Source organism: Struthio camelus, chromosome 13, assembly GCF_040807025.1.
Source record: "Struthio camelus isolate bStrCam1 chromosome 13, bStrCam1.hap1, whole genome shotgun sequence".
In the NCBI taxonomy this organism is placed as follows: Eukaryota; Metazoa; Chordata; class Aves; order Struthioniformes; family Struthionidae; genus Struthio; species Struthio camelus.
In genome coordinates this window covers 3,758,034-3,879,929 of record NC_090954.1, presented here as the reverse complement: position 1 = coordinate 3,879,929, position 121,896 = coordinate 3,758,034, and the positions used below count along the sequence as shown (strand labels likewise).

General features: G+C 48.3%; 2 protein-coding genes across 6 annotated transcripts; one reads left to right on the top strand and one right to left on the bottom strand.

Annotated features, from left to right (window-relative positions):
- The first annotated feature begins 4,069 nt into the window (after positions 1-4,069).
- On the top strand, positions 4,070-14,241 carry SKP1 (S-phase kinase associated protein 1). 2 transcript variants are annotated; one of them, XM_068959774.1, is made up of 7 exons: positions 4,070-4,333; positions 4,981-5,037; positions 7,033-7,129; positions 9,771-9,844; positions 11,035-11,178; positions 11,867-12,007; positions 12,887-14,241. In XM_068959774.1, the coding sequence occupies exons 3-7, from the start codon at positions 7,033-7,035 to the stop codon at positions 12,920-12,922; spliced, it is 492 nt and encodes a 163-aa protein (XP_068815875.1). In that variant the 5' UTR covers positions 4,070-4,333; positions 4,981-5,037; the 3' UTR covers positions 12,923-14,241. The 2 variants fall into 2 exon arrangements, with proteins under 2 accessions (XP_068815875.1, XP_068815876.1); XM_068959775.1 differs by lacking the exon at positions 4,981-5,037 and having other exon boundaries at positions 4,168-4,333.
- A 5,113-nt stretch (positions 14,242-19,354) lies between these two features.
- On the bottom strand, positions 19,355-90,167 carry TCF7 (transcription factor 7). 4 transcript variants are annotated; one of them, XM_068959773.1, is made up of 11 exons: positions 89,542-89,949; positions 89,332-89,398; positions 89,028-89,134; positions 42,250-42,382; positions 38,921-39,011; positions 35,511-35,597; positions 33,395-33,505; positions 33,060-33,222; positions 32,249-32,356; positions 27,562-27,610; positions 19,355-19,912 (listed from the first exon to the last, which is right to left on the bottom strand). In XM_068959773.1, exons 1-11 carry the CDS (start codon positions 89,722-89,724, stop codon positions 19,833-19,835), a joined length of 1,179 nt encoding a protein of 392 aa, XP_068815874.1. In that variant the 5' UTR covers positions 89,725-89,949; the 3' UTR covers positions 19,355-19,832. The 4 variants fall into 4 exon arrangements, with proteins under 4 accessions (XP_068815874.1, XP_068815872.1, XP_068815873.1 ...); XM_068959770.1 differs by having other exon boundaries at positions 19,802-19,935; positions 89,542-89,856; XM_068959771.1 differs by lacking the exon at positions 35,511-35,597 and having other exon boundaries at positions 89,542-90,167.
- Between the last annotated feature and the right edge of the window lie 31,729 nt (positions 90,168-121,896).

The window sequence follows — 121,896 nt, the reverse complement described above, 5'->3', positions numbered from 1 at the left end:
AAGCACTACATTCTTAAGATGCTACTGTCGTACAGTTTTTGATGAAGTGGAGATACTTCAGGAGTGTTCTAGAGTGGTAGTGGGGGCAAGAATTGTTTCCTTGTTTGGCTGCTTGTTGCAAGGTTGCTTTGAACAGTGGCATGTGTCTTTGAGCCCCAGCGCTATCTTTCTACCATATTATCTCAGACGAATAATTGTGATGTTTTCTGTTTTTACAGTGAACTAGTCCTAATTTTCCTTGCCTTATTGATATGCCTGCTCGCTTTCAAAAACATTCTTCAAAAGGAGTGTTTTTGCTGCAAGTCTCATCTCCCCTGTGTGCAGATGAGGTTCTTGTTTAGCTCCAACCTTCTCCCTTGTTTTCTAGCACCTAGCTCTCTATGCCAGAACTGTGCTCTCTGGACCCTTGAGTTCAGTCTTTGCAGGGCTGCCTTATCCTCAGGATTTCCTAACTGAGGTCCATGAAATTTTCAAGCTTGTTACCGATGGAACAAAATACAGAAGTCTTTCAAGCCTGATTCTCAGGCTTTGCCAATCCTGTGGCACACTTCTAATATTAAAAATACTCTGTCTTTTTACAGTGTGTGATCTCCATAGATTGTGAATCGCCAGCAACAAAAATCAGCTTCTCTGCCTGCAGAAATGGAGACCGTGAGGCACTTGGGCTGGGGGAACAGTCTCTTTTACCTAAGAGGCAAGAGAAATAGCCGGGAATAGAATCCAAGTTCTGGGAGTAAATCCAGTGCTCTGTCCTGGAGGCTGCACTCGGGTCTCTAATGCCATGTTTTTGCCAGTGTGTTGGTGAAAATTCCCTTCCCCCTACAGTTGTGCAGCTATTCAGCTAGCTTCTGCCTGCAGCCCAGTGATGCTGCAAGTATGTAGGTCAGAGCTCTTCTGGATCTGATAAGCGTTAAATCAAGCTTACACTGATCTTGGTTGCTGCAGTCTTTTCAGGTATTTGCATTAGGGTTAAGCTCCCCCCACCCCCCTTCCTCCTCTGGATTCTCTGTGGTAAAAGGCCCTTACTTTTAATTTATCTGTGGCTGATACGGAGTAAGATTATCTATATGGCTCCGAATGGCAAATCTTCGGTTCAGGATTATTTGCACTGGAAAGATTACCTATGTGTGTAACAATTGAAATTGGTACACCCATCTTCTGAAAAATCTCCTTCTTTGCCTTGCAGGTTTAGTGAAGGATGGGTCTTTTTGTGTTACTAATATTGACTTACTCATAGGACTTTGGCTATCAACTCTGCAGCAGCTTCTGTTTCAGGGCAAAGATAATGAGCATCTAGACTAGCTTGGGAGGTTCATTATGAGATATGTAGGGCACAGTGGGGAGGTAGCTGTCAGTGTGATCATAATATATCTATGACAATCTTATGCCAGTTGCAGGGGGTGTGGTGTTTTTGTTGTAACTTTCCCATACTTCTAATTCAACAGCTAAATTCAAAGTCCACTGTGGACTGAATTTTCTCTGTTACATCTTTAGAACAGGTGGATCAAATATAAAGCATGTCATCACCAGTATCACTCTAAATTTATAACTCATTCGCAGATCATAAGTAAGCATGGAATTTAGCTTTCTGCCTGCTCCGAGACTTATTTAGATTCCTCTTCTGTAGAGAGCAACCCCCATTCCCCTCTACGGAATCTGATTCCCAGTCTGAGAGTGAGCTCATAGTTACTGATCACAAGCCAAATTGGAAACCTTGATCTTTGGCAGCAGCAGGAAAAGGGATTTAGGATTATTGCTTTTGCAGATATGTTGCCCGCAGACCACCTTCTGTCATCTGATCCTCTTAGCCAAGCTGTTTTAATGTAAATAAAAAAGAACAAGCAAGGGGGAAATAAAGGCAGTGTTATTTTTAATGCAGTGAATGTAGTTTTCAGGGTTGGTGTACAAGATGGAGTGACTGAGGAGGAAAGAGGAAAATATGGTATAATCAAAAGGTCACAGATCGGAGGCTTCCTTTTTTTAGATAATTAGGTCCTAGTGAATGGTTAACAGATTGTCTAGTTACCAACACCAGGATCTTGAGGAGCCTCTGTTAGTATCAAAAGTCTCCTATATATAAGCATCACCTGATACTTTCAGATGCTCAGCCAGCTGGTAGGAAGTACACTTCAGAGAAGCATAGCATAATTTAGGTCAGAAGAGACCACTGGAGGTCCTCTGGACCAGGCTCCTGCTCAAAGCAGGGTTAACTCTGAATTTAGATCCATCTTGAGAGTTAGATCAGGTTGCTCAGTCATCTTCAAGTGCTCCACAACTAATGAGCTGCTCGGCATCCTGAAGCCTGTCATACAAGATTCTCAAAATAAGCAGTCTTCTCTCTATAAAATTCCAAGGAACTATTAAAAACCTATTTGAATGATATGACACAATGTAGAATTGTCCTCTGAGCCCTAAGAGGTTTTTTTTGGTTGAGAATCCATAATCCTGAGTCTCCCACCTCTCTGGAGAGGCAAGCCCTAACCAGCAGGCTCCGAGGAACACTATCGAGGCTCTCTGTGTAAAGTGAACCTGCTCCTGGTTTTGGATTAAATACTTCTAATAGTTGCATTCTCACTGGTTCTGTCACTCCGGTGAAAGTAGAAGACTAAAGGTTAAGTCCGGTTAAGTCCCTTGTTAATTTATACAAAGCTGCACATCTCAAAGAAAGGAAAGAAGACTGAGTATCTTAGGGGCTGGGCTGCTACCCTGGGCTGTGGATTCAAGTCTGCAAGCAAGCTCTCGAACTGAGCGTTTCTAAATTCCCAGGAAATTCTTTAGTTTATTAGGTTAGAAGGTATTTTCTGGTGAGTAGTACTGTTTTTTGTTTAATAAAGTGTGGCACGTAACCTGGGCCCCTGAGAAAAGGGCAAGCTGTGACTTACGGTGTGTTTGTGCTCGGCAGTGCAACGCAGTGCTGGTGCTACCACTTTGCTTACAGGTAGACTGGAGATGTATATGCTGCAGTGCTGTGAAAGCATACTCATGTTCTAAAAACATCAACAAAGATTTGGAATAAAGCACAGGGTTGCACAGTCAGACCCTGTTTGTGACAATCTCGACCACTTAAAAGCCACTCCGGGGTGGCACAAATACGGTCTGTGGCAGTGCGATGCTGCACCCAGGCTAACCACTCCAGGTACCTTGGAGGGGGTACCTCTGTCTGCTGTCCCTGCTGAGGGAAAAACTTCAGCCTGCTCTTTTCCTCAAAACCTAATACCTGTCACTCTGGCACGTATTCCTCCCTCGCCCTTTTAGAAAATCTTACCTGTGTCGGGGTACACAGCTGAGGTTTGCTGTTGCGCTAACAGAGCACCGCTTTTGCTGTATTTACATAGGCCTGAGCCCTCGTCTCTGCACACCGGCTCCTTGCTCAGCTTCGGTTTCTGCAGGTCCTTCACTGGGCTCCGTGGTTTTCGGTGCAATTTTCAGCTCAAAGCGCCTCGCGCCGCTTCCCTGAGCGGCCACTGAAGATCGCATGTCATGGCTTTTGCAGGGGAAACGCGAAGACGATTAACAGAGAGCTAACCACACGTAATTCTTGACTTCAAGCCACCCTTGCTGTGGTATTTGCGCTGTGTTTGTCAACTTTCTCGTTAGGAAACTCCAGTGGCACGAAAATACCCAAAGATTTGGGGGGGGGGGGGGAGGGAAGGGTTGGGACGACTCTGAGCTGCTCCTTTTAAGCACAAGCAACGCACAGGGCGCCGCGGAGGTGCGCGGCCGCCGCGCCTGCCCCCCGCGGCCCGTTTGGAGCCGCCGCTCGCCGTGAAGCGACGCGAGCGCTCCGGGCACGGCGCGGAGCCGAGGCCGCTTGGCGCACGGAGCCCGGCCTGCTCCCCGCACCTCCCGGTGCCCCTCTGCCCCGGGGCCGGGCCGGGGCGCGGCGGCGCCTCAGGGACGCGGGGGCGGCCCCGCCGGGGGGGAGGGGCGCTGCGGCCGTTGGGCCCGCGCGAGGCCCCCGCGGCCTATTGTGAGGCTCCTGGCGCGGCCGCCCGCCTGCCTGAAAGACCCGCCGGCCCGCGCCCTCTCCTCCTCGCTTCCTTTCCGCTCCGGTTGGGCCCTCCCCACTCCCGAAGGAAGCGGCGCGGGCCCGCTTCTGTTTGCAGCCCCTCTTTGCGCGGTGCGGGAGCAAAAGCGGGGAGGTTTTGTTCAGGCGGCCGGTGCGGGCAGCCCGGCGGTTGCGAGGCAGCGGGAGGCGGGTCCTTCGCCCCCTCCCTCCCGCACCCCTCCCCCGCCGCCACATAAAAGCGCCGCCGCAGTCGGGTCGGGAGCGCCGCCGCCGCCGCCAGGTCTCGCTCAGCGCGGAGCCGGACGCCGCCACCGCCGCCTCACGGTGAGGCCTGCGGGCGCGGGGAGGGGCTCTGCCCGCTGATGGGAGCCGCCTGGGCCCGGCCCGGTGCGGGCCGCCCGGTGGAGAGCGGCCGCGGTGCTCCCAGGGGCCGCTGAGGGCCTGGGCGGCGGCGGCGGCGGCGTGAGCTTTCCCCCCCTCCCCCCGGCCCGGGGCTGCGGGGCCCTCAGGGAAGCGCGGGGGAGCGGCGCCGCCGGGCCTTGCCCCTCCCCGGCCGCGCAGGTGCCCCTGTTCTCCTCCTCCCCCCCCCCCCACACACCTGGGGCTCCTCGGGCGGCCCCGAGCCCCCCTTCGTGGCGCGCGGAGGTGTCTCTGGCGCAGCTGAAACGCGAGCCGAGGGTCTCGGACGTGGCTTTAGGAAATAGCCGCGGCGTTTCACCTAGCGGCACGGAGGGGTTGGGGGGGACCGGGCACGCATCCTGAACAGCTTCGCGAGGCGTGCAGTTGCCCAGTCGCGCTGTTGTAGAGGGCTGGGCTCTGCGTTTCGGGCTTATGCCTGCCGGTTGCCGCTGTAATTGGGGTTTGTCTCTTGACCGGCTCCCGGCGTGTTTTGATGCTGTCAGATACAGCTTTTGGGACTGGTCTGCTTAGTCACCCTATTGTGTTGTTATCTGTGGCCTATCTGTTTCCAGAGTTGTATTGCAGTTCGTTAAAAAGGACTATTTTCTTCCAGTAGACTCTGCTCTGTGGTAAGAAATAATAAAATTTAGATAAAGGCCTTACCTGTTACGGGTTAAAAAAGCAGTAGGCTAGCTTCATTCTACCTGATTCAGGTCCCTAACGAGAGTCTTAATGCGAATATTCTCATGGGGGTGAAATTTCCTGAGATAGCATCACTCTCTTACTGGCTCAGTTGTGCAGCATTATGTAATCCTAGATACCACGAGCCTAAGAAAGCTCGTATATCAAACTAGATTTGTTCTTGAGTGCTCTTAGCCTGTCGCTGCAAGAACAGATGTTAAATCTGAAATGTGCAGTTGTATGTCTTTTTCAGAGCATCCTTCAAGCCAGAAACTCACGACCATGTTTTAATCCTAATTTTATATGTGTGTATATTATATACATAAATATATATGTGTATATATAAAAGGAACAGCCATGACTGTGTCCCTCCAAAACACACATCATCTTAATTAGAAGTAGCACTGTCATATAAGGTTACATTACTGTATAAACATTAACTAGCTAGTGGCTCTGCCAAATGGAAATTAAAGCAGTGAGGACTTCAAGCTGGTGTGAGCTGCTTAATAACGTATGTTGGCTGGCCTCCATTGGCCTTGGTTTGTTGCAGTACTGCCCAGCTCAGCAGTACTGAGGAGCTACAGAAGGCCCTTAAAAAGGGATAACATGAGTTAGCTGAAAGTAGTGCGGCTTCCTTCGGTTTCAGTAGTTCAGGTTACCACTTTAAGGAGCTAGCATGTGTAGATGTTCAGCCGGGCAGAGGGAGAATGTGTGAAAATGATAATTCTTTGTCCCTAGAATTTTTCTTTAAAAATTAGTTGCAGGCTGCACCTATAAATGTATGCTTTAGAGGTGGTTTTTTTTTTAAAGCAAATAGCTTGTGAGAAAACTAAATCATTGTAATGGTCTGCTGCTAAGAAGTGTTTTGAATGGTAAAGGAATGCATTATAACACTCATCCCAGTAGCCTGTCAAGATCTGATTTATAAAACTTTTTGCAACCAGGCAGTTGTGTTTATCTGGGTCCTTCATGTCAGTTGATTGAAGTGCAGTGATCCCCAATTAGACTTCTATGTGTAGCTTCAGGCAGAAGTTGTAACCTAGTAACTATTGTATCAAGTCCCTTAGTTCTGTTTTTGAGTTGTTGAGTATCTGGAAAGATGCATTTTAGGAAAACTTGACTATTGGTTTATTGATGGCATAATCTTTAAAGTCTGCTGCTGTTTGTATAGTAGTTTGTATCACTGTTTGTTCCAAAAAACTTTGTTAAAATACTTACTCGTCTTAATAGTTCTTAATGCTAACAAGGTGCTGATGCAACTTCCTACTTTGAAAGAGTAGTGTAAGGTGCTGAAAGCCTTCCTTATGGTGGTATATTGTGTGTATGTTTGCTTTGTTTTTAATCTCCTCAGAAAGCCAAGCTTTTTTCTGAGGGAGAATTGTTCAATCCTGAGTAACTGGTCAGTTGACCCCGCTTTGAGCGGAGGTGTGGGGAGTCTAGCCCATCTCCAGAGGTTCTTTCCAACATTGAGTATTCTGTGACTTAGTTCCAAGAGCTAGAAATTGAAAACTGCTTTTGGATCTGACTTCAGTTAGTTATGATGAGTACCAATTGTTTGGATGTGAAAACAAGTGGTGTTTTGGAAGTGTTTGTGCCACGTTAATTCAAGAGAAAGATAGCTCTAGTGTTGGACCGCAAAAGTATAAGCGTTATTGATGCTAATCCATTTTATGGCTCTCTCGTGCTTTTAAATTTGAGAGAGGCTTGTTTGAATTAATGTTAGACTTCTTTCTATTAATTTCTTAAACATCAGGTTTAGTGAATTTAGCCCTGTTGATCCAAACAGTGAATAGTCTGAGCATGCGTGAGTGACAGTGGACTGCTTGCTGTAAGTAAGAAGCAGTATAAATATTAAAGGTAACTTACAGCTTTAAGGCAGCTAATCTTTGCATGGTAATGTGTCTGCAGAATATTGTGTGAAAATAACTGTCCTTCTCTTGTAGATGCCTTCAATTAAACTGCAGAGTTCAGATGGAGAAATTTTTGAAGTTGATGTTGAAATTGCAAAACAGTCTGTAACTATAAAGACTATGCTGGAAGGTAAGAGTGTGAAGCCATGAGGATCACTAGCTCACGTTGAGGTAGCAGTGTATTTGGGAGGCCCCTCAGGCCAAAGGAGACAAAGTAGTATTGTGCTGAATTGGATTCTGAGGCTTATGAAATGCTTACTATCTCATGTCAAAACAGCTGGGACAATTGATGTTGTAGCTTAAACTGTGTTTTGAGTGAATATGTTATCTCGTGGAAAGCTTAAAGTTCATTTGCCTTGATGAGTGCAATTATAGGGTGGTTAGCAGTGGGGATTTATGTTTTACTTTGCCTACAGCCTGCTTCAGTTTTTGTGAAAGTTAAGCAAACGGAGCATGTGGTATATGTTAACACTTGTTTAAAATTACAAACCCATTTTATTGTTGAAGTATCATTTTTCAAAATGGAATGGGAGGGGTTATAAACTAACGCAATAAATAAAGAACTAAAGTGAAACCGGTATTGAGAACTTACAGGAGCAGTCAAATTATCTGGGGTAAATACTTAGTGCTGATCCCTCACTGACATAAATTTGAGACAAAAGAACTTGTGGGGGAGGGGAAATCAGCCAGATGGCTGGGATGCAGAATAAACTGTGTCTAATCTGTCTAGTGCAAATCCTCATTGTTTACTGTTTTTTCAGTTTTTGTGTGTGTTCGTGCATTAATTTACACACACAAAAAAAATCTTCCTGTGGATGTATGTGAGTGTAAATCTTTTTGAGGCTGGTTGGGAGACCTGATGCATTAGAATGATAATAAAAGTAAGGTTAAAGTACTCCATCCATCTGATATTTTCTTTCTGTACCAGCACTTAAGACCTTGATTAATAGGATGCTATTGAACATAAGCAGTAGAATATAGGTAACATGAACAGGAAGCATAGCAATCAGTGGGAATACAGTACAGGGTATAGCTCCTTTTAGTTTTCTCTTGGAGATGATGTGGCACTGGCAGTGTTTGTGGCACAGAGCTGTCCATGAAAGGGAGGTTGCACATGGTAAAATGTTGTAAGCTAGGCACCAAAAGAGCAGTGTGACCTGTGTCTCAACTGTCCTTTCCCTGATCTGAGAAAGAACCAATGTACTAGTGCAGATCATATGTACTTTGTGGTACAGCTGGTTATGCATCATCTGTTAACAAATAAACAATATTTTTTTATGTTAGATGCAATAGCCGAAAGGGGCAGAGTTGAAAGGTGGGTTTATGTCAAGCATTATGACATCACCAATAAAGTATCCATTTTCTGATAAAAGATGAAATTGCTCTTTTGGAGGGAGTGGGGAATTGTCAAGCATATAGTTGACTAAACTTGAGGCGTTGCTTGAATTATTTCCCCACGCCAACAGTTGTGGACAGACCACGGGGTATCTTCTTACACTGGTATCAGCCACTTCACTCAAAGTATGCATTTGAGGTTTCCAGTAATCGGTGATGTATGCAGTACCCTTTAATGTCAGTATTTTAGTCTCTGAGTCTTTGAAATTAGTTATTCCAAGCAAAAAGTAATGCTAATTAATATTGCCCTAGTGATAATATAGTGTACTTCTGTATTTAGGCAGGTCAATGCCCTTTTAATTGTTAGGCACAAATGTGATTGGTCATGATCATGTGACAGTTATTCTTAAGAATTAAGTTCCCTGGTGATGTAAGACTGGCTCATCTATGCACATAATGAGTGAAGATCTGTTGTGTAGTTGCTCAATTTCATAACTGATACAGGATGCTAATCCTGGACAGTTAGGATGCTATCCAATGACTAACGTTTCTGTTTTAAAAAAAAAAAAAGATTAATTTCTACTCAAAAATAGCTAATGTGCTATTTATTTTTTGTTTTGAATCTAAATCTTAGTTTTTAAATTTGTTTTTCTCTGTTCAAATTTTGACTTGGACTTCTCAATCGTGTCAAGTGGGCAAACTGACAAAGCTTATCCAATTGTCTTGAGCATACTGACAGGCTTTTAAAGCAGATGTTATCAGAACTGTGCTTTCTAAGTGCTTTTTTCATTGAAGGATTTGTTTTGCTGCCTTAGCATGCAAACTTATGTGCCTGGTAAGACTCAATACAGGTGCTTTAGAGGCCAGATAATTGGCATCTTTATGGCTGCAGTACTTGCTGCTTCTGTAGAGGACAAAACATTATACTTACCACAGTGGCTCCAAGTTCTTATTTAATAAATTGAATGAGAGCTCTCAACTGGAACACTTGGTTTTAACTTGTGGCTTGAAATCCTGAAAGTAGTAAAAATATGTGAATACTTGCCTTCTATTTTTTCAACATATTCCATTCCCACAACACAAAACTAGTAAGTTCTACTTTAACAAGTAACTGACTGTTTAACAGATTGTTGGTACTCAAAGTATCAACATTTTATTTAATGTTGCTGTTAAAAACAGCATTTTATTTAATCGGGTAGCTTTATTAGCTACTTAGTCTAAACTTGGCTGCATTACACATACTAGGCTACAGCATGACACTACACTCATGTAGGCTTTCTTAAGGATTTTGACCTCACCAGTTAGAGATCCTTTGCTACTAATCCATTCAGTCGCAATATAGTCGCTCGCTGTAGTGAAGCATTAGTGAAGCAGCCCAGCTTGGAGAACGTAAATGGCCTAGCCTGTCAGTTGCTTAGTCGTCTTCCTGTTTTCAGATTTGGGAATGGATGATGAAGGCGATGATGACCCGGTCCCTCTTCCAAATGTTAATGCCGCTATTTTAAAAAAGGTAAGATGCTGAAAGTGGTAGCTTTGGCAGTAATGAAATGTGGAATTAATGTTAAAGTTAGATATTATGCACTATTGTATTGAAAAGTGTTTTTCCTGTGTTGGCTACAAGCTCAACCAGTTTGAGGTGCACAGGCATCTAGAGTATCTGAGAATCAAAGCAAAGCTGGCTGATTATGGCAGAAGACCTTTGGGGTGGCCTTCCGGAGCAGCAGCTGGAGGCCAGGCAGGCTTTCTAATGTATTGAAGTGGTACTGGACATTTCTATTAAGGCGTAGGAGTATTTCTTGGTATTAAAGCACTGATTTTGATTAAGAGGCAGGCAGTGGTGAAAGTCACTGACATGAAGTATACTGTGCAGGTGCCATGCCTGTGCTGCAGTTATAGTGCTTGAGAGATGGCATGTGCTTGGTTGCTAAATTAATAATAGACCATGATTGTTGCTTGGTCAAATGAGAAAAGCAAAACAAGTATATTGCTCTTCTGAGATGCTTGTTGCTCTATAGTAGAAAGCTTTGAGCCAAGGTAAATGCTGAAGTGGATGGCGGTAAGTACAGGGCTAGGAATTCTTTCTTAGTAAAGATGCACATAACTCAACTTCTGAAGTCATGGCTTGAGTTGGCAGAATGGAACAGGATTTTACTTGGAGCTAATCCCTTCTCCTTGTAATTATCAGGAGGGATGAGGCAGTGTAAAAATAAATAATTTAAGTAACTTGGAAACAGACAGAATTTTGTCAGGTGACCTTTGTGCTGGGGTGAACATGTCCCGTTATTGACTAGTACCACTCTATCCTCTTCCCATATGTAGTGTTCTGCTTAACGAGAATTACTTGTTTCTTGTTCTGCAAACAGTTTAAACCCTTCAAAATAAGGTTTAGGCTTTGCTTGTACAGTCCTATGTTTGCTAGCGCAGGACCTTTAACACCTGCAGCTACCTTTAAGGTCCTAAGTATTTAATTAAATAGCTGCTGTCTCAAATGAGATTCTTCAAGGCTGTTGCGCCCCAGTGTTGGGGCTTGACTCAGTCCTAAGACCAAAAATATATAGACAATGGAGCATGCTAGTACATCACTTCTGTAATATTAATCTAGAGAAAAAGGTGCTGTTCTAAAACTGCAGTTATGTTTGGGTGCTAATGGTAGAATCTCTTGGATGAAACCTTAATGTTAAATATCAAAATCACAATTAGGTGATTCAGTGGTGCACCCATCACAAAGATGATCCGCCTCCTCCTGAGGATGATGAGAACAAAGAAAAAAGAACAGATGACATCCCAGTATGGGATCAAGAATTTCTGAAAGTAGACCAAGGAACGCTTTTTGAACTTATCCTGGTAAGTGTGTTCAAGAAGCATGAAGACTATATCTGCCCTCTACTTCTGCACTGTAGGGGTTAATGCCCTTTTATTCTATTTTTTTTTTAACAGTTTCTTCTTTAGAGGATGTAGGGGGGCAAGTAATTTTGACAACTTCTGTTTGACAGGTCAGAGTGAAATTGTTGAAGGTGTTGAAGCCTATTGACGTAATGCTCAGCGTTAAGTCAACGCTTGCTAACCTACCAGTTCTCATACTTTTCTGAACCTGGGACCCTACAGCTGTTGTCTTTTCTTCCTCTCCTCCTCTTGTGCTCAGCTAAGACTTGAGAGCTACTTCTTTTACTGAGTCCTTTAATGGAGATCTGAATATAAATTTAAAAACCTAGCTTTGATTTTAAAACGTGTGCCTTCTGTAGTACTGTGACCCCATGTTACTTAACTAATTAGCAGCACTTGAGATCTCAGCTGTTTGCAGGATTCTGAAAGCCCTTTCTGAAAGGGGGTCTTTCATGATACAAATAACTCTCATTTCTGTCTGGCAAGAAGCTCTAGGTACATTTATTTCAAAGTTCTAGTAAGAAGTTTATCGAAGTGGAGATAGTCTGTTCAGTTTGCAGCATTCTGCAGTTTCAGTGTAAGCATAACTTCTGGTAACATATGCAACACTGATATGATGGCTTTACATTTGGAAACTCCTTTTTAACAGGCTGCGAATTACTTGGACATCAAAGGTTTGCTTGATGTGACATGCAAGACAGTTGCAAACATGATCAAGGGGAAGACTCCAGAAGAAATTCGCAAGACATTCAATATTAAGAATGACTTCACTGAAGAAGAAGAAGCACAGGTACTTGATCGTATGTTTTAATTAAAATTTAGCTGGTTTGCCTAGTGAAGATATACTTCCAGCCTTCAGTAGTGAAACATGTATCATGCTTTCCGTATAGAACAAGGGTCTTAATTTTCATGCTGAATTAATGTGTGGTGCTTCACAATAACTTAATGTGTGATGCAACCAATGTGCTAATAATAATATAAGTAGACTAATGTTTTAACTCTTGTAACTCAATTCTTACTAGTGGAAGATCTTTGTGTCGACTGTTCTTGCAGCCCATTGCCTGAGGAAAGTCAAAACAGGCATACTGATTTCTTAGCTCAGGTGTGTGCCTTACAAGAAGGAATGTAGGATTGTTCATGGCAGCCTTAGGCTGCTGTTTTTGGAGCCCTAGTAACAATGCTAAGGATACTCTTGCATGTGGCTACAAAGATGAGGTGCTCAGATTCTCTTTTTTTAAGTCACGAACTGATCGATCCCAGAACATGAACAACAAAACAAATTCGAAACGATGAAGCTGGGAAAGGTCAGAACAAGATGCCTCCTTTGAAAAGGCAGTGGATTGCGTGCTTTAGTTTGTCTCATTGAAATGTCATGAAATGAACAATTTCATTTTTAAGCTGGTCAATTTGCTTTACTCAGGGTAACAATTAAGTTGTAATCAAATCTAGCCATGAGACACAGATTTTTTGATTGATAAACAGGTCAGTTTGGAAGTCTGCTTTGATGGCTGGTTTTTAATTATAAACCCTGAATGAAAAATAGAACCTGCTTCTAAGTTAGTGCCTTCTTGCAATAAGTAATCCCGAATGCTTATGGGAATTTACAGCTAACTTTTTTTTTTTGAAGTTTACTGCAGCTTATTAACAGTTGAAATGTAATACATTTCAGGTACGTAAAGAGAACCAGTGGTGTGAAGAGAAGTGAAGTATTGTGCCTGACACTCGAACACTGTAAGGATTGTTCCAAATACTAGTTGCACTGCTCTGTTCATAATTGTTAATATTAGACAAATGCAGCAGCAAATGAAGTTGTGTTAGCAGGATCTTGTTCCCTTTGCATGTGTAGTGTTTTTCTGAGTACAAATTTAAATCCTCTGAGTTTTTACTAGTGTAATTGGATGTCTTTTTACTTTACTCTGCAATGAATAAAACTGAATTAAGTGTGGATTCTGTATGGAAAGTAGCACTTAAGGTTGTCATTTTCATTACACTTTTTAACTGTTCAAGTCTAGTTACAATGTTAAGCATTGAGACCCTACCATTGTAAATAGAACCACCTGCAATTTTTTTCCTCAAACAGAACAAAACATTTTTATTCACAGGGTATTGATGGTTTAAAAGATAAAAAAGGCAAAGCAAAACTAGAAAGTGTCTCGGGGAACTAGTCAAAATAGAAAAATTGCTGACTTTCTTCCAAAAACATTATGTAAGAAAAATAGTATTACTTAAAGCTATATAACTCTCAAGATAGTTCTTATTCTGCCTTTACAAAAAAAAAAAAAAAAGAGGGGGGCAGGGAGGGGGGGAAGAAGTCTTTGACCACTTTCTTGTCCTAGTAGTCTTGCCTGATAGACTAGCAAAAAATAGGATCTAGAACTGAGCAAGCTCCTGACAGTTCAATTGGAATACTTCAACCATGTCTTGAAGACCTGCCTCTAGCTTGTAGCTGATGAAAAGTGCATTGCTTTATGTGCAGGACAGGCTTGTTCTTTACAATCTGTAATGTTAATAGTGGAATCCAGGCTTGACCAAAAATATGACTGACATTACCAAAGTTAATATTATTGACCTGTGCATGCCATTAGTGGCTGTTTTTAGGCAATTTTAAACAAACCTTGTGATGTAGCTCTTTAAAACATGGTTTCATGTGTTCACAGGAAATGATTTGCCTCTGTATGTGATACTTTAGCTTGTAGAGACTTAATTATTGCATACAAAGCTAATGCAGTATCAAGCTTGACTTCTTTGGACAAAGCCACTTGCAACTAGTTAAATAGTAACTGGTTTTCTGATTATTTTATTTCTTTTTTTGGTTTTTGTTTTTGGTTTTGGTTTTTTTTTTACAGTTCCCTTATAGGGAGTAGGGGGTGGTTGTGTGGTAGATCTCTTGAGGTGTGCTCTTAGCTTGTATTGCATTCCGTTCTCTGTATAAACCTTAGAGTAGAATGAACCTTAATAAACATACTTATCTCACTTTAAATATCAGTGTTTCACTTTGGAATTAATAAAGGGTTTTTAAACTTTTGTTTGCAAATGGTTCTAGTTATTTGAAACTAGTCAGCCTTACTGTCATTTGTTACTGATTGTACATATAATAGGACTGAGGCAGCAGTTAAAAGTCTTTACATCCATCCATTTTATTTCAATTATTAAATAACTGTCACGCAAGCCACTGCTTGGCCACAGTGGGCAACTTCTCCAACTAAGTCTGCAGCTAAGTAACAAGCGATCCAGATGGACGTATCTTTTTGCTGGCTTTCCAGCTTTTAGGCAATTGGCTTGTTTTGATTGTAGCCATTAGTGAAAGCATTCATAACTCTTCTAAAGCAGCACTCAGCCATGCGTTGGATGCAGCTGCCTGTCATACCTGCTTATTCATGAGGCTGCTGGGCTTGCGTTTGTGCTGCTGATGGTATTGTCGATGGACCTAAAGTACTCCAGTGTTACAGATGTGGATATATGATGAAGTCTCTTATGTGAAAAATACTACAACTCACTTTAGAAATACCACTAGAGAAAAACTTTTGACTGCTCTCTTTCTGTAGTTATATGGGTTGTAGTTAATATTCAACGTACCCTGAATTCTTTCTTGTGGGTAGGTGAGAAATGCGTTCATCCATCTGCATGTAAAGTTAATGTTAGAAAGAGCACAGCATATCCTAAAAACACAGAAGAATATGTTGTAATTGTGCTCAATGATAGAAGCCTGCGTATAATTCCTTTGTGCTAATCATTGAATGAGTATCTCTGTTTCTGTTAGCATCTGCTGCCTCACATAAGTGCTATGCTGTAGGAGGACAAAGACACATGTGAATGCTTCTCTCATTACCTTGCTTCTAATTTGCTTGCTGTATGCAAATCAAACACATGTATGGCTTTGCAACTCTTAAGACTTGTTGATTATTAGAACAGCTCGACTAAAAAATGGCTGGTTGTAATAGCCCGCCTTAATGGCGGAGCTGGTGGTTCTGCTTAAGTGCCAGAATCATGCCAACTGCCTGATGATGTTAGTACTTCAAGCTAAACTGATGTTAACTGTGGTAGTATAGCATAGTTTTATGGAAAAGAAATGGCTGCTCTTTGCGCTTAGTAAACCAAAGAAAGGATTTGAACGGTCAAAGGATTACGTAGCTGTGACAAATTTTAATATTCTTAAGTTGTCCTGGTAATTATGACTGCATGCAACATATTTTCTCTAATCAAAATTCCCCAGCAGACTGTCTGAGACAGTACCAGATTCAGATCCTGTAGCTGCATGAAATGTATGTGGGTTTGAAAAGAAGAAGAAAAATCTTCTATCTCTGAAGATCCTGGATAAGCTGGGCCTTCAATTAGTTCCTCCATTCTAGCAGTATTGGTGCTAGGCTGTAGGAGAACAAACCCCTTCACAAAGGTGCAATGGGGATAGCTTGGAGGTACAGTGCAGCGGCTGCATGTGTTATCCTCCTCTTCTAGCTAAACTTGGTAGTGGTTTGCTTCTGCAGTAGATGCTAGCTGTGTACTTGGAAATTCCTGAAGAGGGCTTCCGTGTTGTTAAGTTTTATGTTGCTGTTTAACTTGTGTGGTGCTGCCTTAACTTTTTTCAACCCATGGCATGATTAAGGATAGCTCTTCTTGGCAAAACAGATTAAATTGGGGGATGGAGGGGCAGGCTGTCAGGAGTGGTGACTGTACATGGAAGTGATTTTCCTTAGTCTTGGTTTACTCTTTCAGTCTTGCCTATTGGAGGCTATATGCAATTATTCTAAAAATTATTTATACATATAAAACTGAAAAAAATGCAGGAATCTTCTGCAATTCTATGAAATAATTATTTGACAGTATTATAGGATTATAACTTCCAGTGGTCTATTTTTAATAGCCAGTCTGGCAATTACTTTATTTATAAAGCTATAAACATATTTTGAATATAAAAGCCAAAAAATACAAACTCAATGAAGTAAAAAAATTACAACAAATGATGGATAGTCACTGGACAAATGAAAGTACAGCTGCAAAACATTTATCCCTGCTACATACATACAGTGGCTTTACTTGGTTTAATGAAGTGGTATTTCCATGACTTCTACATTCAAACTGGTTTCAGGAATTCAAATGTGTAACTCTAAAGAGTTGAAAATGCTGTAAAAGAACTAAAAAAAAAAAAAAATCTCGTTGCAATAAAAACTTAAGGGCAGAGTTTTCCTTCTATTTAAAAAAAAAAAGTATTAACACAAAACAGTAACACTTCATATAGCATTTCTAAAGACACTTTTTGGTATTAATAAGAGTAACTTTCTCTGTTTTGGCATTGGTTATTAACCAAAGGCATGTAACAAAGTTGGTCTTGCTCATTATCTTGTCTTGGAAATGGGTCTTTCTTGCATGTTTTGGAGGAAAAAAAAGATTAAATTTTCTTAGCATGTCCAGTTTATACTGGTGAATCTATAATATGCCAGGTGGGCTTCTGAGTTTATACTGCGGTAGCTGAAAGCACAGGATGAAATCTGGCTATAAACCTGTACGTATAAAGCAGAGCGTAAGGTCAGAACAGTGCCATGTCAGTATGAGCCCCATTTCGGAGCAGCATCCGTCAGCGGATGGGTGCAGCTGCCCCAACTCTGTGGAAGTGCAAAGGCACAAAGAAAGGCTCCTGGAGATTGGGGGGGAAGTAGATTTTTACCAGTGAAGTCTTGCAACAATTGGATGGACTAAAGATGATGTGAGAAGGCTGTAATACAGATGGGCCTTTTCCAGGTCCGCGTGCCCTGAGCCGCGGCAGGCCTCCTGAACGCTGCGGAGGGGCTGGGAAGAGCCTTGAAATAACTGGATGAATGACAGCTGTTTCATTATGCTAGTACTACTTGGTCCTTGGTCAAGGTGCGCAGTTTATACGGTGCAGGACTTTCCCCCAAACTACCTGTCATGTTATTTAGACGCATCTGCTTTGTCTTTTATACCCACCTTTGCTTTGCTGCTAAGTTGTACTTGTTTCATGCAACCACAAATTACCATGAAGGTATTAAGTTATTCCAGTTTTAAACAGAGTTTTTGAGTTATGCTAGACCACGAATGGACACTGCTGCTTTGTAATCTGTGGTTTTTACAGTAGTTGACCTTACATAGCACCTTACCTCAGAGGGTCTCAAAGAAAAAATTATGAGCTGAGACTTTTTTTTTTAAAGCAAAGTGTTTTTTGGTTTTTTTTTTTGATCAAGTCATAGAAAGAGCCTGTCAGATCTGGGAAGTCTGTATTCCTCTGATCAGCACTAGACGATGCTGTTGTCTAAACTTGCTAAAATACTTAAATACTAGTGGACTGCATAGTGATCTAGTGCTACATAATTAACCCTCTGAGTGCAATAAGTGTATGACTTGAAGTGTACAGTTAGCAGTTTGTTCAGATAATGCTACTGCTCTAAGGGTTAAATTGACTCTTTCGGATTTGTGCACGTAGCTTTCATTCAGTGCTTCTGAAGTTACGCTTACACAGGAGAGGAATAAAGCGATAGGTTTAGATCTTCTAAGCTAAAACTAGAATTAAATCTATGCTACTGTAAGCAAAAGTACCTAAATAAAGGGAGTAAACCCAAAGCTACTCTACAAACTAATCAGGGTTTGTCTTTTTTAAAAAAAAAAAAATCATTCTTTGATGCATAAACTTGTTTAAAAATTTGTGTTTAGCCCAATGTAAAAAATTAGGGTTTGTGTTTTTGCGTTAGGAAAAAAATATAAAAATATTTTGTACACTATAAAGGTCATCTTAAATTTCTTGCAGTTCTACAATAATATTACTACATTATTCGTATTCAGTACTCTAAATCCTATTCTGTAAAGTAGAAAAAAATAGACCCCCATTGGCTTCTGGGTGTTATTTTTCTGTTGGGCAGTCTAGAATGTGTTTTTTTTAAGCAGGAGAAAATATGCAGAGGACTAGAGTGTGACCTCCGTGACAAGGGGGTACATCTGGAACAAATCCAATACTTTTAGATTAATTTAGGTTTTACATCGGTTTATGGAGATCAGAATCTGTCCACAGTGTTTTTTGTTTATCAAGCTCAAAATATAAATAAAATACCAGAAATTGGTAAATGTTTTCAAGCTGGAGAGAATATGTGAACATTTGGCCTCAAAACAGGGTGGAGGGAGGCTCTTTCAGAAAAAGCTAAATTTCTTTCTTTTTTTTTTTTTTTTAAACTACACACCAAATGATCAAAGCTGTTTTAATCGTGCTCAGGAGAAGTACAGATTGATGCTTGAAGTGAAGAGCAGGGTAGTGTGCTGTTCTGCTTCCAAACTACCCCTAAGGAAGGGGAGAACTGAGAATCATGGTAAACCTCGTACTGCAGTCTGTCCTCCACCCCAGCTCTGCGAAGTACAAATGCTTTTTGAGATGGAGCATGGTAGCCTGTCTCGAGTAAACCGGTCAGGCGTCACGCAGGTCCGTGCACGCTTGCCCTGAGCGCTCCTCGGGCGTGCTGCTGCATACGTGGTTGCAGAGAGTTAGGTTGAGGCCTCAGTAGCAAATGGATTTTTTTGAGTCTTTGCAGAGGCTGTTTTAGAAGAATTCTGGCTATCCAGATCTGCAGTGGAGAATCCCTAACCGCAGGGGGAGCCCTGCACCTGGCTGATGCAGTGAGCGAGGAAGAGTTAGACCTGCAAGCGGCTGGTCCAAGCTGCTTCTGCTGCCTGCTTAGTGCTCTCAGTTTTCCTCTGCCGTGCTGTACGCTAAAGGAGTTTGGTATGTCTGCACAGAGACCTGTTACCTGTAAACAATATGTTCCTGTTCTCAAACAGGAAATTTAAAAAATTCACCTCATTTGTTTTAAGTATTTTGTCTTTCTGTCATCCAGTCAGATCAGAAATCCAGCATTGCTACATTTAGTTTTCTGGCATAAGGGCTTAAAAAAAAAAAAAAAACCTCCTATTCCAGCTTTGCCGGCTTCATGGTATAACAGCTACAAGAGATCTGTGACCGACTACAATTTAAAGCAGCTCAAATGCACGAAATGGAAGCCAAGGGCTAGATTTATAGCACCTACCATCTACTGCAGCAAGCTGGGGACTGTCTTTGCTTTCGGCCATGTCTGTAGGTGATGCAGCAAAAAACAAAACAAAACCAAACCAACCAACCAACCAAACAAAAAAGCAGCACAGGGCAGGGACAAAAGGCTTGTTTACTCATCAGCGCTTTCAGTTTTGGCAAGTACTTATTTTTACTTTTTTTTAAATCAGCTTTCTCTCTTTAACCCTCCCCCCGCCCCCAAACCAAACAAATTTCCCAGCATCCTTAAATCATGATGTTGCCTAACTTTGCAAATGCCGGTTTTACAGTGAAGCGGGTGACGTGGAAGGGGCCTCTGGTCCGTTCTGGTGGGAAAGCCGAGTGCCCAGTGGCTCAGCCAGCGCGGGGGGAGAGCGGGGCTACGTCCCCGCTGAGGCCGTGGCCGACGCGCGGGCCGGAGAAGAGCACCTAGTGGTCAGTCTGGAGGAGCAGGTAGCGGTTTTGATGTGAACAGAGCCGGGGAGAGGGTCGGTTTGTTCTCGGTGCGCGGGATCGGCGGGGGTGGCAAGCTTGTCGGAAGGAAAAGCGGAGGATCGGCATTGGAGTGCATCCAGGGGAGAGGGAGGGGAGTCTATAGCACTTCCATCGGAAGAAACTGGGCTGGCACAGCGTCCTTCTCCTTGTAAGTACCGAATGCACTTCTTTTTCCTCCTAAGAACAGTGAAGAGAGTTATCTGTAAACAAAGGGTGAATTTACAGTCATATATAAAACACAAGACATTACAATATTCAGCGCGAACATGGGGCGCGCAGCAGAAAGCCGTGCTCAGGGCGCAGCATTGAAACCACCCCTATTTACTGCAACCCCCAGCCGCTCCTGTCCTTCTCCCTGGCCCGTGACTCGGTTGTGCTCTCTGCTCCCTGCTCACCTTTACTGGCCTCGTCAGCCCGGAGGCTCCCGCCGGCCTGGGAAAACGGGCCGTGGCGCTGCCCCGCGCTGCCCCGCGGCACTGCAGCCATGCGTGGGGCTGGTTGGACATCACCAAGCGCGAACCTCGAGAGGATTAGCCGGCCCTGCTAAACCGCCGGGGCCGGCGCTCTAACCGGCCTCGAAGTAGCCTGTCTTTGGCTTAGTTTATTTTACCTGAATGATTTAATGCAAATTAACTAACACAGTGATCGAGAGAATTCAGATTAATTTTCCTGTGAGCCTGTGCCCAGAGGAGCCAGAATTATTCACAGTTCGAGAAAGTACCCAAACGTCAATACAGAGCCTTGGAGGCGAGGGCCAAGTGTTAAAGCCACTGATCTGCAACCTCCTCCACTGTGTCACTCTGCAGAAGGAGCAAAATGCTGCTTACTCCACAGAAGGGGCTTCGCCCACCTACGATCTAGGTGCTGTGTTTCGGATGCGGAAGGAGCGGCTGCGCTGACAGCTGGCATGAACGCGGGCTGGCGCCACGGGGCTCCGTGGACTGGTGGCACCAGCTTCCCCGGGGCCTTTCCCACCCTGCGGCTCCTCCAGCGCGGACCCGGGTTGTTGCTGCGGCTGGCACTGCCTGGGGCCCTGCTGGTGGGGCACGCTTCCGAAACCGGGGGCACAAATATTTGGCCTTGCAGTACCCTTACTAGGATACTGCGCCACTTCTTTCTCGCAGAAAGTGGCCCTTCCCATGCCCCACGCCGCCCCTGCTGCTTGCGATCGATGCACTGGTTTGGCTGCTGAAAGAGCACACTGTTACGTGAGTTGAATTCAAATGAAAAGGCCTTGAACCACAAAATACGGAAAAGGTCATTTCTCACTGCCCCAGCGCTAACGCCACCCATCCAAGCGTCTCCGCTTCTGGGGTGCTGAATGGGGCAAAGGGGCTCTTGCAGAGGTGCTTCAAGACCATAAAACGTGGCCCCTCTGATGCATGAGCACACGTGTGCCTGCCGCATGGCCAAAACGAGCCCCTGCACGTGGTCAGGTATGTGGGTGCCCGTCCTGGTACGGAACTAGGTGCGACTAACCCATCCAGGCCCGTGGCCCACCACACATGTGCGCGTGCGGTGCACAGCGCAGAGCTGCACCAGGGATGTGATCTCTGTCAGACACGGGTGTTCCCCTACAGCCCCTCTCGGGGAAAAGGTCTCACGTGCTGCCTTGCCAGGACGTCTCCTGTGCCCTCTGAGGAACGCCTAGGGAAGAGGCTGCAGGATGCAGTACACTGGTCAAACACTTCTCGCTAGTTCATTTTTGGCTTGCCTTCTACAATAAAGCGAGGCAACCCACACTCTCAAGGCAAGAATATCTTTTGTGCGCGGGCCACTTCGTACCGCTTTCCTAGACTTGTGCAGACTATCCCTGCTCGCTTTTTCTGCAGCAAAAGCTTTTGGTCTCAGCTTAGACAACATCTCTGAGTCTCAAAATACTCTACGTTCATTCCTGCAGGACCTCTAATCACAGTTCAGTGACACAGTTGATTTGAAAGCGCTCAACTGCTGTGGGTTGAGCAGGAGCAGAGATTCCTTTTCAGGGAAAGGGAAGAGCACGGCATGGGACTTGCTGGAAGAAGGTATGGTCTGAGTCTGTGAGATCCCTTTTTTTGGATGTTAGCCTAGTGGTGAGCCTGAGAAGCTCTATGTGGCTTGTGGATTCTTTATAACTCATTGGTGTTTGGAGGATAGATCACCTTTTAAACTGCTCCTCTGTTGACTAAGCTAAGAAAAAAAGATGATCACGACAGTACTACTACTCCTGCTTCAGCTCACAGCTTTTCTGGGCAAGAAGAGATTGCTGTGAATTTTCTCTTCTTTCCAAGCCCTTTTTCTTAGGAAAGAACTCTTTCTACAAGTGCAAAATGCAATGTAGACAGGTAGTAGAAAGAACAAGAAGCATCTGAATGAACCTGTAACCAGATCTGTGCTTCAAAAGCCTCACTTCCATACTTTCTTTAAATGGAGCATGACAAATAAGAGCTTGGGGGTGGGGGGGGGGTTTAGTCACAGTAAAGACTGCATAGACAAGGTATCCCCATGATGCTGACTATGCTCCACCATCTCCGCTTTTCTAATAAGAAGTCCCAGGGACTGGGCACGTCTCAAAGTCACCAGCGCCCCTGGAGCAGATGCAGCGGCTGCTTCCTTACGCAGTTCACTGCTCGCTTCACTGAAGAAGCACACTCGCATTCCCCATTTTTTCATACAGCATGTTCTCGGTGCTTCAAAAAAATATAAGTCCTACATCAACCTCTCGATAACTGGATTTGGGAATGATTTCACCACATCCCTTGACAAATCCGCTATTCAGGATCCTTGAAAGCAGGACTATTTAGCCTACGTTTACCTGAGTTCCAGGTGTTATCTTATACATTGAGCTTACTTTTACTCTTCCTGGGTATTTACAGTTAGTATCTTGTATGTGGTCTTAACGTCTTCCGTATTGAGTATTCTGGCCTTCCTTCTCGTCATATGACAGATTTTTTTACGTCACCCGCTTTGAATCTTCTACAGCATCTCACTGTAGATTTAAGCAATAGAGATCTCCAGGTATCACCTTAATAACCCTGAGGGAAACAATTCCTCTGCTGGAGGTGTCACGGATGACTTTACAGCCATCCAGCTAAAACAGCCAGAAAGACCACCTTCCTACCGGTCAGCTGCCTGCCTCAGCTGTCTCACGGGAGGAAAACAGATCAAACGGAGAGCTTGCTAATGCAGGCACCTACCTTTCTTTGATCTTACCAATAAAAAATCAGACCGTGTTAGAATATGCATTAACTAGTCCGGTATTAAATACGACTTTGCACTGGATGTGAACAAGAGATGCGGTATTACTAGCGTCAGCGTCGTAGTCAGCCAGGGCGACCCAATTAACGTGATATGAAACAAGAGCCCTGCTAAACTGCATATTTAATACTGAGGTTATTTTACACTGGCTGTAATCTTACAGCGTGGACAAACCCTGGGAGAAGTTGTATTTTCCACAGGCATTTCAGAAGTAGCTGCGGGAAGAAGCGGTTCAATGACCTATGTATAAGATGATACACATGCATCCATCAATTCGCTGATCTGATTTGATTTAAAAACACAGACAAAAAGCAGATCTGATGTTACAGATTACTGACTAAATGAACCCTCTAATGGCCTACAGTTAACATGTCTATTGTTCAGCTAAAAGGATAGATAGATAACTCTATATGCCTGTCCCTTCTGGACCTACAGCAACCCGGGCCAGTTTGCCCTGGGGAGGGAAAGGAAGGTGAAACCTCGAAAGCAGGAACATGCTGTTTCAACCAGCTAAACGTCTCCTGGTGCGGAAGGGAAAGTCTCTGGTGGAAGTTTCTCTTAGCAGGTGTCATGACCAGAACACACATGGCAGAAGCCCTTGAGTTGGCAGTAGTACCTTAGTACTGGGAATTGCGAAGAGCTGTTACTAAACGGTATTTGAAAGGCAAAGGTTAAGAGAATTGAGAAAGCATGCTGAGGTGTAAGAGCAGTTCAGCAGCTTGTGTTAACTGGGAAGCAACGCAAATGTTAGCACGGGGTGCATTAAGTAAGGGTGAAGCGGTTAAGAGCTGCCCGAAGACCTGCAGTCGTGCTCTGCGCTACTGTACGGAGGCGTCAGCTCAGCGTTGGTCTTCGTGTCCCGGATGGCATTGCTGCTATGAATGACAGAGGTCACAAAAACCTCTCTGGACGTTTAAGGGAAAGTAGTAATGAGGCATTAAGGGAGTTCTGTCCAGTTTCCTAAGCAGGAAAAAATGGTTCTTGAGTGACATCCATTGTACAAAATGCAAGCATGGGCTGCTTCTAAGCTACAATTACGTAGTAAAAAATGCCCAGAGAGAAAGATAAAGCGCTTGCTGTTTTGCAGCACCCAGAAGTACATGAAGAGAAGACAAGAACTTTGTTCGACCTCCTTGTTCCTGCCCTGTGACACTAAGCTCATGGCTAGGGCAGCGACAAAGCTCCTTTAGGATATAATCAGTTAAAAAAATAGGTTTGCGGAGGGTAGCTCGGACAGTCTGCATCAGCCCCAAGTGATTTGCACACCGCCTGGATATCACTTGGGCTGCCGCTAAGCTCAGTGACCAAGCAGCGTCAGGACTCTGCGTGGCTACGTTTCTGGGATTCAGAGAGACTAACTTTAGCCAGCTTTAGCTGCGATAAGCACACTATGCAATACTTTCCCCTTTTATGTAAGGCCAGCAACTTTCGGATTTTGCTAGACAGACTCTAACATGTTGGCATAAAAATGTGCGAATGCGTGCGCTGTGCTACGGGCCGTAAACCTCTGCTGGGGCTGCAGCCTCCCCTTGCTTGGGTGGCTAGGTCCAGCGGCGGGCCACGAGCTTTCTCCACCTAGAGCCATCTGAAGATGCTCTGAACCAGGTCATATTTATTTGGTTCAGGCATTAAGATTTACTATTGCCTCCATGAGTTCACTCCTTAGAAGCTCGAGGCGCAGAGTGCTCACACAGTGTCTCGTTGCTTGAGGTTATCCCACCCTAAAATGGGCGCAGTAAAAGCTCAGGGCCGCTTGCTGAGCCAACGAGCGGTGGATCTCAAAATACATGGTTAGTCCCAGGTATAAATAAGAAAAAGAAACACATGAACTACTCACTACCGGCCCTAGAATGGTATTTTTGTGATAGGGAATTGTTAAAAGGGGAATAAAGATCCCACATCAGGACGCTTCTTGAAAACAGGGGAGGGATGAGAAATGACTCAACACCAAAAAAGAGAAACTTGTAACACCAGGGAAGTAGGTAACCCAACGAACACGTAAAAAACATGACATGATGTTGCCTGCCAGGGTAACAAACACAGGGTGCAGTTTGGACCTAGCAACTCGGCCCACGAATGCCGCTTCCGCTCCCTTGCCATATAAACTGCGCGACTGAGAAACAGCAGCCGGAGGTGAGGAAGCCCCGGGAAAACCCCAAACCCGGTTTGCCAGGAGCAGCCCTGAACGGTGCCGCCAGCTTGTCCGAGTGTTAGGAGCACAGACCGCTGGAGAAACATGCACAAAGACGAAACCGCACCCACGGGAGCAACCCCAGCCGGCGCCGAGGAGCAGAGGGGAGAGTTTCTGATACACACCTGCACGGGCCGCACCAGTCCGTTTGTTGGTTGAGGCCAAAGCGAGCTCTGCATTTCTTAGGAGAGGCAGGATCTGAACACAGAAGCATGCGTGGCGGAGAATGGGCAAGGCAGAGGCACAAAAGAGGAGGAGCAGCAGGAGGAAGAAAAGATGCAACGTCATTTTAGCCACTTAGCACATAACTAACATGCTACAATCCAGTTTCGCTGCAACACAACTATGCCGGCGCCACCTGTCCTGTAAAAAAGTGATCGTTAGGCAAATATCAGAGATCACATCTAGCAGGCTGGAGAAGAAGGAGGTTTGGGAAACGGCCTCCAGCCCGAAAACTTGGCAGATTTTGTTCTCGCTCCCTTGTGTTTCCCTAGCTCAGCCACTTCCCTTCCCAAACCCGCAGGCAGGCACGATTCAACCCCGGCGCGGGCAACGATCAGGAAAGTCGCCGCTCTTTGCGGCACATCAAACTCCTTCTTTTGGAAAAGCTGCCAAATCAAGCAGCCACCGACCACCTCCTGTGCGTGAATCCTGCTCCTGCCTCTCCAGCCAGGGCTAAACAGCCTGCCAGAGCGCTCAGGCTTCACGTTGAAAAGAAGAAGAGGAAATATTGCAGAAGCAGGTTGAAAGCAGAGTTAGCACCAAGGAGATCTCAGCCTGGGCAATTCTACGCTGCCTCCCCAAATTCCCCTTCCAGCTCTAATGCAAAAGCTATTCTCCGCGGCCTTTCCTAAAATGTTGCAGTGTTGCTGCATAAAGATGGGACTGATTAGGCCCTGTTTTCTGTTAGGTACATGCTGGGTTTTTCTCCCCCTGTAGTGCTGTAAATGGGATTCAAATAGTGTATTTCTGTGCTAGCTTCAGACCTCCTCCTTCAGATACCACCAGTATTTCCCGTTGTACCATTAGCAATCGTTTTCCAGTCCAGAATGGGTGAGATTATTGTTTTTATCCTACACATACAACATATATAAATATAAGCCCAAAAGCTTATGTTTCTCTTATCAGTCTAGGCATTGAATGAGAACAGCAGTGTTAACTCAACTGAAGATATTACTGGAACACATTTGCAGAGTTGCACGGACAACTCAATGCAAAGCGGTCCTCTGGAAATGATTAATTAAATTATTGACATAATCTGAACTTTATGAATTAATGCAGGTTGCAGGATTCTGGTTGTATGGAAATGTAATCCCCAGCTATAAAGTTATTCGAGCCAGAGCTGGATTCCCATGTAACAACCAACAGGTGAACTGTCCAGACGCCGCCAGCCGTGCATCACTGGCTTCCCAGGAGGGCTCCAGTGCGGAAAGGTCTTTGCACCCCTGCCTAGCGTAGCAGTCTCAAAGGCTACGAAATCAGAGGTCTAACCTGGCATCCTCCACAGGGACTGTTCTTGGAGGTAGATGGCCAATAGCCTATCGTCTGGCTAACTTAATTTCATCAAAAAGTAACAAGCAGTAATTTACCAGCAGGCTGAAGAGGGGGAAAAGCTCTTTGAAGGCCGGTAAGCCCAAGACACTCACAGGCCGGGCACGCTGGAAGGAGCAGGCGAGGTACCGCCAGGCGTGCGCGCTGCCAGGCGCGACTCGCTCGGTGCCCTGCCACGAGTGTCCCCTGCAACGGAGGCTATTTATTCCCGGTATGGCAGAAATGCTTCAAAACTCAGCGTGGGAATAGCCTGGGATGATGCATGGGGAAATGGGTGTGTGAACATCTGAAATCTGCCAAAAGGTTTCTAATAAAGAGAATTTTGCAGAGTGAAGAAACCTGTCGTGCCGCTGCATGGTCTTCTAGTATGACTTGACTTGAACTCAAGGTTACTTTGAGAAGAAAAATGATTTTTTGGGCAGTCCCATATCTAATCTTCATGTCTTTCACTGTGTTTAGTCCCCCACACAATATTGAGGCATTTGAAAGGAGTTTTCTTCAACTAACTGTGTCTATAGGGCTGACGGGGGCATTTACCCTGAATGTTTTGAATGGATTAACTTTAGTGATAGCTTATATGAAATTACACACTTGCCAAAACCGAATCTTTTCAGTTTTCATGAACTACCCATGTTCTAATTCAAACATGTGCTTACGAGGATATCACAGAAATGTTCATTTACCGTGCCTTAGAAAAAAATATGTATTTCTGTAGTTAAGATCAGGAGAATAAAATAAAACATGGTAAAACATGACAGCTGCTTTTCCCTTGGATAATCCACTCTGAGCAAAAACCAAGCGACAACTACGGAGGAACACGCACTCGACTTAGTACCAAAGCATTTACCTGAATTGGAATCTTGCTGCTTTTCCCGTGTTCGTCTTTTCTTTTTCCCCTAGGATACGAAAGGAAAAGACCATCATCAGTTTGTGCTCCCAGAAGAGCAAGGATGCTCCTTGAGGCAATCGCCACGAGGACCCCGGAGCCAAGGTCCAGGGCTCCTGGACCCCGGCTGCCCAGTTTTATTGATGCAGACATCCCCTTTTCCCCTGAAACAACCCAGTTCAACACCTTTTGAAAAGAAATGTGGTAGGGACTCTCAAAGCACTTACCAAAATCAAGTGTTTGTGCAAATGATTACGGGTGTCATTTAAACTGCACAGATTTATTCTGGGCATGTATGGCAAAAATAACCCCTGATTTCCAGCATCCCGGAGCCCCAAAACACAGGTGTTTTGACTAATCCCCAGCATGCCAAAGCCACTAGGCATACGAGCTGCACATGAGCTGCAAGAAAAGCTCGGAGACCAGGGAGGCCACGTCTCCGCTATCGATGGCACTTCTCCCTAACGTGCTGCTCCCCGATGAGTTTGGGCAAGGTCAGACAGTGTTAGGTGACTCCGCGGTCGCAGCTACAGCTGAGCCCTGATCTACCCTGCAGTCTGCAAGAGGAGCAGTGCAAGAGCTTGCAGAGCTTGCAAGAGAAAATTTCTGTGAACCCAATGCAATAAAAAAAAAGGGTCGCCTTTGCAGGGAGCTATTTTGAAAGATACTCCAGCTCTGTTACTGAATTCAAAGGAGCACCGGAGTCAATCACACTGAGGTCTCACCTGCGCTGCGTGGCAGGAGGCTGAGCTAAGGATATTTAGGCAGAAACGGGCCCCGACGCGCCGCAGAGCTGCAGCAGCCCTGAGTGCATTGGCTGGTTCCCCTGGGGCTGCGGTGCCCGGGGAGCACGTTACAGCATAAACACTGCAACTCAGCTCTTTAGAAGTACACCTAGGAGGTGTGCGGCGTTGTCAGCTCGTGATTTTTACTGAAATTCTAGACATGCGAGTTTTTCCTCCTGACGCTCATGCTATAGTGTGAGAAACATGACTTTCGTTTTAAAAACACTGCAGGTTTCCGTTAACTTCCAGGATTGCAACAGAAACCTTCAGCTTCTGTGTCCTCCGAGGCAGAAGCGAATACCAGGACGCGCCGGTGTAACGCTTTCTCTGAAGTCACCTCGTACTGGGACCTGACTACTAGGACTTGCCCATGCCAGCGTGCTAGAGTTTTCAGGCAAAAATAAAACAAAACTATAAACACTGGCCTACCCTGCTGGGAATCTGAATCATTTTTGCTCTTGTTTAATAGAATTAAACAAGATTTACCATGCGCAACTGAGGCAATATGAGCGTACTACTCTCACACCTGTCATTTTTTCAACACATCTGATCCTCCCAGCATATCGTTGTTCTGCCTCACAGGTCTCCATGCAGCTAAAAAAGCACTTGGCAGTTTTAGCCCCTTCCGCCTTCCCTGTTTCCAGTGCCTCCTTCGCAGGGACTCCAGCGCTTTATAACCGAACAGAAAGCGCTGCGTGACTTGTTCGCGGGAAGAGTGGTCCTGATTTCAATGGGAAAGAAAGCTTTCAGAAATCCCCAGACACCTTTTTTGTGATACCCATCTCTGCACTTCAGTCCTTTCGCAGTTCGGCACCCACCTATCGGTCTTCTGTTTTCTTCGCTCGTTAACAGGAAAACACAATGTTATCCCCCAGTGGCCTCTCTGACCCAGAATACATAATAATGCTCTTTATATCCTAGTGACTTTATTAATGAGGGCACAGGCGCGCTGGAGCAAATCTGGCCTGCATGAAAAACGCAGCTGCCAGTGCTGGCTTTGACCCGTGACTTTTTATATGACTTCTTGTGGTTTGAGTGAAGGTGGAAAGCTCCTAACTGTGGTAAGCTTTTCTGCAGTGTGGGAGCAACTGTATTTCCTGTCTGACATCCGAGTCACGTGCCGCCGAGGTGACCTACATTCCTCCGCCCCGCGTGAGTCAAAGCTCCAGGGACAGAAGAGCATTTCTTGCAGGGACCGCGAGACCGGCCGCAGCTGCTGCCCAGCGCGGGCGAGCTGACGCGCGGCGGGCGTTGAGCGTTTGTAGAGCCTGGGTGGCCCCTCGCTGCTGCAGTCCTCGGAGAGGAAGCTCTTCTGGAGGGAAGAAAGCGGCTGTTTCAGAGGAGGGACGATTCAGTGGGACGTGGCCGAGCTCCACGTCAAACAGCACAGCCCTCAAGTTGCTGGGCAGACATCTAAAGACTTACATGCGCTTTACTTCAGGTCTCTAATGGGCTGGTGAGGCAGAGCCCTTTATATGCAAGAGCAAAACGGTCTGGAAAGCCACTAGAAAAGCCTCTTCCTCTGTCCCATGCTTCTGTGGCACTGCTGCACCCATTCACAGAATCACAGAATCACAGAATGGTTGAGGTTGGAAGGGACCTCTGGAGATCATCTAGTCCAACCTCCCTGCTCAAGCAGGGTCACCTAGAGCATATTTCCCAGGATCACATCCAGACGGGTTTTGAATATCTCCAGGGAAGGAGACTCCACTACCTCTCTGGGCAAACTTGCTGCCTCTTATATGATTAACATAGCTAAGAGGAAATGAATTTTTTTTTTAATAGCAAGTTTTAAATGTCCCATTGACGAGCCCGGAGGCTTCCCAGTTGCCGGGCCTACCGGCACGAGCAGGCAAGTGCTGCGAAGCTTGAGCTTGCGCCTGAGCTGCTGCAGCAGGAACCACGATCCCCTCCGACGACAGGCACCGCGTCTCCCTCTTTCCAAAAAAGGTGGCAATAGTACTAGAGACCTAGATTCCTGTCTGCTTTAACAATGTTTTCTGGGATCTGATTAACAATCTCTTCTTTGTATCACTGCATTTTCAATTCTTCCCTCGCAGCAAACACTCAGCTGACAACTCCACGGGGTGAGACTGGAGCTCAGCACTGGTCCTACCCCACCACTCCTGCTGAAACTCAATTCAGAGCTGTTCACTTCTGAAAATCCCAATTTAGGCAGAGAGTCAAAGTGGCTGTCTAGAAAAAACTCAGGATGAGTTACTCTGCTCATGACCAGGGACTCGGATTGGAAGTGACTGCTAAGGCCAGCGCATCTCCTTTCAGGGAAAACTGGAAAAGACCAACACTGTCGCTTGAGCTCTTTGCCTTGGAGGTACTCAGTGAAAGCTCTTCTGGCTACGGGCATTCACAGTCCCAATACCCAGCAGGTTTTAGGGCCGTCTTCATTAGCTAAATTTTATTGCTGAGAACCACTGCTATTTGATGAGCTGCTCAGTGCTCTATTCAGCAGCCATTGCCTGATTTTGGGGTGGGTTTTTTTTTTTTTTTTTGGATCTGGAAAGGGCATTTTTTCCCCTGTCGGCCACCTTGGTTGGAGAAGCCACTCACCAAAGAACTGGGTTTAGCTCGCGAGCCCCCAGCGCACACACCGCTGTCGTCTGCCTTTGCTCAGACTGCATTTGAATATTTTGAAGGTAGCCTGCCCAGACTGTTTAGGATGCTCTCCGAACCGAAGTACCAGCCGGACGACAGAGCGGGTGACTGCCGTACTGTGGGCGCAGCAGACATCCCCTCTGAGCGGCCGGGGCGCTGGGCACGTGGGGACTGCTGCTGCTGATGCAACCCCACCACGAGGTCTGAAGCTAAACTCCACAGCCTGCAACGTGCCGGCTAGGATGCAATTCATGCTAAGCAGCTTTCCTTTTCCTATTTTGACTTTTTAAAATTACTTTCCACTGCTCTGGATGCTTCCCTAGGGCACAAACAGCAAATGAACCATACTGGAGAACAAGCTTAACTAGCAAGGAGAGCTTCCTGGCCATGCAAGGCATCCCAAGGCTGGTGCCTGGCAAAGCGGTGAGATTCCCCGCAGAAAGGCCACAAAGCTCACTAAGATTTGGCAACTTTGCCCTGCTGCTGAGCACCTGGGAGCGTGGCTCCCGCAGACGCACCTGAGCGAGGGTGAAACCCGCAGAGCCGACACTGCAGCGCAGGATTCAGCAAATCCCCCCCCCGAAACCGGAGGGCGTGCTGGGGCTTTGCACCGCACTGCCATGAGTGTGGAGCCAGCGGTGCCAAGCCAGTTAACTGAAAGCTCATGAACGAGGCACTAGCACAAACCAAAGAGTTCAGTAAACTGCAACGGCCTTTTTAAGACTCTCCTGCCTTCTCCCCCGAATGCCAGCTTCTCCCCGTGTTTCTTTTCTGAACCGCTACCCGATACTCTGCCTCCACGGGTTGCCCTGAGCAGGCAGAGTCTCAGGACTGCTGCCCGAGAGTCTCCAAGGAGAGTGTTTCTGTGCAATTGTATTTCCAAAGGTCATTCGCTTCACTTAAAAGTTCATCTTGATTTCTACCTGTGTTTACTTGGACAGTAAGTAAACAAACTGGGTATATAATTTGTAGCAGTTAGGAAAGTATAATACTCGTGCTGCAGGTACGCCCTGATTAACAGCCAAGGGGATATTCAAAATATTGCTGAAATATGCATTTCTGCACATACAAGTGCACAAATATCCCGTGTGCACTACTGATGTAGAGCATTAGAAAGAGCGTGGAGAGGCACCCGCAGAAGTTACAGTGCCAGGAAAAGACAGTAAATTTGGTAGACGACAGTTTTCAGATTCACTGGATCACTCCTAAAGGTGCTCGGGGTGGGGAGGGGGGTCGTGTTAGCCACTCACATAGTTATCCCTGGCGGACCAGCCTGGGTAGAGCTGCATGTGGAGTTGCCGCTCCTTCCGCGCCAGCTCGTAGTACTTGGCCTGCTCCTCCCGCGACAGCGCGTGCCACTGCAACGAGAAGCGCGGTGGTGAGACGGGTGAGACTGGCTCTGCTCAGGCCCAGGCAGGCCCTTCTCCCCCCAGCAGGCGCTATTGCACCGTGATGCCCCGGCTGTGGCCGGGAAACGTCTGACTTTGCAGGGTGAAGCCAGAGCGCTCAGCTGCACGGGCTGCTGCTGCTCTTCGGTAGGTGCTTAAGAAAAGCAGCGGTAGGTGGCAGCAGGTGAAGCAACACCGTCTGGTGGCTCTTGCTGGGGACAGATGTCCTCTCTTCCCAGCCCTCGGGTCTCATGCTGACCAAGGAGGGATGGAGGACATAAACATGGGACCAAGGTGGCAGCACATTCACTGCTCTTACAACCATGATCTCTGTCAGAGCGGTTTTCCATCACTAATAGCAGAAACCCTTCCATTGCCTTGCCCGCACATCTGGAGGGATATCTCTAAACACACCCAAGTGATGCTGTAAAAATCAGCGCTGCCCAAACACTGCTCAAACCACACATCAGGGACTGACCAGCCGTGGGCTTGGCTGGTCCTCAGCCACCCCAGCAGCCTGCAGCAACGCATGGGGCAGGGACAGGCTCTTTTCAGACCACTGATTGCTCAGGGCCTTCCAGAGAAGAGGCTTGCTGGAAGCTCCTCTGGGCTGTGGAGGGGAAGGTGGCTCTGCCTGGAGATGATGGCCCGGAGCCCTGCCTCCCGCTCTCACCCTCCTTCCCAAGATCTGGTTGATGGCCGCACTCTCCTTCAGGGTGCATTCAGCGATGACTTTCGCCCGCATCTCTTTCATATACAACATGAAAGCGTTCAGGGGCTTCTTGATAGTGGGCTTCTTGGCTTCCTTCTCTCTCTTTGGTTCAGGCTGAGGTTTCCTTGGCAGAAACGAAACAGAAGCAGTTAGCGACGGAGACGCCCCACTACCGGCTGCCTGACAGCGCGGGGCGGCCGCGGGAAACGCTCGGTGGGTGCTAAACCCCCTCGATGGCAAACGGCAACGGGGCTAATTCAGGCGCACGCGGGAGCGAGCCGTGACTTCCGACTTACATGTTGCGGTCGTAGTGCTCCATCTCTTGCTTGCCGGAGTGGGGCACGATGGCCGGGTGCGGGATGCCAGTGGTGTGCATGCCGGAGCCCAGCATCAGCGGGTGGGTGAACCTGCAAGAGAGCGTGGGTGAGCGCTGCCGCTCCCGCGCCGTGGCCCGCCGCAGAGGACTTTGGCCGGAGCGATGGCCCCGGTCGCTCTTCCCGCTGCCGGCCGCCTGGCGGGCCGAGACGGCTCTTCTCTCGCTAGATGGCACTCTGGTTTTTGAAGTCGCAGAAGCAGACGGTAAGCGGGAGGACACGGAAAGCACAACGCCGGGTGCTGCACGGCGCGGGCGAGCGAAGCAGCTGCAGCGGCTGCAGCGCGCGCGGCACATCTGGCACATCTGGCAAGCCCAAGGCGCGGACCGAGGGCAGCCAGGCTCGGGCCCTTCCTTTCCTGACACTGTGTTCGGCTCCGTCCCTCGGTGCCGTTTCACCGAGCAGTCCTCTGTCGCATCGACAGCGGCCGCACGGGTACCGCCAGCCAGACTGAACCCGCGGCAGGTTGGGAAAGGCGTCCGCCTTGCCCGACGTGGCTATACAAACCCATCTGCAACGCCAGCCAGCCTTGCAGACATCGAGGGCTCTTCTAAAAAGCATTTGCAGATACTCAGATCTCTGTTGCTGCAGTATCTTATTAGAAAGAAACAACAAACTCAAGCCAATGTTTGGATGTGAGAGATTAGGACCACCCCACCCCTTTCTTTTAACAGGAAGAGCCTAAGTCTGAACAGGAACCGAACTGCAACTCGAAGAGGTGCACCTCGCCTAAGCAGAGCTACCCGCCAGCACAGCAGTGAGCTCACGAGAGGTCTCACCAGCTCTCGAGCTTCCTTAGCTCTCCGCAGAGCGTTCGGGGTAAAGCCAGAGGCGTTGGCTTTGCCAGGCTCGCCGCTTTCTGACTGCAGCTGGAGGTGGCAGCATTGCCCACGGGAGATGAGCTGCTCGTTAGATACGCTGGCACCAAAAGAAAAGCTGTTTAATCTAATCCACCAGCACAGTCTGCAGGCTGATCCTTATCGGCCCAGGTGTACTTGCTCGTCTGCAGCAGCCCTGCGCGATCGGCCCCCGTCCCCGCTGCGAGCGGGCGCTCCCGGCCGGGCCGCGGGAACAACCGTCAGCTCCTTCCTATCCCCCGCCTTCGAGGCCGGGACAGGGGAGGCCTCGGTCGGAGAGCGAGGTGGGTACTTTTCCCTCGCAAGGACAAAGTGCGGTGGGAAGCCTTCCCCAGGGGGCCGTCGGTGCTACCTCCCCGCGCCAGGACAAGGCGAAGCGGAAGCGAAAGCCGGCGGCGCGGATGCACGTTGCTGGCACGGGACGCGGCGGCGGCGCTGGCCGGGCTCCGCCGAGGAAGGGCTTTGCTCTGCTCGGGAGCCCGCCTGGAGGCACCGAGCTACGCGACTGCCAGCCGCGCGGGCCGCGTTTCCCTCCTGGGGAAATCACTGTATGTTTCTGGAGGGCAAAACTGGGCAGTCGTAAACCTGCCGAGCTAGGGAGAAGAGAGCATTAGCGGTACGACGGTCCAAGCCCGTGCTACGGAGTTCAACCCCCTCGATGCTTAATGTCATTTAAGGTGTGTCCTGCCGTGGGGGGCCGGGTCCTCGCCGGTGCAAGGCAGCACGGCTCCGGGCCGGAGGGGAACGGAGGTTACCTCTGCCGTCCCCAGGACAGCCCGTACCCGCCTTGCTTCGAAGACTGCGGCCAAGGAAAAGACATCAGTCTCCGCGCAGCCCGGCTCTGCTGGTGGCAGGGACACAACCAAGGCTACGGGGTTAGGGCCAAGCAGGGGTGACCCGTCTGAGCAACGGATTTCGGCCCGTTTCGGCAGGGTTTTCTAGCTTGGCTTTTCCTTCTGCTGGCAAGCCCCCTTCCCCATCCCCTCCACCGCCCCGGCTCTCTGTGCATCCTGCCGGGAAGCTGGGCGCTCCCGCCGTTCCCCGGAGCCCGGGCACGGCCCCAAGGGGACGGTGCGCGGGCCGTGCCCGGGCGTCCGCGGCCGGCTGCGAGCGCCTCGGGCGCGCGCGGCAAGCGGCGAGGCCGGCAGAGCGGCCGCCCTGCCGGCGCGGTTCATACTCACCTGGAGAAAGAGGCCCCAGCGGAAAGCGCTGACGAATACGGCTGTCTAAATCCACATGACGGGAGCGGATAGACAGACTGGCTCTGCCTGGGATCGGGGAAGAAAGAGGCTATAAAGTATCTCCAGCTGCGTGCCGTTTCCTAAAGACACCCTCGGCTCTCCGGGCTGGGTGGCAACGCGGGTAGCGAAGGCGTCGGGGGGGGGTGGGGGCGCCAAAAAAAATAAAACAAACCCGAAATCTCACCCAAAAAAAAAAAAATCTCCAAAAAACCCCCCCCTGCAAACAGCCCCAAAGGCCGGCGCAGACCCCCTCGGCGCGGCGCCGGCAGGGCGCCAGCCCCCGCTCCGCGCCCCGAGCCGGGCCACGCCGCGGTCTCGCCGCCGCAGGCCGGCGGCTTGGGCGCCTCCGCCGGCCCAGGAGCAACCTCAACAGGGCGCCCGCCGCTTGTCAACAGCCCCAAACGCTTGCTCCTACCTCTCTCGTTTCGTGCCGGCGCCCGGCGGGGGGGAGTTTCGCCCGCGAGGCCTGAAACCGGCAGCTACTTCCGAGGCAGCAGCATCGACGCGACGCGAGTCCCTCACTGCTCTGGCGAAGGGAAACCACCGCTCCCTGTCCCCACCACCACCGCCCCCACCACCACCACCACGTTTTCGCCCGGAGACAGCTCCAAAACACCTCGATCTCTCACACAAAGCTGCCAGCAGATGCTCCCGGCCTAAAACGGAGCAGGGGCAAAGCCGGAGCCCGGTGGAGGCGAGGGGCCGCGGCTCGGCCCCGCGCCACGACGGCCGCGGCAAGCAACAGCAGCTCGGTATCGTCCACCGCGGCCCCCCCATCCAGCCGCCCCGTGGGCGCCGCTCCGCCTCGGCTGCGACGAGGCCGGGGCGCTCCGTCAGGCGGCGAGGCCGGGGCGCCAGGCCTGGCGCGGCCCCTCAGGAGACGGCGCCCATAAACAACGCCGACGAACAAGCCAAGCGCCCGGCAGCCCGACCGCGAGAGCTCAAGGAGCCTTCGAAGCCTCGCACGCCTGCCCCAGGGCTGCCAAAACACCCGGCGTCAAAGCCAGAAGCGACATCCCTCGCTCCAGCCGCCCGGACGTTAGACTACAAAAGGCCGGCGGGGCGCTCACCGGCTTTACCCCGAGCGATTCTGACGCGCAAACTAATCCTGTTGCCGAATCCGTCCCTGATTGCTGGGGGCGTGCAAGCGGAGCGCGCGTCGCCCCGGGATGGGGAGGAAGGAAAAAAGATTAAAAAAAGGGAAGCGAAGGCCGCGGAGGGGCCGCGGAGGCACGCGGCGAGCGCGCTACAGGAGCGGAAACGCAAATCGGCGCCCGGGGCTTTTCTTTTTTTCTTTTTTTTTTTTTGGCAAAAACGGTCCAGCGGCCTCGCTCGCTCCTTCGGGAGGCCTGTTTGTCCCACGAGGGAGGCCAAGCCCGAAACGTAAGCGGGGCCTGAAGGCACCTCTGTGCGGGAGAGGCCCCCTGAAAGCGAGCGCTGGACTGGCTCTGGGCGCTCTGGAAGCCGTTTTGGGGCTCTTTCTGTAAACTTCGGGCAGCAAAAGCGCTCAGAAAGGCCCCGCTACAAGCGCACGCCGCCGGAGGAGTCTGCTCTCTGATCCGTCAGGCCGGTTTCCCATTCGTTGCTTTACCATATCTACCCCATTAGTCACTACTGGACGCGTCTGACTGGCTCGGTTGAGGATGCCAAGCCCGGCCAGACGCTGCAGCGGCTCTCAGCAGCGCGCACCTCCTCCACGACCAGCACGCAAACGAAAACGATGTGAAAAACAGCTTTCCCCCCCCCCCCCGCCCGCCGCGTATCCGAGGCTGTCTTTACCAGCTTCCCATCCCGGAGAGCGGCCCTTGCATATCGCAAGCTGGCTCCTTTCTCACCCCCAACAACTTCTTTCATGTTACAGCCTAGTCACTCCAGTACTTGTTTTTCCTGAGGATGAATCACATCGTATGAGGAGTTAAATCATCGCCCAAGAGGAGCAGATTTAGCCCAGAAAGCAACACGCACTCTCTTTGAAGCCCAGCTCTGTATCAAAGGCCTCAGCCTCTGTTTCGCTGTGGTTCAATATCTGGAACACAATATTCATAAACAAAAAAAAGGCTAACTTTTTACTCGGTGTTTTAATATGTTTCGCTTCGCCCATTTTGCGATACAGCCTGGTACCTGCGTGTCTCTGCCGGGGCTTGCCAGGGTTTTCTCAGCGGGGTCCAGGCAGGGCATTGCTCTCCGCTGCCCACCCGTGATTTCCTCCTCAGCTTTAGGCTCGCCCCGGCCTCCGGGTCCCTGACACAGACTCCTAACCCTCCTCCTACAACCATAAACCTCTCTTCACGCCTCCACCGTGTCTTTGCATTACCAAAAGGAATTAAAAGCTAAACTAAAGGAGCCACGATGGGAATACAGCACCTCCCGCCTTGCCAGATCTGCTCCCTCCGTGCGCTCAAGAGCATCTGCCGAGTGACAAAACCAGTGACGATCAGCACGGAGTCAATATATTGGTGCTTTTTAACTCTGTCCCTGGGGCAGGTTTCCCCAAGGGCACCGGTTTGCAGGGTGCATCTCCAGGTCTGCCCATGCGGGGGGCTTGCGGGGAGCATCCGGCGTTGGGGGACGAGGAGCCCCTCATCCCGCTCCTTCCCGGCAGGAGCTGGCACCGTGCGCCCAGGCGAGGAGGTGAGAGCCGGAGGAAGGCGGCTCCCTCCTCCTCCTCCTCCTCCTCTTCCTCCTCCCCACCGCGCACAGCCAGAGAGGCCGGCATCCTCCTGCTCCAAGAGCCTTGTGGGTTTTCGCCGGGGCAGTTGCTGCCATGGCGTATTTCTTCCCTGCATGTTAGAAAAGGGCAGCGGGGTCCGGTGGCTGGTGCATGCAGCCGAATGATGTTAAGTCGGTGGCATGCTCAGGAGAAACACTGTTTGTGCTGAAAACCTGAGCAAGGGGGAAAAACACCTCCTATGTGAGAGGAGAGGCTTTTGCTCTGATCAGAGGAGGTGGGCAGAGCAGCTCTCCCTGCGTTTTCTAACCCGTATACGGGATTAGACGTAAGGTAGGAGGTGTTTGGAACCAGACAAGAAGCTGGTTGCAACCTCAGCTCCGAGGATGCCTCAGCCGGGACAAGGCCACTAGAGCTGCTTCCCATTTATACAACAAGGTTAATAACACCTCTCCATCACACAGACTGCGAGAGGAATTAGGCCAGGAGAGGTCGGGGGGAAGCAGCGGCAGGATTACAGCGAACCACTGCATGCAGTTTGTTAAATAACCCGTTCCGGTGCAGAAAGCCAGAGCGAGTCCCGACCAGGGACGAGAGCCTGGCGAGGCCGGAGGAGCGGAGTCGGAGACGCGCCGCGTCGGCTCGCTGGGCCCGGCTGCAAGGCGGAGGGGCCCACACTCACCATCCCATCGAAGGAGTGATCTGTCCGACTCCGCCAGGAGGGAGAGGGTAGAAACCAGGGATGTCGGATGTCTGGGAAGGACGGTGCACTCCTAGGAAAAGGGAGAGGGAAATGCATTGGACCAAGCATCAGCACTCCCCGCTCTGACAGCGCTGGAGGTTTCTAACCACGGTAGCTGTTGCCACCTACGGATTTAAGTGCAGGCTTGTGGCTGGCAAGGAATATACACAACATTTCTTGCTATTAAACATCCTGCAAATGGCAGAACATTATAATTACTCTTTCTATTGCTTTGTTTTTCTCTCCTCCCTTCCACGCGCTGGCCACATGCTGGTGCAGGTACACCACCGCCGGTCTTGGCCGTGCATGCCACCGCCGGTCCCGGCGGTCCCCCGCTGCGACTCCCCGAGTGCCCAGCGGGAACGCCCCAGCAGGAGCACTACTTCCGCCTGGATTTTAGAGGATCGGAGTCTCTGTTAAAAATAGTCCTTTCCTGTTACTCTGCGGGAGCCAAGGAACTGCAAACCTGGGTATTGTGCCAGGTGGGAATTCACCTTTTGCAAGGGGAATCCCTGCGGGATCTTCAAAGCCTCTGGCACGAGAGGCATGGCCAAAGGAGAGAGAAGACAGCCAGAACATCTATCGTTTTATAGCAGCTCTACCTGGACTTGAAAATATGCTACGTGCCCTCCACATGGAAAGAAAGGGCCTGAGAAATGTCACGCGGTGCCAAGACATGTGAAATGGGATCCAGAGATCCCTTACGCTCAAATTTGTCTAGGCGCCCGACGACAGCGGGATTATAACCACGTCCCAGGATATGTGTTAGCCATTTGAGCTGGCTGAACTCTGCAAAACACTGTTTTCACAAACACTTTAATTTTTTACAATTCACCCTGGTGGCTCTCTGGCCCTGTCTCTGAGGCTAGCTCAAAGGATGTTCCCTTCAGATATCTGAGGGGTAGGATGGATGAATTTTGCAGACTTTTCACTGAGAATGAATTTTGATTCTGGATATGCAATAGTCATGCTGATGACTGGACCTCAGGATCACAGATCATCCAGAGGAGAAACAGATACACGCTGCACGATCTCTGCATCCAGCTAAAAGCGTGAACCTCCAACATAAGCCACTTGCTATCAACCACCTGCAAACGAGCCTCACACAAAGAATTGTGCAGGAATTGGTGCCTGTCCCGGACAATAAAGACATTTACTAAATTTGTGATTAATTGCAAGCAGTTTCCAAACTCAGGAAAAGTCTAGATTATTCACCCAGATGCGTTAATGATAAATTATTACTTAGGAACGACACCAATGGGCTCCCAGCACCTTATTAGAAGATAACGGAAAGAAATACATAACTGAATGGAAAGGAATACATAACTGCGTGTGACGGTTTGCCTGGAGCTGTGCTGATGTGGACACAGCACTTCGGTCTAGACGACATAGGTGTCAGCTCAAGGTCAAGCTAAACCCAGCATCTGCATTATCCAGCTACCAGGATTTCCTGAGATTTAGACCTCCAATAATAAAAGATGTGTAAGTCAGAGCACATGTTATTCTCAGTGGGCCAGAGGTTAAGCACTAGCCCTTGACTCAAAAGTGGCTGGTGGTGTTTCCTCATCTGTGCGACCCTGGGCTGCTCTCCCTCAGCTCTCCACCTGTGAAATACTTTAAAGGGATGCTGTGAGGATGAGTATGATGATGACTTTCAAGTGCGTAGCCTGTATGATAATAGGAGATATTTCTGTGACAGAGATCCACATCCAGAATGAAGGGAGAAGGAAGCCCCCGCCTTCGACTGTGAGCACACGGATGAGGGACGCAAAGGTGACCTCACCGCGGAGGCAGGTCCCAGCTGAGGATGCTGATCTGAACCTCTCTGCAAAGGGTCTGCGGGATCTCTGGTGCCTCCGACATGCATGAACATGGGTACTGCGGGGGAAACAGGAGTCCAGGAGGACACCAAAGATGCAGGCTGGTGCATCGCTGAGATGGCTCACGGATGGCTCCGCAAGCCGTTCCCAAAGGTGGGCAAGGTGCGTGGTATTGCGTTCCCTCAAGATCCAAGGGAGAAGCACAGAAGTGTGCACGCTTCCTTGCGAGATCTGGAAACCTGCCACTACTTGAGCCTTTAATTTGTTAACACTTCACATTTTCCTACTAAGTTTATTACATTCTGGTGGCTGACAAGCAATTCGCTGGCTGGAAGAAAATCAGGATGTGCCTGCATATCTATTACTCCGGACATAAATCCTTCCCCTCAGCGTCAACGACGAGCCCCAAACGTGGCCTCCAGAGCTCAAACCAAAGAGAGTTCAGCACTACTTTCAGAGGATCTGTGATGCCCCAGTGGTTTTAGAAATGCACTTAACTTGGCAAAGTTGACATCTGCTGGACAGTTTGGATAAGTGAGCAACTATGGAGATCTTGGATGAAGGACTTGCCCAAATTGCAACAGTCTGTTTTTGTGCCTTGGATTTTGCACTGATTTCTATGCTCAGATGAACCCTGAATCCCTTCTGCAATGTAGTTTGACACAGAACTCTGAATTTGCTCACTTTCACATGAAATCAAGACTAGGTTTGTGCAAAAGTTTGGGTGGTCTGAACAGCTTTTTTACGATTCTGTTGCACTAGCTACAAGTTTGAGAAAAGTTTGATTTTACAATCATCTTGCCTCTAAACCCCTCCAAAATGATGCTCTGTGGTGACTTCTTGCATACGCACCTATATTTTACAGCTCCAGCTTTAACCTCTCTATACTGTACTTTCCTCTGTAGCCTCCTGAGTTAACTGATGTGCACTGGCCTAACACAGGAACCCAGAGTGTGACAACCGCATATCGTGTGGCCACGGACTGACACACAGATATAAAAATCCAGTTAGCTATCAGATACCGATCCTATTTAGTCAAAATATTTCCTGTTTCAAACATTTATTTTCTCAAAATGACAGCCTGACAAGAGTTTGGGTATGAGTCAAAGGAAAGATTACTTTCCATTTTCTGGTTGACTCTTTTGCATCATCTCTCAGGCTCCGGTCTGATCTCAAGCTGCAGAGACAGCTTGCACAGACAGCTAAGCACATTTGATCAGCAGGGTTGACGCTTTTGATATCAAACTCCTATTGGCCGAGATTATAAAGGACCGCCGAGAAGCTAAACCCCAAATAAACTCCTGTCACTAAGCAATGCCCCAATTCCTCATGGTACTCAACTTTTCCCACCGATCTGAGACCAGTATGGTGGCAACCCCGACTTCCCCGGGCTCTGGTGCTAGCCCCCTCCCGCCCGCGGGCCGAGCCGGTCGCCGGCAGCGCCGTTACCTTGCTTCTGGTTGATGTCGGCAGGCAAGTGGGGCGAGTGGGAGCCGTGGCTGAAGTGGTCGTTGCTGTAGGGGATGAGCGGGGTGAGCGGGTGGACTCCGTGCGACGGCTGCACCACGGGAACCTTGTTGGACTGCAAGACACAAGCGGGGAGGGAGGAGAGGGCTCAGGCACGGTGCCCTGTCTTTGCAAGCGAGGCTGGGAACGAGCGCAAGTCCCCGGCGCCTCTCAAGGACAAGGCAAAAAATGCCCTCGCCTAAATAAACACCACAGCATCCTGCAAGAAGAATGCAAAATCCAGCCGTGACACAACTGCAAACCGGTGTAAATTTGGCCAACAGCGGAAGAGTAGCACAGGGGTAGGGCGCGCGCAGGCGCACACACACGCACGCTTCGCCCTCTTGCTCGAGCCTCTGCCCCGAGCATCTCGGGCTGCTCCGTACATGCCCAGTTTCGCCCGTGGTTGCTTTCCAACCCCAACTGACTTTGCTGGGATGGTGGAACACTAGGATTCATCCTGATAAAAGTCGGAAAGAGAAACAGGACGGATAGCACCGCACAACTGGGAGAAAACAAGAGCAGCCCACGTGGGAAAGCTGTCCGGGGCGAAGAGCCGGGAATTACTACCCAGATCTTCAGTGTCCCACCAGGGCATCTGCAAATGATTTGCTGCATGACTTCTGACAAGTCATTTTAGACCTCTGGACTTGATTCACTGCTGCCTTTCACTTTGGTAATGATTTTACTGGGGCAGAGTGAGCGCGAAACGCCGGTGGGATTTGGAGGGGGGGTGTCACTCGCGGCGTGTGGCCGGAGGACCTGCCCGGGGACCGGTGCGCCAAGGCTCGGAGCTGCCAGGAAAGCAGTCGGAGAGCCTCGGGCAGGTCCTGCATTTTGCATCGTGGATCAGAGGAGGAAACCCGTGAAACAGAAAGGAAAGCAGACCGGACCGAAGGAGACGCTGCGTTACATGCACCTCTCCCACAACGGTTTGCTCATGCAAATAAAAAGCAAGAGGCATGCACTTTTTCACTTAAGATGAATGAAAACCTTCCATCTTGAGGCTCGCCAGGCATAGATTTGCTGTGTACGGGGGATACTGGGAACGTGGCCCCCTTCCCCCAGCGCAAACTGGGGTGGGCCACCGCGGTGCTCCTGCCCTGCAGCAGGGCCGTGGCCCGCGTGGTCTCCCCACGGATCTCGGGGCTGGGCCTGCCCCTGCTAAACCCCTGTCTGGAGCGCCGAGCTTCGACCGCTCCTGCCCGCGAAACGGGATGTAGAAAAGCCTTTCGGCGATATTGCTAAAAATAGCGACGGTTCAGCTTTATTTAAGTGCCAGACAGCCCGAACGAGGGATGCGCGCGTCTGCGGGCGCCCTCCAGCATCAAGCTGGAGCAGAACGAGCTCGACGCCCAGCTGCCCCGCAAACCTCAACCGAAGCGCTCCTGCCGCCGGGAGCCCGGCAGCGTTTCCGCTCCCGCGAAGCCGTGCGAGGGGCTCAGCTCGGCCGCCGCCTGCCGAGCGCACCAACGGCAGAGACCGGCCGCCAAAGAGGCACCTCCAGCGTCCTGCTCGTGATCCGCAAAACGCCTCCGAAGCGGTCAGCGCGGCGCGCGCGCGGTCGCAGCGGAGGCACGGCCTGTCGGTCTGCTTTTCCCCTCGTATCTTGGCGGTCCAACGGGCTGCCCGGTCACTTTTACTCAGATTTTCCCATCGGTTCACATGGGAAACAGGATTTCGCAGCAGTAAGGAAAGCGGGCCTTCCCCATCACGGCCCTGCCGCACTTGCACTGGCCGTGCTCTGCAGCTCTTTCCTGCTGCCCTCGAAAGTCGTAACAATCAGACAGGGAAAGATGCTCAAGAAGGAGGCAAGAAAAAAAACCATTTGCAAGAGACCGCTCACCCCCGGCCCGCGTCGCTGACGAGCGCCTTCGTTACAGGAACCTGTCCCTCGAGCCTGACCAACCGAGGGAAGAAGGAGATACTGCAGCCGGGCGCTCAGAGACCGAGGAGCCTCCCTCCCGGCTGATTTGCCGTTTCCAGCGTTCGCATTGCTACCGACGGCCGTCCGTGGCCCCGCCGGCGGCTCCCGGGCTCTGCCGGGCGCTCTGCTCGTCTTAGCTGGGAAATCAGACCTCCTTTTACAAAAATCTACGTGCCAGAAGAAGGTATCGTTTCCTCTTTTTTTTTGAAAGGCCTAGATTCAGTTTCTGCAAATCAGCTGCAGCACATGAACCTTGAAGAGAGTTTTCAAAGCCAGAAATTACCAGCTGATGCTGTCTTGGGCTGTAAAATTAACTCGATCATAAACGTTTTCTGCTGACTGGACTGGATTTCATATAAGGGCATTTGTAGTTTTTCAAATAATTTCTCCAAACTGACCTTTATTTAAGTTTCAACCTACGGGTGTCATGAAAAGAAAATCCATTGGGGGAACAAAAGTAAAAGTTCAACTTGTGCTAAAGGACACAGAATTGCTCTGCTGGGCCCTCGTTTTTATGCATTTTAAATATTTCCCGTAGAGGAGCATGCCGTGGGATTGCTCGTTACGGGACCGAGGCGACGTCCCGCGCTCGGGCCCGTCAGTCGTCTCCTTTCCCCTTTGCAGGGCAGCCGGGGGAACGAGCTGATCAGCTAGGACCTTGCTGCAGAAAAGACGCGGATTGAAAGCAATACTGGAACGGCGTTTCCAGGTGGGACAGCGCAGCAGACCGGTTTTTGCAAGCCCGGACGGCCACCTGCTCTCTTAAGTTTGCTAAATCGCAGCTCCCCTAAAGCCGGGCTTCTCTGGCGAGCGGCGGCTGCCCGCGTCCCGCTGCGCCTGCCCCTCGGCCCCTGCCAACCCGGCTGGGCAAAAAAAGAGACCTGGAGGGAAGAAGCTCCCACTTGGAAGAGGAAAAGTGACTTGAATAAGCGAGGTGCTGCAGCGGGATAACCCAGAGCAGCCCTAAGGGCGTGCACCCCCCGGCCGCGTCCGAGGGCTTCAGGTTCGTCGGAACTACGCAAGACCTTTTTTTTTTTTTTGACAAAATGTGGGTTTTCATTAGAAAACGGTGCTACATTGCAATCAAACCCTTTCTGGAAAACACCAGGTGTTAACAGGTATTTTGACTCATTTTTTTTAAGACTGACATATTTAGTTTTGACTTGTTAAAAATGAGTAGTTTTACTTTGCCAGCTTAGTTTTACTTTGCCGGCTTGAAAGATTTTTTTTTGTTGTTTAAAAGCTTAAAGTTAATCATAGCAAAATGTAACACAGGAAGTCAAAACACAAAATCAGACTGAAATGATCCAAAGTAAAAATTTCCATGGACTCCAGTATTCTTCGGGGCTTTAGTTCTGTGAAAACATTAGAGATGTTCTTTTTCTCCCAAAGAATCTCTTTCTGCTTGGACCAGCCTAGGAGAAGAAGGGAATCAAAAAGACGTGAAAATTACTCCCTGCCCCGCCGCGTAGGAGACGGCTGTTAAGAAGAGCAGCGGTCAGGGCAGCGGCTGGGCATCCCGGCTGCTGCTACGGGTGGGAACTCTTTTGTTAAATTGCCTGGGAGAAGACAAGTCGTAATGAAAATAAAGCAGCTAAATGCTGCTGCCCCTTCCATCACTCGCTGCCCAATTTAGTGGAAAGTTTGTTATTTAGTGCTGTGCTCGCGGTATCAAGCACCCAAGAGCAGAGTTTGCAGCTGGTCCTCAAACAGGAGCTGGAAAGGGTGCGATACGGCACTTGGCACAATTTTCCTGGACGCGCACCCGGGGTGTTGTGTCTGCTCGTTTCTCATCACTCACTTTAAAAAAAAAAGGAAAGAGAGAGAAAAAGAAAGAGACAGATATCACTTGGCATTAGCACGTTAAGAAGAGTAATCCTATCTGCCACAAATCAGGTTACATTGACAAAATACAGGCGCTCCCCTTGCAACGTTGATCTTGGTCCGCCTCGCTGTATGCAGGCACAAGGCACCCCTCCTAGCCGTAACCCGGTCTGATTCAAGAATTTTTATGTTTTCCCCGTGTTTTGAACAAAAACAAAATTAGTGAAATGCTGGAATTTTAATAGCTTGTTTTTAAAGCAAAGCCACATAAATGACGCTGTTTTGTAGGAAAGACGCTTATATTTTACTGATTTTCCATGTATTTGAAATAAAATGAATTTAAGAACGTTGCTATCCCATTATAAAAGTCAGCCCTAAGCACCCAGGAGGTTCACAGCAGCGTCAGCTGCGGAGAGGGACGTTCTCAACCTGCAGCCGCGTTTTATTGCAGAAACGGCCAATCCTGCCCAGAGCTACTCCGGTCCCCATTCGCAGCGGGAGAAAACGCCGCTGAAGCTTCTTCCCAACACTTTTGGGCATCTTCACCCTGCTACACTCTTCCTGTATCTTTTTAAAGAGGTTTTAACAGCTCCTCTGACATGAGGGACTGTGCACTTGCAGATCAGGCAATTAGGGCTGCAGCCACGGAAACCACCTCAAAATAAGCCAACCATAGAGGCGTACGCAAGGAAAACCTTAAAAGTTGACGAAAAGGGTGCGCCGCTGCACCCAGGAGGCACTGCACTGCTCCTGACGAACATAACGAGGGCCACCAGCCGTCAGCAGAGACGGATGCAAAGCCGCAGTAGCGAGGCATGTAGGGGACCCCGTGCACATCGGGGACCCTGCACGCGTAGGGCATCCTACATATGTAGGGGACCCCATGCATATAGGGGATGCTGCAGACACAGGGGACCCCACTCACATACGGGACCCTGCATGCACAGGGGACCCCGCAGGTGTAGGGAACAGAAGCCGAGGAAGGGGGAGAAACTGCCAGGATGGCGCATGGTACCGCAGCTGGGTGCCAGCGTCCTTGGGGACACGACTCCATGGGGCACCGAGCTCTCCAAAACACAGCTGGGGCACACAGAGGGGCATGAGCCGAGGCTGTCGGCCTCCGAACGCCCAAACCCCGGGTGTGGGGAATTGCTGGCAAGTGGCCGGGACAGCTGAAGTTCCTCTAGTCGCCAGCCCTGAACGAAATCAAACAAGGGCTGGATGGCAGAAAAGCCCTGGCCCCACCGCCGAGGGAGCCATCGCCCTGCCAGGAGCGGCCTGGGAGACATGCACCCCGCGGGGCATCGCTGCCTGCCATAGAGCATTGCTGCATCCCACGGAGCATCGCTGCATCCTGGGCAGCATCGCTGCATCCCATGGGAGCATTGCTGCATCCCACGGAGCATCGCTGCATCCCATGGGAGCATTGCTGCATCCCATGGGAGCACTGCTGCATCCCACGGAGCATCGCTGCATCCCATGGGAGCATTGCTGCATCCTGGGGAGCATCGCTGCATCCTGGGCAGCATCGCTGCATCCCATGGGAGCATTGCTGCATCCTGGGAAGCATCGCTGCATCCTGGGGAGCATCGCTGCATCCCATGGGAGCATTGCTGCATCCTGGGAAGCATCGCTGCATCCTGGGGAGCATCGCTGCATCCCACGGAGCATCGCTGCATCCCATGGGAGCATTGCTGCATCCTGGGGAGCATCGCTGCATCCCATGGAGCATTGCCGCATCCCATGGAGCATCGCCGCATCCCGTGGAGCATTGCCGCATCCAGCGGAGCATCGCCGCATCCTGCAGGGCATCATCGCGTCCTGTGGCACATCACTGCAGCCCATGGCGCATGGCTGCATCCCGCAGCGCATTGCCACACCTCGCGGAGCATCGCTGCATCCTGCAGAGCATCGCTGCTCATCATCGCATCCCGCAGCACAGGGCTGCATCCCACGGCGTGCGGCTGCACCCCGCAGCGCATCGCCGCACCCCGCGGAGCATCGCCGCGTCCTGCGGAGCGCTGCTGCAGCCCGCGGCGCATCGCCGCATGCCAGGGCACAACGCTGCACCCTGCGGAGCATCGCCGCGTGCCGCAGAGCATCGCCACCCGCCCCGGCTGGCGTTTCCACAGCCCCTGGCGCGCGGCCCCGCGTGCTCGGCGCTGCGCTCTCTGGGAAGCAGCGAGGCGCAGCTGGAAACACCCCCCCGGTCCGTATATGAGTAGTGCCCCCACTACCGCTAACCGCCCGCTGCAGAGGGGCCCGCCGGCGGCGGCGCGGCGAGCGCTCGCTGTGGTTTCCAACCCTCGCCGGGGGAACCTAGGCGGCGGTGAGGCGAGATTAGTCATGTCACTTTCAAATTTCCCCACATCGCCGGCCCCAGAAATAGCGAAACGAAGAGGCCGTGGGCCAGCCCGGCGGCGCCCCGGCGCTGGGGTGAGGGGCCCGGCCGCGGCAGCGGAGCCCCCGGCCGGGGGCCGGCAGAGGGCAGGGGGCCCGGGCGTCCCGGGGGCGCCGGGCGACCGTGGCAGCGGGCCCAGCGGGGAGGGAGCCCTTCCCCGCGCCCCCAAACGGCCGGCGGCAGGGCAGGGAGGCTGCGGCCCGGCCCGAAGAAGTCATCCTGAACGCGTCTGCTCCGCGTCACACCTCAGAGCTGAGCCTACGCGTTGGCTCCGAGAAACAAAACCTCCGAAACGCGCCGCTGCTGGTTCAAGGAGGGATCCATCGCTTTGCTCCGCGAAATGAGTCACGGCGCCGGAGGAGAGGAGAGCGGTGGGGCCAGGCCGCGCGGAGGCCGCGCGAGCGAACGAGGAGCGGGGCCCGGTAGGTCCTGCGGCGCCGGCAGCCGCTCGGACCCGCAGCGGCGCGACTCCCAACCCGCCCAGGGGACCTCGCCGGGCGCCGGCAGCCCGCGGCGCCTAGTCATTTCTCACGTCAGCGCGCGCTCTTTCTCTAGTCTCACTTTTGCTGCAGTCGCAGCTCTGCAGCCCGCTGCCGCGGGGCGGGAAGGAAGCAGGGAAAGTTATCGCCGCCCACGCTCGGGCGCTTGCCCTCGCTCGCCCCCGCTCCCCGCGTCCCTCCGGCTCAGCCGAACCGCCGCACAAGCAGCATCTCCGCCCGGCGCCCCCGAGGAGCGGGCTCGCGGCCGGCGCGGCCCCGCCGCTTTCTCCAGGGCCACGCGCTTCTCCCACGGCCAACGGGCGGTCGGCGCGTGCCGCGAGCGCCGGCCGGAGAGCCCCCGACGGGACACCTCGGTTTCGCCCTTCTTTGAGGCCAAGGGGCCTGCCACGAGGACGGACGCGGCTTGAAGGGCTCCTCTCAGGGGCAACACACGCGCCCGGGTGGAGGAGAGCGAGGAAAGGCCCAGGCGTCCCAACGCCCCGTCCCTCCCTCTGCCTCCGCCCAGCGCTGCCCACCAATATTTACAGGCAACGGCCACGTGAAGGCGAAAGTATTAATATGCACTACTAATCGGGCACACGAATGACGGCACCGAGCTGACGTCCTTCACTATACGTCCCACACGGGGGCAAAGAGCGTCCCAGGGCGGCCTCTCCTCCCTGGCAGACGGGGCGCTGCTAATCCAGCTCTTCATCTCCCCTCAGATCTCCTTCAGCCTCTTTAAAATCCAGCTCTGCTCTGCTTTTCAAACCTTTGTGGCTTGCAAGCTCTCAAGAAAGATTCGGGGTGCTGCCTGCCGGCCGGGCTCACCAGGCACCTGCGCTCGCCTTAGCGGCAGAAGCTCAACTTTTATCGCATTAACTCGCCCCGCATTTATCGACGCGGCGTATCCCAGGAGCGCGAAGAGACTCGGTCTGTGCAAGACTCGCTCCGTCAGGAGGCCGAATCTCCAAGGCCTTTCAAACTTCGCGTCCCAGAAATCGGAGCCGCTCGGCGTTCAGCAAGGCGGCGCGTGACAAGGCGCCGGACGCCATAGGAACAAGATGGGGGAAAGAACTTAAAAAACTTGTTACGGGTTCTCTGTGAACTCTTCCCGGCCTGGCACCCTTATTTACGTCCCGGGCCCAAATCAGAGGCCTGCAGGTTTTCCCTAAGGAAACCCAGGCGGTCCTGGCCTTCCCGCGCGCGTGGGAAGCCTTCTGCTCCAGAAGCGGAGCAGCCCGCTGCTCAGCAGCCCGGCTCCCTGCGCTGCTGCTGCTGCTGCTGCTGCCGGTTTCTGTTTTTAAGCAGTGATGGTTATTATTTTTAAGTTAAACTCTGCAGGGGAAATAGCTGAGCTTTGCACCGTTTACGGGCACAGGAAGAGCCGTTTCGCTTCTCAAGTATTTATCTTCTCAGAGAAAGATGTTGGTGGTTCTTCACGAAGTGAAAAAAAAAAAAAAAAGGCATGGAAAAATAAAGCTCAAAAGTCCCTCCCAGGGGCTGCTTCTCTTAGGGTGACAGAGGACAAGCGCTGAGGTAATTACGTCCCCTGCCAGAGGAGAGAAACCCCCTGCAAACAGAGCTTTTGACATCACCGCCCAGTGTCGGCGGTCCCATGCAGAAGACGGGCCACCTCACCTCAGGACGGCTCCGCAACGGCGCAGAAAGTCCCGCCGCCCCAGAGCCGCTCCGCTCACGGCACGCCGCTTGCTGCGGCGTTCAGACCGGCTCCGCCGAGCTCAGCCCGCCGCATCTGCTCCAGGGCACACGGGCGCTGCCAGAAACCACCGCCGACCTCCCCGCTGCGGCGCGCGCCGAGGGGGCGCCGGGCCCCGCCGCAGCAGACGGCGCCGCCGGCCGCGCCGCAGCGAGCCCCCGACGCCCCTCGGCTCTGCAGCCCCGGCTCCCGGCCCCTGCTCGCTCGGGCTCTGGGCCGGCGGTGGCGGGGGGACGCGAGTTTCTGCGAGTTCGAAACAACCGCGGGCAGCGCTGGCGCTGCAAGCAGACCGCGCAAAGCCTGCGCGGGGAAACCTGCACCCACCTGACCCCCAGCGCCTGATAACATCTGACCTCCTTTATTTTGCTACGGCTCTCAAAGAAGAGCAGTTGGTGAAATACCCAGAACGAATCAGGCGAATGTCCACGAGGGCAAGGGAGGAAAGCAAAAATAAAAGTACGCAACGGAGCCAACTGTGGCACTCATTATAAGAGGTCTCGAGGTGTCGCTTCCAGCGCTTGAGAAATTAATTTTTACATGTGTGGCACGCAGCTAGCACCGAGACCCACAAAGACTCAGGGAAAAGCAGAGAGCGGGCTCCCACGGTGAGGTCTGCATCCCAGTCTCCGACACCCGGGAGGATCGGGCGGCAAAAGCCGGGTCTAGAGGACAGCTTGCACCTGAAACGAAGCCAAAGGTGTTTTCGGCCTCGGCATTTGGTTTTTGAGTCCATCTCTGGTCAGGACAGGCCATAGCAGCAGATGGAAAATTCTGCGAGATTTCTCAGTATATCTGTTGGCACATAAACTGAACAGGAAACCTTGAGGTGTCAGCAAGGCACGTTTTCAGGCAGCAAATGTTTGCTTACATGTCATCTGGGCTCTCGCAGGAGGGCTTGCAGCTGCTCGGTCGGGTTTTCTTTCTTTTTTTTTTCCATTTAAAACAAAAACAAAAACAGCCCGTTTACTTGAAAGAGCATAGGGGAATTAAAAAACAAAACAAAGCAAAACAATAAAAAAACTCCCATGTGATCGAAGGCATTTCGATTCTCCTAACGTCAGAGAGGGCGAAACCTGCCCCTTCGCGCAGGCGAGCGGGGCCGCGGGGACCGGCGCTGGGGCCGGCGAGCAAAGCCCAGGAAACTCCCGCACGCCTTCGCCAGGGCCGGGAACCCTCCTGGCTGGCGCCGACACTTCCCGCTTGACTTTCTGTCCAACCTTCTGACGTTCCCAAAGCCCAGCTTCGGCGCGGGGGATCTCAGCATGTGGGATCGTCACCGATTTGAAAAGAAGCACAACCAAGCAGAGGAGTGTCTAACTCGGTCCGAAAGGAAATCCCCAACTTGGTGACTGCTCTGTGAAAAAGCGATAGTGATAACAGTAATAATAATAATGACGGCAATAGCAGCAATAATGGCATTTGGGTCCTGCTGGTTTTTTCAGAGAGCTTCCTCCCACCGCATGCAGCTTCCGAGGCCGTGCACTTGCACAGCGTCAGATGACACCAAGGGAAGATCTTTTACTATGTCAGATGCGGCCATGCCTAGGCGCATGCAGTAGCTAATTAACAGATAATAAGGCCCAAGAGGGGACGACAATTTATAATAGTTATCATCTTTCTTTACCCTTCCTGCCATTGCTATGGTGAAAGCCTCTGATGCGTATGTGGATGTCAGAAGCACTTCCAACACAGACGACCATGAACGAATGAATAAAAGATGACCAACATCTTCCCCAGAGTCTTTCCCAGACCGTTCTGGAGCAGGAGAGCAGAGGCCCGAGCCTGGGCGCTGGGCTGGCTCCTGGGAGCTGCCGGCAGGCTGCGGTCCGGCTCTGCAGCCCACACCAACGTCCTCCTGCGCCAGCCTTGGGCTTGCTGGCTACTGGAAACCAGCGGGAAGACCAAGAGGCAATGACTTCAGTGCGGGCTGCCACCACGAACACGCAACCAGAGCCCCTCTGGGGCTTAACGCCCTGCTTGTCCCTGCCGTGGCCAGGAGGAGCTGTGCCCACAGCTTCAGCAGGGCCACATCTCACCCAGCAAAAGCGGGAAAGTTATTGAGGTCGCCTGCCGAACTCGGGACCGACGCGTGGCAGCGCGACCTGCCGCCGAAACGGTCCTGCTCCGTCCCTGCCCCTGACAGCGGTCCCCTTACGCTAATCCGCACCACCGCTTATTTCCCAGATTCGGTGCTGAACTCCTCTCTGGAGGACACAGAGGGAAGCTAATCCCCTTCGGAGCCAAATGCATCTTTTATTGACACCCTGCAGCTGTAAAGTGATAGCAGCTTCCCGCGTTGCTGGCTCGCAAGGATGACATGTTTACAAAGAATGCTACAGCCGCTAATCCTGGATGATACCGCGTGTCTGCCTGGGAGAAGTCCTAATTTTCTTGATACGAGGAATTAGTTCCTTTAATGCTTAATACCCTTTTTTCCACTGAAAGCAAGCAAGCGGTATTGTGCGCAGAGTGAAATAAACATTTTAATTAAAATGTAGAATTTATCTCGCCGTTGAGTTCTTGAGAGCCCCCAATGCTATGTCAAACTCCTCGTTCCCATTCTGAATCTTTCTCTGATCTCTTAATGCGAATGGCTGAACTAAAACCTGGGCTTGGTGGATTTGCATATAATTAGTCAGCAAGGGAAATTAGCAGGGAATTGGATGGTTTTCTCCTCTGCCCATCAGATGGCTTTACCAGATTTTTTTAATCACTGTAAAAATGTATTAAATGTTATTTAACCTTTTCTACTTTCCCCTTTTCTGGGGAGGAGGGAAGCAGACAGGGTAAAGAAACAAACTTACACATACGATAATGAACGCCTCCTATCGTGGGAAGCAAATATCATTGTAATTAGGATTAGAAAAGAATCCTAATTAATCTTGTCCTGCCACTTGACTTCTAGAAGTTCCTTAAATGTTGCCTACAACGAAATGTAAAGCAAGGAGAGGTTTCAGGCTCAGGGGCTAATCCCCCGGCCAGGAGCGGCGGTGGCCGTGGCCGGTGGCGGGGGCAACGCATCTTAGGCAGCTCTGCTGCTTAACTTCCCACTATGAACTAGGCAACCGCACTGCGAACCAAGGGACTTACGATGCATTAAGCACCACAGCAACGTCTGACTCTACAAACAGGGATCTTTTTAGACCTTTCATCATGTTTTACTCAGTACCGTCTATGGAGTCTACTTAGAAATACTTACTGGGCTCATTTTTAGGGTGGTGCTGCAGGTAAGCAGCTCTGTTCCATCCTGTTCTATGCCTTGGTTTCATCTTCTGTAAATTCGTGATGATAAAGGTAGCCCATCATACTAGCATTAAGTCATACATATTTTAACTCAGCTCTTGTCATGTGTCATCAAATCCTGTTTTTCAGGTATTGAGATTCATAGATTTACTTGCATAATATTTTACTATGTGAGTGGAATGTAGTATGATTATTTTCATCTTTGGATCTTCAGTGTGGAAACCAGATTTTAGAGAGCTGGTTGTCTCTAAGCTTCAGACCTTGTCTGAAAAGTTTAATTTTCTGTCTGTGATACCACAACTAAATATAATGCCAGGTGGTGCCAGCCGTAAAGCGGGGTTATAACTTGGACTAGTCCTGAAACATAGCAAACTGCAACTTCTCTTTGCTTTCTGCTAAATAATAAATAGTAAATGAATAGTGCTACAGCTAGGGCAGCTTCTTGGCATAACTTTTTCCAAAAGCTCCAGGAAGTTTTTCGCTGCAGCTTTACGAGAGTGACCCTGAACAGCAGCCTGGGAATAGCATAGTTAGTACAGACTTGAAAAATCTCCACGTCGAAACCAGAGACCGCACAAAATGCGCCCGGTCTTGAATTTCATTTTAAACCGGGCTGATCAAAAGTTCATAAGCCAGGATTGATCAAAGGTTTCCCACTGAAAAAATGAGAAAGTCATGATTTCATATGGTTTTGATGAGAAAAATAATTGATGAAACTTTGCTCTTTCAAGTTCGTTTTGCTTTGAGTTTGGGGTTCATGTGAGTATGAAAACCAATGGGTGCAAACCTGCAAGGAATGAAACCACAGAGTTTGGGACAGTTTCAACGACCAGATTCTTACAACGGGAGATCGTCACCTGCTTTAGGACTGCACAGGGGTCAGGAATTTTAAGGAATTTTGTTTTTGAAAGAAAACCCAAGTCACGGAAACTGCAGCTCTTTGTAGGATGCACTTTCACCAAAGCTTTGCTGCGAAAGTTTTAGGTCCAGGGTAAAATTTTGCGCCACCGCCTGGCCGATGCACTTTCCCAGGAGGTACAAGACCCAGATTCAAGCCCTGCTCTGTCTGCATCTCTCTGCGTCTCTCTTTTCCTATTTGCATGCTCTAATGAGAGGGCTGCAGGAGCAACTTTTCACCGGGCTGTGCCACTTCACACTAATAACGCTGGCCGACCCGCGGAGAGGGGCTCAGGCACTTGCCAGCCGACTCAAGTAGGGACCGCAGCCCGAGCACCGAGGCTGGCGGCGCCTTTCAGTTCCCTTTCTCAGAGATTTGAGATACTGCAATTTCATTCCGATGGTGAAGGGGGAAAAAAAAGTTAAAATATCACTTTTTCTGGCTGAAGTCAGAGTCTTGCTGCCCAAACAGCCCTCCCTCACCACCCGCCGGGACACGGAGATCTGGGGAAAATGTTTTGCAGAAACGTTGAACCCGGTCCGGTTCGCCACGCCGAGGTGACCGTGTGCCTCCGCATACCCAAACCCATTCAGATTAAGCCCAAATTGCCCACTGCACATTTAGGAACTTCCGTGTTTTTGGCATTGGAGCTCACAGTAGACACCGAGGGGTTTCCTTGGGGCATTCGCTGTGCTTAATGATTTGGGTCCTGTTTTGTGGCTGCTTTTGCCGTGAAATACAAACTGAATCGCTACAGCTGCTGCAGCACATAGGTTCGTTTAGAAGAAAGGAGAAGAAGTCAAGAAGGAAGACGAGATTGTAATCCAGGGTACTGTCGATACATCCAGACTCCGGGCATCCTAGATTTTCTCCTAACCAGGTGGTTAACTAATTTAGACCACTCCCAGGGATCAGCTGCTTTAACCGTAGGTCATGTTGTGTCACAGACTTTATTTTTTTTAACTTACTTGGAAATTCCTCTGATTTATAACTGAGAGGAGTATTTGCTGAATGATGAAACTGAATTACACAGAACATCAGTTACTATAAAAAATACATCTTCCACACCTCCCTGCGCACCACTTCCACATGCCTACACTGCGATTTTCTAAACTCTGTCAATATTTAGGGTGCGAGCTGGCGGCCGGGGTGCTCACATCTGCCTTATAAAAGTCTGAGAAGGAAAACTTCTCTTTTCATCTGGACAGTGATCCAAGGGCAAAAAAATCCTCCCTTCAGCAGGTCACCACCACATCATCAAGCCCTATACTAGTATTACTTTCGTTAAATACAAGTCCTCTTCCTAACAAATGGATTGTGCATTTGTTAAAAAACCCAATTAAAACACTATTCCAATTGGCTTACATTTCCGTTTTTCCCTGTAACGTTTGCAACCCAAAAATAAATTCTTCTGTCTTATGGCCATCATCTAAGCGACTTAGAATACAAAAAGTAAAAACCATACAGGTTGCAAAGGATTACACATTTTTACACTTCTTTTGGTTTTAACGGTGGTGCCGCACAGAGAAAGCAATTCATCTTTGAAAGATATAATTAATATAATTGCGTCCCTTCAATTTGTTGGCTAGCTTTCTCCACTACTTCAGAACATATGAGAGCTTGGGACTTTCTGAAGACATAAACCCTCAACTCTAGCTGAGAGCGAGCTGATGGGATTTAGAAGGAAACATCACCTTAGAAGAGGCCACCTCCAAAGGTGTCTAGTTACGTGCAACGCCGGTGGATGTTCACGCAGAGCCTCAGATACTCCTAAGCGCAGAAAACGCTGCGCCTCTGCGGCCCGGGAGGCTGCAGGTGCTTTGTCCGCAACATCCTCTTTCTTTTGGCATACCTTAACAACGCAAGGTGTTTCTTAATTTGCCAGGCACGCCACTTCCATAACAACACGCGCCGTGCACGTACAGTATCTCCACCAGACACTAAAAATCACCCCGAAATCGGTAGTTTAACGAGGGCAGGGCATTTTATTCCGTTGAGCACCGCGATGGCTTTAGCACCCCTGCTTAGGCTCTGATTTACTCATTCCAAAAAGGCGGCTCACCTGCCGGCCGCGCTGCCAGGAGGCATGCGTCTCACCCACGCCGGCTCCCGAGCGAGCCGCGCGGAAGGGGCACGGCTCGGCACGGCCGCGCGGCCGGGGCGGCAGCGCGGGAAGGCGGGCGGCAGCGCTCGCTGCGGAGCCGGCTATGGCCCGCGCTTCGCCTCCCTGCGACGGACCTCCAAGGGTCACCCTTAGCTGCCTAATTACCCTAATGGACTGGCCAAGTTCGTGCGCTCAGGCCAGCGGCGCTTCTCCACCTCCGGCGGGGAAAGAGGAGCAGCGCAAACGTTAGAGCGGGAAGGGGAAGCTCCTAAAGCTATTTCCTCCTCTTATCTTTACGACGACGAATTTTGCCGCTGACTTCAGCAGCAAGACCAGCGGGCTCTCGACAGCCCGGCTGGCACTGGAAAGAAGCCCTGGGGCTGCGATGGGGCGCCCGGCCGAGCGCCGGCGCGGGAGCGGGGCGACGCTGCGGCGCCCGCCGGAACCTGCCGCTCCTCCCGCCCTGCCCGTTTGCAGGAGGGGTTTTTGCACGTGGTAGTAATTAGCAAGCAGAGGACGGGGCGGGGGGGGGGGTGCTGCCGTCCGGGCGCTCAGGTCCCGGCGTTTTGGGGAGACCCCGAGGGGCTCTCCCGCCGCGCAAGGAGCCGCCGGGGAAAAGCGGAGCGGGACGGGGTGCTTTCGGCTGGCGGCCGCGACAGGCACGGCACCCGCACCTTAGCTCTACCGAGGCAGCATGACGCCGTTTCCAACCAGCAGTGAGAAAACGGGCGGTAAATCACCTCGCGCTCCGGCCCTGGCCAAGCAGGCGCGGCGACCCCGGGAGCGGCGAGGCGCGAACGGAGCCGGCGGCACGGAGCTGCCAGCACCACCTGGCACGCACGCACGCACGCACGCACGCACAGTCGCTGTGGACGGCCTGTTTCCAGCGGCGCTGCCTCCCGGGAACGGCTCGGGGCCGGCGTCGCGGGACCCCGGCGCGCCGCTCCTGGGGCGCAAAGAGGCGGCGCGTGAACCCCGGCCCCCGGCCGCGCAGCTCGCAGCCCGGCCCGGCGCTCAGCAGGACCAAACTACCGCCGCCAAACACAATTCCACTTGCCTGCTCCTTTTCTTTCTTTAAGTATTAATATTACAAATTACTATAATTTGCGCTAGGGAACTAATAAATCAGAATTATTCACTAGAAAACAAATGGCCGTGTGGAATTTAATCCCCCATATCTACTCCATCTACGATGAACGAGGCACCAGCGAACGAGCTACCTGGCAATCAGAGATCACATGAGAACATGAGATTTTTTTTTTTTTTTTAAACTTTAATTTTCCACCGGTTATTATCTGAATACCCGCACTGCCTCCGTTCTCACCCGACGCGTCCTACACTGCGTTGGCTACGATGACATCTGCTGGCGATCACAAACTTTCTCAGCCGCCCCAGGTAGTTTTATCCGCCGAGAGCACGAGAAGTGGCAAGGCGCTGCCGTAATTTGGGGGATTTTCTGCCCCCCACCCCTGGCCCGCTCCGGGCTCAGCGCAGAGCTGCGCCACGGCACTCCTGCCAAAAGGAGTAACCGCGCTGCACCTGCGCAAGCGGCGACAGCCCGGACGCACCGCAGCGCTCCGCAGAAGGTGGTTTCTTGGTGGTTTCTTTCAGAAGCCCGTTCGCCGCGGTTAAAAAAGGACGGGGTGGGTTTCGCCGTAACGCAAGGGTCAGTGTAATCATAAGTTACTAGCTCACGGCACGATCCAGGGTTAAAGCAAGGCACTTCCAGGGGCAGAGCTCCAGCAGCTTCAAGGAAAGATAACCTCAGTGCTGCCTGCGGCTGGGAAAGACGCACGTGTTTGAAACGGGGCACTTTCAGGACAGCCAAGGGCTGCACGGACACCCGTCTTCTGACTTGCGTTGTAGAGGACTCCGGAGCCCGTGGGCCGGAGAATATCTTCTTCGCTCTCGCTCTGGGCGACGGCTTTGGCGGATCCCCCGCCCCGCGGCAACGTCCCCGCCGCCAGCGCGCCCCGCAGTGTCCCCGAGCACCCGAACGCCTCGGGGGCCCCCGCGCTGCTCCCAGAGCAGGCCGGCCGCCGCGGCTGGGGCTGACCCCGAGGGCGTGCGAGCAGTCAGGGAGGCGGAGAAGCGGCTGCAGCCGGGCTTCCCATCGGGACGGAGGTGCTGGGAGGCGCGCAGGCAGCGCGGAGAAGCCCCTGGGGTGCCACGCTGCCCAGCAGGTGCCTATGCATCTCCAAAATCTTCCCTCATAGGGCTTGGGTCTCGCTGAAAGCTAATTATCTCTACGCTAACGGCAGCGTGAGTTTGAAACTCCCTTTGCACCAGAACTGCTACCAAAAGCCGCTCGCGCAGGCAACACGAAGGAGGAGACACACGGCCAGAGCCAACCGGTTTCAAGATCTGAAGGAACGCTGCAAACGCCAATCCGTAAAGGAATTTGTCACAAACAACTCCTCAAATAGGCCAGCAGTCGGGGAGGGTGGTGGCTCATGTCGTCGTTCTGCTGAGACTGAGTTCCTCACGCGTCTGCACCGCAGACGTGAACGCCGACTGCGACGGCACCGCCCCAAGCAGGGCAAGGCAGCTGGCACCGGGCAGCACCTGCACTAACGTACTTACAGCGATGCCTGCTGCTTGGGATTTTTGCTACAAGACGTGTTACTAGAAGAAAAAGCACTACAATACAATTTTATAAATTTCTACTAAAAGGCAAGCCCTCGAGCAGAAAGACGGGGATGCAGCTTGGTCGGGGGTGCAGCTTGGTATTGCAACTACTCTGCGTTAGAGTTCAGCATTGGAACACTTCCCATCATCGCTTGCTGAACGTGACGGGACCTCTCTTCTGTGATAGTGCAAGAAGTGAGAGAAACTTAAATTTTGGAGCTAGTGACCACAGGATTTTAGTGGCGGGGGGCTGCAGGCAGACCTCCTGCAAGAAGAAACTTTTCAATGCAGAAGCCGCTCCACGCACCACCGAGACCCAGCCATCGTCTGCTGAGAAGCGAGATGCTGGTGAGACCAGGGCAGGATGGAGACTCGTGGGCACTAAAGAGCTGTTAGTTTTGCATGGCGCTGGCACTAAAAAAGACCAGCTACGAGCCTGCGAGCTTTGAAGAGTCGTACTCTTAAAATCGAACGAAATAAAAATAAAAGAATTAAATAATTTAAATGGCAGCCAGCAGACTGCTCACCCAGCATTTTCCCACCTCAGGCAGGAGCTCTGATTAATGCTCATCAGCGTATCTGCACGTTAGATCCTGATGATTCATCACTTACTACCCTAGGAATTATGACGCACTGAGGAGAGATATATTTGCAGATTCCATGGGTGTATGCCATGTCTGGAACACTTAAATGATTTTGGCATGAAAAGGGACCAACCACAAGCCCAGCTAATCAAACCAGCATTTCTCAACCTACACCTTCCAGTAGTTATAAAAAAGATTCAGAGCAAAGACAAGACTATGGCACCGAAGACAAATTTATCTGCCTCATCAGTGGTGTACAATCTTTGCAGAACAAAGGACTTCACAGGCAACCTGCCAGGAGCCTGTGGCTGCTCCTCGTTTGCATATAAATTTAAAAAGAATTTTAATAAGTGTTAAATGCACACGATTATTTTTTATTTATAGCTGAAAGTAGGTGTATACAGCACTTTATAAAACACACAGAACGAAAAAGGACGTTTGGAAGTCTGCATGAAAACCTGTGACTGCTTCTCTTAACTAACTTCTTGATACATGGCTTTATTGTTCAAGCGGCCACAGGCACAATAGAGGCGGATCTGAATATATTACGTGATCCTAGTCCTTTCATATGTGCGGCGTCAAATCAGCCAGGATGTGCTCGCAGATGTATGCATTTCCAGAGAGACGCGCGCAGATGGCTGCCCTCCCCCTTCTCTCCAGGTGACTGTCACTGGAAAACAATTTTAGAAAGGGAATAGTGTTTCTTCACGAAACTTTGATCACAGGGACCTGCAACACGCAGATATTCAACTCTGGGTGGACTTCAGCCTCAAGTTTCTTGGCATTCGGTTCCAAGCAAGCACGCCAACAACGGGAAGCTTCTCTTGTTCTCCGCTTTTGAACCGTTTTAATTTGATAGTTTTTGAGCTGTTGATTACATAAATCCCAATTTTTTCTTTTTTTTACATGTAAAACGAGAGTAGCTCCTATACTCATTTCTTGAGTGTTTGTCACCACGTTGCTAAGAAGGAAAGGTCACTGCGTTGCACCCACCGTACAAGCAGAATCTGGCACCTGCTTGCTTTTGTCGTAAGCAGGATAAGAAAAAGAAGCTGAATTTTTCTGTGGGGGTTGAAGATGCAGCTATCTTTCAGACACCATGTGGAGTCATGAGACATCATTAAAGATCAAAAGAGTTATTTGTGAACTTCAGAGCTATTACTGGATACAGTTTCTTCTTAGTTAAAACATCTTTACCTCTTCTGTAACGCAAAAGAATTTCCTGGGAAACGTACGGTTGCTCCACTGCTAAGCTACAATCCACCAGAACGCCTTATTTACAAAAGGAAAATATTCTAGCCAAGTGATGTCATCTTACAGTGATGACATCAAATACTCTTCCTTGAAACCTGCTTTTCCCAAGGAAGACTTTTGTCAGATCGCGCAGCTACGGTATCATTTTTTATTTTATCCATATGACAGCAGGTAAAGTAATCAGGGACAGCAGGATTTCCCATCCACTAATTCGAGAAAGCATCAGCAGGCGACTGGAGGCAGGCCATGCTGTCATCGCTCAACCACTTTTTCCTAGCTCATGGATCCCTAGGGCAGTGAAACACAAGCCCAGACTTAACCCTAAACTTGCTTTGGAGGATGTCACTAACCTCAGACCTAAACGTAGTCAACTGCCACCTTCTGATATTATATCAAAACGTAGCCTTGTGGCCTTGCTAAACCCAATCTTTCCTCCTCCTCCACCTACCTTGACCAACTCAAAACTGAGCTCCAGCCCTAAATCTAGCTGTAAGCCTCCCCAGGAAACCAGGCCGGTCCATCCCTCTCAAAGTACCCCTGCTCCAGCTCTTCCCAAACCTGCTGACCCTCATGACTCCAGATCTCAGTGCAGTTTGTACCAAAAGAACAGCAGTCTGGAAACCCCATCTGAATCCTGTTTTAAGGTGGCTTGAACGCAGCTTGTATCTTTATGACTTAGGCTAGAGTTTTGGTTAGGGGTAGTGTTTAACAAGGGGAAAGTGACGATGGTGAGGTTGGAGTAGGGGTCAGGCTTATAACCCAGACCGGGATGAACAGATGAAATTGGGTAACGACAGGGTTCAGGGGAGGCTGACGGGTGCAGTAAGGGGAGAGGACATAGAGCTCTCTGAGTCCATTTTCTTTCAGGACTGGTGATGGGTCCATGACCTTGTGAAAGGCCAGAATCACAGTTTTATCAGAAGAAACTGATGGGATGGGACAATAAAAGGATCTGGGGGGAGATGGTACCAAATTGAAAACTCATGTTGAGCCAGTCTGTGACTCCTTTGATGTTTGGGGTGATTAGGAGTCACTGGACTAGTGAAAGGCCTGAGGTTGAGGATAGGGTAGAGTTTGAGTCCAGCAGATTATACGGCGGACTCCAAATGCGCTGCAACATCTGGCACCATTATTAGTCTCAAAGTCTATTTAGTTTGGGAATGGGGAGAAGTTCTTAGAGCCGGGCTAAAACTGAGTGTAGGATTAAGGCTTGAACCAGCAGAAATCGAAGAGGTTGCACAAGAGAGGGCTGCCGAAGAAGTCACCGGAGCAATCTGAGCTGCTGACGCACCTGGACCACACTTGAACCTACAGCCAGCAAGGCCCTGTTGAACAAAACTCAAGGCAGTAGGCGAAGCTCAGAGAGAAAGAACCAATTAAATGGGGCATTATGGGAATTCAGAGGTGGTGGACTCCATCTCATCTCTCTTTGGCTTTTCCCAGCCAAATCCTAATCCTAAACTACCTCCCTCCTCTCTGGTGACTCCCAGCAGCCCCCAGCCCTAGGGCAGGCTAGGGCTGTCCTGGGGCCCAGGCTCACCTTCAGTTGTCACTTGTCCTCGTTTAGTTCTTACATCTCTACCAGCCCAACCCTGAACTCTAACATGTGCCTTATCCTAACGCAAAAACACAAGATTTTTTTCCTTTTGCTAAACTGTGCATTCAAGCAAAAACACCACAAAATTGTTGCCAAGGGCAAAATAATCAGGTCATGGCTCTTTCAATTGCTGCTAATCTTCTGTATTTGGTTCACTGGGGGGTCTTTGCGCTAATGGAGAATGTAAAGAGTAAACGTGAATGAAAAATTACACATGAAATCCGTTTCCTCTAGAGTAGGTCTACTGACCTGTGAAACCCACACATGTTATGCTACAGACTGTAAACCTTCAACACTGGGGAAGGAATCAAAAGTAAAAGTAATTCTAAATGTTGATGGAAATTCTCTCACCCACATCATTAATACATAATGATAAATACATCCAAACATTTTTTGCATAGAGTCTCTACTAGGAGATTTTTTTTTTTCCCCAGCACCAGATTGGAAACTTTCAATTTCAAATGTTTTATCACAGGACTGGTCAAACATTATTTTTTCCCCAATTCTTTAATTAACAAATATCTGACAAATAATAATAACACTGAGATTCATCTTCTGCCCTCCATTTCACAGCATGAGTCACTGGAAATTGGGAAACGGCTGTAATCGTGCAGTTTAGGGACAAGACGCTAAAGGACTCCCCACCCTCCTTGCATTTTCGTGCTTTACTCCCTGGATCTTGATGCTCAGAGTATTTGAAAGCAGAGCAGAGGCCAGAGATGCCCTGTGAACACGTAACTCTCCAGAGAGGAAACGAGCTTCCTTCCAACTCAACTAGCTCCGGCAGAGGGGCCACAACCTCCTTTCTCCCTGCCACTTCCAAGCTGGGAATATTCTGCGCTCCAAGTGGGAGGTCTTACATGAGGCAAAGCAAAGAAGATTTTTATGCCTGATTTCTGGGAAAGTGCTTATAGAGTAAAGATGTATAAAGACTTGAAGTTTTGTGGAACACAGCTATCTATTTAGGTTTATACAGACTACGGCTAAAATAATTTCCATCTGGATGTGTTTGTACGGGTAGCGCTTGATTCTTTCCCATCGTTGGAGCGAGCTTTTGCAGTGTAAGTCAGTCATTTATTCCACTGCTGGGGGGTCAGAGCAATGCACCCCGGAGCTCAGCACCGCTCCGGTGGGTGGCACAGGGCTCAAGCCTGGCCGTAGCCACTGCTCAGCTCACATGGAGCAAACTCCCGACTCGCACTGCTCGGAAGCGGCTACAGACTTCTCTTCACCACCAAGCACAATCATTCTGCAAACACAAATGCTACTAGGAAATCACCACCCGAGAGGAGCACGTGTGTATGCATGTGTGTGTGTGTGTGTGTGTGTGTGTGTGTGTGTGCGTATCTGCACTGGTCTGTGTGCACACTGAGGAAGTTAATTTTAGTTTCACATCTAAAACGCTTCACTGTTCCGTCTACATGGTCTCCTCCGTCTTCAGAGTGTGTGTAGCAAAGTTCAGGTGAAAAACACCATGTCTGTATTTTCCACGGTAAACCACAAGGGGTTTAAATTCACATCACTGTATTTGCAAACAAGCAACTTCTGCATGCACAGAATCCTGTTTCATTTGAAACCCTTACCCCCAAACTCTCTCAAGTTAAAACGGCTTCAGAAAAAAAAGAAAGTTAACTTCTCGACCACAAGCAAAAAACCTCACAGTGGCCCCACTGTATCCTGTGTATCATTAGCCAAAGAGGAGCCTGTGTTTTGATTTCCATGCCATGCTGTCTTTCTGGTCCGTCTCGGGTTGGTCTAGACTGTATTCTGAACAGCACAAGCTACTTCTTCACCTCCCTTTCCCTATGCACCTCTGTGACATGGAACGAACCCAAGAGTTCTCAGGCACCACAGCAGGAATAATCACCCTCCAGGACCATACATTAATTTGTTCTACTCTGCTCCTAAATTCAGTCTCTCCACTTCAGTTATCACTCTTGGTTTCCACCCAATCCACGGCATAAGGTTTTGCAGGCTGGATATTTCGGACACCAGGGCCCAGATCCTAACTGCCCATCTCTGCTCTTGCGTTTCTACAGACAGTATGGGAACCTTTTCCGTGCGCTACACATTGACTAAAGAATGGGAAGATAAAGCAGGGCCCCAAAAACACTTTTTAACCACCAAGACACTTCATTATATTGCTCCCTTTTTAGCAGGTGCCTTAAACAGAAACATTCGACTGAGGGAAAAGAAGATTAAACCATTTGTGAATGACCAGGTACTGCTATTAGCACTGGTTGCTAGCTTTTTCTTCAGGAGGTTGCACCACTGAATCTGGCTTGCCTACATTCCTTGCAGGTAACGCAATCCTCATTTAAAAGAGCGTTCGTGGCTATCCAACGTCACCTCTTACCTCCCTTCCACAAATAGCCACTTACCACCAACAGCAGTGCAAGGCAGATGGAGAAATTAGACCTCATTGTTAATTCGTGCTGTGGGACATGATAGAGGCTCAGTGTGCCATGACAGAAGTGAACTAAAATGGGGCCAGATAACCTGAACTCCCTCTCCCAGCTCTCTGAGCATGAGCACTGCCGGGAGCCCGCGACTCGGGGCGGGATATATTCACAACACACCAGGCCCTCGCTGAGGCTCCAAGTGCCTCCCTGAGCATCCCTGTGGGTAATGTGCGCGATACCCTGCCGACTCACGCGTTGCTCACGAGCAAATCCCTGAGTGGTGGCTTGGAAATGAAGACTAAAAAGAGATTTTATACAAATATCTATTTAAACTTCTTGCTGAGATTTAGCTAGACTGAAAAGGAAAGTGCTGTGCAAGTCCATGTTTCCATGCACTAGACAAGAGGGTCCCCAGCTGTGGCGGGGTTATTCCCAGTATTTCCAAGGAGTTGACCATCACTCACTGATGGACTGTTTCCAGACGTTTCCACTCCTCTGCGATTACAGCAGCTTGTACAAGCAAAGTTACGAATCATACAGTCATTTCTGCTGTGTGTGGAAGTTGCGACGTTCCCCACACCGGAAACATCAGCATTTCAACAGCTGATATAAAACTGTCCTTTCCATAAAGCTGATCAAGAATACCTGTGCTATGCTACAACGCAGGGAAATGCAACGGAAGCAGCAGAGCCCTAAATGGATGCCGTACCCCGGGATGCTGCTGCTCTCCTGCACTGGCCATAGGTGCTCCTCTGGGATTTGGTACCTCGGACACTGGTGTCGCTTGTTTAATTCCCTGTTCCACAAGCGCCTGTGCCATGGTGCTGCTGCACCTCCTCCCTCTGTGCGTTATCTCCATGTCGTCACTGCTCTGGGAAGGGGAGCCTGGAGCAGCTGGCTGGGACGGAGCAGAGCTGGGATGCACCCTGGGAAGGCGGGTTCAGCCTCACGAGCGCAGGGATGCGGGAGATGGCCATACTGGGGAGACAGCCCTCTACCCTGGGAAGAGGTGGAAGCACCGAAGAGGTCCAAAAGCCTTCACTGCCCCTCTAAACAAGGTCCTTCCCCACGGGGCGCATTTGCGAGGACAGCGAAAATCTCTCAGCGTCAGCAGACTGGCTGGGAAAGGTGGAGAAACAAAGGGCACCTGCCTCTGTTCACGTCTCTAAAGCCTCAGAGGCCTCTCTGCCAGCAGAACATCAGTGTCACAGTACGGGATCACTGGTGGCATTGTGATTGCTTCTTATACAGGGATTTTGAAAAAGCTGGCTCAGCACCATCTGGCAATATAACACAACAGTGTGAGCAAAAGGTATATCCAAAATCCTCTTCAACTGCAGAAGAGGTGCTCATAACAAACTGAAGTGATTAAAAAAGGTAAATTTACAGCTAGTTTCCAAAAGTAAGCAGTTTTTTTTTTTTTTTAATTCAGGTGAATGAGCATTGGAATCATAGTTCCAGAAAATGCCTGCATAAGATTGCATGGTTGCCAGCTTACGATTTCATGATGCAATTCCAAGACTAAAATTAAATGGCTGGTTTTTTAATGTTAAGTCATGCAACCTTCCCCTGAGATCTGAATGCCAAGCTGGGTCAAGCTCTCTCTTTCCTCCACATGATCATCAATTCTAAGGTCAAATTTTGGGCAGTCGTTCCTGTAAAGCTATTATTTCAAATTATATGTCAATTATGTATGCCAAATTTAGCAGCTCTTCCTTTTTAAATCCAGGCTTACTTGAGGACTTTAAAACTCCTGGTATCTGCAGTAAAATATTTTGCCTCACGGTTGTGGTCCTGAATCTGGAGAGGACAAGTACTGAATGAAAGTTGTCTTCACCAAAGAGCTGCGTAGTGGCTTTGAAATCAAATTCCAATAGTGACAAAACGTCAAGCCCTCAGAAAATCTCAGCGCCACATTTGTTCCTAATATCAAGAGGGAGGCAGAGAACTGAGCGGACATAAAAAGCAGCTATGTTTGCAACCTAAAATAAAGGGGGTTAATCTAGAGCTTTCTGTATCTTTAACAATAACTTTTACCCCCTCAAAATGTAGAAAAACCCTATAGCACAAAAAATTCTGTCAACGTATAACCCATGTGGAGCTGGGGAGGCTGAATTAAAGTTGTCATCTAAAAAAATATTAAAGAACCATATTCCTTGTTTTGCACAGGGCAGTACACATAAAACCCACCACACAGAAACAAGCATAATTCATTTTCTTTCACCTAATCTGCTCATCTACGAATAGAGCTGGTTAGCATCACACACGCTGCAAAACAAAAATACATGAACACAAGCATAGCCTATGATCTGAACAATAAAATGAAGAAATACAAGCTGAATTAGATCAAGACGAAAGAATTTCTGAAGGATGCCTTTTGCACTCTTTTTGTAGTCCTTAACAGCATCATGCATTGGCTAGCTCCAAAAGCAGGATATGAGATGTTATCAGTTCTGTATTTTTCGTTCATAAACTAGAGATTATATATTTCTAGTGTGACTAGAGTTAGTTCTCGCTTATCCTAGAAGCAGAGTACGGACAAGATGACAGACTTTAGTGATTGATCAAGCAAGAAAAAAGCATTTGAAATGCAGACAGAGTCAAAATGGGGCAAGGCAACCTCTGGATTTCCAAAGAAAGATTTTGCTCAGTTTGATGATATAACTGGCCTACATTTTGCAGTTTGAGCTCAAGTAGATTGCAGGCTCCTGACGAATCTGGAGAACACGACGCAAGCGCTGCCAGTTCCTAGACCACATGAATCATGCGTTAGGATTTTCAAATTCAAAACACTCAGGAAAAATTATCCCCTTTGATACCATGGAGGTCCTAAAATGTCTTTGGGACTGAAATTCAGCCTTCACTAGACGGCCTGTCGGTGAGGTCTCTTCCCATGTGCTGCTCTGTGTCAGAAGGAGACTAGGCCCATTGCTGCCAGGGAGTTTACCGGAATCATCACCTGGGAACGTTTCAGACCAAGAAATGATAAAGAAACCACCCGGGCCACTTTGTTCCGTGTGTCCATGTTTATCAAAGGTAGACCTGGCGGGCATATGAGGAAGTAACAAATCCATGAGCTGATTTAACAAAGAAAAGGAAATTTGAGAGGCTTTGAGGTGCAGTCAGTTAAAATCGTGGCCTAGTAATGGGTTAAAAGAATCTAGACACAAATCCTGCATCACTTTAATCTCTCTTAACTGATTTCACTGAAAGGCTGGGAAAAAAAGTGTAAACTTAATTCTGTAAAAAATATGTATTTTGGGGTCTAAATGGCTTGCAACACACAGTTTTAAATGTTGCATCCCACAGGCAGCTAACCTCCTGGTGTGTCCTTCAGTTTATCGTAAAGTTTTAGATTTAATGAACACCTAGGTGTGCAAGAGAGGCATACGAGTGGTTCCTACCGAAATTCAATAGGGCTTATGCAGCAGAGAGCTCTGCGTACCCAACCAGCAATGCTTTCATGTATCCAGATGAAAAATATTACAAAGTCCTTGATCTTGCAAACACTTACACATATAAATAATTCTATGCACAAATCGTCAGGCTGATTTCCACGAGACCATCCACACATGTGAAATACTTTATTTACATGAGCTTTTACAAGACCAAGCCTTACGCACAGCGAAGGTTTCAGGAATTACACTGCCCATAGAACAGGCGGCAACCACCAATTCAGGAACAAAAGACATTTATCTTTTCCATCTCCGCCATAAAAATTACTATAGTGTCCATACAAAGCTGACAAGACCTGAGTTTTTAGGACCTAACCTGCAGGTTGAGCTGCTTGGAACTGAGCAGAAGGGTCTGTGTGGGACATTCTGCCACCCATGACAAAGTTACACCAGTGAAAACCACTCTGGTACACGGATTTTGAAGCCACAACTTGTATCGAAAAGCTTGCTCCAGACAGCTTGCCCTCTTCATTTAAGAGACTTATACAAATCAATAGGGATCAAACCAATAAAAGACACAGACGTGAAGTAGCCACCTTCAGGATTTTATCCAAAAAACCCAAATGCAGTATTTTCGGAGAACGATACCCTCTGTAACGAGCATGTTAAACACAGCCTGGAAAAGAGTGAAGAAACTAAAGAAAGCAGATCCCCCCTCCTCCCCCCTGCCCAGAAAAGGGACCGCTTTTGGCACTGGCGTGTTGTGCACGCGCAGGGCGCGCTCCGCGCAGCGCTCCCGGCTTCCGCCTTGGCCGCCCGCCGCGGGTGCGCGCAGCAGCAGGCCCCGGCTCTCCCCCGACCAGATAAAGCCCTTCTGCGCAGCGCGTGCTGCAAAAGGCAAACTGCAAACGCAGGGCCATCCTTTATTTACGTGCGCTAGAAACTAGCTCGTTTGCACCAGCGGACTAGATACCCTATCGGAAGGTTTTCATATTTTATGTACCAGCAAGCAAGCGAACGAACAAACGATTAAGGAGCCAGCGCAGAAACGCGCCCTAATAACATGTTACGCTAGGGAATACGTTTGGCTGAAGTCTCGCCAGCGTTGCGCGCCGCCACGCTAACACGGCAGCCGGCGAGGCCGGGTTGGCCGCGCGCCAGCCTTGGGCGAACCGAGCGCCGACGGGCCGGAGCAGCCGGGGGACGGCCGCCTGAGGAGGCGAGCGGGCGCCTCAAAACAAGCGGGGACGCCGAGAGCAGGCGGACATCAGGAGGACTCGCACCGGGGGTGCCGCCGGCCCGAAAGCCCAGGCCACGGCCGTCGGCCGGCCACGGGCACGGGGTGTGTGTGTGTGTGGGGGGGGGAAGGCCCAGGTGGGCCGCCCCGCTCTTTCGGCTGCGCACGCAGAGGGGGGACACCCCCCACCCCCCCCGGGGGAGGTGGAAGGTGGCAGGAAGCACCCGCCGCGCGCCACCCGGTCCCCTGCACCTCGCCTTCCGGTCGGGCGCTCGGCAGGCGCCCAGCCCGGCCTACGAGGCGGCGGCGGCGTCCCGAACGGCCCAACGAAGCCGGCCGCTCGCGGCAGCGTCTTCCCTCTTCTTGGGCCGGCCGTAAACCTAGTAAAGGCCGGGGACTCGCCTGACGCAACGCGGGAGCAGGAGGAAACGGGGCGTGTGCCGACAACGCTCCATTACATATTGTCACGGCAGGCGTTAATTCCGCCTTAATAATACTTTGCGCTTTCCAATCACGGAGTCTAAAACCCTCCGGAGAGGTGGGGAGGCAGCGGGGTGATGATTACCGGGCAGAGCCCGCAGGCGTACCCTTCCCCGAGGCGCCAGGAGGCCAAGTGACTTGCCGGGGTGGGAATCCACCCGTTTCCAGCCCTACGTTCCCATCTAGTTGCCAGAAAGAGGAGTTAATCTAAACCCTACTGTTCGCTGACCTACTTACAAACGCTACCGCCACAACTTGGAAGTTGCGATCAAGTGTGTTATTCCCCCCCCCCCCCCCTCCACACTCGGGCTTTTTTAGGCTAACGCTGTCTTTGAAGTAAGCCTTTCAGCTGCGTTAAACAGGCGGATCATTATTCCTCGCTCCACTTTCTTAACGAGTCCCTGTTTGCCGCAGAATTGGGATAAAGCCTAGCTCAGCCGCGCAAAACGTAACGCGCGTCTCCAGCCCGCTCATTCTGGTCAACACGCGGCCACAGCTGCACCTTGCCCGGGAGCTGGTGGCACCTGACGACTCGGAGCAGCCTCCGGGCAAGAAGACCAGCCCCTCTCTGCTCCTCTTGGTCCCCTTCCCCTAGGTCTTCCTTCGAGATAAGCTCCTCGTTCCTCACTGTCTTCAGTATTTACCGGGCCACTCTGTCACCGTTTCTTGTCAGCCGCCCTCCTCCCCAGAAGAAACTCCAAACCCTTTTCCTGCTTGCACCGAAGAGCTACAGGCGCAAGCAAAACGTCGGCGGCGGCGGCGCGCGAACGTCACAGGCGAAGGCAGGAGCAAGGCGCTTGACCCCTCGCAGCGGCCGGCGCTCGCTCCTCGCCGCCCTCCGCCCCCGGCGCCGCTGCGCGCCTCCCGCCGGCCGAGACCTCCGCGCCGGGGAGGAAACGCTCCTGCAGCATCGCGGCCCGCGCGCCAGATCGGACGGGCTGATAGTGGAAGCGTTCGCTCCGGGAGGACGGCGGAAACGGTCACTGCTGTGCCCGGTTTTGAAGGCAGGTCAGCGCTTCCTAAGTAGGTCACATCCTGCCGACGGTAAATCGCGGCGAGGCAGGGGCTCGTCCGTCCCCAGGTGCGAGCCGGTCAGCCCGACGGCCCTCCAGGCGTCCCGAATCCTCCCTCCGGCGCCGACCCAAGGAGCACGCAACAGCGCGAGGGCTAAATTCTGACTCTGATTACCCCCCAAAACCTCCAGGGGGTCCCTGCTGCAACAGAGACACCATCCCCGAAACCCCTCGCCTTCCTGAATTTGCCCGGGGCAGCTAGAAGCCGTTACACATCTCCGCCGTAACCTCACTCTCTACACAAACTGTTTACAGACATTTTATCGAGGTGCACCAGGTGTGGATGCGGTTACCAACTCTGCGACTGTTTACCTCATCCTCCTTTCTGCATCACATTGTCACAGACTGTATGTAAAAAATCAGATAACAATGGTACTTCGGTCACAGCCCGCCCAGCCTCTGCACACCAGGCTCACACTGCGCTGGAGGACGTGGTTCACGCACAGTCCTCGCAGCAAACCACACACGAGCTGGTGCAATCAAATATCTGCCTTATCTCTCTCTCTCTCTTTTTTTTTTTTTTTTTGCTGAAGTAAATTACACTGAATTTTTTTTTTTTTTTACCCTTTTCAAAGCTAATACACAAATGACAGGATGTTGTTGAAGGAAAATATGAGCTTTCATAAGCTATTATTATTAGCACATGCGCACCTCTCCGCTGCTTTGATCTTACTGTAGGTTCGTGTTTATTCCTCCCGACTCTGTACCGGCTGAACTCAAACCCGATGTCTGTTGTGATAGAGATTGTGAACAATTAAAGCTGGATTTGTTAGGCACAACATCACGGAGCCGGAGCTACGGAATAATTGCACGGGTGACATTCTGCCGAATACACTATATATAGTTTTCCCGAAGCCTCTCAGCTGTGACGAGGTGTTTGCTGTAAAACGGAAGGGTGGTAATGTGTACTCAATAAATGCTCTTTGATAGTTAGCATGTAAGCTAGAGCACGTTCAGGTTTTGTTTGCTGCGGAACTGGACTTCTTCCATTGTTTTATGAGCAAAAAGAAAAGAAACAATGTCAAAAGAAACTTTACGGGCGGACTTAAAAACGGTGCCGGTTCACTCAAGAATTCACAGACGCTTTGGCTGGTTTCAGCGACCAAAATAAGTTTCTGTGTATTATTATGTTTTTTTTTCTTAATGCTTCTACTAGCAGTAAAGTCAACCCACTGCAGAAAATTTCCAGGCTGTTTCTACTTCTGTCATCACTGGAATCGTTGACTAAGTTCCAGTCAACGGCAAATCTGCAAACTCACTGAAGGCAGTGGCATTTTACAGACAATACCCAGGGCATAATTCGGTGATGATAAGCCAAAAGAAAAAACTAACTTGGCTCTTAGTCCCCGGACTAGTTGTGCAAGGCCAGCAATCAGAAACAAGCAAGCAGCTAGTCAGCGAACCAATACGACTCTATTTTAAAAATTTAGTATATTCTCCCAGCAATGTGCAGCACGACTCTATTTTAAAAATTTAGTATATTCTCCTAGCAATATGCAGCAGGGTCCGTTTGTGCTTGGGGCTGTACAGACACACAGGACCTTCAGGCCTGGGAAGGCTGGAAACTTAGCTGAAACGCAACTCGTTTTACTAAGGTAAACGGAGGGAATGAATGAAGGAGAATAATGTAACAGGAATAGGAGAGGTGATTATATCAACTGGCTTCATGCACAATTAGACAATAATTTTAGACAGCCCGCTTTCAAAGCTGAGCCACACTTTGATACAGCAACAGGCCAATTTTTCTGGAAGCAAATTGCAAAACGTTTGCACAATGTCTTCAAACTCCCAGCCACCGAAGGCAGCACGTGAGAAATAAAATCCTCCGAGGGCGGGAGACCCAGGTTTGGAAGGGGAACTCACAACGTCCACGCGGATCCGCTGCAAAACAAGCTGCCGCTTACATGTGAAGCTGATGGGAGGCTGCGTGACTGTAACATCAGGAGGCTGGAAAAAGTGATGTTAAAAAAAAAAAAATATATATATATATATTTGAGAACAAGCAGTTTTTGAAAAATGCCAAAAAGATAGTTTGCAGAAATTTAAAAATTGGAGGGGGAGCAAAGAACGGCAAGGCTCACGGCAGACACGCGGCTGCCAGTTTCAGCGAGTGATAACTTCCACCAGCGTCCTGCCAACAACGCCACTACTGGATTATCAGGGTGGATTAAGCCTTCAGCCAATTACCCTGCCTGGTAACTTGTAGATTGTCTAGACTTCTTCACGTTCAATGACATGCATAAAGTTCGTCTTTCTCGCTACAGCATCCGCGGGTGCTCCTGTGGGATTTTAATCCTGCAAGGCACCCTCGCGCTGCCGTGGGAGATTCAGGCGAGCGGAGCCTGCAGCTCTGGCTTGACTTAGGGTGGCCCTGTGCACAGACAGATTTATTTCAGACAGAATTCTCATAAATTCAGAACTACTTCCAAATTTCTTGACTATGAGATCAAAGAGGCAAGAATTTGCTTCGTGCCATCTGCGGAGCTGCTCGACAGGGCAACGCAGTCTGGAGCTGGGGGGAGGAGAAGGGAAAGAAGAAAGTCTCGGAGATTATGCCCTCAAAACCAAACTCATAAGCCACCCTCACATGAAAAAGCACTGGTTGGCAGTAACAATTAATTTCTTAACTGAAACCCGCCCAACTATGTCCAAGTGTTTTAATTTGCCTATTGCTACAATATGCAAGGGAGCTGGCAGTAATGGATTTGCAATTAAAACTAAAACTGGCAAAGAAATCGCAAAGCTGGCAAAAGAGCTAATCTGCAAGCCATGATCACAAGATTACAAAGTGTTTATGCACATGCTAATTACCAGAGCACATAGCTGAGAATGATCTGTAGCAAAGAACCCTGGGTTTGCATGATCTAAATCCCTGCATCCACACGGCCAGCCCCATCTGCACCCTCGGTACTTCCTGCACCTCCCGCCTGCTCGCTGCAAGAGCTGGAAAAGGCACGGAGAAATGCCGTGTTCAGGACTCTCCTTGCACACGCTCGAGTGGAAGGAGCGCTCCGGACTAGTCGGACAACGAGGTAGAGTCCAGGGACGACCCCACTGGGATCACACTGAGTATTTCCCCCGCCCTTACCATCCCACGTCCACAGCAGCAGCAGGACTGAAACCACTTCTCAAGTGCATAAACTATAACGATATCCACTGGGAGCCCTTGCCTCATCCTCGACTGGAATATGGAACCTGAACATGCGAAGCCAATAGCACCCGGAATAAATTAGCACCTAGTTATTCACCCTACCCTCTTTCATCCTGCTATCTCTTGGCTCTAAAAAGAGTTATTCCAGTGGGTCCCTAGCGATCAGCAGGTAACACTGCATATGGCATTGCTCTGTACACCAAGGGCAAAAATACTCGTATTGCCACAAGCACGAAACCTGACACATTACCTGCAAAAGCAGAGGACGGAAAGGAAAGGGAAAAGACTTCAAGTGATCAAACGTCAGTGCACATAGCTAATAATGGAAGTAAGGGGCACCACAAAGAACAATCTTGAACCACGGGAGAAAATTTCAAGGAGAAAAGGGAATGGAAGAGCAGTCCCAGAATAAAAGGCTGCTGGGAAAACTGAAATTCTTTCATATGTAGGATTAAGGATTGCCAATATCCTCAGGGAGGAAATGCAAATAGGGTTCAGACCATTTTTTCCATAAAAATTAGGAAGGAGAAAGAATAGACTTTGAAGTTCAACATGTTAGTAAATGAAAGCAACAGCAAAGGAGACACAAAGAGAAAGCAAGCCCTGGACGCCCAGAATTATGTCTTAAACACTTGGTAGTGAAAGACAGAACCCGAGGTGACGATGAGACTTCCCTTTATGCCGTGCACAGATCCCAGAAAATCTCTAGATTAGAAACTGCCTGAGAAAAAAGTATTACACAACAAAGGTAGGATGGAGCATGGCATTCAAATGGGATGCTTTGTGCCTTATTCAGCGAGCCGGGGGGATGACGAGGCAGCGAGGAACACACAAATGAAAACCTCATGCATACGCCAGCCTGCTCTTGGACGGACGGAGCGGAGAAAGGATTTCTGTAGGTGTTCATTTGTCTGCGAAATGGCAGCTGGAGTCGGTGTGGAAGGAGGCGACAGCTCCTGGAAGTCTACAGAGAAGTCAGAAATGCTACTGCCACGTTTGCAGAATTCAGCTGCATCTACCGGGACCGATCGTTCCCGACACCCTCCCAAGAGCAGGACAGTTGAGTCCAAAGTGTACGGAGGCGGCGAAAGAACAAAGCATATAAGGACAAGCAGCAGTATTCAGGTCACTGCTGTGTGTGGCAGAGGGATGATGTCTGTGGTGAACTTTCTGATGGCCTTGCCTGAGTCTGGTCACCAGCTGAGAAGGGCAATTTGTATTTGGCTGATGGTCATTCCAACCTGTGTACTCGTACGATGCAATTACTGAAGGAGTTTAAGTTGTCATTAGTGGTGGTCATGGAGCAATGCGTATCAGGGAATGGAATCCAACCATCACCCTGAGCAGATAAGCGTTACGGACTTAATTAGAGCTGCATAAAGTCTGATTCAAAGAAGAAGTGCTTCAAAACTTGGCTTGGAGATGAATTTATCCATCCTTATAATGCACTGTCAAGCAATTAAGGGTATATCCAGCTATGGGATTAACTGGGTGAGATTCAGTGGTCCCTGACATAGAGGAGACGATACACTCTGATAAAGGAGAGATGATATAATGCTGGTTCCTTCTGACTATAAGCTCTATGACTCTACGGTTGTTCCTTGCTTCAAGTGAGATATGCAGAGTACAAGAGTTTAAAAAATGCAACACAACTACAAAGTTGTTGTTTTTTTAAATACATTTGGGAGAAAACTCCTATGTCCACAGATTTGGTGGGTTGCTCTGTACTTTTTAGCAAGCATCACCACCAGGTTCTGCTGCTGGGGTCTGATGCTCTTGCCTTTCACAAGGAGAGACCCACACACAAACGTTGCCTGTTTGAAGTCATCTACCAACCAGTTTAATAAAAGCTGACTGCATCTGCTTCCATGTTATTAGTTCTGCCCCAAAACTCTGTTCCTGGCAGCACAATGTTCCACGCTAATGAGCCAAATCTTCCCCTCCCATGGCAGTTCTCCTAAACCTCCACACCATTCAGTTGCACAAAGTTACCACCCTGTTTTCCCCCCGGGGGAGGGAAGGATTGCAGCTGCAGAGGGGGTTCTTCAAATAATATGAAGGCCAAAGATCTGTGGGAAAATCTGCTCTCAGACAAACAGCACTTGGGGGCATCTGCGCAGAGAACCAGCCCCTCGTTACTGCTGTCTGGGTCCCACGTCCTTCTGGCAGCAAAGTTTTTTTTATGAACCACGCTGCCATTAATCCCCTGCCAGTTCATACACCCTACCATCCTCTGCGGGTAGACGGCAGAGTGGGAGATAATGCTGCAGGGAAGTGGTATTTATTTCAGCTGGATTTTGTGGCTTCATGGGAGAGTTTCTACTGAGGGCAGTTATTTCTCACCCGATCCCACTGCACGAAGGAAGGATCTGGCGTGGACTGCGGCGACTTTTCTCAGTGCCCTTTTCAGAGGCTTGCGAGCCACTTTTTGCCATTTTATTCTTCTCCGTGCAGCACCTCGCTCAGTATAAACAGTAATTTGAGGTTATCGCTCCGAGATGCTCGGCGATACTTCTCAGATTAAAAAGAAATCAGATAACCCTGATTACCTAACTGAAACTGGTTGCTAGACTCTTATTTAGAAGCGGTAACGTCTGCGAGCTGGGCTGGCGGATTCAGCTCCACGGCAGAAACCCCGCTCAGCCCCTGCAGCGCTCTCCCACGCGGGCGCGCGCCGGGGGCAAGGGGACGCGCCGGCCGCCGCTGCCACCCCGGAGCCTCCAGGAAGGAGAATTCGGGCGTCAAAGTTGACGCAGGCACCGTTGACGGCTTTAACGTTTTACAAAGGGACGCGCAAGCGAAACGCCGGCGTACGGCCCGCCGTTCCCGGTTTCCTCATGTTTCCACGAGTTGGACCGAATTCCTCCGACAGACTCCTCTAATGCTTTTCGGTAGAAACCTTTCTGCACCGCGTGCGACAGCAACCTCCGCCTTGAAAAGCTTCCATTTGCTGCTGACTTTGCCGCAAGCCATTAACTGACAAACTGGCAGCTAACTGCTGTTAACAAATGATTTCCTAGAGATTACTGTTTAAGTAAAAAAGGTTCCAAGATAAATAGACTCATTCTTCATGAAAAGGAATTTGAATTATGTATCCAGGGGTTTGGTACATGTGTCCAAAAACTATGCAGTGCAATCCTTGAGGTTGTTCTCATCAGCATATTACAAGCTGGTAAATAAGAAATGGCATTTTGTCCCCGGTTCAGCAGTACCGCGGATTTGTACAGCACGTGCATTTTAGAAGACTTTTTGGACCATCCAGTCAACGTTCCCATCCAGCTAATGCCACTCTATGAAATTACCGTTTAAGGCTGAAAAAGCGATTTGTTTTTAAAGCGAGAAAACATGCCAATCGCCTTGAAGGAGTTGTGGTTTCAGGGCCACCTGCAACTCGCTAAAAGATTATGAAATTGCAATTTGTTTAATATCTTGGAGTAAACGGTCTAATAAAGCAGCACAGCTTACTTTTTTGGCTAGTGCTTTCTGCGATCATTTCTGAAACATCCCCTATCGCACTATCCTGTGCTTGGACTCTCTTTTTCAGCATCGCTGTGGCTTTCCTCACAGCACGCTCCAAACATCACTTACACGTGAAACCATAAAGCTTCAAAACACTCCCGGGGAAACTGAGTCACGGAAAAACATGCTCCCGGGGGACTCGGCGCAGGAGCATGGATGAAACAGTGGCTCCCTCAGTCGCAGCCTTGCACTGCAGCTACAAGACTATCCGGTTCCTCTGCTATAAAACTTGGTAACATGCCTCACTTCGTACCTGACTTTGAGAACATCCTGTGTTAACACATAAACAACCGGCGTTGCTAATGCCTCTTTATTCGGCTGCTCCCAGGTGGCTGACACGGCAGGACCAGGATCGCGCGGCTCCGGGGCTGGGATCAGGCCGGAGAGGGGCCGGCTCCCGCCCCCGGGAGCACCGGCAGAGCGCTGAGCAGCCACACGTTTACCACCGCACTTTTTTTTTTCTTTTTTTTTTTCCTTTTTTTAATTAATTGGTACAAACAGCAACGCTTTCGGAAACGGCTGCTCATCTTTCATAGTCTCATGCTTAGCGTTGCAGCCTGCCTCCATCCCTCGGTCTGTATTTATATTTATATGCAGAGCCGGGTACTAGATTAGTAAGAACAGTATATGAGAGTTTAAAAACATTTTTATTTTGCAAAGTTTAAGTGCACGCACATAGTTATATAACACTTTCCGTTAGTGCCAATATCCAAGGAACTGACACCGATAATAGCAGGTAATTTTCCGTTCTCCTGAGTGAAGGAGTGAAATTTTCTCTACAACTCTTACGTTCAAGTGCGGTTAAGAAGTGACAGAACTCCAGCCTACCCGGATAAAACTACTGTTTTTAACTGAATTCTGCTCCTCGCAGGAAAGGCACAGGCTCCAGGAGACTGCCAGATAAAAGACTGGTTTCAGCCATGAAATTAACTACGGAAAATACAAAAGGGCTTAGGCATGAGGTTAACTTCAAGCCAGAAGTGTCCAAAACCTTTTACTGACTGTTCCTAAATATAAGAATCTGTTGCATTATACAGACCAAATAGCCAACACGTGAGCCACAACTTCTCAGAACCGAGTTGCAAATATACCCTTAAATTGCTGCTGATTGTGTTCACAAGTGAACGCACTCACTCTCTGAGGTTTAGATAAATTCAAATTATTGATTGCTCCCTCAGGGTGTTCCCGTGCCCCCATCCCAGCTCTTTCAGGGAGCTAAATTAGTACAGCTCATACATGATGTTGTTTTACAGTATCTGATTCTTCAAAGTTACTAACAGCCTGTAGGAATTCAACAGCCTAATTTAGCCAGGTGCATGTTACCATTGGAAAGGGGCTCCAGAGCTGGACAAGGGACTAGAGCTGCCCTTTTAAGTTAGAAGGACTTGCAGAATGGCTGAAGCTCTCACAGCGAATCACTTAAAGTTACGTTTCTTGACGAGTTTGTGCAGCATTAGAACCACAGCTACATCTGATCTGAATGAAACTTCAGACTTAATGATGCTCATGCCAGCTGTTTAAGTGGCAATGCAATTTTCTTGAACACCCTATTATTTTGTTTGATATCTTCAAAGATTTTTTCTCCAATTCCAAAAACAAGCTCATTTTAAGGAAATAAACTGTTTCCAATTGACTTTAGAGGGGCCATTGCACTTGAAACCCTGGACAGGCTGAAACCGCCGCATTCAGACACCCCACAGCTTCAAGGTGTACGGCTCCAGCAGCCCAACCTCTACTTCAGAAAAATGCCAACAGAGATCAGCACTGAAGATTCAAACGCTTTTCAGAAAGCTATCCCTAGAATAATAATTTCAAACAAATAACAAGCTAAAAACAAAACACAACAGCAATAAAATAAAGTCTGACGAACTCTTCAAAAAGATCCTGAGCGATATCACTTGGCACGACTCTGTTGCCTATCCCAGAGCTATGGCAGTTTGTATCAGGCAGGGCTCTGCTGCAAACACACCAAAGCGAGGATGCTGTATCTTTTCATATTTCAAAACAAAAGCCAAATTCTGACTGCTGGGAGGAGGAAGAAATTTTTGTTGTGGATACATTACTGTGTAATTACCCCACTGCAATTTCACTTACTTTCTTTTGAATGCTACAGCAGATACAAAGGCTAGGTAGATGTGGCAGTTCCTCGTCTCCTTATCTAATGCTCTGGGTTTGCATTTTCACTGCTAGCCTTCAAATTTTAGAGATGTGCGTGGCTAGTGAAGCAAAAAAAAAGAAAATATTCCCATTGATAGGAGAAAGGGGAATGCAACTGATTTTGCCAACCTCTGAGGCTGTCGAATGGATAGCAAGGAAAGAGTTTAATATAAAAAATAAAACAAAACAAAAAACCCCCACCACATTTTCTCAAGAAAATCAGGGTCAGAAACACAGGGATAAGATCAGAAAGGAACACCAATGGATAAGAGACTATTCATGGGATCAGAACATGGAAAATTCCATAAAGCACAAATGTTGCTAAGAATATTCAAAAGTCAAAGCTTTCTGTGGGTGTGCATGCACAGAGATGTCAACACAACTATTTCATGATCACCGAAATTGCTACTAGCCTGCATCCTCTCTGAACGGCTATTTTTAGGACCCAGCCTTTCATGTGGTATAATGATGTGGATTTTACAAGAGCATTTATAATGTGTTTCATATGGTGTGCAGTCCTGGAGAAATTGCTTTGTATCAGAGAAAGTTAAACAAAAAGGTTTCAGTTTTTTCCTTTCTTATTTTATACTATTGCTTCTGTTTTGGATTTAGGGTTAATAGGCGTACTTTCCATTTATCCTATGCGACAAAACTAGCTGTCACAACACTGCACCGAAACAGCTCTCCGCGCAGCGCCGTGCCATTCCACAAAACGTTACCTGCATTTCTGCATCTTTGTGTCACTTCAGATGGTCTGATTTCAAAGATCACAATGCCACATTTTGTAAGTTATAGCAGGAAGTCAAAGTTCAAAGGCTAAATTTCTGTCTCGGTTCTACTGATGTCAGAGGTTGTGCACGGTCTCCCACGTCAGAATCTGGCCCTTTTTCTTTAAGGGCAACGTCACAAAAGGCCAGGTTCGTAGAGGAAAAGGACTCCTCTTGGCTCTCTACCTATACCTGTGATATAACAGGGCCCAGCAGTAATTTCGGGGAAGCAATATGTAATGAGAACCAAATCATCAGCCCGTCCAAATCTTCATGTGGTAGATCTTAAGCTGGTTTATTTCCTAAACATAAAAGCAATATCCACAGTGCCATCTTTGCATTGTTAGGATACACGTTCCACATTTCTGATCCGTTCTGAGCACTTTACCGGGGAGAATATCTCCTAAACAATTATTCCACAAGTATGTTTATAATTTTATCCCCCTCGTGCTGAGTCAAACACACTTTACGATCCTGGACTTTCACGTTTGCCTTTTGTGTAAGTCACATCAGAGAAGAACCTCTGTTTATGCTTGTATATGCTATTCCTAAGAGAAAACCACAGCAGAAAACAAATCCAACATATAGCATAGAAGGTTGAATCACTTTAAAACTTTTTTTTTTTTTTTGGTCAGTCCATGATTACTGCGTAGCCCTTCAAGACAGATGTGTATTTTGTATATTATGGTTCCAAATTCTCAATGGAACAAAGGAGATACTGTTGAGATTTTTTTTTTTTGGACCATCATTTAATCAAATGTAAAGTTGTTATAACCAGAGGGGAAAAGTACTCCAGATTCTAGTATCCAGCTTTACTTGGGTTTCAAAAGCTCACCACAGCATCGTTGAGTGTATTGTTTCGTTTGACAAAACACTAATTTTGGGACCCTGTGAAACACAATGAACCAGATTCTCTTTGTTGTAGCTCAGCTGTGTTTAGCGCAGAACCAGCGGACGGGAGAGGAACGGTTGTTTAAAGCCACGTTAGTGACCTCTTACCCTGAGCTGCGCGACGGGCTGGATAGGCACCACCACTTCTGCCAGGTTTTCCTAACCTTCCTCATGCTCAGTCCTGGCCGAACGTCCTGCTTTCTCCATGAAACCTCTTTATAAAGGCAGCAGCGGGAGAACACAGTCCTTCGTAATAATTTATAAACACCCCAATGCCAAATCAGAGAAGAGGGCCACGGGGCAGCGGCGGTGGCAAGTCACCCCGCAAGGAGGGACGCGTGAAGGTGAGAGCTGTTTGTCCACGATCATTCAGAGGTGACCAAGAAAAAGATCCTGTTGTAATCAAGACTCGGAGGCACACACAATGTTGCAATCATTTCCTTTAAGAAACAAAGTAGGTGGGTTTACGTGCTGAGAGCATGTGCTGAGCTGGCAATCCCTAAGGCGAGAAGGAAGACCTGGGGTTACGTTAGAAAAGGGCTTGGTAGAGACCTTGCAGGTTCCCGGCGCGGCCGGCTGGGCTGAGAGGACACCTCATTATTTCACACCGCGAAACACTCGCCCCGCTTGGGAGCTGGGCAGAGACCTGCCCTCTCCGGCAGACCGCTGGACAAGCCGGCGGACAGTAACAGGCGTTCAGCTGGATCGAAACTGGAAACTAGGAAATGAACAGCCCGGCATCCTGTTACCAGCTCTCTGAGTCACCCAGTCCTCCTGCTGAACCCTTGTTTCATCCTCCAGACACAGAGATTAACGAGCTAGGGTGTTGCAGCCTACTTTTTAAGGAGAGACGTGAAAGATTAGCGCGTGAAAAGGCCTGCATGGGGGGGGGGGGGTGCTCGCAAATCCCCGTCTGGCAGCAAGGCGGGATACGGCCAGGCGGAGCACGCGTCCCGGCTACCGCCGTGAGACGCGGGCGGCGCGGTGCAAGGGGCTGGAGCGGGGGGACGGGGGAGCAGCAGCTCCAGGGAGGGCACCGGGCACGTCTGGCACCGGGGCGGAGATGGTCCCGCTTCGAATCCACGCAGCGGACAGCATGAGAGATTCCCCGAGGATTTCGGGGGGAATTTGTGACTCGGAAGAGTTTAGTAACCGCGTGCCACCGGGCGCTTGGCTCCAGTTTACCCAAACCTGCTCTGTCCAGCACAGCATCTCTCAAAAGCAGGTATTGCTCACGGAGGCCGGCAGGCCACAGAGGCCGTACACCTCCTGCACCTTCTGGGAGCTGTTAGCGGGGTTGCTCAGACGCTGTGCGAGTCGCGCGCCCCCCGCGCCCTGCAAACCTGCTCGCTTGCAGATCATGCCGCAGATACGGAGCGATCCAGCCTGCGATTGGGATCCGGCCCTCCCGCAGACGTACTGCGAGAGCAGCCGACGCAGCCCTCCCTACGGTTCGGTCACAAAAACCCAGGCATACCGGACCGGCCCACGCCAGCAAAGCTGAACTCTACAGATCTGTCAGAGTTTCCATCTAAACACGGGAATTTAGCGGTGTCTGCGTATTTAATGGAGGAAGCCGACCGCAGGCCGAGATGCGCCACGCGTCCTCCAGGCTGAGCAGCGCCGGCCCTCACCTCCCTCCCGCCGTTCCCCCGTTTTCTCTCCCAACGCTTTGGATATTAGGCTGAACAGCTATGTTCTTTCATCTTGGACACGTCCTGTGCCTGACTAACCCCCAAACCACTTTGTTCTTCACAGTTGAAATTTCAAAAATATTAATCATTAACATGGATGAGCTATGGGAGTTTGGGTTTAGGTTATGTTTTTCTCTCCAAATTCTCAACCAGTTGAGCTAATGAGGCTTCACAAGCAGCAACAGTTGGAAGCTGGCGGGAACAGCGCCTTTAACGTACACAAGCTCATAGCAACTCGCCCCCAGCAGCCCCAGCCCGGGCCTGGGAAGCGCCTTCCAGGGCAGCCTGTGAAGCAATCCCGGGGGAGAGCAGATATTGTCGGACTGTCTAAATCACGTGCACAGTTATTCACATGCAAGGATTTACATACAACTTGCTTTTGCTTCCCTGTGACATTTTTCTTTCTCTTTTTTCCATTCCAAACAATTTTAAAAATAAGGTTATGTTAGACCACACACAGGCAGTGCTGTATCATGTCCCTGCTTCTTAGGCAGGGCTCCCTCATTTATTTCAAAGGGAAGTTCTGCTTCAAAATTGAGGGTGTGATATGAACTCAGAAATTAACACAAGAATTTTCCTTGGGGGGAACCGAGGCTGAATCAGACATGCAATAAATGACCTTGGAAGCCCTGTGCCTTGGTACATCCACCTATCCAACACTATGCTTTAACATAAAAAATTATTTTCACCGTGATCCTATTTCAAGCTAGGTAGAAGAGCTGGAAGAAGTGGATTCACTTTGGTCAGGAGGGAACAAATTAGTCATCTGTCTGTCTGCCAGGATGTCCCTCTACACTGTACTCCTAACACTTTTTTTTCCTTGAATACAAGCATTACGGGGTTAGAGGCGTGTGCTGGTGATGTCCAGCAGCACAGGTCCCACCGCTGGCACTGGCTGGGATCCTACAGGCTCTGTGGCTTTCACGCAGCAGCAGGGACCACTGGGAAAGCCGAGTGGCCATCACGGGGGGCCATCAGCCCCAGCCTATTCAAGTAGGCTCATCTGATGTCTGGCGGGACGTGCAGCAACTCCCTCGCAGTGACAAATCCCGATCCCACCGACTCCGGAGAGCTTTGCCACTAGTTTCAGCAGGACTGGAACTTGACACAGAAAAAGCAAGGTGGAAACATTGTCCTGGCAGCGCCAGCTAAGACAGAAAAACCCACACAGCTGCTGGTGCTTCAACGCTGCCCATTGCCAGACAGGAACCGAAGCGCTGTCCCCATGGACAGACCCTCCGCTGCCAGACACGCAGCTCCACGCCTTTCCACCTCACGAGACCTATTTGGGACCTGTGGCCCCAGGCCAGCACTAACTGCACTTTAACCTTGCCCTGCCCAAGGGGATATTTCAAACCCACTGAATGAGCACCAAGGAGCCCACTGGGCCCCAGGGATCAAGTTTTGAACATCTGCACCACTTCCTAGACCTCCCATCTCACTTTGGTACTTTAAATGAGCAGAGCTTGGGAAGGTCCCACCACCCTTTTGCTCCTATATGAGCTCTAGCTTGAGAATTTAGTTACTAAGAAAATTAGGCGGAGGCTTTGTTTTCCAAAGAAAGAGAGGCTCCTGGACCTCTGTTTCCTCCCGCAAGAACAGGACGGGAAGTCCAGTGCATCAGCTTTACATGCAAAACATTTTAATTCTGCTCTCCCACCCCTCGTGCGCTCACTACATGCAAAAGAGGTGCCCCGGAGGTGTGAACCGAAGGCAGCCTCGAGCAGCCCGGTCTCGCTTCCCTGCGACCCGGGAGCCCGCTCACCCATCTGGGCCCTACAAACAAGACAGCGCTGCTCATTCCCCTGCTTTCTAAAACTATTTACAAAAGCAACCTGGAGGAACTTATGAGCGCTCCTTCTACCATGTAACTACCACATGGTACAAGACATAACAATGTTCAGAAAACCCCCTCAGGTCTAAACGCAATTATACAACTGTAGCAAGAAAAATATTTTAATCTGATCAAAGTGTTAACATGTTTGACCATGTCTGACCTCTAATGTTTGTAACCACCTAAAAGGCAGATGTTCTTACTAAGGATGTACCTTAATTTGATTTAAAGTTATTTGTGCTACTTAAAAAAGGATATAGTTTTATGATTTTATATTTCACTTAGAAAAACAGTTCCTCAGCTTCTTAATATTCTTTGGAAGTTTATTGCAGATTTTTAACCGGTGCATCCCATGTATTCTGCTCTGGGAACAGCTGGAGTTTTCCAAGAGCAAGGAGAGCCGAAGCAGACTCGCGAAACGCGCGTGCATCAGCTGAGAGCTGCAATCCTGCTCTCTCTCTTTGGCAGCTCTGTTGCTGCTCCAGGACGCTTGCAAGCTAAAAGCACGTCCCATCTGCGCTACGCGTGCTCAAATCGGCATCGGTCTAGCCCTAAAACGGTGTTTGCCACCGAGAGCACGGGTGGCCCGTACCGAGCCAGGTGCCGCGTGCAGGCTGGCTCTCCCCACATCCTGCTGCGAGCTGGGGGCACAGCAAGTCAGCTGGGCTGCCGCTGATGTCAGGCGCCCAGACGTTTTCCACCCACCATTCACCAGTGACACCCGGACATGTAAATAGCACCAGTGGGTGTGTTGTGACAAAACACCCGGCTTTGGCCCCGGAGAGGCAGGGACCCTCCCGGGGCGGCGCGCCGCTGAGCGAGCCACGAGCGACTGGAGGAAAACAAAGCCATAGCGATGCTGCTGAGAAAATAAAAGCAAAAAAAAAAAAAGGAAACACCACCAGGGTAACGCTAGTAGCAACACACGCACCGAGGCCGGCACGCTCCGGGCCGGCTCCGGCCGCCGCTCACAGCCCCGCGCCGAGGTACGGCAGGAGCCGCCAGAAGAAAACGCGGTTTTACAGCGCGCGACAGGGTGGGGGCTCAAGCCGCAGCCTTAACTCCGACGGCCCTTGACCCCTCCAGGTCAAGGCTGCCTTCTGGTTTTCCATCAGTTCCATGCAAAACCCTGGAAAGTTTGGAAAAAGCACTGCGGGGCTAATTTTTCAGCGTTTTTTTTTTTTTTTTAAAGGATTAGGAAGTTAAATCCTAGCTGCACGCAAATGTTTACAGGAAGCTCCACTCAGACCGAACACGGTCCTCGCTATCAAGCGCATGTGTGACTGTGATACGTAATCCCATGCACTCACGCAGTCCTCCCCCTCAGCTCTTCTTGGGCTGAAAACATTAATTAAACGCACTTTTACGGAGGGTTAGGGATCCAGAACCTTTGGTCACAGACTTGACCTCCTCAATTACCGGCAGCAGCCACCAGACTATAGCCCACATTTTATATAATGCACACAGCAGCAACAAACCCACCCGAGAGTAATGCAGGATCTAAGATGCTAACCTTTACGCAGTCAATGCCAACCCAGGACAAAAGCCGCCCCCTCGACCCCAAAATGTATTGCAATAGCTGCTGCACCACCTCTAAAAACCAAGGGAAAGACCAGCCTTTGTTTGAGGAAGACATCTTCTTCCCCTGTCCGTTAGCTAGGTAACAGATTTTTAAGCCGAAAACGTTAAATCAGCTTTTTGAGCCATGAAACGCTACACGACCCGAACAGGCCTGAAGCAAAGCCCCCCACGGCAGCGGCAGGACTTGCGTGGATCTCCACGGGCCGGGACTCGTTCCTCCTCCGCCACTGACGCTCCTCAGCCCGGAGCTCTGCTCAGCCTGTCTGCTTCCATCTGCTGCGCTTGGTTGGACCCTTTTCACATGATCAGTGGGAAGGGTAGTTCCTAAACCAAAAATCTACTTTTTAGCCTAATTGCTGATAAATAGGCTATGCCACGTTGTTGTCCCATATACAAGCATTTAAGACTAAAAGAAACACTCCGCTGCAATGAATACCTGCCGGGCCAGCGTAACTCGGGACTATCCAAACTCTCTACCAGGGAGCAAACTGCATGCTTTTAAATAAAACAGATTTTATATCATGACTTAAACTTTTAACAGGCAGAGAGCAGCTTTGTATTTTAGAGAGGTGAGGGGGATACCTGCTACCTGGGGGAGGGGACACGAGGTGGGAAGCCACAGAAGAAATGCTTATTTTGGTTACCATACTGCACACTGGCCCCGCCACTGCAAACACATCCTTTTTTCCTGCAAGCTGGAGGAGAGCACGCTCAGGGACAGGTCCTCCATGGCTGTGTCCTGCCTTCAGCAGGGTCACGATAGTCTACAGCAGCACACGATCTGCTCCACGGTGTAACAACGAAGGGCGTGCGGCGGGTGCAAAGAGCCTTACGGGAGCATCTGCGTCCTTGCTGCCTTGCAGGCGAGCAGCACAGCACGGCACGGTCCGGCAGTGATTGCAACGAACAGCATTTTATCACGGCTTAACTCAAAGGCTGCTTCATACCCCACAACCTACCCATTTTTCCTAACACCAGTTTAACAGCCTCCCCCTCCAAAGCACAAACGTCTGAAAGGGTTATATTAAGGAGGCCATTGTATCTACTTTTTTTTTTTAACCTCATTACCTTAAAGGTTAAAAAACTCAAAGTGAAATAAAATGAATGATGCTGTCATTCACCCCGCCGTAAATGAGGAATACTGTCCGAAACGAACACGTAACAAGAACACGCTTTATCCCAACTTGCGAAATCCCTTCCTGAAGTTCTGACAGAGACGGCCACGGGTAAAGACCGCTTTTACAGCGGATCCCTTAGTTTAATTATGCACACAGCAAGACTTACTATAAACGTTGAAGCGTACAGAATTACTAGATTTGAGCTGAGAGGGTAAAACTTGGTAGGAGCGAGACTGGAATAGCGCAGTACTGCCTCCAGCAGCATTAAAGAGTTTCCTCTAAAAACCTCTATTGCAACTAAAAAAGCGTAAGGTCCACCTTTTGGGAGCTCAACCACGACAGAGCCTTTGCCGAAGGGAGGCCAAACCGAGGCCTTTCTGCGTGCAGGTACATCGAGCAAAAGTTAAACTGCGGGACGCATCCCTGAACGCGAACACCAGGAGCCGCTCGCCTCCAAACCCTGGGACGCAAATAAAGCAGGGGGCATCTTAGGCTGGGTCTGGGGGTCGGGCTGGGGGGAAAGCGCACGCGGAGGACACGGAGGTTTGAAAAGAAGCTCCTCGAGCGACTTCGGAGAGAACCGAACGCTGCCTCCCGAGCATCGCTCCCCCTTCCCACTCCTCTTCCCTCCAGCCGGGACAGGACACTGTCCGGGCATTTCAGAAACAGCAATTCGTGAGCAGAAGCACACGCCGGCGCCTGCAACGCGCTTCGGCAGCGAGGGAGGCCACCCAGCTCCTCGGCGAGCGGAGGCCGGACTCACCAGCGGTGACATGGATCCGTTGGGCAGGTAGGGGTCGGAGAGCATGAGGAAGGGGTAGCCGGAATACGCCGATCCTTTATACATCCCCGCGTCCTGGTGCTTGATACCTGCCGCAATTAAAAGCCTCGCATCAAAGCTCGGCCTTAACCCCAGGTGAGTCCGGCGCCGGCCCCGAGGACGACGCGGAGCCTTTGGGGACCTCGGCGGTGTGTGGGGGGGGGGCACCGGCGGGCAGCCTCGCTGCTATGGGGCACGATCCCGGGGGTCGGGGGAGGAAGGGGGGGGGGGTCTCGCTGCCACTAACCATCTTCCATGTGGTCCGGGAGTTTCTCCTGATAAACCCTCTGCGGATCCTGCGCGCGGCGGATGGCCTGTACGGGGAGGAGAGAGAAAAGCGGAGCCGGGGGTGACGGCGGCGGCAGCGGGGTGGTGGTGGTGGTGGGGGGGGGTGCGGGGGCCCCGAGGGGCCGGCGGGGAGGGGAGGGGGGGAGCCGCAGCGGGCGGCTGGGCTCACCTCGGCGGCGGGGCTGCCGCTGCCCTCCGTCTCGTTCACCAGCGAGGACTTGAGGTCGGCCAGGTCGCGCTCCGTGAAGGCGTTCTCGGGGATCTTCTCCTCCTGCTCGCCCTCGTCCTTGAAGGCCAGCATCTCGTCGGTGGCCCCCAGGTCGTCGCCGCCGCCGCCGCCGAGCTGCGGCATTTTCCTGCCGCCCGCCGCTCCCGCCGCGCAGCAACTTTCCCGGCGAGTATTGTTCTCCGGCGCTCGGGCCGAGCCTGCCTCGACTTCGTAATTCTTTTTTTTTTTTTTTTTTTGGGGGGGGGCGGTTTTTTGTTTTGTTTTTGTTGTTTGAAAAAATCCGCTCTGAAAAAATTTCCCTTTCAAAAGTTCCCCCCCCCCCAGCTTCCAAACTTTTTCCCTTTCTAACCTCTTCCTTTAAACCCCCTCAGAGATTTTCTTTAAACGCTTTCTAAAAAAAAAAAAAATAATAATAATAAAATAAAATCTTTTCTTCTTGCTGGATTTCTTTTCTTTTTTTCCTCCTCCCCCGCCCTGTGCACCCCAGTCCTTCCCCGGCGGCTGGCAGGGGGCTCGGCGGGCGCCGCGGGATGCCGGGCTCGGCGGACCCCCCCCCCCCCCGGCCCAGCCCCGTGCCGTGCCGCCCCCGAGCCCCGGCAAGTCTCCCTGGGAGCAGCGGGCGGCGGCGGCAGGCAGCGGCACGGAGCGCCCGGGTGCCTGTGTGCGAGCGCGGCGGCGCGGCGGCCAAGCGCTGCCGACATCAAAGCGGCCGCCGCCTGATTGACAGCGCCGGGGAGGGGCCGGGGGCGGTGCACACATGCACACACACATGCACACACACACACACACACACACATGCAGAGCGCCTGCCTTAAAGGCACAGCGAGCCTGGCTGAGCCTGCTCACCCCCTTCCCCCCTGCAAACAACCCGTCCCGCGCTATAGCCGGGTATCCCGCCCGCTATAGCGCGCACACTCCAGGGAGAGTTTTCGGGGAAGGGTCTGTGCAGCCCTCCCTCCCCATCCCTGGGAAGGTACACAGGTGTGCGCCTGTGCGCACACAGCCCCTGCACACGCGCCGGCACATGCGCTTTTCTGCTCATCTGCAGGCAGGCATGTGCACACGCGTGTGCACACAGGCGGGCAGGCCGGCGTCTGCACGCCTCCGCACGCGCACATCTGCACACACACTTGCGTGCAAGCATCCGCGTGCACACGCATGTCTGCAGACACGCCTGCGCGCAGACATCTGCGTACATGCATGCCGGCAGACGTGTGCGCGCACCTCTGCAGGCAGACGTCTGCACACACAGACCTGCGTATGCGTCGGCATGCAGACGTCTGCACACATCCGCGTGCACCTCTGCATGCAGGCGCCTGCACCTGCACAGTCTGCATACATCCATCAGCACGCATCCGCATCTGCACGTCTCCCCCCACACGCATATGCACACGTGCATCTCTGCACCATCCTATCTACACACACGTGCACACGCACAAACATGCGCACACATGCATCAGCACGCACAGGCATCTGCACACAAGCACGTCGGCACACACGCGTCACATAACAGTTGCACGCATGCTTTCGCGCACCTGTCTACAGACAGAGAGCAGCGCAGAGCTGTGTGCCCCGCACCAGGACACACGTGTGCACACCGAGTGCACCGTGGGGGCACGCTGGGGCACGCGCACACGTGCGCGCAGCTTTGCGCACAGCCACGGAGCGCCGCGGCGGGGCTGCCCGGAGCTTGGCTTGGCTCAGCCTGGCTCGGCTTGGCTTGGCTTAGCTCAGTCCAGCTCAAATCGAATCGGGTTGGATTGGATTGACTTGAGCCCAGCTCAGCCTGGCTCAGCTCGGCCCAACTTGGCCCAACTTGGCTCAACCTGGCTCAGCTCGCCTTGGCCCCGCTGCCGCCCGCAGGCAGCACCCGGCTCCCCGCGACTCGCTGCCTCGTCCTCGGCCCCTTTGGAAGGAGAGACCTGATGTCGGATTGCAGACAATTATTAGTTGTCCTGACTGGCCCGAGGGTCAGGAAACACGGAATTAACATCGCAGCCAGTTTCGAGGACACTAGACACTTCGGTGTCGGCGTCAGATTTTTTTCTTTAAGCAGTTCCCATGGAAAAGGAAACTCCCCATCTCTTCTGATCACATACGACAGGTCCTGTGCACGTCTCCGGTAGCTTAGAAAAACACACCGATATTTATTTTCCTTAATTAAGATTGCATAAGATAGCCCTGGGTCCTGGAGACTTTTCTACAGACTGTAATGACGCCATGTAAATTGTTTTTTATGACCCAATATACTACATATTGTCACATTCAACGCTTGAATAGGAAGCTAAAAATCTCGGTCCCTATTTTTCTTGTTAATTAGGGTATTATTACTATGGATATAATCTCATTACTTTTTGGGGAGGAGAAGAACTAGTCGGAGCCACTTTGAAAAGTACTGAATGTATTTAAATGAAGCAAAATCCGTCTTTCTGCTAATTGCTGATTTTGCATGACACAGAATTATTGTTCTTATTTAGGGGGCACAGTTTTCGCTATGCTAGGGGAGAAGGGAGACGGTAAAGGGTGCTGCTTACTATTTTCCTCCCCAGCTCTTCCAGCCAAATGAATGAACGGGCTACCCCATAGGAAACTCTGTCTGCAGATTTCCATCCTCTTAAACACCACAAAAATAAAATAAGCTGCAGCCACTTTGAGTAATAATCATTTGAATGAAATATTTGCTACTTTAAGCTTTTTTTTTTCCTTTCAGATGATCCTCTTGTTTTGCATGTGAAAAAAATCGTCTGAGATTTACAGCCCTCCCAAATGGAGATAAAGCCTTGGCAATGAGTTGGAAACCTGTTGTAATCTGTGATCCAGGAAACAAAGAGCCTCATTAATGCAGAGACTTTGGTGAGCCTTTGATGTTAGCTAGCATAGCATTCACTCTCAGTTCCATTTGCATTTAAACATTCATAAAAACATCATCTCTGCTTCCTTTGCCTTAAGCAATTTGGGAGTAAAGTATAGCTTCTATTTAAAGAAACCCACTGTGGTGAGGCTTAGAATACAAATATCACATAATCTTCAAGCAGAGCAAATATTTTATCCTACGTTTCTGGTGGGCACATTTAATAATATTATGTTTAAGACCCAAAATAAAAGCTCCATCTTATTTTCATTAACCTTACAGCACACATTCAAGTGAAAAGAGAAAAGGGGCCCTGTTAGTTCTAAATATACTACATATGAATTTGTGGAAGTAAGAGAATCCAGAGCATTTTACATTATTCACAAGAGCTGAGTTTTTAAAACCTGGATGCCTACAGCAAGGTGCCCAAATCTGTATTTAGGTGCTGGACACCGCCATTTGTGAAGGAGGTTGTTTCTTTTCATGGGTAGCTGTCTGAATTGCAGAATCTTCGTTTTGTTGTTAGAACGGAGTGAAAAAAGAGACTTTTTTTCTTGCAAACACAAGTGAAAATAAAGATAACTCTCAAATTTGGTAAAGCTACTAAATCGGAATAAACCCATCACGTAGAGTTTTTCTTCCGAGAGAAGGCCCTGTTGCTCCCAGGCAGCCTGCTGACAGCATGGCAGCATTTGGGGAATTTGGGAAACCGCTTAGAAAACAAAGGCCTATCCATCTTATTATTTTCGAAAGTATTATTCACAAACACGTCTATGAGAAGCGGAGCAGTGCTAAAAATATTCAAGTTAGGTTAACTTGATGTCGGGAAGCATTCGACTCCGGGTGTCGATGTTCAGTGTACCATTAAAAATAACAGAGAGTTAAAGTTGATCCCCCGTCGCAGTGTGAGCTCTTTATGTTTGCACTTTTAGGAGCAAATATAAGGGAATCTTTATGTTTAAGGCTGTGACTCAGTTTAGCCAGACTGATGTTTTAAGCATTATAGGCAAGTTTCCTATATGATGAATATCCAAAATTAAAAATTGAAATGGAAAACAGTTAAAAACAACTTTACCTTGGATAAAATATTTCTGGAGCTGGATCAAAGTAAAACAAAAAGCCTGGCTTACTTGTCAGATCATATCTGCACTGAACTTCAAGGTTTGATTTGTATTATTTACATGGAAAAGGTCTCAAGAAACCAATTTGGCACTAAGTATCTTCATTACATTTTTTCGCTTGTATGGGTGATTAACTCAATCTAGGGTTCCTATTTTAATTTTTTTTGAAAGGTGCAGCCATCTGTGAATTGTGGAACTTTTCTGATGTCATCTTCGTGCTGCAGACATGCTTTTTTCCCCTTCCTTTTTTCATAAGGAGACATTTAAAGAAAAGGAGCATGTTTGTTTTCGCAGTTTCTAACTGTCCTTCCAGCAACTGTTTAGAATTAAAGCCGTACAGTAACTTTTTAGAACATTTTAACTGTAACAGCTGCAGATAATAGTCAGCCCGATTAAACTCTAACTAAATCTGTCTGTCAGTCCCTCCATTCATTATCCTGCATTTATCAACGTGTTGTCTGAACGCTGATGTGAAACCCAGCACATACATTTTTGGATCACAGCGTGCAGATCGGCGTTACGTGTCTTCACCGTACGCACTACATTAAGTGAAGCCTCTCCTTTAATGTCAATGTAAATGTTGCCACTAACTTCTCTGAGGCTAGGATTTCACCCTCAGTTTCATCGAAATTTATATGTAGCTTGAATGTATATGTAGCTTTTGTTTTCTTACATTTTCGTTCATTTAGTAGAAGCAGTTTGGATTAGCTTTCGTTTTACTCTCTCTGGACACATTTTACATCTCGTGTAGGTCCATTTAGTCCTGGCAGGTTGAATGTCCTACATCTGCCTTCCTGTTTCGTTGTATCTGACGCAGATATGTTTCTCTGATACGCATACGCAAATCAAAGTATGCTTTAATTTATAAACACTTACTTAGCATGCTTTTCATACCAGATTAATCAATTCTGTATTCCATTTCTGAGGAGCCTTCCAAATATTTGCCATTCTTTTGGAGAAGCGTTTGCCCAGCTCTTCCATAACGATGGGCTGGTGGACAGATTGGCAATACAAACGTTTCGGATAGACACTCGCAAACTCGTGGGCCAAGCCTCCCCACGTGGCGTTGCAGCTCAGAGCTCGTGGAGGACAGGCTGGTACCAGCTGAACAAATCCTGGCAAGTGACCAGAGCAAATCAGGCCACTGAAAGCTCTGTTTTGCCCAACGGGGTTTACACTGGTGTAATTACCTCAGCATAGTCATAGCAGGAACATTTCCTTAGTCTAGACAAGCGCTAATAGGTAAAATAGATCTATCGTTTGCAACTGAAACATCTCGACCTGGCTACGGCCAGCTCTACCCGGTGATGCCTCGTGTTCTTCTTTCCGCTGTGTCTCCCCTTGGCTCGCGTGTGCCTGGCCACAGCAGGACGTTGGGTTGGTGTGGAGCCTCCTCCGGTTTTCAGCTGTTGGCCTGCAATAGATAAAAGGGTCAAGCACTCAGTCAGCCGTTTCCTCACTTGGTTTCTCTGCCCACCTGAATCTTGCGCTATTAAGTATTTATTTGACTTCTGTGACAAGCTCTGGGATAGGCATTGATCTAAACGTACTTAAAAGATTCACTGGCAGAAGCCAAAAGATTGCTTTTAAAAATACGAATAGAAAATTGACTCCCTGACATGGCAATATTTAGGCTGCTTTCTAATGCTGACATGCTTTTCTGGAAACGTTCCCAGCTGTCGTGACTGGAGACTCCTTTGTTGCCTCTTGGGAGGCAAGTAGCAAAGGCACCGCAGTCTTGTGGCTGGGGCCAGAATCGTGCTTTCTCCAGGAAATTGTAGTGAAAGAGGATAATCTCTCTCAAAAGTCATTATCAGATGTTAAAAGCCATAGTGTGAAATCCATTTTGGAGTCTGTGATCTTTGGATAACTTCCTGTATCTATTGCACAACCTGGCACGAGCTATTGTCAGATCTCCCTGCTACGGTTTGAGGTTTTACCTGTGTTAGAAGAGTCCCTCTCTTTAGATTTTGTCAGGTTGTAGTGCTGTCTCTTCAGGCAGTTTTCACTTAAAAAGTCATTTCTTTGTTCCTGATACTAACAGCACTTCAGATTATGAAAGGATTTTAAAAGAGTCACCTATTTTTCACTCTGTGTATTTTGCTCACCTCTTGGGTTTGGAGCTGGACCAACCAACTGGCATCATGTTTAATATTTCTTATTACTTTCACTGGCAGGTTCTCAGGCGCTTGCCCGATGCTGAAAGATTTGAGTTTCAAACAGGAAGGAGCATGTTTGTTTGTTTACAAAAACACTTTTCCAGTGCTGCATCCTGTGGTCATACAATCATCCAAGCAGTCTGTGCTCCAGTGAATCATTCCTCCAAATTAAAAGGACCCACGAAGAAGGATTTGCAAAATCACACTCATTGCTTCTACAACCCTTTTTTCCTTAAACCATAGGGGAAAGTCAGTTGATTGTTGTGATCTTTAAAACTCTATTTTGACCAAACCAAACTACTGGATTTCTTTTTTTGTCTGGCACAGTCCTTTAGATTGTAACAAAATCCCTGCAAGCCGGTAGAAGTAGCCCCTTGCTGTACATTACCAGCTTGCTTCAATTCGCGTAAAGTACACTTTGTCCTGGGGTTCCTGTTTGTGCATCGGATGGAACAAAGTACAAGAGAAATCCAAATATTGTTCTTTAAGCTCAGCTCTGGTCGGACATGTTATCCAGTCCGCCGCTGAGCCTGGTTGTGAGGTTGTTTTTCAGAGTCAGCCTCCAACTGCTTCTTCCCCTCTTGCGCGTCTTCTAGCCAAGGTGACTGGGCTCCATCGGATGGGCCAGCAAAATTTCACATAAAGCCATTCCCTATCCTGCTTCTGTCAGAATGATCCAAATCTTAAAAGAAAGTCCAATTGTTAAACGGGCCTTAACTAGAGTAATTTCAAGTAAGAGGGGTTAGATAGCTCTGGCTGCAGATCATCGCTGCCGACAGGGGCTGGGCTGCAGCAAAACTGCTGAACGGAGTAACTGGCAGTGATTTCCGAGCTTGGTTTCGGTTGTCCTGCACTGAGACATCCAAACGGAGAACTACTGGCTTTTTGGACGCTCAAGAGAGCAATGAAAGGAGCAAGACACAGACTCGAGCCTGCCTCGCTGAGAGGTACCTGCGGGGACTAGCGTTGTTGGGGAAAAGGGAAAAAGGGTTTAGGATTATTATGACAACCTTGGCTGCAGCTCGCTCTGTGATCCCCACATTAGCACATCAAACTCCCGCCGAGCGGAGCTGGAGGCTTTGGCAGTCTCCGGCCTTACCCGAAGGCTCGTTGGAGTCACACGGCAGGAAGCCCTCCCCGACTCGCTGCAGTTGGGAGCTAGGCAGAAAGAAAAGGGGAAAGAAATGGAAACAGCTGGTAGGACGTGAGACTGAAAGGAAATTGTCAAGATAATGGTGGTGGGACAGGCCAGCCAGTTCGGAAGCCAAAGGAAAATGAGTCCAATATCTGAAAACCATCCATATCATTTGGGCTGTAGTAGACCACTTCTGATACATTTCTCCCAGCACTTCTCCAGACCCATAGCACAAGGTGTCTTTCTGTGCAATTTCGGTTTTTTTAAATCATTTTTAGCTTATGAATCTTGCCTGCTGTGGGAAAGAAGAAAAAAACAAGTCAAGAGCTGGGGAAAGAAGGAAGCAGGGGAAAAAACATGCGACAGGATTTCTAGAGGGGGCATATTAAGTTTATAAACTTTCACAATGTAATTCTTGAAAGAAGGAAGAGGAAAGAGCCCAACATATTCACGAATCTGAATTCCGCCGGGTAGAGCTTGCTGCTAATGAACGCAGAACACTTTATTTACTAGTTGCAGAACATTTTTATTTATTTTGGAAATGTTATTTCTTTCAGCTCCTTACCGCTGGCTTTCTCAAGACGCGCTGACACGACGCCAGCCTGAGCTTGTCAGCTTCATACCTCTCTGTACTCCGACGGCAAAATGAAAGAGAAGTGAGGAAAGGTAAATGCTAAAGGGAGGCTTGTGTTCCTGCATCGTTTGTGCCACCGCCTTCATCCTTGCCATGTCCCTCTTGCCAGCGTTTTCTTCGCTCCCCCTTGTCCAAACGTACGCCGGGGACTTTGCCATCCCCTCACGCGCATTTGTACGGTACAGTATGCTTGCTCTTACCTACTTTTCTGAACGTACAAAGAGGCTAAAAAGAAACCAGATTAAAGGAGCATTAAAAGCTGTGCTACAAATCCTACCATATTAAGCAAGGCAATTCTTATAGTTGTTTTGGGCTGGTTGAACAGAAGGGGTGCCTTTGAGTTGAACTACATGTTTCAACAGTATGTTGTTCTGAAAAGTGTTGTATATGTGCCGACATCCGCTGTTGGCATGTGTACAGACTGAAGCTTGCCAGCTCCTCCTAATCTGGAAAGAGGAGACATGCAGTGTTAAATACATGTGTCATCACTAGTCTTCCCCCCACAACAATTTTATCATTTGGTTGTGCAACGTATTTGAACCAAGTTAGCCCATTTAGTTTAGATGAACTGAGGCCAAATAACTGTACTGAAGCTGACTTCAGAGACTTGAGAGGAGTTGCTTGAATAGCTCGTCCCTAAGTAAATGCAAACACCCTGTTATGGTCCTTATTCTGCTCCTCAGACAAAGACCTTTTGGTAGGGTTGCGGTCAGAGGGAGGGGGAGCCCCTAAGAAAACCGTGCAGCTCATTGCATCATATGGCTTTTCACTCACATCATGTTAAATCTTACAGGCAAGGCAGGACCAGACCCGAGCAGGGGACCCCAAGGAAACCCCAAGCTGCAAGGGATGGTTTTGGTGACTCAGAAGGTGGCATGGATCCTTCTGAGTCAGGACTGAACCTACGTTCTGGTGTGACGTTAGCACACCCAAGCTTGGGACATTTTTTAGACTGAAAGCCTGACTACTTACACCGGTGAATGTCCCGGGAGACATGCGTACTCGTGCGGATGGTGAGTCCAGTGACCCCATTGCAGTCCATAACGGTGTTTCCCTCAACAAGTGCTTTGTATGGTGTCGGTTTCTGCCCCCTTTAAGGCTACCACCGTGGGTATACCACAGTCCTAAGGTATGACCGTAGCTGGTTGTGGTACGCCTTTAACTAATTAGTCTGGAAGCTCCCACCTGTGTCTTAGCTTCAGCTGCTGAGTATTTAAGCCAAAGTCTCGCTCCTCTGCTCCCTCTGGGGATAGCTGAGCTGGTGGTATGTGAGTGAGCTCATGTGAAGTGTGCTGGGGTATGCCCATGGGGGCTGTAGGCACACCTTTAGCTTTCTGGGCTGGCTCATGCTGTCTGAAGTGGCTCTGCGCTTTGCCACCTCTGCTTTGCTGGTCTAGGGTAAGCCCAGGAGTTACCTGCTGCTCTCTCCTGTTTTTCCTGGAGTGGCTTTGGTGCTTGTTATCTTGTCAAACAAGACAGATGATGGAAGGCTGAAATGCAGTTGTGAGTCTTAGGGGATCCTGGTCTGGACTCCAGCTCTTGAGACTGTTGGTTTTGGACTGAGATGTAGGATAGTTTGTGCCCTTAACTCTGTGATGAGTCTGTTAGTTGTCTGCCTATACTGTGCATAGGTACAGGAACCGTGCAGTAGTAGCAGATGATGTGTTGCTGGAGAATTAAGAAGTGGATGGTGTGCAGTGGCAATGGGCAGCTTGCTTACAGGCAAACAGGAGTTGCTAAAAGGCTTTAGTGATCAGAGAAGAAAGCACAGAACTGGAGACTTTAGGAGGACAAGTAGAAGTACATAAAAATGCAATCACCCATTTTAATGGCTAAACATGAATTATGTTATGAGATGCTTTCATCTTAGTATAGGTTAGCATTCCTCTGTTTTTTATATTTGTATATAAATGTTTTTCTTGAAGTAAAGTCAGCCTAATTGGAAGTAAGAGCTGTTCTATGTCATTTATTATAATACTCTAATATATTTCCCCTAGTTAATCATTGCTATTTCTAAATATAAATTTCCTTTCCTTTTCTTTCAAGTCACTTAAAATGAAAGGGCCTGCTTTACTCTTTGACCTCCTCTAACAAGCAGACCCTTGAAATGCAGCGTTTCCAGAAAGCAAGCTGTAGGAACAACAGATGGATTTAGTAAATTACAGCCTGCAGATGAATTGTGTGAGGAGTAAGTTTGGGATGGAGGCTTAAAATAAGCAGAAATGTTCTATGCTGTAGCTTGTTTCTTGCTGTCAAACCCTGACTGTTAAGTGCGAGTTGTGTGATGTTAGCTTTCTGCACTGATTGATTTGTAGGAGTCGTTCAGCCCTGAATTACCAGCTCTTTGGGGCTCAGCTTGCAATACTACTCAGCCAGGAGACTGTATCCTCTAGGTATGTTTCAATATTTTGCATTTTTTATCTGCTAAAGCTATTCTGATGGACTACTTGCCCTGATCAGTAAATTCTAAAATCTGTTTGTGATTTCCCAGGGATTTTGTAGACAAATTAGTGCATGTCTATTTGCAGGACAGGTGACTCCTAAATGATAAAGTAGTAGTTTATAATCAAGTCCATTGCTTGTAACAGTCATTCTGAGCTAGATATTTGCTTATCTTTCAATGTACTAATCCCTTTTGGGATTAACAACTCATTTTTCAAGAGCGTGGTCTTGGTTCTGCAGACCTTGCTGACCTTTGTGAGTTCAGGGGGTGTGATTGGGTACAAGGGCTGCAGGAGCAGACCTTCACTCAGATAGGTTTCCTTGAGGTGATTTTAGCAATTGCTCTGAGGTTTGAAACTCCATAATGTATTTGACAGAGTAGCAGCAGTAAGTTGTCATTGTGATCAAACAGAAAGCTTCTGCGGGGAAGAATAAATTATTTGCATGGATGTGATGAATGCTTGAAGGGAATTTGAAAAATTGCATGTTGAGCACTGGGAAAATTTCTGAAAATGATCTGTGTTGGTCTTTGTGGTGTCAGAAACTTAACATTAAAAAGGGATCATCACTGGCTCTGTTTATGGCATAGTATTAAATGTTCTCCAAAAGGAGTATATCTAACATAGCATGGCAATTGATGTAAAATCAGGTGGGTTCTTACTCACGTGAATATTTACATCAGTAATGAACTTTTGGAGGCGCTGTTTCTCATCATGTATCCATAAGAATATCAACACTTTTTACAGCATGTTCCTTTGCTGTGCCCAAGTTAGCAGTCCTTCAAGTCACTTGAATTTAGATCAGTTGTGTGATAAACTTTAATGAATCTCTGCACAAGGATTATGTATGGGACCAATGTTGTTCAAAAAGGGACTTGCAGGAATCATGTCTGCTTTAGCTAAAATACAGTTCCCCTTTGGAAGGAAAAGATATGTATGGTAATAAGGAAGAGGGTAATAGCAGCAATGTTGTCAACACTTGGGAAACTGGTGCAAAATATTTTCAGTGCTGCTTTCTGCTTGACCTCTGAGTGCAGTATCAGCAGCTGTAGCTCATTACTGTCTGCTGCCTTGGTCCCCAGATCATGCTGCCTGGGAATGGCTCAGCATGTAGCCCAGCGCCCATCCCATCCAGCAGGGCCTGGCTCCCTTGCAAGGAAACTGGTGCAGGAGGGGAAGGGTGTGCATGCTGTCCTGAAGCTGCGCTGGCATGGGGCAAGGGTGTGCACCTGGGGGCCAGGTTTGCAGGGTGCATTGCACAGAGCACCTGCCCAGATCCTGCCTCTGCGGGGGGCCTTCCCTTGGGAGAGCGTCTGGCATCGCAAATGCAGAGTAGGTCGCAGAGCTGCAGCACTTCGTGTGCTGGTAGCATCCAGAGGCCAGGCTACAAACAGGATGCTTGCACTTTGTAACGGTATTACAAGACTCTGCAAAGTTTTCTCAGAAGTCACGGATCCAAACAGGACTGCTTCTATGAGAAACGGTTACAGAATGCAAATCACAATTAACTACAGTAAACAGCAACCCTTGCTTGTATCTGATTTTCTTCCAAGGCAGTCATTGTGAGTGAAATTACCAGCTCTTTTTTTCCCTTTAGAAAGGTCCATCCCACAGAAGTTATCTGCACAGTAGGTTTCCCTACATTCCTAGGGTTACTCACGTGTAAAAGGGCTGCTGCAATGCATAGTAAAGGGAATAGTTTTCCCCTGACGTGATTTGTCACTGCTCTAAGGTTTAGCAACTCCATAATAGAGTATTTTGGGCAGAATATCAGTGAGTTGTCACTGTGATCAAACAAAACACTTTTCTTAAGCCACTCACAGCAACACCACGTAACGGTTTAAGATCTGAAATGTCCAGCTGAAACTCTACAGAGGACTGCTTGGGGAGGCAGAGTGTAATTACCCATGTTGGAGCCTGGCCAGGTTTCCAAGGTTAACACCTTTCATCTTGACATCAAGTCTTTAATGACCACATGTGGTATAGATGTTTGTTTAACATCTCGTTCGGGAATATAGTGTATCCACAGTTACTGTGCCTCTCTTGTCATACTGGATGGACATACTTGGTTCAATGTTGGTCTGAAGGAAAAGGGCTTTCAAAGTTACCAGCACTACTTCATGGACATCCTTGTATTTCCTCTAGTGATGCCTGTCTGAGTATAACCAGGACCTACTGGTCTGATTCCTTCTCCCCCTAGATGATCTGCTCCTGTCTTCCTTACAAGCTAATAGCAATTGCCCTTATTTCCAGGTTGCCGGCTAAAATAATTAGAAAAGTAGGCAATGTGATTTTGGGAAGATGCATTAGGAAATGAAGGGGAGCAGTGACAGCACGTTCTCGTGGTGCCAATTAAAACACTGCTGAAGCGATTCAACACTGCTTCATGGAGAGCCAAGGCAGGGAGAAGAGATTCACAGGGATTTGCTCAGACGGCAGAATTGTGGGAAGGCTCCTTTCCGCTTCTGAGCGTACGGCATGTGGAAATCGTCCAGGGAGTTAGCTGTAGGATTGCTTTCTTGAGTAGTGAATTTTGTTTAGAAAGTGGCCAGAATAATCTGAAGTATCTTTAAAGAAGATAGTTGTGATATCTGAGTCAGTCTAGTTGAAACAGAATTGTTACCTGTATTTACCTATTAATTACTCTTGCTTAGACTCCAACACTCTTTGACCCTTAAATTAAGCTTTCTACTTCATTATGTAGGCTTAGATTTTTAAGCAAAGGTTACAGTTAGATTATGAGGATTGCAGACACTTTGAGTAAAAGCACAGAAAGCACGTGAGCATGGCAGAAGACATGAATATCTTGCATTATGCTGCATACTAACTGTATCCAGGCTGTAGTTCTTAATGGTTGTGGAGAAATACCCCTTGCTCGGCAGCTGTTCAAACAGCTGAATGCTAAACTGGATCCCAGTTTTTTCTCTTCTAGTAAATTAGATGTTTCTAATGTGCAAAGGTGGTTTTGTTCCTATGAAATAGAATTTAAAGCATGATAAAATTCTTATTTGTGAACTGAAGCAAGAGGCAGCTAAATTTGGGCTAAATTCTTCTCTTCATAAGGCCATTTTTGTTTCAGATTACTGATCTGTATCTGTTCCTTATTGGTCAAATTTGTAATGTGCTAAACCAGTCAGTCCCATCTGTGCCTTTTTTCTGTCACATTCAAACAAGTATCTGCTATAGAAAGAGCTCAAATGCTCACAGGTGTTAATGTTGCTAGCTATGCAGTTTTGCTCTGTGGCTGTTTGCCTGTCTCTCTAGACTTTGTCTGTGATGATCTCATCAGTGGGCATAAAACAGCAGGAAGAGTTCGGTGTTTGTGTGTGCAATATGACTGTGCAGCACGGCAGTTTCCTTAAGAACTCTTGCAAGCCAAGAAGGATCAGAGGTGGGATCAGTCTCTATGAAATAGAAAAGGATTTGTCAGATTTTTGTGCATGTAAATTTAGCCCTTGTAAAAGCTCTGGCCGTTTCCCCTTGAGGCACGAACCTTCTGCTTAGCCAAAGAGAAGGAACAGTAGCTCTAGCAGGAGCTGTAAGCCTCTGTCACCCCTATCAGTGTGCTGCCTCCCTCTTAGAGGAGCAAGGGGAGACCTTCTTGTGTTTGGATCAGGTCTTGCTGGGGCTGCCAGCAACTCTTCAGTCAAGACAGTGTATTTTGTAGCAAGCTATCACATTTCCTAGGGGGAAAAAATGACCCCGATGTCTCTTGAGTATTCTACATGGAGGTGGACAAAAGGATACTAGAGCATCCAGGGTGATATAGGTGGTAGATCCCCTGTGGACCTCACAGTTGAGAAACTACATGGGGAGTTTTTACTCCTTGTAGCCTCCTGTCTTGGCTGTTACAATAGGAAAGCCCCCCCTATGAAGGATTTTCCCTTCCTCACGGTTAAACAAATGCATGTAGTTTTTGGGATGGAGTCCCTTTAGAATTCCACCAGGATCTGGTCTAGTTCCTGTCTTTCTCCAGTGACATTTCAGCAATTTCAAATGCTTTTCAGAAATTTCAAATGCTTGGACTGGAACATTTGCAGGCTTTTTAAAGAAGTAATAATAAAAAAGCATATGCTCTTTAGCTGATTTTGTATTGTAGCTCAGGATGGGCTGGCGAGCATGCTATTATAGACTTGTGATGCCCTGAGCAGCTGCAAGGCTGGGACTGCTACCTGAGGTCCCAAGGATGGGGAAAAGTCTTTTAAACTCTTGTTTTAAAGTGTGAGAAGTGCAAAGTTTAGCTGGCTTTTCTTGGAGATGCTGAAAAACTTCTTGGCAATAGCGAGGCCTTCGAGATGCCAAGACCACTGCTTGCTGTTTGAACTGGTGGTGTGGTCTCATCCCCTGTACTCCCTGCTCTGCTCCCTTCTGTCTTATCCTTAGACAGTGAGTGTCTGGGGCATAACATGTCCATTTGCAGTCAGTGTTGTCTGTCTCTTGGTCTGTGACTAGAGCTCCTAAATAGAAACATAATCCTAATCTCATACAATAAAATACAGTGAATGCAAGTAAAATGATTGTTGTCATTTATGTTAACAGGGATTTTCAGGGTTATAAACCTCTGAAACCGAGAAGGCAAATCCACAATACTGTAGTGTTTCTTGGCAGTTTTGAAGTTGCCTGGCTGGTGTTTTGCAGAACTGGCTCCTGCTTGGCTGCCATGCGGGGCTGGCAGGGCTGTGGGTTTGTCCACCAGGAGGCTCTGACCAGCCAAGGAGCCATCTGGCACCATGGGGCTTCCTCCAAGCCGAGGCTTTGGGAGGTGGAGGAGCAGCCAGTGGCTGTGCCCTTTGCCCGGTGCCGCATCCATGGGTGCTGTGGCAGGACCCCACCGCCTCTCTTCTCCCATCCTGTGTTTTTTAGCTATTTGCTCCTCGCTATGCTTGGAGGCTTTTCCCGGGGGTCAGCAATGTGCAGGGAGCTCCCAGCCATCAGCTGAGCACGGGGATTTGTCCCGTGGCACATTGTTCACTGAGCCAGCAAGGGCTTGATTGACAATGCTTTATTACTATTTAACCATTCAGAGGACTGAAATGTATTTTTGGGCTGTACTTTCTCCCTGCCCCCCCCCCCCAAAGAGGTACTTGTGTTAGGCTCTCAAATCATGTCTTTAGATAGCTAAAACTGCTTCTTCTGCCACCTTTGTTTATCCTACAGAGCCAACGTTAACACAACAATTTTTGCTTTCTGGTCTGATTTCTATAATGCTATCATAAGACTTGAAAACTTCGGGGGGGGGGGGAACTGGTAATTGTCCTTTTCTCAGATGAAAAGAAGCAAAGATTGTAATGAAAAACCAGCAAGAACACCCTTCCTTGTTTTCTAGGTGTCTTCAGGAGCCAGGAGCCTGGGGTTTTGCTCTTCATATTTATGGGATTTGTAGGGATTGTTTGACCTAAAGCCAGATCTCTGCCCTGTGCTTGGCCTCTTCCCAAATCCAGCCATATCTGAGTTTTGAGGGCTATTAAATCTCAGCGTGCTCCCAACTCTGGTTCTGCTAGCCTTAATATTTAAAGGAGGGCTGGAATACCTGGCAGCAGCTCATACAGTGATGCGGTGTCTCAGCAAGCACCACGTGCAGTTCTGTGGCAGCCTCTGCCCGGCCTGCGTGGCTCTTTGAGAGGATATCACAGTGCTGCTTTAAAATTGTATCCTGAGTCTTGTGAGACTTTGCAAAGCTCGTGCTCCAGGAGTTGTAAGGCTTGGCTTTCTCTTTTTTTTAAAAAAAACTAGTCCTCACAGCTCCAAAGAGAAACTTGAAAAAAAGGACTGATGTCTTAACCAGAAAGGAAAAATAAACCTGAACATCTTTTCCTGTTTGTTTCAGGGTTTAACTTCATGGTTTTTAAAATTAAATCTGTTTTTCTATGTACAGCCAACCTAATGACTTCTATAAACTTGTGTTGGCAGAACTAACAACAGCTTAAAGTGACTAATTATTTTCATTCATCAGCCACTCATTGCAAGAGCAATTATAGCTTCAGTGTTCTGCTCCCAAGTGAGGGCCAGATCCTGCAGTCAGGTGGTGTTTACATTACCTGGCTCTCCATTTACATTCTCCAGCACAGGGATGGTCCCTTTTTTAAAATCTGGCTTCTTCAAATCAATTTCAAATCAGACTGGGTAGAGTAGTTGCAGCTCACCTTGATTTTAAGCAAGAGACAAATTACAGTCTATTCTTGTCACTTGATGTGTTTGCATGGTGGTAGGTGGCAACTAAAATGCTAAGAAGCCCTGTGTTGTCTCTTTCTATTAAACTGAAATTTAGCACCTTACTATCCACAAGATGCCAGGTTCATTTTACAGTGTACTATGTATTTCCAGCTTGCTAGTTGCTTCTTATTTTCCTGCAGATAAGATTTATGGGGGGGGAAAAAATCACCGTAGCAAACCTCAGGTTTCCCTGTCTAAGCACTCGGTGGTTAAAGGAACCAGAAACAGTTAAAACTTGAAATGGTGAAGTAGCATACTGATCTTTTCACCTGTACGTCCTCCATGAGCTGTAGGAAGGATGAAGCGACTGTGGGAATGGAGCTCGTGTTCCCCGATGCTCAGGGTGGGGCCAGTGGCTGATTCTGTGGATTTATCCTTGTCTGGGATTTTGCCTTAGTTGTGTAGTTAGAAATCATATCACGCACCTGAAACACAGGGAGCATTCAACCTATGGGTGCAGGAGCAGTTCTATACATTTTTGCCAGATAGAAAAGTGTAGGAAATGGAGAAACATTGTAGGCACCTGCATTGGTTAACTGGTTTCTTCCCCCCCCTCTTTTCATGCTGTTTCAGCACAATGTGGAAGAAGCACAGAAAATATCTACTTTGTTTGCATCCTAGAGCTGGAATAAAATCAAACCCAACTAGAGAAAATGCTGCTGGATTCTGCAGCTACAGATGCAAAGATTTTTGTAATGCTTCTTGTCTGCCTTTTGGTCTGAAGGGAAATTTAGGCTTTGAAAATCCTTTAAGTCTAGTCAGGGAGCTGCTCATCTAATCCAAACTTCATAGCTGGGTCAAATTTCTTCTACTTCAAACTACATTTGTGTGTGATACCCTGAAAGGTAGGGTGAGGTACTCATTCCTAAATCCCTTGTTTACTTATACAAAGGAGCTGTAACTGGTAGCAAGTAGTTCATGGTGAAAAAATCAAAGTGAAAATGGTAATCTTAATACTACTTTGCACTCTGCAGATCTCAAAACACTTAGTAACTGAGCTATTAGAGGTAAAATTTTTCTTATAGAGTGGCAGTGTTGCTTTTCAAGGCTGATCTGGAGTAGCAAAGAGACCAAGGTCCTATAGCCCTTGAAACGAATGCGAAACTTCCACTTTGGATAGCTGTTCCTATTCAGTGGTGGTTCCTGCTCCAGTATCTTCCCCAGTGAGTGTCATGTGCTGTCTTCTTGAATTGCACAAATATTGTAACTGGGGTTTTAATATTCTCACAGTAATCCTTAATGCTAATGGATAGCAAAGTGATAAAAGAAATGTGAATCTCCTAACAATTTATTTTAAACACTGCATCTTAAAGTAATGCAACGCTATTACAACATCAAAAGTACTTTGCATGTATATACTTCTTTTTCAAGGCTCTCAATATAATTTATGAGCAGCAATTAACGAAACCTTCTAACACCATGTGACGGAGCTGTTGCTGGGCCCATTTACAAACTATGCGGGCTGAGGCATATGAGTCTCAAATGCAGCCTGTGAAAGATGGTATTGCAAAACGCAGACCAGAACCTGAGAATCCTGAATGGTAGCCCTGTTCTAAAAATCACCTCTTTCCTAGTAGAAAGGAAAAGATGATCGTTAAAATCCATTGGGCTTGCTACAAAGTCTGGCAGATGTTAGGAACTAAAAATGCTTTTAAATGCGGAGGGATTATTTTTATTAAATGATGAATTAAGAGGGTTTTAACATAATGCTGAAGAAACACATCTAAACCATGATGGAATAAGAATCAATATAGGTCATTAAAAAAAAATCCTACTAGAACTGATTTTTCTTGTCATTCAGCAACGTTTATATTCCAGGCTCTCGTTATGCTGCTACGTAGTGTAAAAGCCTTTTAAAAATGCAAATGGCAGCAGACACTATGTTATAGCTAATGGACCATAGGCTTCCTTCACCTCTTTGGTCAATGGCGCTCTATCAGCCAATGCTGAAATAGGATAAGGCCAGGTGTGAAGCATGTTGAGAAGCAAAGGAAAGGGGAATGGGATTATATAAAGAAGGAGGAAGATTATGTTTTAGAAAAAAATGGGTGACTGAACCTCTATTTTACAGCAGTACCTACAAAAGGAGAGCTGTATTAAATATACCCACAAGTACATTCACATTAGTAATATGATAAAAATTCCAAAAGATCCACCTTGCAAGTTGTAGAAGGATAGAAACACGTCAAAACTTGATGAATATGGCATGGGGACTTGCCATGTGTTTAAATCTTGGAGAGGGAATTGCTTTATTCGTACATGAAGCTAGCAGCTATGTTGTGTGGAAATAGTACTGCTTTGTGCGGAGGTTTCTGCTGCATGGGGGATGATTTAATCGGGGGATTTTCTTTAATAAAAAAGGAAAAGTAGAATATAGATGTGGGTAATTAAATATAGGAGATCCTATTTCTGTTTTTAGTGTTAATGCATTTTTATTTGTAAACCTGACTCATTTGTAAAGATATAAAAAAACCATATGGTCATGCATAGAGAATTATTCAAGTTCTTGTATGAGTGTGAGCAGTGCCTCATGAGCTGGTGTCACGGTGTTTGGTAGTAATGGTCTCTGCTACCAGTGCAGTTATTGCTCCCACCGACTTACATGCTATGTGTATTTATTTTCACATACAAGTGTCTTAATCTTCAACTCTGGGGAGTATTTTACCCTTTGGAGATAAATACTTAAAAGTACTATCTGATTACCTGATTCTGTTGAGAGAGGGAAAACAAACCCAAAGACACAAAACTCATTCCTAAAACAAGTAAAAAGTGCAGGCAAAGCAAGTAGCTTTTTAGGACGCCGCAGTTCAATGTGAACTTTGCAATCCATGAGGCTGCACAGCCTGAGATCCTCAGGTTGCTTTGGGCACCTGATTCAATTCACAATCTTGCAAACTCATCAGGCAATCCTTGCCTCTTGGTGGTTTTTTTTGCTTCTCTGGCTGAAGGTGCAGTGTAAAATAGATCTGTGGTCCTTCTCCCTTTACAGCCTGGGAGAGTTTGCTTATACTGAAGTCACCGACGAAACCCTCAAAAGCCTTAATGGGGGCAAGAACAGGCTCCCCGTGATTTAGTCTAAAGGGTTCAGCTCAAGGCAGAAAGACAGGGGCTCTTTGAAAATGACAGCTTGTGGCTTTTGGAGAAGTCATTAACATATTTGTCATGGGGGAAAGAGGGTAAATAAGGAACTTGAAAAGAAAGACAGATATTAATTACATCTCAGACAACATTGCTGTGTGCTGATGACATACCGTAGCTCTCCAAACTACTATAATTTGCAAGGGAACCCAACTAGAATGAGACTTTACAACAAGCTGAGCAATTAACTCTTCCTGAGTTGCAAGAGTGACATCATGTGTGCAAAACATGCCTTTGCCTTCAGCTAACAATGCACACTCATTTAGTCTTCCTGTAGGGTCACTGTTTGCTGTGAAGGCCATTGAATCATACCTCTGATGGATGCGCTAACTTTCAGAGTCTAGTGAATAAAGGTCCCTGCAGTGCAGATAAGGAAACACGCATACAAAGCGTCAGCTCTCAACAAAAGCGAGTCTAATATCTGATTTTTTTATGCCATATAGCTATCTAGTAAATTCTATCTTTTAAACACCTTAGGTTGTTTCCAGTGTGTTGAAAATTTGTCCCCGTTGAAGGGATCTAACCTAATACAGTCAAGTGTTTTTTATATGGAATTTGTCAAAATTGTTGGCAAAGGTGAAGGCTTGCTTTTATGAGCTCTTTATATAGACTTCTGCTAAAAGCAAGGAGTTTATTTAAATAGGAAATATAATAGAAATAGGAAGTAATCAAATAGTGAGGGTAATATATATCTGGGCACAGGTTTCCAGTAGAAGCCGGGGTGGGGAGACTTCATAGGTTGGATCACTTAAACTCGCATAGCACATAACACTATCAAAGAGACTATAAGGCTCCATCTCATATTCAAGGAGGAATGAATTATGGCATTGATCTATAGAGATGATCATATTCTTTAATCAGAGATGTAGTTCCACTGAAGCCACATAGTACTTACCTGCAGTCAGCTAAGCTTCTGCTTAAGTGCTTTGCGGAATCAAGAACCGCATAATTCTCATGAAGGTTTGTCAGTTCTTTTGTCTGTTAGAAGTGTGATGCAGACTGTTGTGTAACTTTTTGTATTTTATTGGATTAATGAGAAAGAAAAAAGGGGTTTGGATGGACTGCACTTCAGGGATGTGTTTCAGTGTGTGAAAAGCTGCTTCATCTTTTTGAAGAAAACTTACTACAAATGCAAATGAGTGTTTTACTGTGATGGTTTTGGTAAACCTGCAGTGGGCATGCAGATTTGTCAGGGCGGGATGGGGGCAGAAATAGCACAGCCAGAGCGCCGAGGAGTCTCCCATCGGATGGGAGCAAGTGTCTTTGCTGCCGTGAGGACCTTTCTGATCCTGCAGAGCTGTCCATGCATCCTCATTTCCCTTCTGAAATCCTGATCATGTTTGCTCATTGCTGGTTACTCAGCATACAGGGATCTGCTGCGTTTTGCTCTCCCCCAGTGAAGTAGATAGGAAAGCTCCTGCTTTCTGTGGCAGCCCAGCTGGGCCCATGATACTCTGGCTGAACTTAACCTCCTCTGCAGATCTATGAAAGTCCAGATCTGTGAATTCAGTATAGCAGGATCCTTGGGCTGCATCACCTACCCCATGATTTCAACAAATAATCTATATTGTTCTCTTGTTCATTCACAAGGTTACATAGACCCCCCCCCCCAGCAGCTTTAAAATTGGAGTCGTTGAGGAAAATAAACTTGTTCTCTGAAGCCAGCAGAATATTAGGAGTTATTATTCATATTCTTAATAGTCCTTTACGTTACCAAAAGCAGGTGTGAAATCTGTTGCTGGTCATAATGGTGATTTGTGACATGCCTTTATGTCCTTACAAAGTTGTGGCAAAACCATCCAAGAGAAATGGGAAGAGGATAGGAGTTTAGTGTCCTACTGAACCCGGCTGTTAGGTAGAAAGCCAGGCAGCAGCGAGCTCTATGGGCTAGACAGCCTTTTAGTTGCTGCCTACCCAATGTGCTACTGAAGTTTCTTAGTATCTCTTCTGGCTTGTGACTGCTCATCCTGGTACAGAGAGAGATTGTGCGCAACATTCAGTTTCTGCAATGCCGAAATCCTCCCGTTTGGATCACTGGGAGGAAGGAAGGTGGACAAGAGAGAAGGACAGTGAAGGTGCCAGGCAGAGCCTAAAGGGAGGAACAACTTGAGGAGCCCTAGAAAGAGTTTGGAACCCCATTCCTCAGCCTGAACTGCAGGGAGTTTCCTCCTAACTGAAAAATGAGGGTCCCTTCCTACAGGCTATTGAGTTCCTTTCTTTATCTGTAGCTGCCAGCACGGCCACAGATGTGGTAGGGGAAACCATGGGTTTTGGTGGTGTAGTCAAAGGAAGAGCAAGGCATGTTTGCATGCACTATCTTTTGGCTACAAGCTCTGCGAAGCCTGAAGAAGCAAACCTCCCACGGAGCCCAACTCAGCTTGCTCCATGGGCCATTCTGCTTGAATTATTCTTCTGGCAATGCACCCATGCAGCTAGGGCTTAATAATGTAAAGCTGGTGAAAGGCTGGTTTAGGTTATAAGTGCATGGTTTTGATTAATTTCCTACATTTCAAGGGCAAAAATGTGTAAACTTGGTCTTTACTGAATCTTACACCACGTTCCGTGTATTGTTGACCTTCTACTGACAGCGTATATGTTTTTGCCTCCCTGACATGTTTCTCCACATACGAGTGAGAGATGGGGGGACATTCCACATTTAAATCGTAACATATCACAATCTACTTACACAACCTCGTTTTTTCTGCATAACTTTGAGAATTAGGTTGGAAGCTTTCAGTGGCAAGAAAATGTGTGTGAGCAGAAAGGAAAGTGCCGCTATTATTACACAGTAAAACAAGGCACGCGTTCCTGTCTTCTGTTCTCCTTGTCATAATGACGCATGGTGTATAGAAGTCGTCAAAACTCTCTTTTCTTTTCTTCTGTGTGCACGTGCACACACACGTGTGTGCCCTTACACACCAACCTCCCCACAGAGCACATAAGAAAGAATCTACTTGGTGGTTTTAATGAAAATACAGCTTCATAGCTCTAATGATCAACAGCTGGAAAAATGCATGCTTTTCTCCATCTTAGATGATTTGAAAGACTTTTGTTCTGTGGCTTTACTGGGTGACTTTCCTGATGAACTGATTTAAAAAAAAATCATTTAATTTCTTCAAAGACCATCGTAGTTACCATAGAAATACGTTAGCTGCAAAACAAGGGGTAATTAGTTTGTTCCTTTGTGTCTCCTAATTTCTTCCATTCAGAATTTTAAGCCCATAATTAAAGGGATTACTCAGCTTTGATTTTTTTCCTCTATAAATTCATTTAAAGACAAAACTGTCTGTAAAGCATAAATAATAATGATTATATGTGGTAATTAGTCCAACCTGTTTGGCCACATAGCAGAAAACAATGTATTTTCTGTCAAAGACTGGAATGCTGACTAGTGGCCACTCTCAACTTTGGCCACGGCATTCTCAGTTATCTGTCTCATCCTTTACAGGTACTCGGCTAATAGCCCTTAAGAAAACCTTGAGTGGAAAGTACTTTTTGTCCATATGCAATAGAACTATTAGAATTTGTTTTTACACAAGCATTGAGTTCAGAGACAAACCTGGCTGGGTGGCTTAACATGCTTAGGGCGACGCAGCCAGCCCCTCTGTTGGGAGTGGGCCTCTTAAGAGTAGTGCAGGACAGCTCCTTCTGTTGTTCAGGTTGTGGGGCAAGTCAAATTTGACAAGAAAGGCATCAACAGGCTCCAGAAGTCTCTAAGGTCAGGTAATAGTTGAGGAAGGGCGCAGAGTATTGCGACATTGGGATTGAAGGTAGTTATTTAACACCTCTGCCCTGCCAGGATTTGTCAAGTAGGCAAAGTCTAGCCTGTCTGTGCAGAAGGGCTGAACCTAGTAGGTTCTCCGGCAACACTGGATGGATTGGGGTTTTTGCAAAATGACAGTTTTCCCTGAACACAGGAAAGGGTGTTGGAGCCCTTCTGTTCACAGGGTAGTTTAGAGGTTAGATCACTTTGTAGCTATTCTCTCCTGGAAGGAATGCTCTTTTGAAGGTCTAAGATGAATAAACTCTGCTGTGAAGAGGGTTATAAGTCTTGTCCCAGGGCTACACAGTCCTGTTCCCTTTCTCCAACCAGTGTGGAGGTGTACCTCACTAGGTAGGGAAAAGCATCAAGGGGAGGATTTCTGTGCGGTATCCTGCTGCACATCAGGCTGCGGTGTGGTAGCTGGAGTGCTGCCTGGGAGGTGAGATGTGGCAGGCCCCGTGTTCCCAGCATCCTGCACCAGCTCCGAACCTCTGAATTTTCACCTACGAGAAGAGGAGGAAAACAGCCTATTCCTGAGTTGGCAAGTGTACTCCAAAGCCTCTCCTGGATCAAGCCTGGCAGGAAAAATAGTAAGAACCAGTGTAGTATGGCTCTCGAGAGTGCTTACATCTGAGCTAGCTTCTGTGATGCTTAGATCTGCCTAGACGGAGGGATGCTGGGTATGTGTTAAAAATTTAGTCACCTGTAGATGGAGAAACTGCATGCCGAGTATCACTGTTTTGGGTATTGGGCTTTAAAGTGCACATTAGTCCCCTTTAGTGACCTCATTCCCTATTTGACCATAATTTTTAGGCCTCTCTTTTTCTCTTAAGGTTTTCACACCTTATATATCACCTGGCAGCATGAGCTCTCAAAACTATCTGAATCAGTGTCCTGAAATATTTTCCATCCCACTTGCTCTAAGTTGCCAGTGTCATCTTCTCAAAATAAGGCCACTGCTTTAAGGGCCTAAATACGTGTCCGCTTAACTGCAGAAACCAAGTTTGAAAGCTTAAGCTGCGGTGCGGCAGGCTCTGAAAGAGCACGCGGAGCGCCGATGCCAGGGCTGGGGCGCGCCACGCAACCCGCAGTCGTAACTGCCTGCTCAGGAAGTGCTTTTGCAGTAGCTCCACGGCTGCTTTAATTCAGGGATGTTGCTGAAATTCCCTCTGGGGCGCTCGGGAGCGGAGAGCGCTACCAGGCCGGGCGGGTCGGGTCGGGTCCGGTCCCCGCCGCGGGCGCGGAGGGCAGCAGCGCCGCGCAGCGCCGCGCAGCGAGCCGCCCTGCGGCGCCCCCTGGCGGCCAGCGGTGGCGCCGCCGCCGCCCACTCGAGCTCTCGGCGGGGTCGTGGGAGCCGCGCGCGTCTTCCCACGGTCTCCCGTGAAACGGCCCCTCCGGCTGGATCCGCTCCGCTCTCCGATAGTCTGCCCGGCTGTGCCACGCGCCGGGCGCTGTAATACCACTCGCGACGCGTTGGTGATTATGACTTCCTTTCGGCGCGAGCCTTCCACTGGTTGCTGCTTGTTTCCAGCAGCTCGTATTTAGGGCGAGCGTGTGATGTCTCGCCGGGAGGGTTCTGGGTTCAAACCTTGTCCATGACACTGTTGGCGGGGTGCATGCCTCTGGGCGCAGAGCCTTGCCTCCGTGGGTTACAGGAGTCGTGCCTCCTTGGCTGATTGAGGCAAAGCCAAATCTCCGTTTCTCCCTGACCTTGCCTTTAGTGCATGCTGGCATAGTACAAACTGAGTTTGCGCTTTGACATGACCCCTGACATCCTGGATCTAATTTTCAGTGAGCCGCTAGTGTTTCACATATATGTACTGTCTGTTTTAGCTTCTTGAAATATAACATTCATTTCCTAATACGAGGATGACTTTTGGTAATAACACATAATATCAAGGAATGGGCATTCAGGATAGAGCATTTCATTTAATGCAACTCTTGCACAATTATGAGTTGTTTACCTTAAACATTATTCTGAGGAGTAATAAAAAAAAGTAAAGAAAATCCTGGTTAATAACCTAAGCAAAACAATTATCCTGCTGAGACTCTTTATTGAATCATATATGCAAAACACAGCAAGTTTTCATAACAGATGTATTTAATCTTGCAATGTTTGGTTTTAACCCCAGAGCGCCTTGCAATTCAGGCAAGACTGTGCTACTTCTGGTGTGGTTGAATAAACGAGACTGAGCCAGAAGCCTCTGGAATCAGAAACAAGACTTCGCTGTTATGGGAGCCCCTCAAAGGACTTGTTATTGTCCAATAGTAACCTCAATAACGAAGCTCTGGAAGATCGTTTATATAATAGTTCAATGGCTTGGTTAGTTATTATAACTGTCTGCAACTGGTTTTTGGAAGCTCTCCCAGTGTTTACTGAAGTATATGTCAGTACAAGACTATTGTGGTGTTTGTGCCATAGATACAAACTCTGGCGAAAGGTGAATAACCTAGTGGCCTGCGTTGCTCCAGCGTTTTGCTCGTCTAGGGGAGGACAGCATCTGGCAGCTCTCTCCCTGCACTTCTCTGGTTGCTATTCAGAGTAAAACTGCTTACATTTACTTGGCTTCTGCTGTCACTAGTAGTAGTGGTCAAATGTCCTGGAGCACCACAAAAGCTCAGGTCTGTGGAGCTGTGCCAAAGACTGGCTGCGTGGAAGGAGAGATATCAAGAAAAGGCTCCCAAAAGTGAATATGTGAGACTCTGCTGCATTATGTCCTGTGATGTGGCGAGGTATAAATAGACTACTGGATCTTAGAGCTAGCAAAGCATTAGTGGGTCATCTAGACAATTTCCTTGCATCACAAAGGGTGATTCTTCTTGCGGAATATTTATTAGGGCTTTATCATGCTTGCTTTTGAATTCTGCTGGGGAGGAGTTTCTATGAATGACCCTTTTGCCCCCAAACGATTTCATATTCTAATTTTCTACTTAAATTCTCTTTCTTCATGTTGAGCCTGTATTTCTTTTCATTCAGTTTCCTATAATTGCTCCCAGTTATCCATCCTATCCCACCCTCAGTACTTCCCTCCCCTCTGTGAAGTTGATACCTGTCAGATATCCACAGACTGTTTCGTTTGGTTGCAGACATACATATGCAATTCCCCTAATCTTCCCACTGCCATCCATTCCCTGAGGCTCTTCATTATTTTGCTAGCCCTGCTCTGAACTGCTTCCCGTTTATCAATATTATTTTATAATGCTTTCTGAACTACACATGCTACCTTACTGGCATTATTGTGTGTGCTGTCCATGTGCACAAATCCTGCTGCAGTTGCGTTGTGTGCGTGGACCTGGTTGATCCTACTGTCTTAACGAAGGAAGCTCTCACAAGCGACGAACCTGGGATACCCTGTCCTGCCATGTAATGATCTACTCCTCAAATGGGACCACCGTGCATCAGATACTGCTCACAGTTAAATATTCCCCCGCAATAAAAGATTAGAGGCAAACATGACTAAGGAGGGAAAATCACTGTTTTTCCCCATCATTTGAAAATCCTCTTTGGAAGCCTCTTCTGATGTCTGAGATTTTTGCTTATCTGGATCTTTTGCTGCCGGTAGCAGGAGCTGCAGTTGCCGGGACAGAGCTATAAGTCGTGTAACTTACTCTTTACATCACTGTTTATTTTCCATCGATGCTGTCTACTTAGTTTAGAAGGATACAGTCTGTGCTTTCAACATGTTGGTCTCATGCAATCTGGGGTTCTTGCTTTTACTGTGTTTTTTTATGTCAATAAAGAAATGTGATGCTATGCCTGATGGGGTATGGCTTGTGCCTGTGTTGTTTTAAGGACTTGTAAGCTTGTCTAGAAAATAGTTAGAAAGTCTGCCAGTAAAATGCTCTTTGGGTAAGAACATTTTGGTACATAAAACTTTGCCTGTAGTCTCTTTGCTATAACTTTCAGGTTTCATTCTGTAGTGGGCAAGGAAGAGTGGAGAAATATATGTTTAGGAGTCTTTTTATAGCAAACAAATTATGTTAATACATAGAACAGAAAACAACTTTTAAAACCACTAAGTACTAGCAGTAAAATATAGTGACCACCAAGTATTTCGTTTCTGAAAATAGACCACCAGAGAATTTTATTTCAAAATGTTTTGAAGACTGAACATATTTCTGAAAAGTTAATCTTTAAAAGAACAAAAGAAAAGGCTTGAACAATAAGTCTACATGAAATAATTATGTAAGTAAATATCAAGCTAGTTAAGGAGGGAGCAAAACCTGAATGAACCTCACACAGCAGCGTTTTAAGAACAATAAGACAGACTGTGACTAAAATAGGTGGCCAGACTCTCCATCGAGGTAAATGATTGCCATGAAGAGAGGGTTTGGCCTGGGGTTTATGATTACAACGTCTTGCTCCTTGCAGGCTGAAGTGCAGGATATGCTGTTGGTTGTTTACTCTTGCCTTGACAACATTTGAGAAGAATCAGAGATGCGTATGTGGGGAAGAGAAGAGCTCCTGGGATACTGGTCACTTAAATGACGAATTGCTAGTGGAAGACGGCCCAAAGAACGTGTGATTCTACTGTCTGTTTGCCAGTTGCTGCTGTTCATCTTTTGGCTACTAAATTTCTTCTGTTCCCTCACTGCTTCTGAAGGTAGATGTGGCTGCTCTCAACGATGAACTTCTCTATAACGAGATGAAATGGGTGCCCTGTGGATGGGAGGTGTTCTGCTGTGTTTTGACACTGGGCAAAATCTGAATGTTCTTCTCCAATGTTATTTAAATGCTTGGGTGCTGTATCAGTGGAGGAGCTCTGAAAGCATTAGGACAGGAAAAGACAGCCAGGTGGTGGGAGGGTAGGTGGGAGGGGAAACAGGATGACATAATATCTGAGAAATTTGTGAATGTAAATTTTTTTTTCTTTTTGGTCAGACAAAGACTAGGAAAGAAAATGGGCGCCCAAGTATGCTGTGGAAGAGTCCGCTGTCACTGGAGCTTTGTTCTTCTCACTCACGGTCAGTTCCTGGAGAAGTCTGTGGGTCTGGAAGTGAAAAGCAATCCAGGTGGACTTTTCCCTGTTCCCACCATCCACCTCTGTCAGCAGAGTGGAGTTGCATCATCTCTATGGAGCTTCCAGGCAAGGTTGGCCACTAACTGTTGCTGGGGGTTTAAAAATCCAGAAAATTTTATCATTACAACATGCATGAATAGACAACTGCATTGTGCTTGGTTAAATGTTTGCTTTGATCTTTCCAGAGAACCTAACCATAGCCAGCTATTTAATGAGCAAGGAAAGGAGTCTGAGAAGTCTTCTGACCTATCCCCTCAACCACTGCAGGAATGACTACCTTTGTCATTTTAGTGGAAAGATTTTATCTTGTTCTTAAACACTTCTAGTGATGGAAGCTCTATAGCTTCTCCAACCAACCTATTCCAGTGCTTCTCTATGACTACAAAGTTTTCTTGAAGTCTAGCCTAAATATTTCTTGCCAAAGTTTAAGTCCTCATCGAGTCCTTTCCTGAGAGTCCTCCTCATTGTAGGATGTGGCCAGTAAACCATTTTCTTTTGTGAATGCCATTTAGGGACTGTGATCGTGTTGTTTCCCTACTGGTCATCAATTCATTGGGCTGAGCAACCCAATTTTCTCAGTTTGTTCCCACAGGCCATATTTTTTAGTTCCCGGTCATTCCTGTCTTTGGCCTTTGCACTCTCTCCAACTGGCCCAAAGCTTTCTTGAAGTTCAGGCCCTGAACTGGCCTTGGTAGTATACCTGAGATCGTACTGATGGTGGACAGCACTGAAGCATCATCATATGTCCTACAGGAAATTGCATGCATACACTCCAGTATGATGCTTGCTTCTTTTTTTTAAACCTGGGATTATTGACCCATATCACAATAACCAATTCATGGGGTGAATCTGCAGACTTGTATTGGTGCTTACTCCTTCTATGTTTATAATACATACCACCTGCCCATACTGAACTTCACCCAGCCTTTGTTTCTGTTGTAAAGATTATGCTGAATTTCAATCTTGTTCTTTGATATGTTTACCTCGGCTACCCCATTCACATCATCTGCAAATCTAAACGGGCTCCTGCAGATCTTTACTTCGTGCATACACTTGATAATGAGCTGTTGATGTTTGCCCTGCGGGTATGGCTGGACACTCGGATACCTGGGACTAGGTATCCGCTGTGTTTGGCACCCACCCTGAAGAATTAGTCAAAGCCTATCTAATCTATACAGCTAAAAGTGGCCGAGTACCCAGACTGTTCTACCTGAATCTGACCAAACCTGAGGCTCATTTGTGCCTGGAAAATTATGTTTACTGCCAGTTCAGAATGGGAGTTACTGAAATCCCCTGAGGGCAAAAACACTGCCTTCTTTGGGAATTGGAGCCGCTGTCTCATGAGATTTCCAGCTCATACAAACTAGCTTCTGTGTGGGTAGGAAGCATTGCGGTAAAGGGATCTGAAGATGAGAAGGGGCAGAAAACTTTTGAACCTGAAGTGTGAAGCAAAGCTCACTGAAGTCAATGGAAACTCTCTGGCTGGTGGCTCATGGCCATGTGGAGGCCCTATTAAAAAAGCAGAACGGAGAAAGAAAAAAATACACTGTTGAAGCAAAAAAGATTGGTAAGATAGGAAGGGAAAATATATTTCTGCAGAAACTTCAAGGGCTGTGGAAAAATATCCTTCCCAAGGCTGCTTGGAACTGTTTAGAGCAAGCCTTTTCCCGTTAAGTAATAACAGTAACACTGGGCCCGAAAAGCTGAGGGAGGGGGTAGAACAGAAGATCAATAAAAACAAATGAAAAATACAACACGTTTAGATAGACTGCAGCAAACAAGCTGCTAGCTTTCTGAAACTCCAGGCTGTGTGGGCCAGCCTTTCCACATGTTAAGGTTTTTGTTTTGCGCTTTTTCTTTCTCCTGTCCGGGTTACGGGCACGGGGGGAGCTGCTCAGCCGCCGTCCGCCCGGGAGCAGCCGCTCCGTCGGCAGCGGCGCGCCAAGGGTGGCGTGGATGCATCCGTGGCTCCGCGCGTCTTTGGGAGGTACCCTCTGTCCTGACGCCGCTGTGCAGCGCAGGACAGGGACTGCCGTGCCAATCCTTTCCTGTTCTGCCCTTTACTTATGTATTTGCTCTCGTGAAAATAAGCGTGCTGTGACGCTGCTGCTTTGGTGCAGTTTCCTCCGTTTTCCTCAAGCAGACAAATACTGTTCCTCCTGTCTTGTCCTGATGTGATTCTTCCTTGCTATTAAAAACGGTGTTGCTGAGTGCCCTGTGTAGGGCTCCGTGCGTGCATATGAAAGAGTCTGTCTGAGGGCAGAATTTGTCCGTGCTGTCACGTTTAATCAGCAGCAGGATAACAATCAGAGGAGAACTAGTCCTTGGCTCCTATTTGGTTTCTAATATTGTAAATTGACTGCTTGTTAAAATAACGAAAAATGCAAGTAAGCAGGCATCACATCAGCTCTTGCAGTCCCACTTTCTATTGCTGTCATCAAAGGGTTTAGGAAAGCTTGCATTCAGAGCAGTTTTTAGCAATACATGTGTGCATTTGCACAATATCATCTGAGAAATCCTGCACTGTACATAGCAACTTATGGGTGAGGCAAGATTTGGACTTGGGCATTTTGGTCCAGTGGTCACGGCCGGGTGGGATTGGAACTAGAAGGTCCAGGTGAGTCAGGAGCCAGGCGACCCATGAGAGAAAGGTGGCTCATGGCCAAAAAGTCAGCAAGTGATGTTGTACCACCCTGATGTGTGAAGCTGATCTGGTTTTTAACCAGTAAATTGGAAACATTCTGACTCTCAGAAAACACTGGAACAAGCGCACAGGACTCTAGATATTCACACTTTGCAGATGATTCTCATTCATCTCTGCCTTTTTTTAGTTTGGGGAAGTGGCAGCTTTGTACTGGTTAAAAATAACTGTAGTTACAACCACTGAAATATTTTTGATCATTTTGCAGGAACAGAATTACTGCTTTTAGTCTGGATTTCCAGCTGCTGAAGAGTTAGTGTTGAAATCTGGATGGGAAATCCCACGGTGATTTGCTGCAGTGTTGGATGCCATGAGGTGCTTTTCAGTTTACCAGCCGTACAATAGGCTGGATGAAACAGATAAAGTAAGTGTTAAAATCAGCAATAATTTATAAAGAACTCTGAAATGGCATCAACAGGAGCTGCAGAAATATGTCACGAGATTATGAACAGTCTCTACAGTGGCCAAAGAAAAAATATTTACCCGATACAGACTATGAAAGCGAAAAGCAGAGAAACATTTGATAGGAATAAGGAATTCATGGACTGAAAGTGGCGTTTGCAACCTAGGAGGAACTTTTTGCTTACAAGAGCAAGGATTTTTTTTATTAATCCTTCTTGCTTTATTTTGCTGCTTTTTGCTTTATATTGCTACTTCAGCCTGGAATAAAATGAAGCAAGGGATCATCACAAAATCTATGTGGCACTTACAGCTCATATGACATTTGAAGTAGGACACACATAACAGGTCTGAGCTGCTCTCATCTCTGGGTGGAATTTCATTTCTAATGAACACACAAGACTTATATTTTGCATAAAGTGAAACACAACAATATTTTCTGATTAAAGGATCTAATCTTGTTGCTTGCATACCTAATTGTATATTTGATTTGGGCCTACACTGAGAGGCTATTTTAGATGTCCAAGAAATATTGAGGTTTCAGAGCAGTGTTTTGGACCTTCAGGAACACCGTGTTATAAAATTTATAACACACAAGTTATAAAATTTCTGCTTTCTGCACCAGAGTCATCTCTTTATACAGAGCATTTTACCATTGTCCTTCGACCTTGCTTATCACTATGTATTTTTTTCACCTTAAAGATTTCAGTGTTTTAGGT

Bases quoted from the DNA above. Each gene is read 5' to 3' on its own strand.
- SKP1 (XM_068959774.1), top strand. From the start codon at position 7,033: ATGCCTTCAATTAAACTGCAGAGTTCAGATGGAGAAATTTTTGAAGTT. The intron at 7,130-9,770 runs GTAAGAGTGTGA...TCCTGTTTTCAG, and splicing joins TATAAAGACTATGCTGGAAG to ATTTGGGAATGGATGATGAA. The intron at 9,845-11,034 runs GTAAGATGCTGA...AATCACAATTAG, and splicing joins ATGCCGCTATTTTAAAAAAG to GTGATTCAGTGGTGCACCCA.
- TCF7 (XM_068959773.1), bottom strand. From the start codon at position 89,724: ATGCCGCAGCTCGGCGGCGGCGGCGGCGACGACCTGGGGGCCACCGAC. The intron at 33,223-33,394 runs GTAAGTCGGAAG...GTTTCTGCCAAG, and splicing joins GAGCACTACGACCGCAACAT to GAAACCTCAGCCTGAACCAA. The intron at 19,913-27,561 runs GTAAATGCTTTG...CACTGTTCTTAG, and splicing joins GCAGCAAGATTCCAATTCAG to GAGGAAAAAGAAGTGCATTC.